Source organism: Pygocentrus nattereri, chromosome 5 (assembly GCF_015220715.1).
Source record: "Pygocentrus nattereri isolate fPygNat1 chromosome 5, fPygNat1.pri, whole genome shotgun sequence".
NCBI lineage: Eukaryota > Metazoa > Chordata > Actinopteri > Characiformes > Serrasalmidae > Pygocentrus > Pygocentrus nattereri.
Genome location: NC_051215.1, coordinates 13,969,067 through 14,113,245, shown reverse-complemented (window position 1 = coordinate 14,113,245; position 144,179 = coordinate 13,969,067). Strand labels below are relative to the sequence as shown.

At 40.0% G+C, this 144,179-nt stretch overlaps 3 protein-coding genes and 1 long non-coding RNA gene across 5 annotated transcripts; 1 reads left to right on the top strand and 3 right to left on the bottom strand.

Moving 5' to 3' along the window:
• Positions 1–1,218: 1,218 nt before the first annotated feature.
• On the bottom strand, positions 1,219–26,935 carry smad1 (SMAD family member 1). 2 transcript variants are annotated; one of them, XM_017701432.2, is made up of 7 exons: positions 26,861–26,935; positions 10,886–11,476; positions 7,318–7,596; positions 6,183–6,299; positions 3,968–4,189; positions 3,064–3,320; positions 1,219–1,673 (listed from the first exon to the last, which is right to left on the bottom strand). In XM_017701432.2, exons 2-7 carry the CDS (start codon positions 11,283–11,285, stop codon positions 1,530–1,532), a joined length of 1,419 nt encoding a protein of 472 aa, XP_017556921.1. In that variant the 5' UTR covers positions 11,286–11,476; positions 26,861–26,935; the 3' UTR covers positions 1,219–1,529. The 2 variants fall into 2 exon arrangements, with proteins under 2 accessions (XP_017556921.1, XP_017556922.1); XM_017701433.2 differs by lacking the exon at positions 26,861–26,935 and adding an exon at positions 16,041–16,103.
• Positions 26,936–47,584: 20,649 nt separating this feature from the next.
• On the bottom strand, positions 47,585–64,002 carry LOC108429583 (ATP-binding cassette sub-family E member 1). The gene is made up of 18 exons (XM_017701431.2): positions 63,844–64,002; positions 61,672–61,828; positions 61,305–61,390; positions 61,017–61,114; positions 60,818–60,935; positions 60,149–60,286; positions 59,978–60,047; positions 58,422–58,518; positions 55,683–55,772; positions 53,746–53,867; positions 53,188–53,409; positions 51,774–51,833; positions 51,630–51,688; positions 51,416–51,526; positions 50,982–51,124; positions 48,886–49,008; positions 48,607–48,718; positions 47,585–48,026 (listed from the first exon to the last, which is right to left on the bottom strand). Exons 2-18 carry the CDS (start codon positions 61,772–61,774, stop codon positions 47,979–47,981), a joined length of 1,800 nt encoding a protein of 599 aa, XP_017556920.1. The 5' UTR covers positions 61,775–61,828; positions 63,844–64,002; the 3' UTR covers positions 47,585–47,978.
• Positions 64,003–75,716: 11,714 nt separating this feature from the next.
• LOC108429571 lies at positions 75,717–89,708 on the top strand. Its single transcript, XR_001858019.2, has 3 exons — positions 75,717–75,851; positions 77,074–77,212; positions 89,525–89,708. It is a non-coding gene; the product is annotated as an uncharacterized LOC108429571 (long non-coding RNA).
• A 10,709-nt stretch (positions 89,709–100,417) lies between these two features.
• LOC108429582 (hedgehog interacting protein) lies at positions 100,418–142,716 on the bottom strand. Its single transcript, XM_017701430.2, has 13 exons — positions 141,851–142,716; positions 136,498–136,690; positions 127,195–127,339; positions 124,415–124,616; positions 117,681–117,832; positions 116,708–116,881; positions 115,532–115,675; positions 115,227–115,348; positions 113,807–113,930; positions 113,124–113,254; positions 111,769–111,853; positions 103,950–104,098; positions 100,418–103,626 (listed from the first exon to the last, which is right to left on the bottom strand). Exons 1-13 carry the CDS (start codon positions 142,109–142,111, stop codon positions 103,430–103,432), a joined length of 2,079 nt encoding a protein of 692 aa, XP_017556919.1. The 5' UTR covers positions 142,112–142,716; the 3' UTR covers positions 100,418–103,429.
• Between the last annotated feature and the right edge of the window lie 1,463 nt (positions 142,717–144,179).

Genomic DNA, 144,179 nt, shown 5'->3' with positions numbered 1-144,179 from the left:
ACAAAGTCATTCAGGGTGTTCTGAGAAACTTACCGACAAATTTTCTTTACAATGACGGGAACCATGGGTCTCAACATCCAAAAAACAGTGAACCTACACTCTTAAAAAAGACGGCTCTGCAAGGGTTCTAGTAAAGGGAATGATTCTATTTAGAACTATATTTCATGCTTAAAAATAGTTGAGAACTCAATGTTTTAAAATAGAAACACTGCCTTTACTAAATAGCCCTTAAAGAATCATCCTTTTTTTTTTTAAAGAGTGTACATGTCTTCTGAGTTTTTGTATGTAATGCTGGTAATGGTAAATTAGTGCTAAATCTGGAAAAATATGGTTTTTGGTACTAATTTCCTTTACAAATGCCATGCATGGATTCTCAAAACAATGTTTCAAGCATCAGGCAGCTTATTTGTAACCATGTTGTGCAATAGTTTTCAGTGAGATAGCTTTTTTTTAACAGCAAACGTCTGGTTCCTACCACTAGTACTCTGAACAGTTCTGTTAAGTTTCCCTACACAGGCGCATTTTAAATCAGTCCACTCTGAATGTCTTTCTTTACATCTCAACAATTTATTTATGTAGACATTATAAAGCAAATGGAATTTCATATTAAATCATCATGAAAATTTCCACCTGGAGCTCCACTTAACATGGATAAGGTAAACAATGCTTGCCTCTTCTCCCGTACATATGATCAGTTAAAAACCTGGGACGTTACAAACTACACTGGCAAAAAACAGACTGCACAGCACTTCCTCTAATAATGAGTATATCTACACACTACCTTTTAAATCAGTTGAACTCAGTTGAATGCAATAAAAGTAGAGCAACATATGCACAAGTCTGCCTATGTACTCCTACTCACTAACGTCATGCCTTTACTCACCATATTTATTTCCCATTACAAGGTTTTTGATTATTCACTTACTTTTGTCTCCTTTTTCCACTGTATCTTTTTTTCTTCCACCTTTGCTACATTTTCTTTAAAAAAAAAAGAGCATAAAATCGTATCTGCGAGACTCTGACCTCATTACCTCTACGCAGACACTTTCTAGTAAGTTTATCCGAGGCGCAATATTTCTAGTTAGCTAATCAATTCTTCGTTAAAGCAGGTCGGTCAGCTAGCCTCAGTCCCGACTACGCAGTACATTTACAATATAATCATTGTACCAGTCCCCCAGTTATGCTGTGGGTAACCCCCACCCTCCCACCCACCCCCAATGGAATACTGCGATGTGTTCTGGAAAAGGAGAAGAATTGAAAAAAGAAACCACTTGCTATTACAAGACCAGAGGAGGATACTTGCCACAAGTATGATGGCCTCATTAATTAATATGCTTGGTCACACAAAATTATCAAGTATCTTCCAGATGTTTGCTGACTGAGGACTTGCCCTCAGCCAGTCAAATCGTATGCCCCCGTTCAAACTGCCTTCAAGTAGCGTACAAACCCCGCCCTCCCCTCCCCAACTAGCCAATCGCCCACTCGTCTGCATGGGAACCTAAAAGAAGAGGGTCCCATGAGCTGAAGGTCTACGACACTGAGGAGATGGGGTTGTGAGGAGAGCCCATCTGCGTCAGAACCTTGTCCAGCCATTGCAGCGGCCCATGGAGATGAATCTCGATCCAGCAGGGGGTGCTGGTCACGTCTTGCCGATGGTACTCCGCACCCCAGCCCTGGAATACATCACAACTGATTAACACCAGTTAACTACTTGAGTGAAAGCATGACAGAGTGTCAGTTTTAATGATTATCTGTAAACAGTAGTGCTGATAAAGTTGTAAAGGAATACAAGAAGCTATTTTTTGTTGAAAAGGTCTTTCAATATAATGCCTGTAGTAGAATGACTTCATTGTGTATTAGTGCTATAAACATTTTGAAGGGTCCATATGTAAACACAGGTCACGTTTCAAAACATAGTCCATAGGGCCCTTATATAAAAAAATATACCTTGTTTTAAATTCACTTGTTTCTGTGACACCACACGAATAAACTCATTTACGTATATCCACCTATTGAGTATTCATTCATGCTACAATTATAAGGAGTGTTTCAGCTCTGCTTTCTATATTAGGCACAATACAAGGCAGCTGAACAGAACAGAGGCCTTTTACATATATCAATCTTAAAGACAGAGTAACATGATGTAAAAAATTCCTTGTCCCTTTCTTTGTACATAAAACCAAAAATGTTATAAATGGACCTCAAGGGAAAAAACAAAATGTAAGAAATGTGGGATATGAGTTGTATAAGCATATTTTTATCATATATCCAAAAATATACACGGTCAAGATTATTATCATAGCAAAGAACAACAGACTACAATAGGATCCCTTTTATATCAAAACCTTAAAAAGCTAGTAAATGCCAAGGTTTTTGAGTAATTTAATGCTAATGTTACTGTACTGTATTGGCGATGTATTGCTTATGTCTTCAAGTAATGTATTCTTTGAGCACTGTATTAGTGATGTCTTGAGTAGTGTAATGGTATCATCTATGAGTAATGTAATAGCAATGTCTTTGAGCAACCTAGTTGAGCAAAATCTACTGTTGTGCTAATATTTGCACTGTAAAACTCATCAGTCCATTTTGGTCCAGTTTCTAACATGTTTCACCATAATACTAAAAATAAAATCTAAAAGATTAAAACTATGAATGCACTCTTAAATCTAATACACTAAAATAAAACATAATAACCCTGGTTACAATCATTTTAATCAATCAAGCATATTTGTCAAATGAGTGACAAACAAATGCCACCTTTGTACAACTTCTCTGACAGAGTCAGGGTGAATTCCATCAATTCCAGGTCAATTCAGTTCACTTATTTATCTGGATTCAAATAATTGTTCTGAAAATGAATGGCCAAATTAGTCAATTTTTTTGCTAAAAGGAATGGGGTGAACTGAAAGTTAGTTAAGTTAGGCACACTAATATTAACAATACTCCATCAGCAGATAACTGTAATCAGGTGACCTTTCACTGCCTTAAGAGTTTTCTTTTTCGTGTTTCCTTTAACTGTATGAACCGAAAGCAAGTGAGCACTAACTGCAGCAGACACACTACCTTCACAAAGCTCATGCGGATGGTGCACATCTTGGTCAGCTCGTAGACGGCCTCAAAGCCGTGGTTGACTGACTGGGCCAGCAGCTCGGCAAACTCCTGGTTGTTGAAGATTTTGAGGCTGCAACCGCTGGGGATTTTGCAGACGGTGGTGGGGTGGAAGCCATGGTGGTAGTTGCAGTTGCGGCTCTGGACAAAGATGCTGCTGTCGCTGAGGCACTCAGCATACACCTCACCCCCGACGTAGTACAAGTGAACACCTGCCAGACAAAGGCACAATGCAATGAAATAAACCCCAGTATTACCATATCAGAGAAGTCTGAACTCACTTCATATGACCACTATTGCTATTTCTTATAACAACGCACACAACACTAGTACTACAAACTAGACACCAAAAGCACTGGTAATGCCTCAAAATGTTCAATCAATTACAAAATCAATTTACTTCAACTATTTCAAGTACTTTAGGAAATACAAGAAGTAGTTAAATGACAAACTTCAATTATCTTTCTAATCTAATTTGTCACATTAACTTCCTTAAAATTTGATCCGCATTTGAGGCATTCTGGGGCTCAAATATATTAGAAAATTATATATCATAAGTCAAATATTAGACATTCATTCTTGATGTTATAGAGCTTTTTCAGTCATTTCAAATATACAGCACTGTTTATCATTCTGGACATATCTAAAGCAAACAGCAGCCTGAGTTCAATCAAATATATTAATCAGAGAAACACTTTATCAACAAGTTATCACATTAACTCACGTATCAATAATTTTTGTTGTTATTAATAACAATCTGTGTCGCAAACACTGCTACCAAGTAATACTGTGAGGTTAGTGAATATGAACTGCAGGATTAAAGTGGGGAAACCGGAACCAGATAGTGATGCATTCAAACCTTTGCCGATGTGGCGGCGGGTGTTCTCGATAGTGGAGTTGCGGTTCACATTGGACAGCAGGCCCAAGCAGAAGCGGTTGCGGTTGTTGGAAGGGTCAGTGAAGCCGTCCACCAGCACGCTGGTCGAAGAGGCCTGGAAAGCCTCTCCCACACGGTTATTCAGCTCATAGTACACAATGGAGCACCAATGCTTAGGTTCCTGATAAGCCACCGACTGCACATCTGCAGAGGAAGTTTACGCACACACACACAGAGAGAATTATTTATTTTTGTTACTATACAGTAATGTCCTTTAATCAATTTCCAGTCAAAATGGCCATTACGCCATTCATTTTTCAGGAGATTTCCCTGAGAAGATTAAATATAATATGTTAATCACTCAAGAGGCTGTTACTGAGGAAAGGAAACAGACAAAAAGAAGTACGTTCAAAAATCAGACCAAGAAGCTGCTGGTGTTCTCAGAGCAATACACTGTCCACCCCAGAGTCCAGATCTCTCCATTTAATGAATGTGTTTGGGATTACTCGGAATCAAATCTAAAACCAAACTGGCTACAGACAAACATTTGAAACAATTCTAATTTGCATGTCCTGTGCAACTTCACAGGTTTCAAATAATCAGTAATAAGGAGGGGGGGGGGGGGAACTAGCAATTATGATCAACAGAAAAACTAAGCTAGCTCAAATACCCTCCCTGATGCCATGGTTTGTTCAGAAATGCATCACAGTATATGCCAGTACCTACCACCACCCAACCCAAGGGAGCCCAGAGGCTGTTTATCCAGCACATACCTCTCACTGCTTCCTGCGCTGTGTGCCACTGGGCTGCAGGTGTGTTTTGTCTACCCCTTTCCCATCAGCTCGCTCACAATGGAGCAGCACCCAGCACTGCTACACAGGATGCAGCTTGAGCTCAACTCTAAAAGTCCCACTCTACTGCCACTTCCACAAACATTTCAACAACTCTCTGTCTCTCTGTCCCCCTGCACACCTCCCTAACGACTGTACAGCCTATTGTCCTCTATTGTTATACAGCGTATTGAGTTTTTGGCCACAAATCAGTCAGCAAAGTGTTGTCAATGTCTAAATAACACACTGCAGCTCCACTATATATGCTATACAGGTCTGATCCAAATAGACACCATAAAAACTGTGGGAACTGACAAAAAAATGGCAAAAACAGGGAAAGATTTTTCATTTTTATTTATTATTTTATTTATTGTTCAGTTAACTTTCTTCTAGGGACATTAGACTAATGGTTTGTATTCACTGTTCATGGGAAATATCAAGAAGGAGCAATTGCTCAGAAGGTGCAATGCTCAGAAACATCTCCACTAGAGGTCTGAGAGCACTATAAAACAGTTCAATATTCAGAATACAGTAACAGAAGCAGAAAGCATCACAATGCCATATATAACTAAAAAAATAATATAATTAATTGCTCTGATGACCAACAGTTCTCTGTTGCTGAGAATGCCAGAATGCTGGTACTGTAGACTACACAGTGTAATAATTTTAGTTTATTTTATGTAAACTGCATTTTTTTCTGCCAGCTTTTTTTTCTGTTTTTTCTTGTAGCTGTAGGTTTTTATTAGTAGTAGTATTTTTACATGTAGCACTACAGGGTCTTATTTGTCTGTTCCAGTCAAATCTTAGAAAAATTAAATATTGTGATGCATATGTCTTGAAGTATCATGTAATATTTTTGCCATATCGCTCAACCCTTGTTCTAAAGTTAAACAAATTCTGCAGTGAAGCTGTAGGTCATTAACGAGATCATTTCTTGTATTCTTTGGTAACTCACACCAAGTGACCTGATTCTGAACTAAGATTTGGAGAAGCTGAACCAGTTTGTACAGGACTCCATTCTCAGCCAAACAGATCTAACGCAGGAACACCATCACTGAAAATATAATTACTTGCTAATTTAAACCATGAGTCACTTAATTTATTCAATATAAGGTATAGCAGCATGACATACTGTGTACTGCACAACTGAACACAACTGAAAAACGAGATACACTGAAAAACAGCTTCTGTATGTGTGTGTGTGTGTGTGTGTGTGTGTGTGTGTGTGTATCAGGACTTCCTGCACCTGTATCGCAGGCCAACAGCTGCTGACAGTTATAAGTGGCTGATGTCAAGCAGTATGTATGTCAGTGTAGGTGATGAATGGTAAGGGCCATGTGCATACGATCGTGTGCGTGTGTGTCTACCTGGCCGGTTGTTGAGGTCAAGAGGCATGTTGGGGCCCAGCAAGTTGGTGTCCATTGGCTGAGGACAGTCCTGTGTCATCGGCTCCTCAGGAGGCATATATGCAGGTGGGGGAGTTTCTACAAGGCCGACACGCACATGTTTAAAGTGAGGCTCATAAGACAATCTCAAAGAACATACATTTAGGTACTATCCACACATATATATTTTTAAAATGTTTTTGTCCTCCCTGTCCACATGAAAACAAGGTTTTCAATCATTAAAAACTGAGGTTTTTGAAAACTCCTTCACATGTATACATTCAACACACAGCTTTTGAAAATGAAGAGTTTTACTCAAAAATGATCAATAATAATTTCTAGTAATTTTGGATATAATGGGTTTTTGAAAACACATTCAATTCTCTAACAAAAGTTGGTATTTTTCATAATATACCATTAACATTTCATAATATACTATTAACATTTCCCACTTCCAACAACATAAGAAAGAACGAAAATTCCTCAAATAGTCTGTAACGTGTTTAGGAATGAAACCCCTCCAATGCTGCCAGAAATCAGACTTTAAGTGCAAAGTATCGAATTACTGAGGTCTGGTGGCCTGCAAGTCAAAGCCTACAGTATTTGTCACTGTGTTTGTACAGTCACTTTGTTAGAAACTCTCTGCTTCTGTCTCGTGGTGCGCTTTATTTCGCACACTACGCATGATCATAATGTTCTTCTTGTTACCACAAGAGCATAACATTAAATTTTCTGATGTATTATCATCCTCTATTGGGCTGTCACGCTCATGTGAGCCTTCTGGGTTTTGTGCTCTTATGTGAATGGAGGGATTTTCTAAATTACTGCTATTGCAGATGAAGATTTTTTTTTAAAGCAGGGAAAAGAAGGTATGATACCTGACATGTTGAAGAAACCATAGTAGTTTGCTTTCCTTTTCTTTTACTTACTCGTAAGTCTGTTACAAGTAACTGGTAAGAAGTTCCAAAAAGATAATGCTGAAACATTTACAGTAATGACTAGACATGTAAATCTCCAACCTCACAACTATCTTGATTTCAAATCTTTAGGAATCAAATCTCAAATTTCATGCTTCTAACACAAACAGCAATGCAAAGGGACTCCCACTACAACCCACCTGGCATCTGGAAAGGGCTGCCAGGGTCCGAGCTGGATGGAGAGTGGGGAAATGGGGCAGAGCTTCCTGTACCGCTGTTGGGGGAACCCGGATAGCTGTTGGTGGGTGAGCTGGGGGTGAACGGCAGGCTGCCGGCTGGCTGCTGGGGGAAGGAGTCTGGGAACGTGGCATTCTGGGGCATATGCGGCTCCGTCTGATGCAACGGGTTACGGAAGCGTGGCAGCATGGACAGCTTGGCATTAAATTCACTGTTCCGAGGCACCAGAACTGGTGGCAGAACTGTGGGAAATACAAGAGACGTGTCAATCATTTTAAAATTATTAGCTGAGCACAGTAATTATGACAGATACAGTTCGAAACCACACAAAAACTATAGTCAACAATGAGTAATATCCATCCAAGATGATCTTTAGAAGTTAATATTGATTTGAATTCTTAACTTTTTATAAACACAAACTATCTAAATTGGAAAGGGTGTCACTGTCTGATGTGTATACTCGTACCTACATTCATTTCATTTAGTCATTTTTTCAGAAACATCTACTATATACAGTATTGTGCTGTTAGATACCTCCTTTCATTTATTTAATATCCAGTCAAAACTACTATGAAGTACAAGTTATACATTTATAAAGAGATATTTTTTAGGAAATGATTCATAATAAACTTGCATGTGGAATGCATATGAATGGGAAAATCAAAGAAAAAATATATGAAAAAAACAGGTGTTTCCTGAATGAATCTGAAAGGATGTGTAGCCATCAGGAAGCCATTACTAACTAATAGACACTGACAAAAACAAAGAAAATGTGCAAAACAAAGAAGCTGCTAGTGTTTTCAGAATCCAGTCAACACAACAACATTACTGTTTGTATGTATTTGGGATTACTTGATCTGTTACAGAAGTAGAAAATGTGACCAAAGACTTTGCAGGTGTGCAAAAATATCCCTGCAGGTTTCTTTGAGAAATTGTAAGAAAGTCTCCCAAAAGTATGGAAGCTCTATTAAAGGCAAAGGATGGACACAATGCTAAAAATTTCAGTATTACATTTAATTATTGCAGCTTCTATATAATCTTCTGTTAAAATGAAAAATGAACAATGGTCATTTTGACTAAAAATTTAAAAAGGGTGGTCTCTGACTTTTTTTTTTTACCACAATATTGCAGCCACTTCTCACCCCTCCCCTGCCTGTCAATGGAAAGGGAACACTGCTGAAGAGATATTATTTGGGTGGCAGACCATTCTCAGCACTGCTGCCATACAGTTTGAGAGATTCAGACATTTGAAAGTTAACTGAAAGACAAACGTATTTGTGCAGAATTCATATTGGTGAGGAAGATGGAAAGAGCAGCACAGGTGCTGCAGGCTCTTATCAGGCCTGCGCTGAAGGAGTGTGAGTTAGAGTGTATTTGAGTGAGGGAGAGTGTGTTAGGCAGGCCACCACTCCTTCCTGTGATTGTGTTTGAGAGGGTGACGGGACTTCCTGCTGCACTCTTCCTCTGAACGGCCACATGTTCGCCTGCTGCAGCCAATGGACGCAGCGCACACGCACACACTCAACACGCGCAGAACAAAGCCCTCATTCTCCCCCCAGCTGGAATTTCCTGCTCCTGCTCACTCTCAGTGCGCGTACATACACACACACACACAGTGGACAGCTGTTTCTATCTTGTCAGCTGACCCTCATCTTCTGCTTAGCCAACAAAAAGGGGGCTGCGCGTTTGAAGTCACTTCTTTTCCCCTAAGCTTGTATAAGGAACAGGTTTTTGTTTGTCAGAAACCCACAAACACACACCAACACTCCTGACTTATACAGCAGAGAAACAGTCCAGGATGATCACTGCAACCAAGTGTTCCCTGCTGCAGTTTCAAGAATAAAAGTTAAGGATAAGCACTCGGACTATGTTGCACAAGGTTTTCGTAACTCTCTCAACATTTCTCTTTTTTTTTGTTTGTGTACCAAAAACAGTCATACTTCACGTTTACATGACCATTTCCAACCTGTCTTTATCCTTTAAATTTAAACATGCAGTTTCTGTTACAGTGTCTTTAAAACTGATATATATGTAAACAAGCTCTGCCCTGGATTGTGCCTTAGACAAAAAGCAGTTCTGGCTAAAACACACCTTATAACATCAGTATGAATGGGCAGGGCTAAACGGCTATAGATTGAACAGGTACCTATTTGTAAGTCTTTTGATTTTTGTGACATCACAAAAACACTGATTTCAAAATGTGCTGCTTAATGCTGCTATCGCAGCTTAATCTCCATATATGGACTACACTGAATGGGAAACGAATTGTACATTCTGAAACTTAACCAACTCAATTAAATTCCTTTATTTAAAAAAAAAACTTGTGAGAAAAAGCACAGCCCATTACACACTTAGTTTTTTTTAGTTATCTTAACCATAAAAAGGCAGGTCAAGTTTAAGATCTTATTTATGTGGTTTCTGTTTCACTAACGTGTACCTGCTTAGGAGAGAGTAAAAATATTAACTGGACACTAAGCTCAATGTAAAACTAGTTTGTGTGGTGTAACCTGTTTTGATTTAGTAATGCAGAAACATACTTGCATTCTAACTAGCCTACATTTGTACATGCATACAGCTGGTGCAACCAGCCCCTGGCGCAGATGTGTGGGTGAGAGAGAAAGGACAGCTGTTGAAGTTGGTGGAATCAGTGATACACTCTTAGTTAGGGCAACACATGGACTAAATCTTCCACAAAAGCTTAGTGAGGAGCTACTACTAGAAAGTACTTTTTGCGTTCTATAATGAACAATGGGTCTATTTGATTACAGCCAAGAAATATCCTTAACCAGAACATGTCAATGCATGGCATGAAAGATGAGTCATTTCATATTAGCCATATTCAACATAATAAATCATTAACTACACAACTACAGGGGTTGCCATTGCTAGTGCTGGGGTCCCACTGTTTAGATCACTTCTCGCATGTTCTTTCCTCTACCACACCTGGTAGAACTGATACCTACCTGATATTTAACTAGAAAGTTGAGTTAAATCAGTGGGTTAAGGTTACTGGTTTCAGTGCTGAAGCACACCTATTAAGTGTGCTAGAGAAGAGAAAATACAAAAATATGCCATATAGAAGCAGGAAAGTTTCACATACTGGAAGAAAAATAAAACATAAAATATAAAATGTGCCATTACCTTTGCACAGGCCACAATTTGTGCTTCATTTTTGTCCCCAATATGTCAGCAAATAAACTGAAATTGTTCATTAAAAAAGAGGGGTGCCCAAACATTTGCACACAGCTTTAACTATTTTTAACTTTAACATTTTTTTAATTGTTAATGACTAATCAAACCAATATGCCTCTTGCTATACCTCCACCTACACTTCCTTTAGTGCATTGCAATCTGTTGGAATAGCTCCATATATAATATGACCTTTATACAGGATGACAGACTGCTTTTGAATACGTATCAACTTGATGCATCAACTTTTTTCCATAATCAACATCTGTCTTGACTAATCACTGCTATGTTCTTCAACATGAATGTTCTCCAGCACTGTTGGAACTCATCATAGCTGCTCACCTGGACTGTCCACTCTCTTGTAGTGGTAGGGGTTGATGCACACGTCCTTTTGCTTGGATCCAAAGGGGAACTCGCAGCACTCGAGGGCTTTGAGCTCGTGGTGCGACTGCAGGTCTGGCCAGCGCCACACGCGGCAGTAAATAACGTGCGGAAGGCCCTTGCGGTGGGACACTTGCAGCCTGCCGTCCAGCGAACGTGGGATGGTCACACAGCTGCTGGGCTGCCCGGGGCAACTCAGCGCCCGCTCAAGCTCCTCCATCGCCCCTTTCTTCTTCTTCAGCTTCTTGACCAGCGCATCGACAGCCTTCTCGGCCCATTTCTCCTCCTCATCGCCCTGCTTCCAGCCCAGCAGGCGCTTCACTGCAGGGCTGGTGAATGAGAACAGCGAGGTAACATTCATTCCGGGGGCCAGAGACCACCGCAGCTAAACACACACCGTCCCGGGCCCAAAGAGGAGTTGGACACACACAAACAACCAAGACGAATCTCAATCAGTCTCGCTCGGTCTCTCTCGCTCAGTGTCTCTCAGTCTCTACTGCTCAGTCTCAGCCAGCTCAGGGGTGCAGAGACAGAGCCGGATGTCTAGCCGACCTGCAGAGAGAAAGAGATAGAAAACTCGTTAGAACACTCCTGCGCAAGGCTCTCCCATGAGAGATGCGCAACACAATGCCACACTAACAACAACCGGAAGAGTGGCTGGCAGCACATCCTTGACCTCGCAAGCCCATGGAGTGACATCACTGCCCTCACAGCTTCTGGGAATCACGGTCATCACAGTAACAATAACAGGGCTTTCCATTTCATCCACTGAACACCGAGTTCTCAAAATGGCTTCCGGTTAGTGTAAGCATTCAATTGGCAATCTCAGATATCACTGGTGGGATTATGCCCAGTGAGTAATGCTGAACAGCTCTGAATAACCACTTGAGTCACTACCAGCTATATGTGAAAGTTACAGGAACTTAGGCTGCATACTATGGATAAAATACTAGAATTTGCTAGTAAATAATATTAATGTGTATTAAGGGCCTACATATGATATTGCTTTGAAATAAGAGTTTGGTGTAGTAGGTAAATACTAAGGGTGGGAATCCTATGGCACCTCACGATTCGATTACGATTCAGAGGCCTGTGATGCGATTATAAAACAACTACTGATGCATGTTTTTTTCTATACAGGATTTCTTTTCTCTCACTGTGTGACAACGTGGTACTTTCAAAGCAAAGTATATATAATAGTCCACATTGAGTTTACTTCCAATATCTTTTATTAATAAACCAAATGGAAGTGATGTGGTGTGATGTGATGTAAACTGGAAGAGTCTCATTCTCTGAGCATGTTTGGAGCACATGAGACGCTGCTGCCACTCATCTGCGATAAAATGCGCAGTTACCGTGAAGTAAGATCCAGTGGCGGTGGATGTCCACACAGCACGTTACAGCTGCCCTTCCCGTTTTCTTTAGTGATTTTATAACCAGATTTGGTCTCGCTGTAGAAAGTAGGTCACTATGTCAGTAAAATGTCTTTGAGATGGGACGTGCGAACACTTGAAGATGAACGGACTTATTTGCAGCGCAGTTGGTTTCTTGGTACATTAAATCTGCAACAAGAGACAGTCAAACACCACAGTTGTGAAGATGAAGTCGCTTCTCTATTGAATTTTCCTGTTCCACCTTAAATGGTGCCGCATTTACATTTGGCATCTCAGTCAGAAATTAAGGTGGAACGGAAACATTCGAACAAGAAGCTGGAGAATGCGAAGCAACTTCAGCCTTGTAAAACGGTCGAACGTTGAGAGACATTTTACAATAAGCTACTTCTGAGGAAAAGTCTCCCAATGGAAAGGGGAGGAAAGTGGCTATAGCTGAGCTAAAGCTTAAAGCAGAGCAAAGTGAGTCTGCGTTTTCGTTCACATTTTTAGCCTATACTAGGACATCCTCACATATTCTGGGCATTAATGTTGTGGCTCCCAAGGTGGTTTGACTTTTTTGAAAGGACAAAATGGTTCTTCTAAACATTAGTGTTGTGACTCCTGATCTAACCTGGCTTTAATGGCAGAGGGAGCTGGTCAGATTTTTCACTCATCCACTTTTGTTTTTGTTATGTGCCGCCAGAGACTGTCCGAGCGCTGCACTTACACACTTCCAAGTTCCGCCCTTTGTGTTCCGTCAACATTAAAATTTAGAAAATCGATTTTTGACATTCTTGAATCATCAGAATGTAGAAAATTTGTCAGAATCGTTCACATCCGCATCACGATGCATCCAAGAATTGTTTTTTTTTCCAGCCAACCTTGTAAATACTGTTTCAAGAGATACCTTTCACTCCCCAGTCCGCATCCCAGTCCGCATATGTAAACTACACTGCAAAAACAGCCTGTTGTGTACTCACTGTTTTTGTGCCTCTTTAGCTTTAGCTCTTTACCCACCCATTCAAGTTAATAAGGAGTATTTCAAAGTAGGGCATGTAGGATATGCACATCGTAATACTACAATGGTTGTGATATACATAGGTGCATAAAAGCTACGGTACTGAAACTGTAGCATTGGTAATGAAATTGCATAAAACAGTTTGAAAGCAGCTGCCACAGCGAAGATACATTTAACGGTAGGGATTTTAAGCTGCAGTCCGCTGTGCTGTTTTCTGCACAGATGACACATCATATATAAATCAGAGATTTCACACAAACAACACACGCAGAGCGGCAAAGCATCCCAAAAACACCGGTAAATAAATAATATGACAATAATATGACATTAAGTTAAAGGCTGGCCTGCATTATTTTTACCACAATCATTTTCATTTTTTAAACTTATTTTAATTTTTCAACAATAACAACTTTTGCCTAATTACATATACACCAATCAGACACTCACAGAAATGCTTCTATGGAGCAAGGATTGCTCAAGACGCTCACAACAAACAGCAAAAAAACTGTGACTGCTTAGTGAGCTTATTTGCATACTGTAATAATGATGAACAAACTGTAAACTCTGCACACTGGAACTGGAACATGCATGGTGCAATGGAATATAGCTTGGGTAGTACAGACTGCAGCAGAGCCTGCTGACAGAGCATAGAAGGCCTGTTTGATCAAACAAGAGGGGGGAAAAAAAGGAAAGCGTCTAACACATTTAAGAGCATCTGCCCTCCGACATCCTCGACAATCTGAGAGGAAATGCAGGTTGGATGAGGATGAAAGTGGCCATTCAGAGAGATCCCAAGACAGTCATTCAGCACCGGGCATCAGGAGAACATACTGTTCAGGGACGGCAGGATAGATAGATAGATAGAGAGAGAGAGAGAGAGAGAGAGAGAGAGAGAGAGAGAGAGAGAGAGAGAGAGAGAGAGAGAGAAGAAAAAGGAGGGGGGGGGATGGTCAGTGCACATTGTGGAATATAAGCTTCTTCTGAAGTTACTGAAAGCCCAAAAGAAGCCAAGAGGCAAGAAGTACAAAATTTAGCTATTTATTATAAAGAGCACAGGAGAATAAAAAGTACTGGTAAACTGGTTATACAAGTGTGTATAAAGTCAAATTACATGAACACAAAATGTCAAATTACATGTACACAATGTGTGTGTGTATATATACACAAACACACACACACACACACACACACACACACACACACACCCATACAGTTTTACTTTCAGTTTGCCATTATGCCACCTTTCTGGCACAGCTTTAAAACTGAAAACAGCAAAATAAATAGCAGAATTGGAATAAATGTTCACAGATTTAGGGGAACTCCAGCTCCTGGTTGCCTCAGAAAACCCAGACTCAGAATGACAACGCAGCCTTTTAACTTTTAACTTTTTATCAGGAACCAACTGAAAAACTATTCTTTCCAGAGTCAAAAAGTTCTGCTTAAAACAGGTAAGCAAACATATCGCACAGACTATGTACTGTGAAGATCTATCAGCGTTGCGTAAGTCAAGCTACATCAGGGATCAGTTATTTCCACTATTCAAAGGGCTAAGAATAACATTGTGCTCAGGGTGTGTGTGTGTGTGTGTGTGTGTGTGTGTGTGTGTGTGTGTGTGTGTGTGTCTCACTGTCCTTGGCTATTACTAAGGGAATAGTTTGTGAGATATAGGCTATGGCCTGCTGAGCACTACAGCATTAAAACATGGGCGAGAAGGCTCAAAAACAAGGCCTTGCTTTCATGAATTCTTTTTTCCTCTATTAAAAAAATACTTTAATATAAGCCTTAATTTGGTGTTACAGCAAAAATGTAACGCAGGCCTTGACAATTAGTGGTGAACAATATTGTGATAAATGTCAATGTGCTTTTATGATATCATGAATATTGCCAGTGCTTTCCACCGATTTTTCAGAAGTTCTACATAAATAAACATTTAATATTTTAACAAAGGCATTCAGAGCGGTTTGATGTGATATGCTCTGAAATGCTCTGCTCCAGAGAAACTTGCTTGATCAGAATTATTCAAAGCGGTGGTGATCAGGCACCTGAAGACTTAAAATGCCTCTAAAAGCTACAGTACCTCACAGAAGCTTATTACATTGAATGTCTATGAATATGCTGCTTAATGCCTGACACCTTTGGCCGATAGCTTGAGAAGGTTTTGGACTACAATATGCTTTTTAATGGTGGAGAGGTACATACAAGGCATTATAAGGCAAAAAAAGTCCAGAAAGAAAACTTGTTTGTATATATATATATATATATATATATATATATATATATATATATATATATATATATATATATATATATATATAAACTGTAGTTTCGCCTCACTGGATAATAAAATGCCTATATTTGTGTTGTAGACATCACAACCCCTCACCAAATCTGAGTTGGCAATTATCTCAACAATGAACCATTTCACATCAAACCACTCTGAATGTCTTTGTTTACAGCACAACCACTGAATTATGCAAAATAAAAAATAATAATAAAAATCAGTGGAATTCCCCTGTAACACTGTATCATTAAAAAGACCATAATTAGTCCTGTTTAAATGTGATATAGCACAATGCATTATGTGAAAGCTTAAATTAAATCATATACATTTTGACAGGCACTACTGCTGCTTTGTCTGTTTTAACTTCAAAAACTAAACAATTTCATATGCATCAAGAAAATGTCTTCAAGTACCATGATATTATATTTTTGCCATATTTCCTACCCCTAAAGATACTGTCCTTCCAAGGCGTTAGCAGAACACATCAGCCGTTTTCCTCTGGCAGGCCATGGATGCATGACTGTGAGCCCTTCAATGAAAACAGGTGCTGTTTACACCCACTGCTGTCGTGAAGCACCGCGACAGGAAAGCTAAAAAGTTTCTCCTATATTTAGAGACGCAGCTCTGCCAACTGCTAATTTAAAAGCCCGGGAACTTGTGCTGTTGTCAGGGAGGAGGGAAGCACATCCCTCACTGACAGCAACAAAGGGAATGGTTCACCTCATGCGGGTAACAGAGAAGCGCTCATGCAACTATGACGTTCAGTGTAATCAGACTGAGGGATCAGACAACCTGCATTCACTTCACTGTACAGCACTCAGAACAGGGACTTTCTATTTCTTTCCTACCCTCAGTGCATTATGGTAGAGAGTCTGCTTGAAGTTTGTACTCCAGGTTGGAAGAAACTCTGACTTTCCTGTTACATCAAACATTTCAGCACATGGTGATTCTACCAAATCGAGAAACAGATGAGGAAAAAGCAGAGAAAAACCCAGACTTTGTTTTGAGCACAGATGGCATACTAAGTGGTCCAGTGTTCCTCTTGCTGACTGATAATTATAAATGATCAAATGAATTTACATTCATTTAATTATGAGATCCATGACGTGCCGTTTAGAATAATACTCCATTTCAAGTATGGCTCCACATAGTACTGTTCAATATCCTTTCTACAGTAAGCTATGTGCATCTTTCCTCTTGACTGAAACAGGTTCCTCCTACAGCGTCTAAAAAAGCTTCCCGGTTTACTAAGCCTGGCAATGCCTGAAAGGTGAAAAGACGTTCTGCAGCATACCAAGTGTTAACAAATGTTAAATGATGTCACACAGGATAACGAGAAGGCGTTAAATTTTAGCTTAGATAACAAGAGTCTCAAAACAATCTCCAAGTACGATCTGAAGTGGAGCTGATGGTAAGAATGTGGGTGAATGCAGCTGGTTTTTCCTTTTCTTCTGAATCAGATCTGTGGGTTGCACTACAACACAAACCTCATATGCTAAGAACTGTGATGTGGTTCAAATTGGAGTGGAAAAAACAGGTGAAATATGACAATTTCAGGGCTAGACTTTAAGAGAAATGTCAAGGTCATATACAGAAAGAAGGGCTGGTTGTTGCCACCTGTGATATATTTATATTAAACTGTTCAGTCAGATTTGGATGAGATTGGAATCGTTAATGTTTTGTGCCAAACACAGAAGCACCAATAAGCCAATTTATTATTTTCATTTTGGACGGTTTCTGTTGTAATTTTATTTAATGTTTATAATTTTAAGTGAGGTAAGTGCAATCATGCTGTATTTCAATACCGCTAAACAAAATTAACAAGTTATCTATTACTTTCAGTGTAGCACTTTATTTAATTCATGTAATTTAAACAAGCAAATCATTTTTCATTCACAATTTCAAAATAATGTTTATTTTACATCCATGGCTAACAGAAAGTACTAGAAATATGCTAGTGTAGTGTGAGCTATGGGTTTATTTATAAAAAGCCCCAAAAATTGGTCCCAAATATAGCATCACTCACTTTGGCTGTAAAAGTAATCTAAAAATAAAATCAGCCATAAAGATCATAATCTGTGCATCCCTAATACTGAATATTCACTAACAATCATTGGTACTGCCACACAACTGAAGAGCAGAATTTACTCACACTGGCACTGATATATGGAGAAAAATTATATATATATATATATATATATATATATATATATATATATATATATATACACACACACACACACACACACACACACACGCACACACGCACGCACACACGGTATAAACAGTATTTTTCATTCTCAAAGTTAGTTTAATGTTTCAGTCAATTTTATTCTAGCCAGTGCAATTCTCCTGAAAAAAAAAGTTTGAACTCATCAACTCACAGCTGAAATTCTACAAAGCAGGTGCTGGGCAACACAAGTTTGCTTCAGCTTGGAGCGCTAAGCATTAAAATGAGAGAATAAACCTTGAGCAACAGTGATCGCTGAAGTGAAAACTTTAATGTGCACATTTTTTAAACTTGCTTTTTGTTTTGACATGCTTTTATGGTTGTAAAACTTGTGTAAGACTTGGTGCATGAAACATGTGAGCTATGTTTTATGTATGTAAATGGAAACTGTCCCTGATATACTGAATGTTACTGTAAAATACTCAAGGTTTTAAAAAATGAAAATATGAATATTTATCAATAGATGTGCTTATCGTCCCAGGCCGCAAAACATTCAGTATATCCAGGCCTGTTTCCATTTGCAACAGAGGCGTGACAAAGACCTCTTCACACCTATTCTACGTTTTACACACAGCAAAAAAGAGAATGAAGAAGATGTTACTGTAAAATATCTCTGGTTTGAAATAACAAAACTATCAACAGCTGAAGATAAATGTCCTTATTCTGTACATCATAATGCACTAGAATATCACAAATTGATCAAGCTCACAATTCTGAAAAAAGGCAGGTATTAAACTCTGTTTTCTTAATTAAGTATAGCCACACATTTAACTCTAATTCTGAAAGAGCTGGTCATACATCCGAATCTATCAATGCAAGGGTCTAAAATATCTATGCAACACAATCATGAAATTTTATCTGACGATTAGGTGTTATATAAATTATTGCTGTTTTATTCATTTTAGGCAACTAATAATACAGAAGTCGAAATTTTGGCTTATAAACTTATTAGCTATCTTGCTAAGCTAGCACTTTTACTTTGCAGCTAAGAAAGAGAGGATAAACATATCTTATAAGCATAACTTATACTAGCTATTAAATTAACAAACAAAAGCATTGCCTAAATGTGTTACAGCACAGTCAAAAGTTCTATTTCTAAGAAAGAAAGTGATTTTCCTGAATTTATTTTATCTTTATTATGACTAATCCCACAGCCATAACCAGCTATGAGGATAGCGAAGTCCAGACCTCGGCAGATTCAGAGCTTTTTTTTTTTTTTTTTTTTTACACTTTTCTCCATTCATGAAATTAAATGTAAAAACAGCGCCATTATGATCATACAGTCCACTCAGGGGCACAGCCACAGTATCACTGTTTTACCCAATCCAAATTATGCTCCATTTCTGGGATAATGAAATTCCATTTGTTTTCTGTGAGCGCTGTCAATGTGTTATGGTCAATCAAAATCTGCCAAGCTCCCTCCGCCTTATTTTCTCAACCATCCAATTACCGCTTAGCAACCGCTCACTGCATACTGATAGTACAGTCTCATGCAGCTAACATTATTAAGAAATCAACAGGTACATTAGGTTGTATTAACTGCATGAGCAGCTACCTTTCCTGTTAGCTGGGGTTTGATACAAACAACCTCTTATAGCATATACTATAAAACCTATCCTTAAAAATGGAGTCCAACCCAAAAAAAAAGTCCAACCAGTTTATGGAACGGTAATAGCAGTTTACGGTAGCATGGAGGGATGAGCAGGGAAGAAAGGAAAGGGAAGTTATAGATAGATTCAAAAAATAGTACCAATGTTTTTTTACAAAAAACTACAGGAGACACTTACAGTCGGTGTAACACTCATCTTCCGCACTTATTTTATTCACTAGGAGATGTAGGTCACACTTCTACAAAACAGACTGAAATTTTGCTCCAAGTTACAGCCCTGCCTAAGCCAACTACAGAAAAACGCATCTGGCCTACGCTAACTGGAAAATAATTGCAGCTAGATTAAATTATTGTGATTCTCTCACATAATTGTGATCAGGTGATTATGTAATAATCGGTATACCTCCACCATGCAGCAGCCAAACACCTGAAGCAGGAGTCATTTCATTAAATAAAAGACCAATAAAAGGCAACTTGCAAATAATATTTCTCTAGTACCTGTGCTGCCAGCATTACCTTGCCGAGTCAAACAGTCTCGCCTGTCTAGTCAGGGAGACAAATATAACTGAGTAGTGGCAAATGCGAAGCAGGATTTTAGCACCGTCAATCACGTTTTGCAACAGCACTTCACAACAGTGGTGCTTGGAAGATTCCACATTCCACAGCGAAACGGCATCAGATCCATGTCTGCAAACAGCCCAAATAAAGAGCAACGGCAAGTTAATAAGTTGCATCGTCAGCAAAGTTCTGTTTGCAAAGTTATTATTGCAATGTTACACAGTTCCTGATATCAAGGCAGTGACTCAGACTTGCCTGAGCGGAAAAATTCTCTAACACCTGTGTCTACTGGACGGCTGTAGCGCTGCCTGACACTCATTTATCTAGAAGAAGCAGTCTGCGCTTTCACCGTCAAGGACCAAGAACCACTTCAAACCCAGACAAACAGTCATCCAGCTGTTCTCCTGGGGGAAAAAAAACATTGCACATGCTGAAAACACCCAAGCCTAGCCCAAACACAGCTTCGAGCTGGTACTCCCACAGCAGGTGGGCAGAGGGAGGTATGTGGACCCTTTGCGGACACCGGGCATTGTCTTTCAGAACGGCATAGCTTTGACAGGCCTAAATATCCAGCACCAGCTGCCTCTTTCAATCCAACTCCATGTCACATTTCAGTGGAAGAACACAAACATCTGGGCTGGACAATCGACAAGGACAAAGCGCGGCAGCATAATGACAAACGTTTAGTCCAGGCGCAACCTCCTTTCCACTCCAAACCTGAGGATCCATAATATCTGACTGCTGGCGCAACCACATGCTTACACAAGAGGTCAATACACCACTGTATTGACACGACAGACAATGCCAGTTTGGGCTGTCCGGGATCAAGTCAAAATATACAGCGTCTTCTATACAGCTCATAACACAGGGAAGCCCACAGAGATGGACAAGTTGATTCAGGGAAGGCCTATGGAGACTGACCTGAGCAGCCTGACAACAACCTGGGAACTATTGTTTAGACATAATCAGTGGTTGAATCAAAAGGTAAAGAAAACTTTCAAGGTAGATTGTGGATGCTGGCAAAAAATATCCTTTCTGTAATCTATCTGTTATCTTATACTCCGATTAAAATGAGGGCTCGTCAACCTTTTTCACCAACACCAATTTTAAGGGTTGCAAAACAATGTTAACTGCTAAAATCAGTAGATCTATTTTATGGTTTAATGTCTATATTTTCATTCTTAATTTTATACTTCAAGAGTTTTACTTAAGTTGTGCTTCACTGACAGATATGATTATCAGTCATCAACTGTGAATTGTGAAATAAGAGTGTCTCTTATTAATGGTCATGTTTCTCAGGCTCAAACAAATAACAGAAGCTCACAGTCATACAGTGCATCCTGGTTCTCGTCAGAAGGCTACATGGTTACCTTGTAAATATGACTCCATTTAGGATTGCTGAAAGATACTCCTACCATAAAAAAAGCAAGAAGATCTGGAGAATATGTAGCCTGCTTCTTCATTACCTTAATTAAAATATACAGACACATACCAGATATATACTGTACCACTTTTCACGGCAGCAAAGGTCAAGTTATACGTCACATCTGGTAAACCCATGTATTATCTGATGTTTTCCATTTGTCAATACCACTCCAGCAACAATTTGAGTGTAACTGACAAGTGAGAACATTCATATTTTGCACTCAAAAGCAGCTTTAAGAAATATTTTTTCATTACATATGATTTGCTAGCATGTTAGTCTCATGCTGGGATACATCTGATACATTTTTTGTTATTTAAAGATTTATCAGTTCATTATTCATCACATTATTCGTTGCAATGTTGTTCATTGGTGGCATCTCATAGATTCACAAACATGTCAATAATTATCAGCACAGTATGGAAAATATTCCTGCCAATATTTATTTTATTCAAAAAGACCAAATTATCAGCCAACTGATACATCAGTCAGACTCCTGTTAGAATCCCCTTTCATTAATTCAAAAGTTTTATAAGCTTCTTCGAATTCTACCGACATTAGACGTTTGACATTTATAAGAGTTCACAGAATGACATTAAAAGCACAGACAGAAAGCAGGGGAGTGGCATTTTTCCAATGGGGTGATTTTTGTTATGTTTTTTTCCAAGGGGTTGGCATCCCTTGCTATCTCCCCTCAAATCAAGCCACGGATATAATTAAAAGAAGAAATGATGCATCAGAAAGAGAATATATTATATATTATAAGTACATTTAATTTTAAGTATCACAAGACTAGCTACTGACCACATGGGTGGCCACGCAGGACTAGGGAGTATCCTACATAGCTGGCACAGCATTTCCCAAATGTTCAGACCACACTGAGCCCTCACGTCTCCTCAAGGTCACATTCCAGGTCTATTCTTAGCCTACTACCTTTAGGTAAAAGTCTTTTTTCCAGATTTTCATGCTTTACTTCTGCTCCCAATGAACAGATAATTTTGCCTGTGGTTAACCACCAGGATATGCATCTGCTCTCTATGAGTGAATTCTCACTGACTTTCACGAAATACTTTAGTTCATTACATTCAGAATAAAGAACCAAAGCATAAACGGCTTGGGTAACTACCAGCAAAAAAATTTTTTTCACTTGGCAATAATGTGAACAACATGGCCTCCTTCAGAGCCATCAATCATTTAAACAGCGGTGAGGTGGAGTTACAAAAGAAGACACATAAAAATGAAACTCCTGGCTAGACGAAAATGATGCAGAATGATACATCAACCACAGAGCGCTGAATACAAACACTCACTTGAAGAACTGCACAAATCAGCTGAAATGGCAGTCGTGGATGCTCCATCTCTAGTGCAGGGATCCCATAAAAGCCCAATAATCTCCTTGATCGGTCTCGGCTCTCTAGGCCTGAGTGGATGTAAATATCTGCAGCGGCTTGTGTGTTGCACGGAAGCCTGGGCTAATGTGGCACCCATCACACGCTTCTGACAAGCCTGACCCCCCGCATCATCTCCATGTATCATTTTGCGCTGCTTCAGTGCCGTTAATCAATTTAGGAGGCAGTAATGATGCTCTCTAGGCCATCCCGAGGGACTCCGCATTATAAAGAACGTACATTATTTATCAAAGGCTGGAACTAGGGGCCTCCATTAGGCCTCATCTGAACTGAGATGTTCACTAAAAAAAAAAAAGGGTGAAGGGAAGGAGAATGGGAAGAGAGAGAGAGAAAGCAAGAGAGAAAGCAAGAGAGAGAGAGAGAGAAAGAGAGAGAGAGAGAGAGAGTCTGAGAAGATAAAGGCACAAACCCAGGCCTACACAGCACTGGCTTACACCAAGTTCTCTGTATACTGATGGCGGATTTTCTTTTCAGCGTGTTGGAAATGTGTGTGCAGTATTTGAGGAGCTTTGCAGATAGCAGCACTCTGAGCCAAGATGGGACAGACACACCAGATGATCCAAATATGCTTATGCCTCTGCACAGATGGAAAGCAAATGTTTGGAATGGCAAATTAACATACATCACCTGTGGTATGCAGTCTGCTAGAAAGGGGGAGAGAGAGAGAGCGAGAGAGAGACGGAGAGAGAGTGTGTGTTGGAGGACCTAACACAACAAGAGATGGTTGCAATCTCATATCAGGTATTGGTATTTGGCCAATACCTTCAGGAAAAGCTAAATCGGATACCAGAGGGCAAGAAGAACGAATCTAATCCAATCCTACGACGAACAAACCTGTCACAACCATGAAGTAGTAGCTGGAGATCACCTGACATACATAATTCCAATTAACAATTTAATTGTCTTTTTTAACCAAACTGGCTGATGAGCCATCTTGCTTCCTAGCTGTCATACTTAGCAGCTCAAGTGCAAGTAAACAAACATTACTCCCTGCTGCCCTCTAAAGGTCACAAGGCCCCAAACCTCACCTTACAACTTTTGTTGCTTTGACGTGTCTCAATGAGTGTGTATACAAGCACTTAGTATTCTGACCGGGCTCCTGAGTGACGCAACTGTCTACGCATTGGTCCCTTCATCAGGATGGTCCTCCTACCACCCCTGCACCCTGACTAAATTAAGGAGAAAATTATAATAATTTAATAAATAATAATATTATCCTATTGAAAATAGAAATTGAAAGAAATCAGAGTAAGGATATACATGCAATGAAAACCCAATTACTGAGCTACAATTCAGCTCTCCTTATCAGATTTCTAGGCCTTGATCCAATCTAACAAATTGCATTATGTTGTATACATGACCAATTGAATAATCAGATGACTGCAGAAATCAGATTGATCGGATTATTAAGTGCATGTAAACATGCTCAAAGTGTGTTTCTTGCTTTGTTTTTAATTTACATGTATTTGCTTCAGCCCAACTGATAACTACACACCGAGTGGACATTCTGTTTGCTGCGATGTAAACGTTTGTGAAAGTTAACTTTGAAAAACTATTTCAGTCACCTCAAATCACTGCAATCAGGCGATTATGTAATAATCATGACAGTCCTAGTAAAATATTAACACATCTAGCCTGGAATACTTCACACTCACATTGCGTGAAGTGATGTAAGCAGAGTATTTCTTCCAGTCAGGCAGTAGAGTGATTGAGTAGCTTGAACACAATGGCAGACTTTCAGATGCTCATCTTAAGTGCAGTGCTTCAATTAAAATTTGAAATGGTCTTTTGAAATCTGGATGGTTTTTAAATAAAAAAACATCGGCCCATACTCAAGTTTTAAATACTGCTGCCGTTACCTGCATCGGAAAAGAAAAAGTGGTATTTTGACATCTCTAAGCACAGTAGATTCAACTCAAAGCTGGAAAATTTAAGTGCATTGTGGATTGAGACTTGGCAAGACAAAGTGCTGTCGGTGTAGTTATACACTTCCATATACTGTGACTTCAGAGGATGTGATCGTTGGAAAGCCACTCAAACCTTCACGGATTAAATAAAGGGACACCACTGCGACTGGGCCATGAACGTTGAGGCACAAAACCAAACCTGTTTTCATTTATTTATATGCCGCATAGGTTTTCAAAGGAAGAGCTTTAAGCGTACTATGCACACTTGATAACAGAGGATAAGAGCAGGACTGCCTTCGAATGAACACTAGCAACTTTTCGGTGTTTGCTGCTGAAGTGTTTGCTGTTGTGAACACACCTCAGTTTTCAATCGCTTGGAAGCAGCTTTATGACCCTATCCCTATACACTACAAACACTGAAGTTCCCATTATCTAACACTTAGAACGCACCACAAGTCCTTCCAACTGATGCTGTACATCCGACTGCATCATTTTTTGATAGAAAAGAGGTCCCCTAAAAGAATAACAGCTGACATGCAATGCATTTTGTCCAAAACAAAAACAAAAAAAAAACACATTCTTATTCTACTGACAACATCAATATTATACGTCTTATATCCTTGTATGTGCACATCTCACTCTCAATAATGACCAGAGGTGGACAATACAGCAAAGTGTGATATCACAATACTCTAATCATTTTTTTCTGATACTCAGCACGTCACAATAATTCTTTTATCTGACATATAATAAGTTAGAACAGACAAAGTAGTGCCACTTTTTGAAAAATACTATAAACAACTATGAATCCTATTATTTGTATTCACCATTTCACACACTATGCTGCACTAAATGCAATTCAACAGGTTAAAATGATCTGATTCTAATGCCAAACATGCAGTTTGGAAGTATTTTTAAGCACATGATATCCAAGGTATAGAAAATCTTATAGTGACACATCTTGATGTTACTGATCATGATAACGATATATACAGTCATACAGCCCAGCTCTAATCTTGACAACAAAAAAATGAAAGAAAGTGTCATTCTGGAATTAAACCCTTATTTTGTAAAAGTGAAAAGGATGCTGCAAGGCCCAGTTATAGATACACACATTTTTAGGCCAGACTATGGGCAAGCAGCACAGCAGGCGAGATCTGTTTTTGTTCAGGCCAACCTGCACCTCCTTCAACGCAGCATGTTCTACCCGGATACAATCCCACAGAGAAACTGGAATGCTTTAGAACCGAACAACCCAACCAAATCGTGGACAAGGACGAATTCTTGTCCTTTGAGTAATCTGATATGTCATCTTCAATGATGTCAGGAATACTGGCTCTGGTCTATCAGCTCCTGCATGCACAGTGCACTGATGCACAATGACTGGCCTAATGAGTGACATGTATATGGCACAATCAGCATTTTTAAAAACTCCATTCAAAACACTTTTCTCTCATAAATCAGTGATGGGCAGAGAAGCTAGAACAACACTGAAGTCCTCAAAGGACCACATGGACTGGCCGTTTCTCAGCCATGAGGACATTCATTTAGGCATCAAGTACGGCCATGGCCACAAATCAGTGTAAAAATCTTAAGAGGATGGACAAATGGGAAGTATCCAACTGTCATTTGTCACACTGATATCATGCAGCGGCTTAGCCACCAAAAACAGCTTAACACAAAACGAGGCCAGTCTAAGGATCTCATAACAACACTGAGCCCGTGTCATTCAAAAAGAAGAGTGGAAATGGGTTTGTACCGTTAAGCCCACCCTCTCGTTTCATTTCGAAACGCAGTCCAGAGAGATTAAAAACTTAAGACTAAATACGTAAGTGACACAGCCTTCACCTCACACTGCTAACATGAGCTTGAACTACGCAAAGAAGCTGATGTGAGAGCTCCCATTTGAATGCATATCACACAGCAGCCAAAGCAGTGACCTCGCCACTCCACAGCTCCCAGCGTGAACTTCTGAAAGCTAAGAGAAGTTTACCAAGCAGGACACCTACGCTGGAAAAGAGAAGTTAGGCAGAGAGTTCTGCTCTCGTTACCTCACGAAAAGGGAGTAAAGGGAGAAAACTCGCTCGTGTTTACGGGTTCGAGCAGAAAAAGTGAAGTTTTGCCGTACCTTGTGCTCCTCCTCCGCAGCTCCGCTCCTCTCAGCCCGAGCCGATCCGCTTTCGCCTGGAGACAGAGCGGCGCCGGCCGCCTCACCCTCCGCACAGAACTCCGATCACTCCGCGGGAGAAAGCTAGGCCCGGTCCGTGGAGCAAACCCTACTTTTTTCTCGTTTCTCATGTTCATCGTTTTCAAACAAACGAATTATGTAACGTTATGCTAATGAAGCTTTTCCTAACTCAGGATTTGAGAAGAGTTTTCTGTGTTTTTTCCACATATAGTGCTGCTGATGGGGATTTACAGTTAAAAGCTAAATCGTTTAACTTTAGGTGGGTTTTATCAACTTTTGGAGTTTGTGATGTTTTATGCTTTATGAGAAAATCAGTCGTTTTTTAAGGGTTGCTAGAATTTACATTTATTCATTGTTTAGCAGACTTATTGTTTAGCTCTTATCTTAGAGAAATGGCTAAAAGAAATTGAACGCTACTGAGTGAAAACAGGCAGTTGAAGATCAGCTTTCAGTTGCATTATTTTGACCATGACATACTCAAACAGAGTGATAAATTGCTGTCAATTATTATTATTATTATTAATATTATTATTATTATTTGATAAATATTGGTGGTGGTGGTGTTGCTGTGTGCATTGTATACTATATATATATATATATATATATATATATATATATATATATATATATATATATATATATATATAATATATATATACACTAAAATATGACATGACCGTGAGTAAGTGGAATACATTCTTATCAAAGGAATAACTGTTACGCATTATAAAATGAAATCATAAAACCATAAAACTAATTAACAGCGCAGTAGTTGCTACACTTTCATTTAAAGTGAAAGTTGTGGCCTAGTTGTAATATACAAAAAGCCTGCCTAGTTTAGACCTTCACAGATGAACAAAATGCGTGGCTTTATAGAAATAAAAACGCACAACTCTCATTTAAAAATATTATTTGACTGTTATTTCAGGCACTTGTGTTGCACGGGTCAGCAGTCTGCATGGGACTATTTAACTGTGCAGCTCCAGCGGCGGAGGGAGACACCCGAGAGTGGGAGCTGCTGCTTGCGCGAGTGACGTCACGCGGTTGGCGACAGAATGTCTGAGTGAGGCGCGAGTAAGCTGCACGTGAATGTGAAATCTGGGAAAACACTGCGAGTGTGTGTGTGAGTGTGTGTGCGCGCGCGCGTGTGGTGTGTGTGTGTGTGTGTGTGTGTGTGTGTGTGTGTGTGAGAGAGAGAGAGAGAGAGAGAGACAGAGAGAGAGAGAGAGAGAGAGAGAGAGAGAGACAGTCACTATCAACTCTAATTAGACCCATATCAGGATATGCATGCCATTAGCATTGCTTTCTTTGCAGTGTTCATTTTTATATTTGCAGATCTTCTTTTGCAGCTTTTGACTGCTGCAGGGATGTAACTTCTTCACACATAGTTACAAACTACTTTCAAGTTCAAATTCAAGTCCTTTATTGTCTAGTACCATGAAATTCTTACTTTGCAGTACCTTCAGCACCACCAACAAAGAAGAAGTAAAAGAAACAGATGCCTTTCGTACAGGACTGGGTTTCCCAAAAGCATCACAGCACAAAGATGATTCTTAAATGCTAGAGCGAGTATCACACTAGACACTCTCTCTAGCAATTAAGAGCTTGGCACTCAGATGCTTTTGGAAAACTGGGCCTATAGTACAGTCCACAGAAACATAAAATACAGGACGTGCAACAAACACAGAGCACAAAATTCTGCAATATATTGTAGCTGATGGAAAAAAAAAAACAAACTTGTATCTGAAAATGTCAGCTGTCTTTTACAATGTGTTAATGGAAATGTTCCAAAAATATCTTATTCTATCAAAGAGGAATTTTCATAGATTTTTCTAAATTTATGTATAATAAATGGCTCAGATGTAAAAATGTATATAAGAATCAGAGTTCTTCACAGTGGTGGTGAATGGAACCAGAACCAGGTGACAGAGTCTGGAGACACCGTGGAGAGCGATCTGCTGCCTGCAACATCCTTCAGCATGACCGGTTTGGCAGTGGGTCAGTAATGGTGTGGGGTGGCATTTCTTTGGAGGGCCGCACAGCCCTCCATGTGCTCGCCAGAGGTAGCCTGACTGCCATTAGGTACCGAGATGAGATCCTCAGACCCCTTGTGAGACCATATGCTGGTGCGGTTGGCCCTGGGTTCCTCCTAATGCAGGACAATGCTAGACCTCATGTGGCTGGAGTGTGTCAGCAGTTCCTGCAAGATGAAGGCATTGAAGCTATGGACTGGCCCGCCCGTTCCCCAGACCTGAATCCGATTGAGCACATCTGGGACATCATGTCTCGCTCCATCCACCAACGCCACGTTGCACCACAGACTGTCCAGGAGTTGGCGAATGCTTTAGTCCAGGTCTGGGAGGAGATCCCTCAGGAGACCATCCGCCACCTCATCAGGAGCATGCCCAGGCATTGTAGGGATGTCATACAGGCACGTGGAGGCCACACACAATACTGAGCCTCATTTTGACTTGCTTTAAGGACATTACATCAAAGTTGGATCAGCCTGTAGTGTGTTTTTCCACTTTCTTTTTGTGTGTGACTCCAAATCCAGGCCTCCATTGGTTAATAAATTTGATTTCCATTGATGATATTTTGTTGTCAGCACATTCAACTTTGTACAGAACAAAGTATTCAATGAGAATATTTCATTCATTCAGATCTAAGATGTGTTATTTGAGTGTTCCCTTTATTTTTTTCAGCAGTGTATATATGTGTATATATATATATATATATATATATATATATATATATATATATATATATATATATATACACTGCCTATATACATATAAACTGAAAAAACCTACTTTACTTTTAATGTAAGTCAATAGAACCAGACTTTGTGTCAATTATGTCAAAAACTAAAAAAAAAAAATTTAATGTAGATACAAGGTTTTCTGACCAAAAAAAAAAAAAAAAAAAAAAAAAAAAAAAAAATATATATATATATATATATATATATATATATATATATATATATGGAGTCACCTCAGAGAAACCTATTTTTATATATTGTACTCTATTATACCATAATCACCATCACATATTGAAACTCACATGTAGGTTCACTGGTTGTTTTTGATAGTGACTTAACAGGCTTTATTTGCTGCGTAGACATTGTGACCCCTGGTTCCAATCACCACCACTGTAAAGAAATCTGAGGCGGAAAGTTCCTCTACAATGCATCATTTCACATCAAACACATCTGAATGACTTGGCTCACATCTCAGCCACTGAATAATGCAGATTAAAAGTCTGGCGGAATTCCCCTTTAACTACAGTTATAAGTCATGCGTTTTTTTTTTCCTGTGAAGATAACATTTTGGAGATATGAGGTTTTGTCATGACATGATAATATTCAACATAAGTAGCAACAGCTCTAGTAAGACTGGCAAAAGATTAATAAGCTGATAACAGAGGTGGAATAATACCATTTTTAAATCTGACGTCCTAGGCGTAAAAAAAGCTAACATCCTTGATCTCACACTCTGACACCTTTAACAATTCGGTGTAAACAATATGCTTTAATTAGCGTCTTTCGTGTCTCACCACTGCATGCAACTTTAACTTTAACACATTCTGCAAGTGCAAATGTGCTTAGATGCCAAAGTGCAGTGCTATTTGTGCAGTAATGTCTCCATTATGGTGGCGTCCCATTGCCAAGGGCTTAGGCCTAGTTCAGACTTCCACAAATAGGGTTCAAGCACAGTCACAGTTCAAGTATCAAAACAGCAACTCTACACAATTGAGCGCTATAATTGCACACAGTTGGCTGAAACCTTCACAAAAGGCTTTGGGAATGTAGGTAGCCAACAGCTGCTGGCTGACTCACTTTTAGGGCCAGCCTAGGCCTGGACTACACAGCATTTTGAATGGAGATTCTCCATTGAAAAGAACATATAGTCCAAGTCTAGGCTAAATCCCAACCTTTAGTCCCGACAGTTAATCAAATGGCTGGTTTGCCAGACCCAGATTAAGCCAAAGTGTAGAACATCACTGATATAGCGAAGACCTACAATGTTTCTGTAATTTATGCAAACTGAAATGAGGACGTGTGTAATCTGATAACACATTATTTAAGGACAGCAGATCACACAGTGAGGCTCCCTGACACTGATGTGGGCCTAAATACAGACATGTCTACTCTTATTATTGAGACACTGTCATACATACAAACAAAGTGGCTCGCTCACCATTTTTATTCACAAATTGTGTTGTATTCGCAATTTTCTCTGAGGTTTAGACAAAGTTCTAAATGATCTAGACCTGTACATGTCAGTTTGCCCTTCTTTAAAGGATCAGGGACTGGATCTGTTTTAATTGAAGACATTTTAGGTTCAAATTAACATTCATGATCTTGAGAGTCTGTTGTCTGACGGTCTTGTGCTTCAAATGATTGTAGTTCAAAATGTATTAAAGTAATACTAATAAAATAAGCTGATTGGCTAATGAGGCTGCTTTATAACACTATAGCCTTTTCTCTGCGACCTATTTTTCTTCTTTTTATTTCCCACTGGCACTGTTTACAGATGACGCTTCTTGTCTAAACAGTACTGTGCTCTTGTAGCACTAGCATTTGGGAGCAATAAGTATGCAAACTAACAGTTTGATTCATTATGCAAACTGATCTGAACCTCATTCAACAGCATATATCTTTAATCCAGCTGCCTATAAGATATTTTAGGGGATACATGTCTATTTACAAGATAATTATACAACAAGATGTTTCATTTCTAGATTAAAACTCACAGCATCTTTAAAGTAAGGAAACAGATCCAGACTCTGGATTAGTTTAGACAAAAAGCCGGCTGATTTTCGACTCAAACAGCAGGTCTAGAAACTCCCAGATTTTCTGAGAAACAAAAAGAAATGTAATAAATACGGCAAATATTGCAAGCCTACAAACAATTCTTGTATGAGGCCCAGTGTTAGTTATGTAATGTTATGTAATAACTTATATGAATAACTGCTACACCCATTTCCAAAAGTGTGAAAGTATCTGTCTCAACAGCAGCATAACCCTTCTGACCCTTCTCATTCACAATACTCACTCTTATTGTCTAATGCATATGTGTCAACCTCCAGTCCTAACAGGCCAAGACTTTTGCACGCTGTCTCATTAGACACACCTGATTCAGCTCAACGGCTTCATGAGCTGAATTCAGAGCGTTAGTTGAGGGTAAACACTACTCTCCACAGTACTTTGGCCTGGAAGGTCCCAAGTTTGACATCCCTGGTCTAACACAACTGCGGGAGCTGCTCTTGGTGTAAAGAGACCAAGTTGCTTCACAGGATCACCTTTACCAGAGTAAAACTGTCAGTGTTGAAAGCTGAAGCTGGACACAGTGGGTTGTTTGTTGCTGTAGTTCCCGTGTTTAGCACAGTAACAGTGTTTGGGCTGTATAGCTACACATTAATACAAAACATCCAAAAAAAAAAGACTAGCTAAACATGTGAACTAAAAGGCTACGAAACTCATTAACCTTCATATTACACAGACATACACACATACTGGGTTACAGATTATCTCCAGTATTCAAATTAGTACAGTAGAACAGAACGTATGACACCTAGAAACAAGTTCTTTTTCTTTGTTACATTTCAGTTCTTGGACTATTTTTTGGGTATATTATATCATAGAAATTACAAATGGGTGTTTTTCATACTTTTTCATTTTTTCTTGCTGTGGAAACTTGCCAAAGTAACGCATTCAGTGATCATTATTAAGATATTATATGATCAGACAGTTTCTATGTCAGCTAAAATTACGTCAAAGTTGGTGCTTCTTCGCTTAGCTAGAGTTTAGTTAGGTTGTTTAGGATGCTGCATTTTAGATTTTGTTTTGTTAAATCATTTAACAGTACAAACAATGGTGTAATCAAGAAAAAACATAGTGGCATTTCAAAAAGCAAGATTTCTCAGTTCACCAGAGAACTGCCCAGTAGGAGGAGAGCTAAGAAGCATTCCTGTTCCTAGTTATATAATATTTAATACCCTAATTTGGCATGCCATCAAATCTTTTATTGAAAATAGCCAAGCACTACTTATGCATTTAAAAGATCTAATATAACAATATATCCAGTATGCAAATATTTGAAGACCTCTATCAAATGACACTGATTTTCTATGTGAAATTAAATGAAAACCTCCTCTACAGGGATGATACTTAAATATGGCATTTTTCTGCAAATTTTTCCAGATGTTTTTTTTTTCTAAAGAGCATATGTTAACTCATTTTCACTTAGAAAATCAATAAAGCAAGTTATTTGATTTGAATTTTGCATAGGACTATAAGAATGGGTTTTTGTCTAAACTATAAAAAGTCTTCTTGTTCTCATCAAACCAGGTTACAGGCTCCTCAGTGACTTTGGAGATGTAAGTGTCCAACAGTTGATTCAGTTTCTCTTAATCCTGACAGTTGAACTGTAAGGTCTAACATCCCAGATCCAGACTAAACAGGATTTTTTTAATGGTGAAACACAATTGCCATTTGCAGTTTAGGCCAAGTACTAAACTTTCTTTAAGATGCAAATTGGAATAGGGATGGGTGCACTGATTTGATTATACATAATACAGTGCAGCATGTGAATTCTAGCAGGTCGGGTCCAATTGCCCTCACACGTCATGCATTCAAGATCATTTACACTAATGTAGACCTACATAACAACATAATATACTCTTAGTACTGAGACTTTGGGCTCTGGGAAATCAAACTGAGGGTTTAGGTTCTTGGGTGTAGATTTTTGTTGTGTATTGTGTTTTGTCGCACATCAAAATTTGACACCTGCACCAAGAGGAATCCCTCGTACATCGTATACTTGGCAAATCAAAAAGATTCTCATGAAGAACCAGTGGTATAAACAGATTCATTCTTACACAGTCCAGGCCAGCTCGCATTACAAACAGGCGCTTGTGTTGACACGGCGCTTTGCCAAGGACTTCTAGAAATAAGGGCTCCACTAGTGATATTTAAATGCTGCTTGTCTCCAAGGCCTTTTGGTTCTAGCCCAGTGCTTCAGCCTGTTGCTTTCAGCACTTTCCAGCACTCTAGAGGACAGTTCAGATTTATTAGGATTCCTGAATGGATAATGTTGAATTGATCTCAGTGTTTAAATACTAAAATGACTATTTCTTGAATTTTATACATGTAATGTCAGCTGTCTCACAGAAATATAAGATCATCAATCTATCTTAAATAACATCTGTTGGTATGTCCTTTCTATCTCCTTCAGTAGAAGATTGAGTCTTCTTCCTCATGCAGTAGTTTCTTGGTTCCTGTTAGAGGTTCTTCTTAATGCTCTTAGAGTGTTTCTCTTTTTGAGTCCTGGTTCATCTCAGTGGTTCTTCTTCATGCTCTTAGAGAGTTTATACTTTCAAGTCTTAGTTCCTTTCAGTGGTTCTTATTCTTAGCAATTGTTCATTTTATTGAGTCTTAGTTCTTGGGACAGTGTAGTGGTTAACACCTCTGCTTTCTACACTGTGGACTGGGGTTCAATCCCCACCTGGGCAAAACCCTACACTATACCAGTAAGAGTCCTTGGGCAAGACTCCTAACACCACCTTGGCCTACCTATGTAAAAATGATCTAATTGTAAGTCGCTCTGGATAAGAGCGTCTGGTAAATGTAGTTCTTCTTATTGTTTATTCCTCCTGTTCTTGGGCAGTTTTTCTGTTGTGTCTTGGTTCCTCCAAGTGTTTTTCCACATGCTCTTGTAGTGTTTATCCTTTTGAGTCTTCAAATTGTTTCTTTGTCATGTGTATAGAGAGTTTCTCCCTCGCTGATGCTCATTAGGGGTCTAGACCCACCTGGATAAGGTGCATTAAGACAAAGTCTGTTGCCAAAATGCTATACTAATCACACTGAATTGAACTGAATCACTAGTTTTGCAAACTTAAAGGAGAAAAAGGTACAAACATGTTTTTACAAGCATGCTATTAATGGAATGACTCAAATACAGCATCTCTCAGTCTGGTTGTTTTGAAGAGGGTTTTGAGGAGTTCCAGATGATCACCAGTGAATATGCATATGCAATGACCGGCCACTTCATTAAGTATTCCTCCTTTGTACCTACAGTCTTTGTTCATTTGATCAGCTCCACTTACCATATAGATACACTTTGTAGTTCTACAAGTACAGACTGTAGTCCATCTGTTTCTCTGTACATGTGGTTAGCCCCTTTTTACTTTGTTTTTCAATAGTCAGTCACCCCCACAGGACCATCATGGAAAGCTATTATTTGGGTGGTGGATCACTTTCAACACTGCAGTGACACTGACGTGGTGGTGGTGTGTTAGTCTGAGTTACACTAGTACAAGCAGACCAGACACATCAGACGAGAGCACAAAGCTGATCTCAGATTAGCATCAAGGCATTTTGTCACAAGGCCCTTAAAATGAGAGTGCCCTTAAATGTTAGGCCTTTAAAGCAACAGTTTAATTTGAAAAATCAAATGTTTTTCACTAACTAACTAACAGCCAAGACATGTTTGGCATCTCAAGTTTCCTTCTTGGAAACCTGGCTAATGTTGTCAACAAGTAATAGATTTTCGTTTGTCTTATGACATACTGTTATCTGTAAAATTAACAAAAGCACTCTGCATAGCTAAGAAACTGTAGGAATTATTAATTTTATCCACACTTGTGGTATACAGTACAGAACAGCTTGTTATGTAGTGTCAGAAAACACATAAGCAAACCTAATAAACAACTTGACATCATTTGAGACAAGTATGTGATAACCTAAGCATGCAGTTTGCAATTAGTGGAATGTGAACTTGGATTATTTGGTAGCTCCACAAGCCTCAAAGCTTTAGTGTAAACTAAATAAATGTCAGACACCAAAAATATGAAGGTTGATTTACTACATTTAGGGGAAACCAACATGTGTCTTAATAGACTTGTATTAATGCGACTGAGAAGAACCAGTCTATGGACTGACATCCATAGAGGGCATGAACTATGGGTGTCAATCAAGCATTGATGACTCTGCAGCACACACATCTTCCATGCCAACCCGTGCCTGATAACTCCACTCCTTGATTGGATAGCAGTTTGGATGATTGGCATTTGTTTAAATGGACAATGTGCTATTTGTACACAGGCTGTGTGTAAGATGAGCCTCCCTTTGCAACTCAACAGCCGCCTCTAAAGACGCAGTTGGCCTGAACACCCACCCCCCAAAACTGCGAGGAGGGTGGTCTGCCATACTGTGTTCCCAGGGTGGAGGAGAGGTATGATGGGACAATTGTGGGGCTTTATACAGGCTGGAACTGACTGGAACAGGTGCCCCCTGGCCCCAATGCTAAAGAGCCCATGCCTAGCGTAAATCTAAGACAATGGTATCTGTGATTCATCTTGGTGGTTAAAGTGAAAAAAGCAGCCCTCAGTTTAGAAATAGGGCGGCGAACAATGGTCACTGAGTCACAGTGGTTTATGTGACAGCTCAGAAAAAAATCCAATAAATGAAGTGAAATTTGATATTTGACAAAGTACAGTATTAAAAAGATGGTGCTTCAAAAGTTATTTAGTAAAGAAAATGGTTCTGTATAGAACCAAAAACACTGGTAGAATGCTTTGCATGATTAAAGGGTTCCTTGTATAATGAAATTGTTCTTCAGATTTATGAAAAATATGCATGAATGTAGATAATTCTATATACAATCTATTTGCAAAAGGGTTCTGTATAGCACCCAAAAGGGTTCTTCTATTGTTACAAGCTTGATGCCATAACAGTAGAAGAATACTTTTTTTGGTGTTATATAGATTCTATATAAAACCATCTACAACACATGCTCCATCAATCTGAACAACCCTTTCATGATGCAAACCCTTTAATCATGCAAAGGTTGTTTGTGTTGTTGGTTCAATGCAGAACCATTTTCTTTACTAAAGTACCCTTGAAACCACCTTTTGAAGAGTGTAGGCTACAGTGCAAAAGTCAGCAATCACCCTTCATTCATTCAATTTCCAGTCAAAACAGCCATTCATTACAAGATACATTTCTGAGCGATTATAAGATAATCTGCTATGATAAAAGGGAAAAAGAAGCAGGAAAAAGAAGTGAAAGTGAGCAAAATTTCCAAAAGGTTTCAAAAACAACCATGCATGACCTGAGACCATCAGAGAAACGGCACTGAAAGCTTCGACAGAGGAGAAAATCAAGCTTCACTTTGATTCAGATCTGAAAAAATCCACCATTTCTGTCCATTCTTCCACTGTGAGAAAACAAATCAATGCTACGTGTCTGAAAGGACATGTAGCTGTCAAGAAGCCATTAGAAAAGGAAGAACAAAAAAAGAACATTTTTAAATTTAACAAAGAAGCTGCTGGTGTTTTCAGAACAATGGACTGACCACCCCATAGTCTATAGTCCCTGTGTCACCAGAAAAGAATGGAAGTCCTAATAAAAGCATACACACTGAATACTGGAAAAAATCTTTAAGTATTTGTATTATTTTCTAAGAAATCTATGTTTTGTTTCCTAAATAACTTGCACTTAATAGCCATTTTGACTAGAAATAAAATAAACAAAGGGTGGTCCCTGACCTTTACACACTATTGTACAAGCAGGCTTCTTTTTTATGACATCAGATTTCTTAAATCTGAATAGAAGCTGCAATAAAGGTAGAAGATGAACACACTAGTGAAATAAAATATCTAGTTTTTGAGTTTGTGTTCTTTTGTGTTATATATATATATATATATATATATATATACACACTGCATTTTTCCCTTGATGCTGAAAATGTAATAACTTGTGCCTCATATCTTTAGATTACATATTGATGGGTGGTCTCTAATTTTTGCACAGTAGTGTATCTGTACAAGCAAAATGTAGAACCTTCTTTAAATTCCATTAAACTCCTTTAATTTTCTGATGTGTAGATATAAAGCGACTGGTATTAGGCCAATAAAAAAAGAATACATCCTGATTCAATTTTGCAAGGAATCTCTTCTGATGTAGGACTCATTCTCATTTTTTTATGTTTAATGTGTAAATTGTATTTATTGCATGACAGAATTATATAGTGCATAAGTCTAGAAGAACTCACTCCTTCCTGCTTTTTGACATTTATTATCCTGGTTTTAACACTAGTGAGATGATGTCAGGTAGTCGAAGGCTAGAGTTGCTTAAGGTCATTGGCTGAAGCTGTTAATGGATTATTAATAGACTAAGAGGCCTGAAAGACAAATGAGCAAAGAGAAAATCTCAAAATGACCCCAAATGTTACACATCAATACAGAAGTAAAACCATACTGTAATACACTGGCAATCAAAAGTATAAAACGTCACATTTGTTAGTGCTAGAATAAGAGATAAGATGCAATATGCAAAATAAATGCACTGCCTTTGTCGACAGAGGTTTGTTTAGCTTTTAGTGAGAAAGAGATGACATTGGTTCTATATTTGCTAAATCATTACACTATAGTGGCTTGACTGAAGCTATGATAATGTACTACGCATTTCACAGATGTTCCTCTAACACAACACAGTGAGGTCATTTCTCACGAGATGAGCGAGAGAGTGTGTGTGTGTGTGTGGATGGGTGGGTGTGTGGGTGGGTGGGTGTGTATGAGTGAGAGAGAAAGAGTGGGGGCGGCATCCATCTGGAGATATTGTAAGCAATAGGACACTGACATCACCCTTTTCCTGTAGAGTATTGGAAACAGAGTTTGGTGTGGTGAAAAAATAGCAAGCTTCCCAGGTCTGACTTTATTTGTGTAAGAATGAAATAATAGCAGTTAGATCACCACTATATATACATAAACTATCCATTATTACAGAAGTAAACACAACATGCCTGTAGTTAAGACCTGAAGAAACAAAGGCTTTTGGAAGAAAAGTTAGAAGATAGCACTGATATAACTGATAAGAACTGGGAGATAATAATCTATACAAAACTATAGTCTTTCATCTAGAAAGAGGAGATTATTAAGCCCTATTTTTGCTTCAGACCTGAAAGGATATACAGGTGTTTCTGTCCTTCCTTCCACTGTGAGAAGACAACTTAACACTATGGGTCTGAAAGGATGTATAGATGTTAAGACGCTGTTATTGAGAAAAGAATACAGACAAGAAGAAAATGTCCAACTCAAACAAAGAAGCTGCTGGTGTAACTTTGGACGTTACAAACATAAGAACAGCTCCAACATGTGTCTGAGTTGCTTATTGTGTTTCCTTTTGTTGTACACTCACCAGCCACTTTATTAGGTACACCTTGCTAGTAAAAGGTCGGACCTCCTTTTGCCTTCAGAACGGCCTTAATTCTTCGTGGCGCACTTTCAACAAGGTGTTGGAAACATTCCTCAGAGATTTTGGTGGTTATTTGCGTTCCTGTTGCCTTTCTATCATCTAGAAGCAGTCTGCCCATTCTCCTCTGACCTCTCACATCAACAAGGCATTTTCTTCCACACAACTGACTGCTCACTGGATATTTTCTCTTTTTCAGGCCATTCTCTGTAAATCCTGGAGATGGTTCTGTGTGAAAATCCCAGTAGATCAGCAGTTTCTGAAATACTCAGACCAGCCCGTCTGGCACCAACAACCACATTCAAAGTCACTTAAATCCCCTTTCTTCCCCATTCTGATGCTCGGTCTGCACTTCAGCAAGTTGTCTTGACCACGTCTACATGACTAAAGGCATTGAGTTGCAGCCGTGTGATTGGCTGATTAGCTATTTGTGTTAACAAGCAGTTGAACATTTGTACCTAATAAAGTGGCAGGTGAGTGTAGCTGCAGGTGGTTGTTAAGGGGAAGAGCGCCAGGCCTGTTCACATTTTTAAAAAGCACATTGTTGGCACAGCGGCTTGCAAGTTTTAGTCCACAATTTCTATTCATTTGCTGAACTTAACATAATGTAAAGAAAAAATGTGCCATAACTTTTGTTAGCAGCTAATGAACGTTAGCAGCTAATGAACAGGAATCGTGCATTGAAACGTGTGCTCTCTGTAGACGATGTGGGAATGCAGCCTAACTAAGAAAAGCAACTAAACATGTCATTTGACCAGGGAAGCCCAACGTTTCCATACCACTGCGTCTCTGGCTGCGGTCTCCGAATAAAAAGAAGCGCTTACTGTCTCTATTGCGGCCACAGAGGCTATGACGTCACCGCCATCACTCCATTGATCCTGCCTGCGCCATCACGGCCAACACAGCGCTGTAACTATAGCAGCGGAGGTCGAAGGTCACACAGATAGGCCAGTAAACTGCTTTAATCGAAGCGCTTCGTTTCTGAGAGGGCTCGCGGGTATCGGGTTTACCCATAACTCCCCTCCCTCTCTCCTCCGCTTCAGCGGCCTCTTTGCGGTCCTCCTCCCCCTGTTCTCTCTGTCTCTAGCAGAGGAGAGCCATCGATCAGCGCCAATTAACCACGGCTCTCTGAGGACACCGAGACAGGCCCCTCGCGCACACACACACACAGCCACTGACCAGATACTGGCCTCTGATAACCTCTCCCTATTACGGATGTCACTTTGCAGCCGTCTGGTGGTGATCGGTTATGTGCCCTGCATGCTAACAGCTCACTGCTTTAGCTTTCTTGGGTCTCCATTCAGACACTATGCACTATATTCAATACAGCACAGTGACAGGATGTGGGTGGGCTGGGTGGGCTGCAGCATTCCCAGATTTCAAGACTGTTGCAACTATTATTGCTAAAAAAGTAAAATAATATAACTCAAAAAATGTGAGCACAGTAAAGACCTGTTTGCGCTTATTTTTTGGGTGATGTTTGTGTTTTTATTTCATGTTTTACAAACATAAATATAGCCTCATTACGGAGCGCTGAATAGATGCAGCCTTTGGAAAAATGTAAAATGGATATTTTATTTTATATAGTCCAACAGGTGGGTAGCGCTGTCGCCTCACAGCAAGGAGGGCCTGGGTTCGATTCCCCGGCCGGGTGACCGGGGTCCTCTCTGTGTGGAGTTTGCATGTTCTCCCTGTGACTGCGTGGGTTTCCTCCGGGTTCTCCGGTTTCATCCCACAGTCCAAAGACATGCAGTCAGGCCAACTGGACATGCTACATTGCCCCTAGGTGTGAGTGTGTGAGTGACTGTGTCTGTCTGTCTGTCTGTCTGCCCTGCGATGGACTGGTGACCTGTCCAGGGTGTATCCTGCCTTCCGCCCAATGACTGCTGGGATAGGCTCCAGCACCCCCCTGCGACCCTGAGGGAGAAGCAGCTTGGATAATGAATGAATGTAGTCAGACAGGTGCAGGTACAACATGTTTTTAGTCACATCCGCATATTCTCAGCACCAGTCAATTCTGTTGCCAATTGCGCAGTTATTTCTCAAGATTAAACCTATTTTTGTACCATAACAGTAACTTGATCAGCAAGTTGTGTGTGTAAGTCACAGAATTCACACCCGTCTTATTTTAATCACCCTCTTGGTGGCTGTGGCGTATGCATGTAAATAGCTCACAGTGAAAGCGAAGCTAGCTAAAGTGTACAGCTAAAGTCTAGCCCCTTTTTCGGGTTACTCATTGGGCGCTCAGCAAAAAAAGGGAACTGGCCCTGTGACTGGAAGGTTGCCGGTTCGATCCACAGTGCCAACAAACATGACTGAGGTGTCCTTGAGCAAGACACCTAACCCCCAACTGCTCCCCGGGCGCTGTGGATAGGGCTGCCCACCGCACTGGGCAAGTGTGCTCACTGCCCCCTAGTGTGTGTTTACTCAGTAGTGTGTATGTCAGGTTTCACTTCACAGATGGGTTAAATGCGGAGGTGAAATTTCCCCATTGTGGGACTAATAAGAATCACTTAAACTTAAAGCTCTGATCCTAGAATTGCCCCTGGTTTGAATGCAGATGAACATATTCTCCCACATCTGGAGGTTTGTATGGACTGATTCATCAAATACATTTTATGGATGTCATGTAAAAAAATCTATTTAACTTTTGTCTAAATTTGTCAAAAATAAGTTTGCTACATTTCACACAGGCTCTTTTTGTATTTATTTTGATGCATATATTTTTATGCATTTATATTGGAAAGCTCATCATTTTACTAACCCTTCTATACTTCATTAAGTACAGCTCCTTGTTCCTACATTCATTGTCCATTTTATCAGCTCATCATTTATCAGCTCATCATTTTCAGATCATTTACCATATAGGTTCACTTTGTAGTTCTACAATTACAGACTGTAGTTCATCTGCTTCTCTGCTTAATTTATTAGCCCCCTTTTTACCTTGTTCTTCGATGGTCAGAACCCCCACAGGACCACCACAGAGCAGGTACTATTTGGGTGGTGGATTGTTGCCAGCACTGCAGTAACACTGACGTGATGATGACGAGTTATTGTGTGTTGTGCTGGTATAAGCAGATCAGACACAGCAGTGCCACTGGGGTTTTTACACACTGTGTCCGCTCACTGTCCACTCCATTAGAAAGGCAGAGAGAGTAACTCCTCTGTTGCTACACAGTTTGTCATCCTCTAGTCCCATCAGCGATCACAAGAAGCTGTTGGCTGCATATGTTTGGTTAGTGGACGATTCTCAGTCCAGCAGCTACACTGTGGTCTTTAAAAACTACTGCAGCACTGCTGTGCCTGATCCACTCATACCAGCACAACACACACTAACATACCACCATCCTCTCAGCGTCACTACAGTGTTGAGAATGATCCACCACCAAATAGTACCTGCTCTGTGGTGGTCCTGTGGGGGTCATAACCATTGAAGAACAGGGTAAAAGGGGGCTAACAAAGTATGAAAAACAGATGGACTAAAGTCTGTAATAGTAGAACTACAAAGTGAACATGTTCACTATATTGCCAAAAGTATTCACTCACCCATCCAAATAATTGAATTTAGGTGTTCCAATCACTTCCATGGCCACAGGTGTATAAAACGAAACATCTAGGCCTGCGACTGCTTCTACAAACATTAGTGAAAGAATAGGCCGCTCCCAGGACCTCAGTGAATTCCAGCATGGTACTGTGATAGGATGCCACCTGTGCAACAAGTCCAGTCATGAAATTTCCTCACTACTAAATATTCCACAGTCAACTGTCAGTGGTATTATAACAAAGTGGAAGCGATTGGGAATGACAGCAACTCAGACATGAACTGGTAGGCCACGTAAAAGGACAGAGCGCAGTTAGCAGATGCTGAGATGCTGAGATGCTGAGATGCTGAGTACGCAGAGGTTGGAAATTTTCTGCACAGTCAATCACTACAGACCTCTAAATTTCATGTGGTTCAAGAACAGTGTAGAGAGCTTCATTGAATGGGTTTCCATGGCCGAGCAGCTGCATCCAAGCCTTACATCACCAAGTGCAATGCAAAGCGAGGAATACAGTGGTGTAAAGTGCCATCACTGGACTCTAGAGCAGTGGAGATGCATTCTCTGGAATGAGGAATCATGCTTCTCCGTCTGGCAATCCCATGGATGAGTCTGGGTTTGGCAGTTGCCAGGAGAACGGTACTTGTTTGGCTGCATTGTGCCAAGTGTAAAGTTTGGTGGAGGGGATTATGGTGTGGGGTTGTTTTTCAGGAGTTGGGCCCCTTAGTTCCAGTGAAAGGAACTCTTAATGTTTCAGCAGACCAAGAGATTTTGGACAATTTCATGCTCCCAACTTTGCAGGAACAGTTTGAGGATGGTCCTTTCCTGTTCCAACATGACTGCTGACCAGTGCACAAAGCAAGGTCCATAAAGACATGGATGAGCGAGTTTGGTGTGGAAGAACTTGACTGGCCTGCACAGAGTCCTGACCTCAACCCGGAAGAACACCTTTGGGATGAATTAGAGCGGAGACTGTGAGCCAGGCCTTCTCGTCCAACATCAGTGTCTGACCTCACAAATGCGCTTCTGGAAGAATAGTCAAAAATTTCCATGAACACACTCCTAAAACTTGGAGAAAGACTTTCCAGAAGAATTGAAGCTGTTATAGCTGCAAAGGGTGGGCCGACATCATATTAAAGTCAAGTTCATACTAACGTGTTGTTTTATGTATATATTTTAAGTATACTAAACGCTTAAAATCATTAACTAAACATTAAGGTAAGGTTTATGTATCAGAAGAGTAAATCAATATTTAATAATTTAACATGACATATGCAACTAAGTAAATGTTCAGTATTTCAGGTTATATATGAGTTCTAAATAATAACTAATTTTTGTTAAGTCACCAAGTAAATGGTCAATAATTCAAATGACACCATTTATTAATGCGTACGTAACTAGTACATAAATATGAAAGTCATAAATCCATTTTTAGATGATGATTAAGTTGCTGTTTATTAAGACGTTATTCTAAAATGTTCCCAAATGAAACACTGAAAACTGTGAATATAAAACAAACGACACATTGTCTCATATAAATAAATACGCAATGAATAGACAATAGTATACAGCAAGAGTGAGCAGTAGGTTTGAAGCTGTAGGTCAACTGCTAATTTAGAACAGTCATTTGTGTTGCATCTAGACTTGGCATCAGCATAATGTAATATCCAGTTGAAAACAGACTGATGTCTTAAATAGATTGGACACAGAAGCCCATCCAGCCAGTAAACATGAATGGTTGAACGTAGCTAATAAATGATCATCTTTAAAACCAAGCAGATGAGTGGGCTTCACAAACATTGCAATATAAGAGACTTTGTGCACTGTGCAAGTAGAAGCGCTTGACGGTAGGCTGGAATACCTGAAGCAGCTTTGTCGTCCTTCTAAATCAACAGAAACCTCTTTTCATTAATCCACTGGTCCCCACTTTCTCTCACCCACCATTATGCTCTCAGCATTAGACACAACGCTGGCTGTTAGTGTTACTGTTGGAGGAACAGTTCAGAGAAAAATCATATTTCCACCACAAATACAGCCAATCACCCAAGCCGTGTTTGAAATTGAAGTTTACCTCTTTAGTTTTGCACTGGAATGCTGAAGCTAATGCAGCTAACAAGAAATGAAATTCTTATACCTCAATTAGCAATGTGCAAACTACCTAAGTGATTATATACTTATCCCAAAACATGTCAAGTACTTTTGAATAGACTATAATAAATAATGGGCAGAGGCAGAGACAAAAATCAGGCTCAAATATGGCTGCACACATTGAATAATACTGAATGCCATGAAGGAGTGAACCTGGCCTGCAGTGTTGTTTGGATAGGTGGCACATGTCAAATTGACATATCTATGTATGCCTGGAACCAGGGTTTCCCAGCTGAATGTCACAGCGAGCAACACATTCCCTCAGAGGCTTGTATTCTTCCCACAGTGCATCCTGGTGCCATCACTTCTCCAGGTAAACAGTGCCCACCAGTGGTGGACAGTAACTAAGTAAATGTAATTTGCTACTGCACTTAAGTAGTTTTCATGTAGCTGTACTTTACTGAATATTTCTATTTTAGGCGACTTTTTACTTTCACTCCACTACATTATGCAAAGTCTTTCATTCCTTTTGGCTTATGTGTGTATAAAAACGTAACATGTCAAAACGAAAGAAACACAAAGCAAGCACACCATTCAGGTCACAGTGCGCACTTGTTTTGAGCTTGTTTTGACCTGTTGGACATACCGACCCAATGCAAGCATATGGTTCAACATAAGTGCAGCAGCATAAAATTTTGGGAGTGTCTATTCCAACATAAATGATGGAAGAAACTCCTGACTCTAACCTAACTTTGTGTAAATAGACCACAATATACTGTAGAAATATGTACACATGTGCAGTTGTGACTGACATCTCTCTTTTTTCAGAATTTTTCTGAAAAGGGCCTGGGTTCAATTCTGTGGCTGGGCAACCAGGGCCCTTTCTGCATGGAGTTCTCCCTGTATCTGCATGAGTTTCCTCCAGGTTCTCCGGTTTCCTCCCACAGTCCAAAGACAAGCAGTTAGGCCAACTGGACATGGTAAATTGCCCCTAGGTGTGAGTGTGAGTGAAAGTGAATGTCTGTCTGCTGTGTGATGGGCTTGTGACCTGATCAGGGTGTATCCTGCTTTCTGCCTGATGGGATAGGCTCCTGCGACCCTGAGGGAGAAGCAGCTTAGAAAGTGTGTGTGTGTGTGTGTGTGTGTATATATATATAAACACTTTAATTTTATAGTAAATTGGTTCGACTAGTTTATGTTTATGAACAGAGACCTATAGATGCAATATAGTAAAGGAAAAACTCATTTGTGACCCTGAATTTAAAGCAAGTTTTACATTTTTTAAAATTAAGTTTTATTTTTATGTAAACTAGGTTGCAAATAAATCTTAAACTGAAACTTTGCTTGCTTGCCAAAAGTGATTTCAGAGCCACTCAGTTCTACCTAATGGAAACTGTTTGCCTTCAGTGTTTTGTGCTGATGACCATTTTAATAGACATCGGCATCAAACTAATTAATGACATTCCATTAAAAGATTGGTGTTATAAGGACACTAGAATATTCTCACCTAAAATGAGTTAATGAAACAAGAGTCTTGTTACAAAAATGGTAAAAGGACATTAGAGCCATAATTAATCTTTTAGTACTTTAGTACTTTTGATACTTAAGTACATTGCAAGGCAAATACTTTTGTACTTTTACTCAAGTGGAGGTCTAAAGGGAGTAATATTTTACCTTGGGTATCTACTTTAACTCAAGTACATGATTTTTTTGTACTTCGTCCACCACTGGTGTACACCAGCTGTCTGCATGATGTAAGAAATCCCTTGCTGGTTTATGGTTTGCCTCTCCTCAGACAAACTGTAGGTACTCGCCACTACTGAGCCAACAAGTTGGAGATGCTTTGACCCAGTCGTCTGGTCATATTTGGCCCTTGTCAAAGTTGTTCTGGCGTTCACACCTGCCCATTTCTCCCGCATTCAACATGCCAACTACAAGAACTTACTCACCATTATCACTATTAATATATCACAGACCTTGACATTCACAGTTGTTTCCAGATAATCATTAGTTTTTTCTGTAAACGGTCCACTTTATTCAAGTGCAAATTGGAAAATGCTGACTAAATGATGTATAAAAATGTGCATTGTTAGAAACGTAATTCAAATTCATACACAAAATTAATATTTGCAGCATTTGGCTGATGCTCTTATCCAGAGCGACTTACAATTTGATCATTTTACAGAGGTAGGCGAAGGTGGTGTTAGGAGTCTTGCCCAAGGACTCTTATCGGTGTAGTGTAGGCAGAGGTGTTACCCACTACACTATCCCAACCCCTATTTACATTTGCACTTCTGTGTATATGGGCTAGAAAAACTTAATAGGGAAAAGCAAAGTGCTTTTGCTTGTACATACACACACATACCCAAGGGTGTAGTTACCTTTTTCCCATATAAGGAAATTGCATGTGTTTATTTCAACTACAGAAAGGATGATTATTAGTTAAATTATATTACCATTATCTGTCAACATTGCTTAAATGAAGACCAGATATCTGTATGTCCAAACATGTTTGAAAAGGTCTAAACCTTTTATAGGGTGTACTTACTTCTTCACATGACTGTATATATATGTGCATATTTTTTCTATGAACCATAGCATGGTCTTGTACTAGGAACAACATTGGAATATGATCGTGTTTTAGCATTCATCTGTAGTCAGCCCTCTAGTCACGTCATTTTTCATATTCAAGTGTTTCTTCACTTGTTCTGCTGGAAAATACTTTTGATGATTAATGTGTATCCTAGAGGAAAAGAGTTGAAATTCATACACCGAAAACAAGAGTAGGCGTTCTCATCCATATAACTTTTAATTAACACCTTAAAAGACATGGGAGTTTAGAGCCATATTTATGCATGTGTAATGCCAGTACATGTAGTCAGTTGCCCTCTGGTGGTCAAACACTGAAAATACATTAAGAACAACCATGCAGAGGAGATGAGTACATTTATTGAGTGTTTCCATTAAAATATGATATAGATTGAGATAGATTATGACTCCATGGACGTTGGTAGTAGGCCAAGCCCAGGTAACAACAGAGGCAGAAGCTAGCTTAAAGCAGCAGGTCCACAGTCCATATGAAGGACCTCAAAAGCAGCAAACTCATTTCTCCTTTTTCTTACTCTCACTGAACTAAATAACTTTGGGGGGTGGACGGATTGCATTGTGAAATGTGAAGCTAGTCGTCGAGGAAGAAGTAGTTGCCACCTTTCTTCTGCTCCACGTCCTGTAAAATAAATAAATAAATAAAAAAGCAGACTTGAGTGCAGTGAAAACACAAATACAAGCTTTAAAATGTACAAGCTGAAATCTAAAAATCCGTTTCGATTTGGCTCACACTCATATGCTGGCTTATGATCTATTCCTCACAGAAAGGGCAAATATAGAAGACACAAATACAATCAAGCTAAAGAAAAGTCCACATTATTATTACATATCCCAGTGCATGAACTGAAAAGGATAAGGAATCAAATAATAACTTTATACTACAGCTTTTATCACCTAACACTTAATCTAAAATGATGTAAATCAAATAAAATGTCACATCCTTTTTGGACTAATCTGGACAGCTGCAGTCTAAATGAGATTGTATTGTTCCAGTAGAAAGGATGCTGTACAAGTTCAATAGTTGACTACAAATGCTTCACCTGCTTCAACACAGCACCTTAGCTTTGTTAAGTGGTTTTTAATGAGCTGATTAGACGGTGTGTTGGAGAAGGGAAACCCTAAAATGTGCATATATTGGAACTACCAGGTTCAGGGGTGGGAAAAACTGGACTAGACAGTTGAAAAGTAGCACTGTGCACCTTAATGGAATTGAGCTTGTTGATTCGTGGTCTGAAGTTGTTGGGGTCTCTCCTGAATGTAATCTCCAGGAGTGAAAGGAACTTGTTCATACCGGCAAGCAGCGTCTGTGGCCTAAGAGACAGATTAAGAAATATTCATGAGCATAAAAACACTCACTGAGGGTTATTCTAAGTGAAAGGAACATTCCCACAGAAGTTACTTTGCGTAAAACAATTGGCTCAAAAATTATTTTGGTTAATAATAATTTTTTCTTCAAATATCATCTCATGCATACTTACGTGTTGGCAGTTGTCTTTCTCGATGGAATACCATCAAACACAATAACACGGTCAGCCAAGTATGTGGCCATGATGAAGTCGTGCTCAACCACAAAGGCAGTTTTCTTCGCATGGAGGATGAATCTGGGGAAATATGGCAACCACACATTTCACTAGACAAAACTAGACATTTATTACTATTCAATATACAGTGCTGATCAAAAGTCTTGAGCAGCCATGAAAATTGTTTGTAATTATCTTGGAAGCATAAAGTAATAGCATTAGAATAAATACAAATAAACAAACAAGGTACAACGTAACAAGATTTTTTTTTTTCTTGTTGCGCTCCAGACATTGCATGGTTTTGTTAAATTCCATCAGGAGTACAAATGATTTAATTTCATTAAGAATTAGATAAACTAGAGGCTCTTGAAGGAGAGGTTTGAAAATGGTTAAGCTTACACAATAACAATGTAATATTTGATTTATTCTAACACTGATTTTTATTTTTTTTTTTTACAGACCATCAAATGGTTACGGCCCAGATTAACAGCCTTACATACAGTACTGTGCGAAAGTTCTAGGCATCTAATATTCTATACATTGTTTATTCAAATATTAACACTTTTCTCAGCAAATAAACACATACTACACAAATAAATAGATTTTGAAAATGTGTCTTGGGTGCCTAGGACTTTCGCACAGTACTGTACATTTTTTCTGAAAAATTGACCGGTCAAATGGCATGTTTGTACAGGTCTTTGAAAATAATTTACCACACCTTGGCATATTTTAATGTTTTTTTTATTGGTTGACTAACATATTGAAGAAAAAATACAACAAAAAGCGACCTGTGCAATAGTTAAAGCACATTTCATGCTGTATGTCTTATTTTTTCCTTAATATGTTAATGTGTCCTGATCACTGAAGAACAGGGTAAAAGGGAGCTAAGAAAGTATGCAGAGAAACAGGTGGACTACAGTCTGTAATTGTAGAACTACAAAGTTGATTCTCACAGTGGACAGTTTGGATGCAGGAGAAATGGGCATGTGTGAAGAACTGAGCAACTTGGGTAAGGGCCTCATCATTATGGTCTGAAAGCTGGGTCACAGCATCTCAGAACCGGCCATTCTTATGGGGTGTTCCCGGTCAGCAGCGGAGAGTACTCATCAACACTGGTCTGAGGAGGGACAAACTACAACCTATGACAGGGCACTGGGTGTGCAAGATGTATAGATGCAACAAAGGGCGACAAAGCATATCAAGTCTGCTCCAAAATGACAAAAGGGCTACTGTGGCATAATTTTTAATGGTGGTTACAGGAAGAATGTGTCAACACAGACCATCGCACCCTGTTGTGTACAGGGCTGCGCAGCCACAGACTGATCAAAATGCCTAAGCTAAGCCCTTTTCATTGTCGAAAGCGCCAATAAAAGGCATGTGAGGGCTGACTTTGGAGTCTCGTTTTGGCTTATATCATATGGACATCAAGGTACACGTGCAGTGTTTACCAGGGGAACTCATGGCACCAGGGCAAACTGTGGGAACAATAGAAACTGGTGGAGGGAGTCGCTTTGGGCAATGTTATATGGGGAAACCCTGGGCCTGGGATGTGGATGTCATTTTGAAACATGCCATCTACCTAAACAACATTGCAGACCACGTTCACCCTTAAATGCAAAGTTATTCTCTAATTTAAGTGGCCTTTTTCAGCTGGATAACGTGCCCTTCCACGCTGCACATGTTGCTCAAGAATGGCTTTAGGGGCATGATTAAGAGTGCAAGGTGTTGCCCTGTCCCCAAGTGTCAAACTGAGTGAGCATCGTAGAGAAGCAGAACTTCAATCCGCAATGGCTACACAACCCAAGTTATAGAACTTCAAAGATCTGCTACTAATGTTTTGATGCCAAATACCACAGTGTACCTCCAGAGTCCACGCCTCGGCAGGTCAAAGCTGTTTGAGTGACGTGGAGAGGACCAAAAGAATATTAGGCACATTTGGTTAATCAGTTCATATATTTTTACTTTTTAATGTTGACTGCTGGAACAGAGATCAGGGGGAGCATTTACTATATTCTGTTGGACTACACTGTCAAACCTGTAATTACAGAAGTTACCGTTTGATAACTCTGGCAGCCATCAGACGCTGCTCTGAGTCCAGGTAAGCTGAGGGCTCATCTATCAGGTAGACGTCCGCTGGTTTACCCAAACACAGGGCCAGCGCCACTCTCTGAAGCTCTCCGCCTGACAAGTTCTGAACCTGTGAACCAGCACACAAAACAGGCTTAAAACAGAGCAAGGGTCTTCCCCTTTTTAATGCTGCTAAACCTTAATAATTATTGAGAGTTCAGGGAGAATTTCACAAAGAAAACAAAGCCTTAAACTAGGACCAGACACCTGGATTTCTCTCTGTTTCAGGTGATTATGGTCATATAAGCCATAGACCAAAACTATAAAATTCTACATGCAACGCTCCTCTTTGGAAAGGTTCATCAGTGTCTTTTGTACTTATTGCTAACAAAGGACAGAATACAAAATGGCAAACACTCACATCCTGATCTATGATGCTATCAATCTGCATTGGCTTCATGACGTCTGTGACAAACTGTGGGTGTGTGTACGCATCTCTGATCTTCTCGTGGAGCAGGGCACGCACACTACCCTGCAGGGAAACACAAAGACCACACATAGCAAGCATTAGGGGTGAGTAGGGGTGTTGCTCATTACCCATAATACACAAATTGTAGGACCGCATAGCATCATACTTTGAATTTGGGGCTGATCTTTTGAGGTTTGTAGCTGACGTTGAGAATCGGAACCTCTCCTAGAACAGAAGAGGTAGAATTTAGACTGTTACCTATACTGGTGGCAGCCAAAAACACTAATACTCACAGAATAAAGTCACCCACCCCCATCATCTGGTTTTAGTCGACCAGCAAGCATCCTGATAAATGTGGTTTTGCCCGTGCCTGAAAGAATGGATTTGATATTAATACTATTTCACATGGAGAAACAGAAAACAATGAGGGTTCTTAGACTCTTCAAAACCACATGTTTTGCTGTGAATGCTAAGCATCCTACTTTTGTGTCTTATTAGTTTCTGGCAATTTTGTTTTTTCATCCTTCAGCCATTCTCTCCCATCTACACCCATAAGCAGTAAGATTATTATTAATAATATTATTATTAAACTGGAGCTGCTGATCACTAGTGAATTGAATCGAGTACAGGAGGCAGAACACTAAAATGTAAATGTGTTTATGATTTAGATCAGAGTTGCGCACATTTTGAACCAATTTTCCAGAGCAGAATTAAGCCTAGACCTGCAGGGTATTTCACAAAACAGGAGTTCTAAGTTTAGGCAAATCACTTAAGCTCAAAGTCAAGCCTCTCCAATAGAAAAAAGCTGACGGCGTTCATATTGGACAATCCTCAGCTTTGGGCTCAAGTTATCTGGTTAACTGAGAAATCCTATTTTGTAAAATACTATGACGAAGCAGGATTTCTTGCTTAGCCAACTAACTTTAAGCTCAGTTCGATCAAACCATGAATATTCCTCATCATGATGATGGATGGATTTTAACAGAGTACATCTTCCTGGCAACTTATTCTGCATACCTATCCTGCACAGTCAGGAACTGACAGAGGTGGACCCCTCTGGTCATTTTTTTTTGGTTTGTGGCATCCATTATGCAAAGAACACTGATTTTCATACTATTATATGTAAAGAATATAAAGCAATTATTACTCCAATAAGCAATAAAATAGTGAAAGCATTTTTTAGTTATTAAAGATCTACTTATTATATATTTACACTGAAAAAAGAAACAAAAAACAAAAACTAGGACTCCACCTTGTGTCACATGACTGGCTGATTGTCATAGGTGTCACACTTGTGCATACACGCAAGGACTAATTATAGCTTGAATATCGAAACCTGGCTTAACAGACAAAGCTGGAAATCATCTTTGTGAAACAAGATAAGCGCTGTTCTATTTGTTAGGTTGTGTGAAGCTGAAACTTAGAAATTTAGTCTGTACTAATTCTTTTTTTGTGACTTTTCCTGGACTACACAGCATTTTCAATGGGGATTATTCATTGAAAAAAAAGGGCTAGGTTTAATCCCTCGCTGGAAATTGACTATTATTATTTATTGCATGCACACTGATAAACCTAAAAGTACAAGTGTTCTCCAACTAGCTCATTTTCAACTCTAGTACCTGAAGCCTAATGTTATAAATTAGAAACAATTAAAATAAACAAAAGATAAAATGACAAAATAACAAAAACGTCATATAATTTCTTAACTCGCAGCTGCACCTCACCATTCTCTCCAAGCATGACCATGATCTCAGAGTCCGTGAACTCGCCCTCCACAATCTGCAGCTCAAAATCCCCCATGACCTTCTTCATGTTGGGGTACTGGTAACGGCACATCTTCTTCACCTCCTCCTCGGTGGCTGTTTCAGCTACCTTAAACACCAGGGAGGCCTCTCGGAACCGAAGGTTCTCCGTTGGCACATATCCATCCAGGAAGATGTTGATGCCTAAGATCAACATTCAGGGTTAGAGCTGTCCCTAGAGCTGTCTCTATACCCAGTCTTCTCAATTCTGGGGGCATCAAATGAGAAACTGTTATTCTGTATGTGCAGCAACTGAAGAGTACCAAGACCAGCTACTTAAAGGAATAGGTCAAACATCATTTCTAATATGGTTAACAAATAATAATAGTTAGCATAAGCAGTGGCAAAGCATTTTACCTTTAGACTTCACAATATTTAGCACTCACTGCTTCCTTGTTATGGTTCACTGCTGCTACTGTGTTTCAGTAAACAATTCAGAAATGCACAGATTTCTTTTCAGCAAGTTGGAGAGTTCAGTACCTTCTCGGACGCTGAAAGGCATAGTAACAACGCCGTATGCACTGGGTACTCCATACAGACAGCAGATGAAGTCAGACAGGTAGTCCAGAACACTAAGGTCATGCTCCACAACAATAATGTACCTAAAGGAATTCAGAGAAAAAGAGCAGAAGCCAGGGTTAATGTTATGCAGAGTATTAATAACAGCACAACATTAACAACAGTGATATGCAACATGGTGACAGAAGGAGGAGAGAGTGATTTGCACTTTGAGCAATCTAAAAAGCTGTGTTTGGAAATACTTTGGAGCAGAACTTAAAGCTCTGTAGATGGCAAAATTGTGGAGCTTCAAGATAAAGGTGTATGCAAGCCATGTAAGCTGTACTTAGCCTACCATTCCAGCCTGAGGGCACATCTCAAAAATGCATCCAACTCAGTTCCTCCAAAAAATTCACCTTCCCCCAGATAAAAGATGGTCACAGGCATGTGCAAACACAGCACTCAACCAATGGAAAACAAAATGGGTGCATGTCTCAATTTAATAATCCAGTTGACCGCAAAGTGAAGATTTACACCTTTCTTAAACCTTTTTAGGAGTTGCAGTGCTATTAACTGAGAAGAAATCAGCAAGAAATAGGTGCACACCCAATGTGACTCATAAAGGGAAATGTGATTTTGAGGGACAACTGTATCTGATGCTTTTATTGTACCGGTTTGCCCTCTTGTGGATATAAAGCACGCAAACATATTTGAACAGTTCGAAGCCGTGTATTCATAATTTTTGGGCAGTTCTGATAGCCCTAGTCACATGACAGAAGAGCAGCATGTGTCATGTGAACAGTAGCTCAAATGTGAGTAAGACCTGTCAGCAGCGTGGTCATCGTGTCAGCTGTGTGGAACTTGTAATGTAGCTAACTTGATACCAGGCATAGTAGCCTCGCGTTCCTTAAGATGTCATGTCTGCTGTACTGTTTTCCACTGTACATTTTATACTATGCTAGTGTTTTTATGTTAAGTTATAAATTATGGGTTACACTGCAACTTGTTATTACTGTATATTGAGTGTTAAAACTTGTTGCACTTAAAATTTCACTTAAAATGTTTGAAAGGTGCTGACCAATCCAAAATGCTGTGAAATTGTGTGTGAAAACAGTTTAAATAAAAAGAAACAGCAATATTGTATAATTGAGTCATGCTGTGGTCTATGTATTTCTTCCTTTAGGGGAGTAGAATATTTGTTTCACAGTCTGGTTATGAGGTTATTTAGATGGCTAGGTTAAGGAAAGCTCATCCAGACACATGTACTATTAACAGCATAGATTTTCAAGAGAGTATTTAATAAAATAAACCAAAAAAAAAAACAAACACTATAGGATTTGTATCCATGTCGGCAGATACTCAGACATAGTGTTATTGAGGCATGCTGAGATTTAGTCCTGTTCAATTGGATTTAGTGCAGTACAGTACGTGAAATCTTGCATATAAATCACAGAGTTTTGATAGGTTTTTAAATTAAGGCACTACAGTATTGTGCCTGTGTGTTAAAATGTTGTGACATGAATCATGTATAGTGAAAATATCTAAGTATCTTGATATGATATTTTTGTCACATTGCCCACTCCTAAATAACAGCAAATACAACAGATACACTTGTGGTCTCAGGCGAAAAGCCTTGTGCAAAAAAAAGAAAAAAAAAAAAAAAAAAAAAAAAAAAAAAAAAAAAAAAAAAGAAAATTTCATTTAAAATGTTTGAATGGTGCTGACCAATCCAAAATGCTGTGAAAACAGAAAAAAAAATAAATCATGGAATGTCTACTGCTTTGGCATAATTAATCCAAAATGTTAAGCCATTTGGTGATGTCTTGGTTCCTGTTTCAGCTGTAAAGCACTTGAAAGACACAAGAGAACAGCCATATTTGGAACAGCAGCGGCATGTAGCTCTACTGGGAACTGCTCACCTGTCTGGTGTGATAAGGGAGCGCACAGTGATGGCAGCTTTTAACCTTTGCTTCACATCCAGGTAACTGGAGGGCTCGTCAAACATGAAACTGACACACAAAGAACAAAGAATAGCAGCACGAGGACAAGTTCATTCATGAGCATGACAAAAGGTGGCGTGTTATGACGTAGTGGACAATTCAGGTTTGTTAACTGCAAATCAAGTTTAAACATTGTTTTGAATATTGAATGTTTTAATCCATCATAAAATGACATGGTAGGTCTGTTTTACATACACTGTGGGCACAATTGCTTGGCAAGTCTTATTTTTGAGGATTATTTTTTATTAATGACCAACTACAGTGCTCTCGGTTAATCCAAAATGTTAATAAAGCTCAAACATGAATGTTTAAGAAAAATAAAGTGAAGTTTTGGCTTTCTTAGGAGAATATATATGTGCACATTTATTGGGCAACTATAATGGTGCAGAATTATTATGCAGCTAAATGAAAAACCCACATTTTCCCCATCGCACTTTATTTTCATCTGTTCAAGTGAGAATTATAAACAAAACTCAAAGCTTTCCAATGAACATTTCTGAGAAATAATAAAAAAAAAAAAATTAGTGACCAATATAGCCATCCTTCTTTCCAATAACAGCGATAAGCCTTCTATTCATGGAGTCTGTCAGTTTCTTGATCTGTTGACGATCAACTTTTTGTGCAGCAGCAACCACAGCCTCCCAGACACTGTTCAGAGAGGTGTACTGTTTTCCTTCACTGTAAATCTCCCGTTTAAGAATTGCCCACAAGTTCTCAATTGGGTTCAGGTAGGGTGAGGAAGGGGGCCACGTCATAGCTTTTTCATCTTTAATGCCTTTACTGGCGAGCCATGCAGAGGAGTACTTGGATGCATGTGAGGGAGCATTGTCCTGCATAAAAATCATTGTCTTTTTGAAAGATGCAGATTCTTCCTGTACCACTGCTTAAAGAAAGTGTCTTCTAAAAACTGGCAGTAGGCTTGGGAGTTGATTTTGAGCCCATCTTCAACCCGAAAAGGTCCAACCAGCTCATCTTTAATAATACCAGCCCATACCAGTACCCACCTCCACCTTGCTGGCGTCTGACTCGAAGTGGAGCTCTGTCCCGTTACTGATCCAGCCACGGGCCCATCCATCTGGTCCGTCAAGAGTCACTCTCATTTAATCAGTCCATAAAACCTTTGAAAATTCTGTCTTCAGATTCTTCTTGGACCAGTCCAGACACTTCAGCTTATGTGTCTTGTTCAGTGGTGGTCAGGTTTCAGCCTTCCTTACCTTGGCCATGTCTCTGAGCGCTGAAAATCTTGTACTTCTTGATACTCCAGCTAGGTTGCAGTTCCGGAATATGACAGAACTGGAAGATAATGGGTTCCTGGTCGCTTCACACTTGATTCTTCTCAAATCCTTGGCAGTTAATTTGCGTCTTTTTTTCTCAGCACGTTTCTTGCGACCCTGTTGACTATTTGCAACAAAACGTTTGATGGTTCTGTGATCACGCCCCAATATCTTAGCAATTTCAAGAGTTCTGCATCCCTCTGAGAGACTTTTGGTAATTTTTAACTTTTCAGAGTCAGTTCAATCTCTTTTTTGGCCCATTTTGCATAAAGAAAAAAGCTGCCTAATAATTATGTACACCTTGATATAGGGTGTTGACCTCCTTAGGCCACACCCTCCCTCATTACACAGATACACATCACCTGCTATGGTTAAATCCATTAAGCATTTCAGGTTTATCCAGCTTGGAGTTAGAAAATATGCCTAAAATGATAATATGGTCAAAATACTCACTTGCCTAATAATTGTGCACACAGTGTAGAGATTTATACTAGTTAGGGCTGCAACCATCATCCTTTCATTTTCAAACATTCTGTTAATAAATCTGTTCTCATATTTTCTATAAAAATAAGTGATACTTTTTTTTTTGTTGATCCCACAACCAGGGAAATTCCACCTCCGCATTTAACCCATCCGTGAAGTGAAACACCACATACACACTAGTGAACACACACACACACTAGGGGGCAGTGAGCACACTTGCCCAGAGCAGTGGGCAGCCCTATCCACAGCGCCCGGGGAGCAGTTGGGGGTTAGGTGTCTTGCTCAAGGACACCTCAGTCATGGACTGTCGGCCTGGGGATCGAACCGGCAACCTTCCGGTCACAGGGCCAGCTCCCTAACCTCCAGCCCACGACTGCCCCAAGAATAAGAGAAGCTCAAGACATTAACTGCTGAATAGGAAAAACTTACCAATATTTATTACTATTAACTATTATTATACATCCTAAGCACTTTTTACTACTAATCATTGTTATTATTATAACAAATAATTATTGCATACATTATTATTGTATTTTTAATTTTTTTTTTTTTTTTTTTTTAAACTTAATTGGAACCTTAGTTTGTGGGGTGGAGTAGAAAAGGAAGTATTTGGAAAAATCTTGTAAGTGAATGTATTGTTTATTCAAATTGCTTTACCATTATCACAAGATTAAATGAATATGATCAAATCTCAAAGCTTTAATCCTAGATATAGTCTTGAATGATAATTTAGGAAGAAAATCCATGTTGACAGTCAACAGGCTGAATCTGTTCACAAAAACCATGTGGAGAACCCAAATTGCTCCTTCAAAGGCCACAATATCTGCACACAGTACTAACAGTGTACAGGGTACTGTAAAGTACCCTAATGAAGTATAAAAATAGTATTTTAGGACCTTACATGTCAGCCCTCTGGATGCACACCACAGCGCAGGCAAATCGCTGCAACTCTCCTCCTGACAGATCCTCAACATTCCTGTCCCTGAGATGAGTCAGATCTGTGTCAACACAAAGATCAACAATGCAAAAAACTTGCTCTTTTCATTGAGATTGAAAGATCTGAGACTACAGTTAACACCATCACAATATATTCACCTACACTGGACCTACAGGTCATCCAAACCATAAAGGGTACATTTATACTTGTAATTCAGTTTCCTTGGTGTGAAACACAGTAGAAAAAAAAAAGACACGTTGCATTTTAGTTCTGGTTGGTTTAGCGTTCACAATAACCTATTTAACATCGAACCAAAAGATATAAGCCAAAGTCACAAGAATAAAAGTGATCTGGCAGGTTTTATGATGTACAATCACTGTGACCATGTCCACTTAACTTTCTGAGTCATGTAATTCTCTGTTCCATGTCAGCTTGGCTTTATTTATGTTTGATCTGTCTGGTGACTTTAGACCAATAAACCACGATAAGCCTCCGCATTACTGTTTTTGCATGACGTGAAACAGAGGGAAGTCCCTGTTACATCCTGAAGTGGCTTACTGCTTTTACAAAACGGAGAAACCTTGTCACCTAATACAAGCTATAATTTATGTGTGCGGTCAAATGTGCACATTCATGATTCTATCATTTCAAACATGCCTCAGACTCATTTCAAAACCAAAACTATCCATTCTATTATAATCAAAGCTTTATGAAGAGATGATAAAACACAAACGCGTCAAAACAGCATGGGAAACGTTCTTTTTCATTTTCCAAAAATTAATGCAAGCAAGGAGACAATGGTTTATTCTGTCATTAGTCTGTTTAGATGTATTTGCTCTCTATTGCATTCACACTTCAAACAAACCGTGCCAGAAATCATTTCGAAGCAAACCAAGGCTGACCACGTGGCTTATTCAGTGCAAACCAGAGTTGGGATGGCAGTATTTTCACTTGCTCTAATGAACTACACTAACAGAGCAATTGCAACAGGGTTCGTTTCATTGGAAGCAAATCTGCCAATTCTGAAGGCAGCCTAAAGAAATAAATGACACAATTTCCACCCTCCCTTATCCCAAATGTAGTGGGCATCTGAAGTTTGAAGCTTTAGTTTTACACATTTGAAGGCTAATGCAGCTAAAACATAACAGAAGCTTAACCCCCACTAACTACACTTGGCATGTAGTTCAAATCACACACTAGTCACAAACAGAAAACAACTTACTTATGTGGTTTGTGACACTGTAAAGTGCAAAATTGCCCATAAGTACGTAGCACAGAAAAAAGAAAATAGTAGTAGTTATTATAAAGCCTAAACTTTGTCTGAATTTTTATGTACCAAATATTCCCTGGCTGACTGACTGCATTTGTGGTAATGAAAATTTTCACTGTTTATTTCTTTGCAGAACTCCAGAACTCTTTATATTATGAAAATCTACAGCATTTATACCTACACATACTGTACCTAATCTAGTCATGCCAACTCGCTTTACAGTGCATGATCTTTTCTCTTGTGAGCATACCAAGCTGGTCGCAGACAACTGCTTCGGTCTTAGTGTCATCCTTCCTGCTCAGAATAGAGCCCACACTGCCCTACGAAACAAAGTCACAGACTTATAATCAACTTTTAGAACTAATCAATACTACAAACGAGCAAAAGCTGATCAGAGATCATCTGCACTTGGGCTACTGACCTTGACAGTCTTGGGGATCTGGTCAACATACTGAGGCTTCACAATGGCCTTCAGATCATCCTCCAGGATTTTGGTGAAGTAGTTCTGCAGCTCAGAACCTCGGAAGTAGGCCAGGATCTCTTGCCAGTCAGGGGGGGCCTGTCAACAAGAAAGAGACGTTGCCGATAACATCTTAACCAGAAATGCCTGAATTAAACTACACTGTGTTGAATAGTTTTCTTAAAAAAATACAAGTAATCACAGAAAGTCCTGTACTTTAAGTATTAAAGTCCATGCTTTGATGCATCAGTCCATGCAACCTAGAAGATGATCACTGAGGCAGTGGGCTAACAGCATTTTTAATACTGAAACATATTTTTCACTATACCTAATTTGCAATATGCAATCATTCATGCACACAATTATTTTGATCTATTCAGTGAAAGGATTGCTTCTTCCTGTGTTTCTGATAACTGCTGTACCATCTACTTTCTGTAATGAGAAGAAAATGATTTTGTAAAATTGTTTACTATTAATTTATTCATTCATTCACTGTGAACTGCATTCTGCATGAATTCAGTGCAAGTACTGCAAGTATGAATGAGCCTATAAACAATGCCTATGAGATAAACTCAAAACAAAGGTCAAATGGGATTCTTCCTCATACATACATTCCTCTCCCTGACTCACGTCATATTTCCCTAGGTTTGGCTTCTGTTTGCCTGCAAGGATCTTAAGCGCGGTAGACTTTCCAATACCGTTTGTGCCAACCAGTCCTAAAACCTCTCCTGGTCTGGGAATAGGTAACCTGTATAGATTAAAACAAGACAGTTTTAGCTTATGCATTTTCCTCAGACATTATCCAAGCGGATCAATCTGATCCTCTTACCTGTGCAATTTGAAAGAGTTGGCGCAGTATCTGTGAGTAGTCTCTTTCTCCAGGTTGCTTGGCAGATTGACAATGGCCAAGGCCCCAAATGGACATTTCTACAAAAACAATTGAAATAAAATAAAACCCATATAAAAGCCTGACTTTTCTGTGTTTACTTGCTTCTGGGCAATGGCCTTGCAGCCAAAATATAAAAGCCGATAAAAATTGACGGCACAGAGTGATTCTTGTTACTTGTATTAAATGGTCGCAAATGTTTCCAAAAGTCTGAAAAAATGCTTCACATACCTTAATGCAGATACCACATCCTATACAGAGTGATTCAGATATCCAAACAATTTTGTTCTGTGGAGTGACCTCTATACACAATTTGCCTGCAAGCATAATTTACAATTAGACAAAGTGTCTGAAACACAAAAAGCCATATAACTTTGTTTTATTTTAGAATTAATAAATAGTGTAAAAAAAGAAAAAGATTATTACTCCTGGAACACAACAGCTACCTCTTTTATAATTACTGTTTTGCTAACCACTATTTTGTTCCACTAAATATATGATTCAGATGAGAATAGATTTGAATATACGGACAGTTAACAACAGTCTGTGTGTGAATAAATGATATGTTAACAGAAGTAGAAGCCTCCACTGCTCTTACCCATTCGAACCACTGGGCAGCTCTTCTTGCATTCTTGCCGGCATTTCTTTGGCTTGCACTTGTCATGGTTGACTATGGCAATTCGGGTTGGTTTCTCAGACATCCTGCCTGACTCATCAGAATGGGCTGAGTAGAGCCCCTTTCTGGACTTTAAACACTGCAGAAACAGGGTTAGAACATTTCACGACCTGGTCACATGACAACAGCAGCCCCTTTAAACTGTCCAGACGTATATCCATGAACCGTCAGAGCAGAGCAGCAGCAATTTACATTCAGACACATACAATATGATTGTTGGGTACAGCAGCTTAATGTTTTCTGTAAATAATGCTATACAAGACTTCTCCATTTTCTGTGTGGCTCTTTCCCTGAAGAATATATCTAGAAATATAGAATATATCTATATTTCTAGACTTCCTATCTTAAGTTTTTTCTTTCTGTGTGTCATTTAATAGTAAAGAATCACATTAACTGGCCCTGTGACCGGAAGGTTGCTGGCTCGATCCCCAGTGCCAACAGTCCATGACTGAGGTGTCCTTGAGCAAGACACCTAACCCCCAACTGCTCCCCGGGTGCCGTGGATAGGGCTGCCCACAAATCCGGGCAAGTGTGCTCACTGCCCTCTAGTGTGTGTATGTGGTGTTTCACTTCACGGATGGGTTAAATGTGGAGGTGCAATTTCCCCGTTTGTGGGATTAACAAAAGTATCACTTAACTTAACTTATAGTAGTTATAAGAGAGAATTAGTAAAGAATCCTATTTATAAATTGTTTTTTTTTTCTGTGGAAAAAACTGCCTTCTTCACTCTATAGTACTTTGATATACATTTTCCAAAACATGTACTGAATGTCCTTGCTTTTCCAGGTCCAGAAACACAATTTTCTCCATTGAAGACCTGCTCAAGACCCTGTTATAGCCATGGGTGGATTACTTAAGGCTACAAAAACAATGATCATTTATTTAGCTTTGCTGGTTTGGAGAGGTCAGTCCTTTTCCCCAGCTTCAAGCTGTCAAATCGACATCCCTAATCCTTCAGACGTGAAAGAAGATTAGGTAATCATAACAAGTGACCACATTAGGCCAGTCCCAGTTTTTTAGCATTGTCCTGCATCTGACTTAACTCATCAGCTCATTTCTGAATCTTTCATAAAGTTAACATGTTAGGATAGATAAAACAGGTATGCACTTAAAAAATGCTTCTTCAAGGGTTCTTTAGTAAAGATAAAGAGTCTATGCCTTTAGTGGATGGAGCCATACAGTATACTGTATGGACTCCATATATACATGTACTGCATCAACCTGGAGAACCATTTAAGCATGCAAATAGTTCTTTGAGTTCATGGCTCCACATATAATCTTTGTTTTTATATATATATATATATATATATATATATATATATATATATATATATATATATATATACACACATACATACATATACATACATATACATACATACATATATATATATATATATATACATACATACATACATACATACATACACACACACACACACACACACACACACACACACACACTTCTGTTCATCTGTACCAATAGCAAAACCTTTTTTATAGAACCATCTTCAAAAAGGACCACATACAGTACATACTCCATTCATCTGAAAGATCCTTTAAGCATGCAAACGGTTGTTGGGTGTTCATGGTTGTATATACAACCACTGTCAATACTAGTGAACCCTTGAAGAACCGTCGTTTTTTTTAGAGTGTATGGATAAAAGAACGAAATTTGCAGTCCAGAGCTGCTGCTGCTGCTATTCCAGGGCCAAAACTGGAAGCACTGCCCTGAGTGTGCTCTCATCAGCAGTTTGGAGGCTCCTCACTGGAGCGGTCACCAAGCAGAGCAACTAACCTAACTCACAGGCCAGAGCCTCTCTGAACGGCCCAAAACACAGGCAGCGAGCGAGGACCGATTTAACTCCCACCACGCCCGCTGTAAAGTAATGCAGCCTGGCGTCCTGCAATCAGATGAGCTCATAACTTGCCACTACAGCCTCTAACAGCTGGGACTCGGACGCTAAGCTAAGCTAACTACTAGCCACACGTCATTCCAGCCAACCGGCGAGGCTGAACACACCACTGTAAAAAGCTACACAGTGGCAACACAACAAACACAGCAAACTTTTTCCACAACTTGTTTGAACTCACCTCGAAATACTCTGACCTGCTCGGTGGGGTTTTTATGTGTTTAACACGTACCGCACCGTTTTCCTCCCTGCAACGTGGATCGGTTCAGAGGGATGGGAATATGGCGGTATGGAAAGCTTTGAGGACCAAAACTGGTCGAAACAACTTCGCGATCTTGGTTTTTGGGGGGGGGCCTCCCTCCCGTTCATCACGAAGGCCTGAACGGGAATGGGAATGGCGTCATACGTGTCCCTGAGACCTAATTACAACTTCTCTGGTGATCAAGAAAGTGCTCGCGAATTAATATATTGAGGCCACAATTTACTATATTGAGTACACAATTTATTATATATAGGCCACAAATTAATATATGGAAGTCATAAATCAATATATTGAGGCAGGCAGTTAACTTTACGTGTGACGTCAATGTTTTAATTTGTGGCCAAAACACAGCGCTTTGTGACCTTAATATATCAACAGGAGGCCACGTCTTATTAAAAAATAATCACCACGTCACCTTTGGGTCTCTACATCAGTAAATGGTACAGCTGAAAATGTGTTAAAGGTTGTATTTGGCCAATTTGGTCTTTTTGAATCCAACATACACAATGTTCTGTCCCGTTATCCAATCAGAATGAGGTACAGTCTCAGCCTCAGATGCTCTGTCCATAATAATAAACTTCAAAAGAAACAGGTGAGACCAATCACAGAGAAATCCAAGTGCTGTAACTAACAATAACAATAATAATAATAACAATAATAATAATAATATGAAAAAAAAGTTTAATGATTAAAGTGTAACCAAGTAAAAAGTAGATGACTCACAAGAGCAGTAGGGATGAGGAAATGCCGCTAAACTCTCAGAAAGCTGTTACGTGAAATGGTTATAAATCCTAAAATATATATTTTAAAACACATAGTAAAGAGGTAAAATATATACAATATATTCTCTATATATAATATATATAGAGAATAATATATACTATATATATTTGCAAATTTTTTTTAATAAAGATTTTTTTAAATGAGGAGCGGATAATAATATATATCCATCCATTTTCCAAGCTGCTTCTCCGTCAGGGTCATGGGGGGGTGCTGGAGCCTATCCCAGCAGTCATTGGGTGGAAGGCAGGATACACCCTGGACAGGTTGCCAGTCCATCGCAGGGCAGACAGACAGTCACTCACACCCAGGGGCAATTTAGCATGTCCAATTGACCTGACTTTTGTCTTTGGACTGTGGAAGGAAACCGGAGAACCTGGAGGAGACCCACGCAGACATGGGGAGAACATGCAAACTCCACACAGAGAGGACCCTGGTCACCCAGCCGGGGAATTGAACCCAGGCCCTTCTCGCTGTGAGGCGACAGCGCTACCCACCGCGCCACCGTGCCGCCCCAGAATAATATATGTGCACTGCATTTTTGTGATTTTGTTTACCTGAAGTTGCTTGAAAAGCTGACCATCTTGATTCTACATTACTGCAGAAGGGGTAGGAAATAGGTAATTATGAAGTTTTACTTCTGAGAAAAAACAAGCATATGCATATCATATTAGACAGTGTAAGAACATCAAGACACAAAAGGTAGCTGCAGAGTTAAAAGCGTATACTCCACTCATTAGCATCATACAACCTGCATGCATTATACATCACACACTGGCCTTGAACTAGGCCGAGTTATTTATGCAATCTCAACTAGCTTATGTGGCTTCTGACACTGTATGATACACAGTTATCTATGAAAATAGACAAACAATAGACACTGTTATATCCTGAACCTGGGTGACATCCTACATCCCTACAAGTGTTAATGCATAATTACTTTATATCTGATTAGCATCTCTGCCACTTTTAAACCACCACTGTCAGAACACAGTACTCAGCCACTAGTTTAACCACTAGATTTAGTTAAAAGTTACAGTTAGTATGTCTGGCCCTGTCCTGGTCCTCCATTAATTCCTTGTGATACGTGGGCCACAAGTAAATGTTGAAGGATTGGGCCCTATCAGTGTTGAATTCAACATAACTGCTACTGCTGTTTTAGCTACAGTGTACTTTGTCCATTTATAGTCCATGATAATAAATAGTGGGGTAAATGAATACAGCAGCCTCATGGAGACTTGCAAGAATCTTCATTTAATCTGTCTTTATTACAAATTAACTTAGATTAATTGGGATATTTATGGACATCTGTTGTTACAGACATCTGGTATATCGCAACCTCATGTCATCATTTTGTAGTCAGCACCATGTTGTTATGCCCATATTAGGAACTCCGGGTCTAAGCTTCATTTCTCTATGGGCAGAATGAATATGCTTTTTGAAAAATCGTCTCTATCGCACCCTGTATTAAATAAAAATGTTCAGAACCCTTTGCCTTTTGTCCTGAGTACGTTTTCTCCCGAATACTACTGGATCCTCTGAATTATGAGGTCGTAAAAAGAGCTATAACACTCATATTGTTAAATGCAACCTAAAGCTACTGCGCATCAATTTGATTAAGATACACGAAACTAAGGCGGGCTGTAGTGGTGCTTTGACGAGCTGTGCTAACTTATTGAAATGTTCTAACTTCCTGTATTGCATATTTTGTCCTATGAACATTCTTCTCTCAAATAGCACTGGATCCTCTGAATTACGAGGTTGTTAAAGAGTTGAAATATGAATATTGCTACATGGGAGCTAAATCTACTGCGGACAGAATTTATGGCGTTTGACTGGCAGCCTTAAGCGGGTTACAGTGGCATTGTACATTTCCATGTTCAGACTGAAAAGAAGTCAGAAGTCAGCAGGTTTCCCTCCAGTTCTCAGTTTTTCATCCGATGCTCACTGAAACAGGATAGATCTCTCCTTTTAGCTTGATTTGAAAAGATCCACAAACGTACCTGCACTTGGGCTAACACAGTACAGACTCAGCTTAATAATCACTGCTCACTGCTGACAAACTGATTTAGGCTCTCAGGATAGCCTTATTATTATTTTAATGCTAGTAACAATTTTCTGAGGACATTTTCTCAGGACATTCGCCAGCTTTTTGTTCAAACAAGCAGCCGGCGAAAAAGAGGGTTGAAAAGCATAGGAGGAAATTTCACTATTAACACTTAACAGCGGAGTCACATTAACTTATTTTTGCTGTTTTACCGAACTAACAGGTCAGTATTTTGTCTTGTTTGCTAATGGTTGTGATAGCTACTCACAGCCGCTAAGGTGGAACAGGAATATTCAAACAAGAAGCTGCGAAAAAAGAAGCTAAATTCAGCCTCGTAGTTTTAACACAGGTAGTATTATTTTTGATAAGGAGTTTTAGCATATCAAAATATCCCACCCAGAGGATTTATTTTACGGGTATACCTGTAAATATGCGATACAGTAAGTCAGAACATGTTTGTTCCTTACTAAGCCCATAAATTTACAGCTTTATCCAAACCAGTGTTAAACTGGCTGGTAGCTTAACGACACAGCAACAGCACATCTGGTTCTAGTTCGTTTCCCACCTGCTAAAGAGAAAGCTGTAACCGTTTATAATAACCACGATTGACGGCTAGTCTTTTTCGGCATTTATGTCACTCTAAAGCCTATAGCTTGGCTATAGTTGTTCTACAAGTACCAGTTAGTTTACCTTATTGGATAATTAAGCGATACACTGCATTGTTCTTTGCTCTCACACAAATTTATGTATCCACAAAAGCTTTAACTTTTCTCCTAAGTGTGAAAATAAGGGCAAAAACAATAGTCAACTCACCAATGTACCCCTTTACATTCTGTCGCTCTTTATTGTAAAAGTGCTGAGTAACTTTTTCTGTTAGAGTAGAGAATTTGATCAATTGTCTTTGGATTCAGCTGGAAGTGTTAGCAAACATACAGAACATAAATTCAGAACATTACAGGACCCCTCACTGCTAAAAGGAACTCTAGCAGAGCTGATTAATCAGTTCTCTCTACAAGTTCTCTGGCTCTACCTTCCTTGGAAAGCAAGAAAACAGGAAAAACCTAAATCCAATCAATCTCGTACTTGGGTACATTTGATATTACACTCTCAAACACGCGATTGTACCGTTATTGCCAATGCTTTGTTATGTTTAAATCTATGGTAAACTGTTCCGCGTGACCAGGGTCCTCTCTGTGTTCTTCCTGTGTCTGTGTGAGTTTCCTCTGGGTTCTCTGGTCTCCCCCCACAGTCCAAAGACATGCAGTCAGACTAATTGGACAAGCTAAATTGCCCATAGGCGTCAGTGTGGGTGTGAATGTGCATGTCTGTCTGTCTGCCCTGCGGTGGACTGGTGACCTGTCCAGGGTGTATCCTGCCTTCCACCCAGTGACTGCTGGCATAGGCTCTAGCTCCCTCTGCGACCCAGAAGGATAAGCGGTTTAGAAGATGTGTGTGTGTGTGTGTGTGTTTGAGACCATTTGTTGCTGATTTGGTCTATAAAATTGTGAATTCTGTCAAAGTGATGAGGCTGAGGGACGTGATGCACTACAATGCCAGACTTCCTTCGGTTCTAGATTAGGGGTTAATCTAGCTTTTAGCGTGTGCAGTTGTACCTTCAAATTCAAAATGTAACAGAAAGCTGAAGGAGGAGCCAACGGTCATTAAAGTTCAAAACTTAATGGAAAACAGTGGATCATTCTGCCCAAAAGTCATTTCAACAGCTACAGGTCAGAAAATATTAGCTATTTTTCTAAGATTTACCTCGACACATATTAACTGATATACGACGACGTTTTCTAGTTAAGTGAGTTAGATAATAAACCCCAGCTGCAGTAATGCTGGAACTAGCTAGTACGGTTCCTTGTCAGTTTAGCCAGTCTGGCCAATTTAGCTAATGCTAGCCAGCTGTTCCAGCATAAGTCTATAATGAAGTACAACCACATTTCCAAAAAAGTTGGGACGCTACGCAAAATGTAAACACAAACAGAATGCAATGTGCAAATAATTTATGCCTATATTTAATCAAAGATAATATATTGAATGTTGAAACTGAGAAATATATTTTTTTGAGAAATATATGCCCATTTTGAATTTAATTTTACCAAGATGTTTAAAAAAAAACACGAACACAAACACCTGGTGGAACACCCCACAACTAATTAGGTTAACTGGCAAGAGGTCAGTAACATGATTGAGTCTTTCAGAAGTGAAGATAGGCGTTCACCACCCTGTGGAGGACTGTGCAAAATAGTTTAACAATAATATTTCTCAATGTAAAATAGATAAGAACTTGGGGATTTTGTCACCTACAGTACATAATATAATTAAAAGCTTCAGAGAGTCTGGAGAAATCTCTGCATGCAAGGGACAAGGCTGAAAACCTGTACTGTCTGGCTGTGCTCTTGATGAACTGTGCTCTGCATTAAAAACAGACACGATTCTGATACAAACAAACACAAACACTTTTGAAAAACAACTATCTGTAAACAGTTTGTCACTGCATCCACAGATGCAAGTTAAAACTCTACTATCCAAAGAAGAAACCATAAATAAACAGCATCCAGAAACTCCACTGCCTTCTCACGCCCCGAGGTCATTTAAGATGGACTGAGGCAAAGTGAAAAAAGTGTCCTGCGGTCTGATGAATCAAAATTGAAAATACATTTTGGACGCCTTGTCCTCTGAGCTAAAGAGAGCTTGTTTTCACCACACAGTTCACAGTGAAGGCGCCATTATCGCTGAATGGCATATACACGGTCTTCAAAAAAATGAATCTGATCTGAAAGCACCGTATTTTTACACCGCTTAGGTGTTAGGTGTTTTACAGACGCTTAGGAACCAATCACGTACCAATTGAAGAAGGGGGCTCATAGAGTTTCTGACTGTCACCAGAAGGTGGCTCCCTTCAGTCTGCGAGGAGATGTGACCCCTGAGCAAAAAGTGTTTTGTGTTCTCCACTTCAATAAGAGTGAATCTGTCATCACTAGGCAATGTGATTTTTGCTGGCAGTGAACCTCAAACAACTCAGAGTGTGTGGTGTGAATTTGACTATAGTGTTGATGTTGTCCGTACAGCTGGAGGAGGTTCATACTGAGCACTTGTAAAATTGCATAATAAGTTTGTTAAACCATTTACAACTTACTGTATTGTTCTATAATGATCTACAAGTGAAAGAAACCAGTGAGGAGGGCCTGGGTTCGATTCCCCGGCCGGGTGACCGGGGTCCTCTCTGTGTGGAGTTTGCATGCTCTCCCTGTGTCTGCGTGGGTTTCCTCCGGGTTCTCTGGTTTCCTCCCACAGTCCAAAGACATGCAGTCATTGGACATGCTAAATTGCCCCTGGGTGTGAGTGTGTGAGTGACTGTCTGTGTCTGTCTGTCTGCCCTGCGATGAACTGGCGACCTGTGCAGGGTGTATCCTGCCTTCCGCCCAATGACTGCTGGGATAGGCTCCAGCACCCTCCACGACCCTGACGGAGAAGCGGCTCAGAAAATGGATGGATGGATGGATGGATGGATGGAAAATGTCTCAGTTTTAACATTTAATATGTTGTATTCATGCTGTTTTCAATTAAACGTAGGGTTTAAATGATTTGCACATTATTGCATTTTATTTTTACTTCCACTTTATACTGTGTTCCAACTTTTCTGGAAGCAGGGTTGTAGATTATTATTTGAAGACCTTCCATCTTCACTCAGTAGCAGTCTAGCTGTCTTGGCTGACTAACACTGAGTGTGCACTTTAACATTTTTTCTTTTAATGCTAACATTAACTATTTAGGCAAATCCTGTTCCCAGATCAGTGCTTACTGCTGTTTTGTATCTTTAAATGCTTTGCTGTGTGGTTTTTGTAGTTGACAGACTTCTGAGCTGTGTTTCTAATTGTGAACAATGCAGAGCCCCTGATGTGACATAGTGATGATTTTAAAATTAGTAGTACTAAGTAGCTTAGCTCTTAATCTATCACATAAGAGCATGAAAATACAATAATCAAATCAAATCTTCTAAGCATTAGTGTGGATCACTGACCTAAGGAGGAATTTTTGTGTATGTCATTTTCACTATTCAAAACCAATAGTAAATATGTACAGAGATATATGTATATGTTACTGCCATTTACATCCTCTAGGGAAAGTATAAGAATAACAAACCTTTGTGAATATGACCCAGAAGCTATAGGGCTAATTAGGTAACTATTAGTATCAGTTAATAAGTTTAGAGGCAAATGAATAGTCCCCGAGAAGAACAGACGTCTCCCTGAGGGAGAAGTGGTTCAGAAACTATATGGTACATAGAACCTGACAAAAATACAAAATGTGTCATTGAGGTACAAATGAACAGCCACAGACATGATGAGTTCCATATCTATTAGTAGCACAGTAAGACGACAGTTATTAAACAAATCCTGTGCTTTGCTAAAACCTAACCATAATATAAAAGGATATGTGAAAGGATGAGCTAAGAACCTGGTCGGTAGTTGACTAGGACAGTTTGTTAGGACCCTTGTGCCATGGGTGTCATTTGGTTCACTGGCCACTAGAGGCCACCATTTCCCAACCGTTATTTGTAGCCTCTCTTGTGGTCAGCTTGAATTTGCTGGAACTATCTCGCTCCTTAGATAGTTTGCTGTTACATTTACTGTGGAAACTTGGGTTTCAGATTAAGCCTAAACACATTCCTCATTCACAACAATTTACATAGTTGCCCACTAAAACGTCGGCTTGTGTTGAGGTAGAAAACACTTGTGAACCTCAGTAATTTCCATTTTACTCATACAGGCAGTTAGGGCATAGTAAACAGATATGTAAACCGAGTTACATTATATTGTTACTGGTGTGGGCTGAGAAAGGCTTGTGGTCAGATTGTTGTTGGTCTTGTGGGTTATCCTTCACCTGCAAGCTCGAATTGTAACTTTATAATCTTTGTCCTGCGAGCTTTGTTCTAGCTTTTGAAATTTTGGCCAAATTTCACAGCCCTGGAGGACATTCTTTCACCTTATGTCATCCATTCTCATGGAATCTTTATAATTATGGAGGACGTAGGGTTGTGAACCAGACTGCTAGTTCAGTTTCTTATACTTGTGAAGAGTGCTTTGATCCCGGTCCCTATGAGAGTGTGAGCACATTTGTCTCTCTGTGGGGAAAGTGACAGCCTCAGTAGGTGATGTCAGTGAGTGGAGAGTGATATCCCAGGAAACACTGGAAGTGGCCAGTGGTCTGTTGCTATCTACTGATGCATTTCCTTTTTGTACACATAGCTGTGTATAAGTATACTGTAATTGCACTATAATGAGGCACTAAAGTGTACAATAAATAACTGCTAGTATGCTTCCCAGGTCTGCAAGCCCATACACACCTGAGCTTTTGCATGGAGTCAGAGGGTTTTAGGGCAAAAGAGGCTTAGATCTCTAACAGTGAGAGGGGGATTGAGTAGCGTAGCCAGCCAGCCGGCCAGCCAGCCAACCATCCAGACTTACGTTGCAGCTGTTCTGTCTTGCACCACAACGCTTCCACTGTTCCACTTCCAATACAGCACTAATTAAAGCTGCGCCTATCGCAGCTACTGCCAGAAACCCCCCACCACCACCCGCTCTGAGATCCCCCCCAACCTCCCCAACAACAGCTGCCCAAGATCGCACATTTCAATTGAGTTATTGACCGGCTCTTTTCTAAACTAAATTTACTGCTTTCACTCTTTTCCCTCCCCTGCCTTTTGATTTAATCTGGGCGTAATTGATCTCTTCACTAAGGTTTTTTTTTTCTTTTTTGTCTTCTACTACCACCCCCCTCTCCCATTTTGCCACAGAGGGCACCATTTGAAACAGGACGTGTGCAAGGCAGCAGCAACACGGGGAGGGTGCAGGCCAGAAAGAGGGATCCCACTCCACTGAGGCATCTTCTCTATGGATGGCCATTGAAACACAGATGGGCCACCAACATGGATGTTTCAAATACTCTGAATTGTGATTCAAATTCCTCCACTCTACTAGGTCTTTTTTAATGCTGTCTGTTATTGACTGCCCGTTACATTAGTGCATGTCTCCATAGGTGATCCGAGCAGAAATGGCAGTATCAAAAGCAGAAATCATCTGGTCCAATCTGGACTAATCACTGCACAAAAGAAAACGGTTCCAACTGCGGCTCCTCTCCTGGCCACTTCCTTTCCCTTCCACTTAAAAGTGAATTCCTGTCCAAGAAGCATACCGTTGTAGATTAGGTTGAAAATCTTTCCTGTTCTGGCAGGATAATCCCCAGGGCACGAATGCTCTGGGCACGTCGTTTTGGTTTCCGGTCAGCACGGCCACCCCTCTTGCCAGGATTTTGGGTGTTCCACTCACTCCTTGCTTTGTGGGACCAAGTCAGCTTTTGTGGTAGGAAATTTGGGGTTGTTCGTACTTGCCCACAAGAAGATCAAAATTATGGCTTTGATGTGAATGATTCATGCAGAGGTTTCTGTTAAAAAACAATGCAAAGGCCTATTTTGGGTTCGTGGATTGAGAGGTGGGATCCCCCATGGACCCTTGCATATCCGAATGTGGTACTGTGAGTGGGAGAGCCTTAGATATACATTTAAACAGCTTTTCAGTGAGCTGGTGTGGCCTTCTTCCCATGCCACCCACAGCCACAACTATACCTAACTATACCTTACCAACTGTACTTTAGAGTACTGAAAAAATGTGAATGAACATTTGATCCTTCCTGAAAGGCCTTAGTGGTAGTCCAAATGGCTGGTGCTGTACCTAAAAACATTTGGGAACTGTTTGCACTACAGTAAACCATTTGCAATACAGGCAAGTTTGCAGTAATGTACCCACATCTTATGGGAAAAAGCTTTCACACTTTTTATTGATAGCAGTCCCTTACATAGACCCACACACATCATTTGCTTAATGAAGCCTTGATGACAACATATTAACATCTAATTTAACTCACCTGATTCAGTTAATAAAGCCTTCAGCCTGACCTGAATATAAAAATCAGGTGGCTATGATTTCAGCTACAATGTAACTGTAAGAGAATCAGTAGGAACTGCAGACATTTAGACAGAGGTGCTATCAGGTTACTTACAAAACATTAAGAGATGTTTTTATGATACACAATGCATATTGTGATATTCTGGCACACAGACATGGTGCACTAGTAGTGCCACACTTAAAAAAAAGATTTTTATTCAACATTTCGCACACTGTACCGCACTAATCCAATTAAACAAGACTATTTATGCTCCTAACTTATATTCATGAAACATGCAGTTGGTCAGTGTTCTTTAACACCTTAAAAGGCTAGTTTTACTGTACACGTGTACACTTCAAGTGTATAAGAATAGCTCAACTAGTTTGCATTGAAGTCCCTGTAGTTACTGAACTATAAGCCTTAGTATGCAATAATCCTGGAGTTCTAAGAGGTTAAGTACTGACGACATCAATGATATGCCCACAAAAGCATACTGCTTATCACAATAACAAAATGTGTTCGATGTGTTGGATAGTTTTGTTATATTGCCCAGCTCGACACTCCTCTTCTTCTTCTTTCGGCTGCTCCCTTTAGGGGTCGCCACAGTGGATCGTCTGCCTCCATCTTGCCCTATCCATTGCCTCCTCTACTTTCACACCAAACAATTTCCATCGGCACCTTGCTGGTCAACAGCACCGGAGGCGGTTAACCCGGGCCTCGACCGATCCGGTATGGCAATCATATTTGTGATCCGCATGATAGTTTTGGCACAGGTTTTACGCCGGATGCCCTTCCTGACGCAACCCTCACCATTTATCCGGGCTTGGGACCGGCACCAGAAGTACACAAAGTACACCCCTAATGGCTGGTTTATTGCCCAGCTCTACACTCAGTGAGACCATTTTGCTATATGTCGCTAAACATATTACTTGTACTTAAAAAAAAAGTGTTGTATCTTTATAAAAGTGTATATGTTTATTTTTGCAAAGTTACTGTTACTTCCACACTTTTGGCCTGTAGATGCATTCTGAATTGATCACAAAGAGAACGGAGCCTAATGATGTATGTAACGAAGAAGGTGCTCTGTCTTCAGCTATTAGTTTCGCCGATAGGACCAGTGAACCTGCCAACCGATGGTGTTTGTTTAAGATGACAAACTTGCTGTGAAGTGTCTGCTCTCCAGGAGGGTGTTAAAATCAGAAGCAAATCCATCTCAGACTACGATCGTGAGTCATCATGATGTAAACTCCACAGTTCAGTGTAAGCTTGTCATCATGTCTCCACCCCCCTCCCCCACCCTCTTGGCCTCTGCTGTCGGAAACAGTGCATTGCGTCTTGCGGAATGGATGCTGAAGGGCCTGCTTTACATCCCTTTTAGAGAAAGGGGCAGTCCGGGTAATGCTGGAGGTTTCTGTGGTTTTACACTTCACTACCTGTGTTTTCAGCACACTCTCTTTGCAGCAACGTGGGTGGCAGGTTATACTACCATGACACACACTCCCTCCTCTGTGTGTATGTGCGCGCACGCACGGTTCCGTATTGTGCTTGGCTCTCCGCAGCCCTCCAAGTCATCGCTCAGCTCTTTGCCTGGAAAACGGTCAGATTGTTTCATAATGAAAGCCCAATTCCTAAAGAGGCAGTCTAACTGCAGAGGTCTAAATTAGATTTACATATTTATTGTTTTCCCTCTTGAGCGGGGCGGCATTGGGGCAGTGATGCTGCTCTGGCGGTCCATCCCGGAGCCCTTGGCCCATTTGCCATAAAGACACAGAGAAAACAACAGAGAGGGAGAAAGTAACAAGCAGGGACATTGGACAAACTTTCCACTGCTGACTGAGTTTCCTTTCTCACTCTCCACTCTCCACGTTCACTCACACTCCTCCTCTCCCCTTCCTACCCTCCCTCGTTCCCTCCCTCCCCTCTTGTTCCCTTTATTTGTAGTGCAGTCAGTGCTTGGCATTAAATCTTATTATTTTTCAGTAAATAAACCGGTTTCTGGTAGGAATTACACCCAGCTTAGTGTGAGGTCCGTTTCATAAAAGGGCCTGGAAGCTTTTATGCGTGATGTTTTCTGTGCTTTCTGTTTGTGCTTTAACAGAGAGACATTTTCTGACAGCTTAGAAAAGAAAGAGTCCAGGTTTTTCTTGCGGTAAGTTTTTTTTTTTTTTCTTCTCTTTTCCCTTCCACTCCAGGCATTGTGGTGAGGGTTATTCGAAGGGGCTGCATTTTTCCTTGATTTCACTCTTTTGTTCTTGGCTGTTTCGTAAGTAGTTCCAGGGTTGCAGAGCTGTGTGTGTGTGAGTGAGTGTGAGGGACCGGTGTGACACCTGCTGTGGTGAGAATGAATGGGGGGTCAGGGACGGGCTCTAGCTGCAGCTGCTCCTTCCCACTGCTGTCTCTGGAGGAGCATACACACACACACACACGCACACACACACACACACACACAGAGGCACGCATGCAGACACTCACAAAACATGCAAATGCCACATGCACAATCAAACTCAATCCAACCGGACGTTTATTGTTATTTCTGCCTTTTATCTACTTATACATCCATATCCATATACTGTGCTCAGAACCTTACAGCATTTATGTTTTTTTCACTCTCCCAATGAGTCCATGTTGGTAGGTGATTGTAGATCAAATTTAAAACCAAAATGCTATGCACAGCTATTTGATAAAACCAATAAAACATACAACATATGAGTAAATACCAAGATGTACATAACATATCGCTGTTGTCGTAAGAAAACCTCGCATCTCCAAAATGGTCACTTGACAGGAGAAGAAAAAAACCTAGTTTACTTTTAATGTAAGTTAATAGAACCAGGCTTCTTTCCAAGTCATTTTGGGCTGTTTCTTTTGGTCCATCCGTTGTGAAATTTGCACACAATGTAAAAGGCAACAGGCACTTTCAAAACAGAGATCAGCAATATACACCAACACACAATAATCACAGGCATCCATATAGTTCAAAAAGCTTAGCATTGAATCATTAAACTGTGATAAGGGATGCTTCAGGAGCATTATTTGGGTGTTATTACACTGCATTTCAACTCAGCTACAATTATTCCCACAGGGCTATTTTGAGCTTTGAGAGCATAAACACACAGAAGACATCAAAGATGAAAAATATCCAGAATATATCCACATACAATAGCTACACCAGTCATAAAGTAAAAAAGGCTATAAAATAGGCCCATATACATAAACATACATAAACGTAGTTAAAAAATTGAGATGTATATAGCTGAAAACTATGCTTTGTTCATGGGCATGTCTCTCTCAGCCTGCTCTGTTTGGAGAGTTTGTACTGGAAGTATGTGCTGACCTGTGATCTTTCCTTCTTCTTCTTCTTCTTCTTCCAGCAATTAAGGCCATTGCCAACATAGTCACCCTCACAGTGGCAGATGTATGAGCCAATCGTGTTCACGCATTGTGCATGGCGGCTGCAGTGGTGGTGGCCGGTTGCACACTCATCTTCGTCTGAGGAGAGGACAGCACCAGGTGAGAATAAGAGATGCTGCAGGTGACTTTAGGTGCGTGTGTGGTCTGCTTTTCCTTGCAAGATTGTGTAGCAGGTCAGGCTTTTTTAATAAAGCCATGGCAGCAGAGGTGCTCATGCTGCCTGAATAAAAAGGCCTAAAACTGCCTGCATTATGCAAAGTTAAACTGCACTGTATATCAAAAATACCTTTTCATAAAGTAGAGTAGAAAACCTCTGCTGTCTTGCCCTACTTAACATGAAATGTGAGCATTTAGAGAGGAATTATAAGCTCTTATTTCCATAAAAAGCGTAGAGGGCATACAAATTTTAATTTTAAATTGTGATGAAAAACTATTGTATTGTATTGAATTACGAGAAATAATTATTCGACAAATGCAGCTGGTTCCAAAAAAAAATTTAATTAATTTGAAAGTTAATTTAACTTAATTCCATTTCCAATAAACTACACATTCTATGTAAATAGGCACATTTATCATTCCAATTGAGGAATGTTTTTCACCTGTATGCATGCAGTAGGCAATTTGTTCTGGGAGATAGACCTACAAAATTATGAAGCACGCAGCTGCTAATTGTGAAAGAACTGTTTCGTCCACATTGTCAGAGCGAAAGTGTGATGTACAGAGGTTTGAAGAAGTCAAACATGGGTGTGCAAAATTATAGAGATGGACGTGGTGGACCACAACAGCTTTCAAGAGCTACTGAGGTAGACTGAGCCAAAGCTATCCCTGCTCATGCCATTTATATTACATTTTTTATTCTGGCCAGTAAAAAAATGATATTATAAAACAGATATTAATACCTGCCATATCTAACTTTACGTGTGCTGTTGTGTGAGTGTGAATGGTGTTATGTTTGTTGAGGTATTACAGTTTTGGGTTCGATTTTAAAGTTCTAAGGTTATCAGTTGTGCTAGAACCCTATAATAGTTGTCTGCCCCTATGTTTAAAATAATGCTAAAACATGAATTTCAGCTGTCGCATAGAGCAAACAGTGGACAGGACTGTGAGTATACACCTATTTAAATGAGGTTGTCCAGAGGGGTGTTTACATTAACAAAGATATCAGTCACTTTTCAAACATGGATGTGAACAGTCAAGGCTTCTGAGCAAAAAATTGGAATTAAGCATTAAGAGTTCTAAAGTGAACGTAACTTAAAACAACATCTCTGACTTTGGCCTGTCTGAGTAAAACATACACAGTGCTGAAAAACCGAACAGATGTCCAGCTCTTCCTTTAAAGCAATTGTCAGCAATCTTTTCCGCAAAGGACCAGTGTTCAAAACCTGAGACCTACTGATTAAACAACTGCAATAAAGTGTGCTTCTGCTTGACTGACATGAAAACTTGATTAATTTGCAGCCCTTTGTGGATGAGATTTGTGATTGCCAAAGACATGTTTTTAAACACTGCCTGTACTCAGTGATTAGTGCTTTTAATTAAGGTGTATTGTACACTAGCAGAACACATTATGATTCCTAAACAGAATAGTATTTCAGCCAAAAATGCAGCTTCTAGTAATGAACAATGTTTGGTTGGGCCTAACTGTTGTTCAGAATTCAGAAAACTGGGTACAGTGTTAACATTATGTAAATAAGATGATGCCAGCTGGCCCCACTGGGTCAATCATAGCTTATTTTTTGGATGAAATATTCTAAGTATCAAGCATTTTCATACTTGGATGTAATTCATCTTTTATTTTGAGCTCAAAGAGAATGAGAGTACCTCGGCATGTGATGGAGTTCCCAAACGTTCCTAGGATGTAACCTGGCCTGCACACACACACATAGCTCCCAAAGGTGTTCCTGCAAGCGTGGCGCTCAGAGCAGATAGGGAAGGGACCCTTGCATTCATCTATGTCTACAAAATGACACATTAACAGAAAAAGTGTGCATTTATTTAACCCCCATTGTAGAACAGCTTTTTATAGGAAAACTGCTTTAAGACAAAGTATGTTACTGTAAAGTAAATGAGAGATTATAAAATAATTCTATTGCTCTCTTATGTATTCAGCTGTAATATATATACAAGTTGTCTGAACATGTTGTTTGTTTTTGGTTGTTTTTAGGGCTGTTTTTGCATTTTCATGTCTTGCTGGAGTGTCTATCCTGTCTGTGTGCCCATGTTGTAAGCTAAGTGAATCAGTTTCTGCCTAACTCTAAAATAAATTTTATACGTGTATATACATCGCTGTGTAATGAGAACGCTGTGTAAACAGAAAAGGGTGTAATGCCACTGATTTCTGCAACCTCTAAGCAAGTCACTGCCATTGGTATGTTATTTTTTTTGTAGAAAATACCATTATTTCCAGCAGGTAAAATGGATGGATCTGGTTATTTTAAAGAGAATTCGATAAAGTGGATTAGGTTTAATCACAATAAAAAGGAACGAGGCTTTTTGTGGTCAGCCACAATGCTCAGACTGATCTATATTTATAATATATATATATATATATATATATAAAATAACATACCAATGGCAGTGACTTGCTTAGAAGTTGCAGAAATCAGTGGCATTACACCCTGTTCTGACACTGCGTTCTCATTACACAGTGATGTATATACACGTATAAAATTTATTTTAGAGTTAGGCAGAAACTGATTCACTTAGAAAGCTTACAACATGGGCACAGACTCAGTGCACCTGGATAGACACTCCAGCAAGACATGAAAATGCAAAACCAGCCCTAAAAACAACCAAAAACAAACTTGTTCAGAACAGCCACTCTGTAGTGATCAAACGCACACAGAATGGGAGTTAATGACCACTTTGATGCTCCTTTGAAATGTACACCGTTGTTAAGAGCAAGAAAATCTCTCTCTCTTTCTTCTCTCTCTACTTCTTGCCTCACCTTCACACAAATAGATTACAGACTCACAGCAACATGAATTGCCTCACTCTAAAGCTTGTCTCTTTCCATTCTAATTTGTGACTTTTTACGCTAAAGTGCCAAGTCATCTATGGATGTTGAATGTGGAAGCCACTCATTTAACTGGTGAGTGGATGGGAATGCACATGTTTGGAGCATCATGACAAAAATAGCTTCTCACATCAGCAAATAGCTCTGAGAATACTCAGCATGTTAGATGAAATAACGTTATAGCCATGGCCCCAAATGCTGGCAGTGTTACACTACTGTATTTTTCAAGACATGTTTGGTGTCTAAACATCGTTGTGTTTGTTTTGCACTGATGCTATGTGTAGTAGAAACAAATACGTCACCAATTAATCAATTAATACCTCAAACCATGAAGTGTTACTAAGTAATCTTAAAGAGACTTGTTTGGGTGGTCTTTGACAGTGTATGGCCTACTATTAATTATAAGAACAAGCACAATTAAGGCTTAAATATGTCTGCTATTACTGCGTCCAGCTATGTAGTGTACACTTGTCCATTTTTATAGGTAACAGTATCTGTAACCATGACTCATTTTACTTTCCCTTCCTTCCTTTTGAGTTAGCAAACTCAACCAGGCCTGAAGTGGCCATGGGAAATGTGCTGGGAAATCCTACGAAGAGCGCTAACCGAGTCAAGCTAGGTAATGAGTAAAAAGTTAAACTAATTACTAAGAGGAGCATGACACTCTTTAGTTTGCCTAGTGGGGGTTGTTGAATACATTCTCCATTGCTGCATGGAAGCCCCTCACCTGTACATACTATAGATCATTTTTGGCAGATCCTGCTGTGGCTAAAGCTAATTTCTGAAAAAAAAAACAGCCAGAAATTTCTGTAAATTTAGGTAGAATCACCACAGTGTGTTGGCTTTGCTAAATCATTGCCTGTTAACTATGCAGGCTTCTACTCTAATTGCTGTTCTAATTAAAAACAATTAGGTAGTGTCTGTGGAGGCCATGGCTGAAGTCTGTGTTATCACCTTTACATGTTCTGTTATCTGGTGCCAGCTGGAGCCCAGGGGGGCACAGACAGCTCAGTGCTCCATTCCTCTCGATCTGGCAACCAAGCTGGCAACGGAGGCCACTGCAGTCAGGCTTCTCTGGACAACAAAAGAAAACTCATGTTCACATGTATATAAGATACTACTGTATGTGAAGTGGTGATACAGAGAGGCACTTGATGTAATATGGGGCAGTCAGTAGTGACAGGCATTCTTAAATTGTTGAGTACTAAAATAAAAACACAAGAAATCAAATGTGCAAAATTAAAAAGGAACAGTTTGGCATGTGTGGGATGTTTGGTTTATTTACAGCACTAGTAACTTTAGTAACAAAAACAGAGCTGGGCTCCCTTTTTTGTTATATGGCACATTAAGTGGCTGCATAAAGCCTCATTAAAAAATCTTAACTTTTGATTGTCAAGGTGAATGTTTGTCAGGAGATCATGGCATCCCAGCTTCATGTTTTGCATTGAACAGTTTGCAAGTACATAAAATGTGCTTTCTGACGGGCATAACACTTTCACATCACGTCATGCAAACATAATAGTTTAAAGTAGCTTTCTTGGCCACATTAATTGATGAAACCCATCAGACTCGCTGCCAATGGGAAATTCAAACTAGCAACACTTCCATACTATTTGACGGTAACTCTGTTTGTTAGTATTTGACTGTTAAGTTTATGCGAGGTGATTTTTTTTTGTTTGCAGTCAACACAAAATCAGTTCTGTTTTACTATTTAAGTAGGTGGACTGTAACAGTTACTTGGTTAATGAATTACTAATGTCCATCCTGAGAAACCAAGTGCTTCAGATCCAGAGAAACTATTGAAACAATAAGAACACAAAGTGCACATTACGCCTATTGGTCCCTCTGTTTTAGGAATGTGAATCTTTACTGCCTGTGGGCATAATTTTGCGTTGTTTACAAGATCAACATTTGCGCTGTATTTAAACCCTGCTGCTGCAGCTATTGCAACATTTTGTACTGTAATTATGCATGACGCATTGTGCTAAATAGCCAGTTGCCTCTTACTTTTGATGTAGCACTTTATTTAAATAATGTTATTTAAATAGGCATTGTCCATGGTTTCCAAAAATACATTTTGAATCATTGGGCCACAGAACACTTTTCCACTTTGCCTCAGTCCACCTTAAATGTGCTTGGGCCCAAAGAAGACAGTGGAGTTTCTGGATCCAGTTTGTTTATGTTTCTTCTTTGTGTTTTAGAGCTTGTAGAACTTGCGTTTGTGGATGCAGCGATGAACTGTGTTCACAGTTAGTGGTTTTTGGAAATGTTCCTGAACCCATCCTGTGATTTCAGTGACAGAATCATGTCTGGGTTTAATGCAGTCAGGGCTCCAAAGGGCCCCGAAGATCACAGCCAGCCAATATTGTTGAGATTTCTCTGGATTCTCTGAATCTTATAATTATATTTTGTACCATAAATGATGAAATCCCCAAGTTCATAGCTATTTTACATTAAGAAACAATTTTTGCACTATGCGCAGTCTTTCATAGATTGATGAACCCCTCCCCATGTTTACATCTGAAAGACTCAGCCTCTTTGGGATGCTCTTTTTTATACCGGGTCATGTAACTGATCCGTTGTCAATTAACATTGTGAGCTGTTCCACCAGGTGTTTTTTTTTAGAATTACACAATTTAACCAGACTGTTATTGCTCCTGTCCCAACTTTTTTGAAACATGTTGCTGGCATCAAATTCAAAACGGGCATATGTTTTTCAAAAACAATCAAATTTCTCAATTTCAGCATGTTGTCTTTCTACTGTTATCAATTAAACTTAGGGTTTAAATGATTTGCACATCATTGAATTCTGTTTTTATTCACATTTTGCACAGTGTCTTAACTTTTTTGAAAATGGGATTGTACATAGACTCACTGATGCAGGACTTGCTGTCAGTATCCAGTGTGTAGCCAGGGTTGCAGAAACAGCGGAAACTCCCCGGAGTGTTCATACAGCTGTGGGAGCAGGGCCTGTGGTGTAGCCCACACTCATTTATATCTGTCGTTAAAAACAGAGACATACTCAGTACGTCTAGTGGCATAATTATGGTCCTTTTACAACTGTCACAACTTTTAATTTTAAGTTATTACGTGATCTCAAAATTATTATTAAAGGCTGCTTTATGAGTGTTGGGGTGGTTCTGGATTGAAACATTTGACTCTTTTTGGCTTCGTCAACAAGGATTATTTGTGGCAGTATGGCATGCAGTTTAGGTTTTTGGACTAAGAAGCCCATGGTACAGTCTCTAGTCCTCATGAGGTAACAGTTAATATTAAGCCAATAACTGTAGGTCATGCTTACTGCCTACATTAATGTTCATCAGTGTTCTGGCTGAAATGTTTCTTTAAGAAGGTATGGCTACCTTACCATCATTGCACTGTTTGCCCTTGTAGCCTGGGTGGCAGGAGCACCTGTCTGGACCAACGCAGATACCATTTGTACATGGCTTTTTGCATACAGCTGTAAAATACCAGAAAGACCAAATTGGGATTTTAATTAGGCTGCTAAAAATGAGGCCAATTTATATTCCTGATTTTTGTTCAGAATCTTTTTTATGCAAGTTAATCAGTTCATTTGTTTCCATCTGACCTTTGTCTTACAAACTTGAAATAAGTGAATCTCTATTCAAACTGACTTTATTCAGTTGGGCTATATTTTGGCAGTATATTCTGTATAGTGTAATGGGCCAACTTTAGGATAACAGTACCTTTTATTGTAATTCATGGGATAGTGTACAGTATATAATCTGTCATATTAGTGTGCCTCATCACTCACGTTTGCAATCCCCATTATCTTTCCTCCAGCCATAACAACAGGACTGAAGCAAGCCAAAGGTGCAGAAGCCCAGCCTCCCATGCTGCACAAACACATCCTTCTCATTTCTAGGGGATTAGAAGTCATTCACAATGAGTGCTAATCAATCTGGTGGTAGTTGGTTGGTTAGTGTAGTGGTTGGTAGTGTGCGGTTGGTTAGTGTAGTGGTTAACACCTCTGCCTTCTACACTGTAGACTGGGGTTCAATCCCCACCAGGGCAAACACCCTACACTATACCAATAAGAGTCCTTGGGCAAGACTCCTAACACTGCCTTGGCCTGCCTGTGTAAAATGATCAAATTGTAAGTCGCTCTGGATAAGAGCGTCAGCCAAATGCCATAAATGTAATGACAATTCTTTATATGGCTATACTTCAGTATATTACAACAATAATAACATACTTATGTTCACTTAAAAAGAGAGAGACAAAAAGCAAGCAAAAGGGTATGGCAACTTTGAAATGCTGCTTAAACATAGCACATTACATAATATAGGCTATAGTCCTTTTTTGCAGTGGAAGTCATCATAGTAGGGAAACATTACAGTAGCAGCAGTGTTTACGAATGAGATTGAAGAGGACTTGTACATTTTTATATCTCTATTAAGGAATTTATCTAGATGCTGTTTGTATGGCTGGAGCAGTTTTTATTTTTTCAGAAGTGAGCAAGCTTCACAAGGTCTACATTAAAAGTAGACACTGGCACTGAAAAAATTGTTACCAATGTTACAAAACTAATATTAGCTTCTTGTTTGAATTTTACATTATATATTAAAACATGCAGAGGTTTCTAATGTGCCTAATGTGCCAGAATTTAACTGTTGCACCATATAAGATGGGTCAGAAAATTCATATAAGAAGCTAAGTCTAGTGACAATATTCCTGTTAAAACAAGCGATTGAACATTGTAAAGAGGGTTAGCTTATATAGGAACAGTGGCCTAGTCATTTACAACAATTGACACTGTACAAAAGAACATTAACATTGAACAGGGGAAAATGTGACAGTGTAAAGATACATCAGATAATACAACCAACAGACTTTGAGGTATAACTGACTCTTAACTTTACTCCCAACCTGCACAGCATTGACTGTTTTGGTAAACATGGGACACTGACCTTGTTGGGTAATTTCTCATGAGATTCTTAACTTACCTGCATGGTCAAGCGGGTAATTCTGAAAGAAAGGGTTCTTGCCCTGGCCAAGCTTGATTATCTCTGAAAATGAGAACTACACTCTTAAAAAAGATGGTTCTTTAGTAAGGACAATGGTTTTATATAGAACCATGGACACTCAAAGAAGACTATGCTTAAAAGGTTCTTTGCATGGTGAAATGGTCCTTCAGGTTGGTGGACAATGTGTTGTATATAGATCTATATAGAAGCTTTTTGAAAGTAGTTCTATGCACCGGCAAAAAGCATTTTGCTATTGTTATGATGTCAAGCTTCTGACCTTTCTGGTGCAATATAGAACCCTTTTCAGAACAGTTCTATATAGAACCGCATACAACACATTCTACATCAATCTGAAGAACGCTTTCATAATGCAAAGAACCCTTTGATAATGCAAAGGGTTCTTTAATGGTTCATGATTGTGTAAACCATTTTGTCTGATTGTATATAGAACCAGAGTATAGTCCACCAAACAAACGCTATCTTTCATGGAAAAAACGATAAATTCCTTAATAAGGATGTCAAAACAACCAAGTCCACTACATCAGTGGAGCACTTCTCCAACAATCTTATTCATAAACGCTGCCACTGCTTTAATGTTTTCTCTACTATGTTGACTTCCCCTTCTGGTTGTCTGTGAAAGAGAGGTGAGATAGCAGTTTGAAAGACTCTAATGTGCTGTTTAGATGAATTTTGCAGATGTTTTCAAAGTCTCTGGTTTGATGAGTATGAGAGAAGTGAAACGGCAGTTTAAAAAAGTGTGACTTAAAATGACAATAAAATGAGACAATTCATTTCGTACAGTTCCAGTCAGGAATAGCTAAAACAGTGTGACAGTCACCGCTAGTCTTATTAGTAAACTAGTTCACAGTTTACTAATGAGAGCATGGTATGCGCTTACAAGTTGTAGTCACTTGACATTAGGACTTTAAAGAGTAAGGTGTGTTAGGCAATATGTCTGTGTTGAGTTATGATCACTGCAGCGCTGAAGCCAATTATCTCAGACCATTTATAAACATTATTAAATGACGACTTAAACATTGTTAAAATTATAAGATCACACTTTGTTTCACCATAAATGTCATAAAATATGGAAAAGTCACAAAAAAGGTGAGATAACTTGCACTTACCTTTTGGGAGGAGAGGCCATGCAGAATACATGCAAGAAAAATGCACTCATCAAGAGCTGCTGCGTCTTTTTATTGCCTACACACGGCACCATGTTGCTTTGTCAGTTTTCCATAAAACCAACTTATCTGGAATATTGTAAAAGTAAATAGGTTTGTTTTCCAGGCTCCATGTCCATTCAGTGATTCTCTACAGTTTGAAAGGACTCCTGGTCAGGGGTGATGGGTTTTTGGTAACATAGGTGGATGGAAAGCCAAGCTGTTAGTATTTCCTATGTCTGTGGCATGTCACCTGTGTGTAGGTGTCTGTGTGTGTGTGTGAGAAAGAGAGGAAGGGGTGGAGAGAGAGGGATGGGAGGGCAAGAGAGCGAAGGAGTCAGCCTTGTGATTATAGCCATCAACTGCAACTGCAAATACTGTGAACATACACATTCCCATATTCCAGGGGTTATCAACCCAAATGTTAAGAAGAGCCATTGGGAGCCACAACATTTTATGTCCATTCATTTAAGTATCGTTTTACCATCTTGGCTGTAAACATGTCCCAGTATGTGATAATGTCCTAGCACGGACTAAAAAATATAAATGAAATCGCTGACTCACTTTGCTCTGCTTTAAACTTTAGCTCAGCTATAACTGCTTTTCTCACATCTCTGACAGGAAACTTTTCCAAAAAAGTGGAATATTTGTATAATGTCTCAACTTTCAACTTTTTGCAAGGCTGAAGTCTCACCAACTTAAATGGTGTCTGAGGTGCCAGAATGTTTCTTTTGAATAAAATTCAAAAGAGAAACACTTCAGCTTCATGACTTTTTAGCATTTGACAGTTACTCATTGCAGCTTCAACATAGCAGACAACCAACTGGAGTGCTAACAAATGCAAATAGGTCCATTTGTCTCCAAATTATGAATGTTCGTCTTAAATCTTTCTCTTTGCCTTTTTGTTAGCTACTAGCTAAGTGAGATTGTTATATGCAGTCTTCTGAGTTAAAGGGTGAATTAGCAGTTATACATTAAATCCAGTGATTTTAGACTTTTTATTGTTAAAATTATGTTAGAACAATCAGCAGACCCTTTATTTTACTACTAACGAGGATTATTTTATTTTGACCTAAAAATCTAATTCTCCCTATTCATTGGAAGCACATACCTTTTACTTCCCCTGACTGACTACTTTATGAAGCCCACAGTATGCATGCAGTACAATTGCCAGTCTTTTGTTATATTAATAACAATCAATAACAATTTAAATCAAGTAGTAGCATTTAACATTTATTAGCAATTGCACGTGCTAATAAACACAATTACTTACTTACAAATTGATCCAGCAAGGTGGCTTAAAATGTTGCCTAATTCTAAGTAATGATTGCTATAATTAGCATGTAATGCTAGTGCTAACTAGCCAGTAAAACTCCAGTAAACAGCTTTGTGCCGTTATGACTTTATGATATCACTAAATAATATTCCTGGGGCAGTATGGTTAAAAGGGGTGGGGTAGGGGGTGTTCAGAGTCATCTAGGTGAAATTTCAGAAAGAATTAGACCAGCCAGTAAGTACTGTTATACTCATCAACCCATTCAGTGACATTGTCAAGACAGCATTCCAAGCAGGATAAAAAGGTTTCATCATAGAATAAATGTGATCAGTCTCAGTAACTTTCTATTGATTTCCAGTGAGCCTACCTCTTAGTGTATACCACATTATGACTTTGCCTTGGCGTATATCATATATTACATATCTGACTATATGACCTTTTTCCCCACAACTGTCAAAAAGTGCCTTTGATTTTTACGTCGCTAATCTCCCAAAAATGCTTTTGCCTTTGTAATGAGCACACTGCTGTTGTCACTGACTGCTCTTGTTAAAACAATCTGATCACAGTATGCTCTGATGAATATATAGCACAGAAATATATAATTCCTGTGCTACATCTTGCTGGAGCTCTTTAAAGTTTGCCCTAGTGTAACTTTCTTGTACTGCTCTTATTTGGAAAATGTGAGACAGCAGTCGGCAGTCCCCTGTGAGATAATGCACTGTTACAGTCACACAGGAATTCACTGCTCCTGACATCCATGCATTGCAAGATAATGCAGTCCTTTCTGCTGTATTCACAGATTCTTCAACTTTAATCTTTTCTTCTCTGTAGAGCTTGGGTGCAGCTGCGTCAGTGAAGTTACATACCTGCATCCAGTGCATGTAACAAAAAACATAAGTTTCCACAACTTTGTATAGATGCAGTTCTTTTCACATCAGACAGGCGATAGATTGTGCTATTTTCTGAGCTTGCTCAGAACTGGAAGGTTGCTTTGCCAAGCAAAATGTGTTGTTTGGTTTTTTGATGCAGCAGTTATTTTCTGCGCCATCTAAGGTAGTGTAGGAAAACTTGAACAAGAAGTTGGTGAATAAAAAGCTGAAAATTCAAACAAGAAGCTCCCTATTACCTCAGTGAAACAAAAGTGGGTGGCCACTAAAGATTTGTAAAACTATTATTTAAAAAAAATAAAAGACCTAAAAGGCTGTGTGCCAGTAATTTAAAACAAATAATAGCAATACATCTGTTCTTGAACAAGAACACTTCAGTAATGCTAGTTGACAACTGTCTCACTGAAGTGTGTTTGAGCTCTTTCGATTGCTAAATTTGACGAACTACCTGTTCATGTTCTGTGTTGTTAATAGTTAGTTGTTTGTTTAATTTTGATATAATATATATAAATATAATAAATATATTATATAGAATATATAAATATAGAAAGACAAAATCTTGTGGTCACAAATCGTCAGATGATGGACTTTGTGATGATAACTGAGACAAGCTTATATTGTGGGAACACTCACCCCTGAACACGACACCTGTCCAAGTATAGCTTAGGTCACAGATTACTCTGGATTCTAATAATTCATACCTGCAGGTTTGAATGTATATTCAGTTCATTTCAGTTTCGTTTGGGAGTCCTGAAACACAACACATGCACTTCGATGTTGAACGTTTTGCACGTGACCATATGGTGCATATCAGCGATTAAGCATTCCTTGTCTCCAAATCTGGGTACGTCAATGCTCAAAGGGAAAATATTGTGTAGGACATGAATGACTCACAGACTAATCCCTGACACATTCTGAATCACTGTGATCAAAATGTTGTACAGGAACCAAGTCACTGGCAGTTCAAGTCTTAATTTATGTAATCCTGTGATGTCAAGGAAAGAAATTGTTCTTGACGGTTCAGATGCTTTCAAATGACTTTGAACTTTGAAGCCATGCGTGTTTTTTTTTTTTTTTTAAGGAAAGATCACTGAGCAAATCAGTTTGTGTGAGCCTCAAGACCCGAGGGCGTGCCTCATCGCTGTGCAGTTCATCCAGCATCCAGAGGTCGGCTAAAGGAAGCGTGGTTCATATATATGCCGTTCGCGCACATTATGATTGTGCTCATTCAAATCCCATTTGATATAGCTGGTCTGCATCTCTTTCATGTTGAACGCAGGTGCTTGAGTGAATCTTAAAAGTTTTTTTATGTTTAGTTATGTAACCCGGTGTTGCTTTAGTCTAAAAAAAGACTAACGTGCCACCCTATACGCTTAAAAAAGAAGGTTCCTAAAGGGTCCTTTAGTAAAGACAGTGATTCTATATAGAACCTTGAACATTCAAAGAACCTTTTACGTGCTTAAAAGTTTCTTTGCATGGTGAAATGATTCTTTCATCACTTAAAGGTTAAATTAAACGGTTTAAGCATGCTGTATATACAGAACCACTGTCTTTGCTAACAAACCCTTGAAGAACCAAGTGTATGTCTGTAGCCCTTTAAGTTGTTTTATGCCATCTGTCAACAAATGTTACAGTGCGAGAGCTCTGTGCACTGCCACTGAGATTCTTGCTGTAAAGGCGCATCATTTATACGAAATATTAGGATAAACATTTTTCATTTTTAATTTATCAGAAAATCTACTTTGCAAACTTAGATTATAAATTGTGGGTAGGAAGAGATCATAAGAACATGCAGATGCATGAAGCAGATTTTCTAACTAGACCTGTTGGGTCTATGGGTTTTTATATGTCCAAAGAAATAAAAAAAAAAGAGCTTCCACTGTGTTTCAGGAATCCTAGAGTGAAATTGGGAAACAAGATCCTTTTGTGTAGATGCTAAACACATCTGAATGGGAGTAAAATGACTGTAAATTTTGATTTAATTAAATTAAAACTTGGAGCTTAATTTGGGACAGTGTGTTGTATTCTTTCTTTGTGTCTGTAGTTTCCCACTGCTATATTTAACAGCCAGTGGTGGACAGTAACTAAGTAAATGTAATTCATTACTGTACTTAAGTAGTTTTTTCATGTATCTGTACTTTATTTAAGTATTTCCATTTTGGGTGACTTTTTACTTTCACTCCACTACATTTCAAACTCAAATATCTGACTTTTTACTCAACTACATTGTGAGAAATCTCTCGTTCCTTTTGGTTTTTGTGTGTATAAAAACATAACATGTCAAAACAAAAGAAGTGCAAAGCAAGAACACCAATCAGGGCACAGCGGTCACTTGGTTCTGAGCTTGTTTTGATCTGTTGGTCATACCAACCCAGTGCAGCACACGGTTCAATGTCAGTGCAGCAGCAAAAAAATTTGTTGACAGCTGAACTGCTTTTTTTGAGCCCTATTTTATAGCTTTTGTTGTTGTTTTTTGTACTATGCTAGTATAGTTTTATAATATACTATATACTATAATGTACTGCTTTTATCCACTGTTCTACTGCCTTAAAAAGAGCTTTCTGCTACATCCCTTAAGGAATATCATCAGGGAAAAAATTACAGCAACTGGTGATGTCTGTGGGTTTCAGAGTCCAGGCAGGCATTGACTGCAAAACACTTTCAACCAAGAATTAAAAATGGCAGTTTAAGATTGTTAGTTTAGCCGATTACAATTGAGCCCCCCAGAATGGGGGTTGTATATAAAAATGTGTATAATTCCTACACTATGCACCTGATAATATTCATTATTTAATTTTATGAACAATGTTTTTGTTGATGTCCAAATAATTATGGACCTGACTTTAAAAGGCCTGACGTGTACTTTTCCCATTTTATTGAGCTGCAGTATGAAACAACCATTTACTATGAAAAACGATCATTCAGTCAGAGGAATGATACTTCAGATGAAGAATGACAAACTAACAAAACTACACCAGTGGTGTTTTGCATGCTCTTGTTTTAATATTGCTGGTTAATTCCCATAGTCAGCTTGCTAACCCTCTTGCCTTTATTGATTTGCTGGGGCTGGACGCCATACACCGTACTAAAAGAACTAATGTGAACATATTACTGGAAAAAAGGGTGATGACGGTGTAATGACCTTCCCCAAATCTCCAAATTTCATGCACTTTTGTGTTTAAATCCAAAATTTCTTTTTTCATGTCTGAGTTTTAGATTTCTGTCCAAGTTCTCCAAATTATGGAGATCATAGGGTCATACAAATTCACACTCCTCAGTCACTCCAGCTTAACATCAGCCTCCATCACACCTCTAGCAACCACCCCCCTCCCCCACTCAGGCTGCACTTACGATTTGTGTACATTATCTTCCCAAAAATCCGCTCCTCCAAACTCTCCCAGCTCACCATGTCCCCAGCCATCTGTCAGTGGATCACCAGCTTCTTGACAGACAGTAAACAGCAGGTGCAGCTGGGGGAAGTCACTTCTAGTGTACGGACAGTGAGCACTGGTGCTCCTCTCTCTCTACATCAACGACTGCACCTCTAAGGACCCATCTGTTAAACTCCTCAAGTTTGCAGACCACACTACGGTCATCAGACTCATCCAGGATAGCAACGAGTCTAAATATTGGCGAGAGGTTGAACAGCTGGTGTTTTGGTGCAGAACATCTTGGAGACTGCGGAGATGACTGTGGACTTTAGGAGACACCTCTCAGCACTGCTCCCTTTCACAATATCCAACAACCCTGTGTCAACCGTGGAGACATTCAGGTTTCTGGGAACAACCATTTTCCAAGCCCAGAAGTGGTAGACCAACATCAACTCTATCCTCAAAAAGGCCCAGCAGTGAATGTACTTTCTGTGGCAGATGAGGAAGTTGGGTCTGCCACAGGAAAGGATAAGCCTGTTCTACACCACAGTCATTGAATCTGTTCTGTGCACATCCATAATGGTCTGGTTCTGAGTAGCTATAAAACAGTACAGGAACAGACTGCGTTGAACAGTAAAGTCAGCTGAAAAAAATCATTGGTGCCCCCCTGCCCACCATTCAGGACTTCTATGCTTCAAGGTCCAGGAAACAGGCAGGGGAAATCATTACAGATTCCTTGCACCCTGGACACAACCTTTTTCACTTCGCTACAGAACCCTATATACTAACACGGCCAGACACAGGAGCAGTTTCTTTCTTAATGCCATCACCCTCGTAAACAGCTGACTAGTGATATCATCTGCTGGGTCATAGCTACTCTTGTTTTTTTCTTCAGAAATTTATCACACCCTGCTGCATACCAATGTCCACCACAGTTTCATTTCAGATGTAGATTACTGTTGTTTGCACTGCTACACACACATGTTTATTGCTTGTATACTGCATTTAATACTAGAGAGACACCAGTGGCAGAAATCAAATTACTTGCATGTGACCCATAAATCTGATTTTGGCTCTGAAATTAAATATGGTGTATTACACTAGATGGGCTAGAGTTTTGTAGGCATGCAAAGTGCATCTATACACTTGGTGTACCTGTTAAAATGGTCAGTGAATTTGGATAAAAAATGTGCTTCTTGATACATTTCTCTATTCACCTGAATAATTAAGACCAAAATCCCAGTCGGAACAATTCCAATCCCAACACCAACAAGAGATGCGACATTTCCACTGGACTTTAGCCTGAAATGATTCACCTAATTGAGAAGCCCTTTGCTTTTTCAGCTTTAAATAGAAAGGAAAGCAACATGACTTGGTCATGTCTGAACCTGTGCTAAATCAGATGTAAAAATTAAAATGTCACTGGAGACTTCAGCTGTAGAGGATGTCTGCTTGCTCATGTGTGCAAATCAGCACAGTGTAGTCAATTCAGCAGCACATCAACACTGTAATTTGTCAGATGCCAAATTGGGTAAAAGCCTTCAGTGAATTGTATAATTTTGGCAATGTAGGATAAAGTTATCCACATGCTAATTACCAGATTAGTGCAGCAGATAGCGAGGTGACAGTCAAATCGGAATTCTCCGGCAAAGAATAACAGAACATGATTTATTTCAGGCCCAGAAACCGCAGCACCTAAACCACGGCTGAATCAGTTGAGAAGAGTTTTGGGACCGATTTCTCTGGGCGAGGCCAGTGTGGTTTTGTCAAGTGTACTGCTGCACATCAACAAGCGGGCAGAAACCAGAGAAAGAGTTGTGCATGATCTACCTTTGACTCTTTGCCAAGCCTCAGACCTTGTTCATCATGATAATACAATTAAACATAATCCTGGCTGCCAGGAGAGAGAGGGAGAGAAAGAGAGAGATCATGTAGAAGACAACTGAGGCTAAGCTCCCTTGTTGTCTCAGTGTGTGGCATTAAGACTGATGGGCTTCTTGAGTGGGTTTCCGTGTCATGGTGAATCGGATGGTTAAACTCTTCAGCCCCCCCATGAGCCACTTCATCTGTAAGCCGAGAGCCTCTGAAGTTCATTCATCTCGTCAGATGACACTACTGTTCCGCTTAGATGAATGTGCGGTTGAAACGGTTCATTTTGAGGTTTTGGGGCGGGGGGACGGGGTTGAGGGGAGGTCACTGCGGTTCAGTTGATTTTATTTTTTCTTTTCATTGATTTTTTGGGGCTTTAGAACCAGGACAATACACAATTCCTGAAAGTCTTTTGATTTGGAATTGGATACATGGGATTGTTACATGCTGAAAGCAGTGTTGGAGCACAGCACTCATCTGGCCTGGGAGTGTGGACGGACTGCCACCTTCTGTCTGCCTTGAGAGGACTGTGGCTTGAAAACCACAGAGTATCTCCTTCACAGCATTTATCATTTTGGACAAAGGAATTTTGGAATTTGGCAGTATGTACTAGTATCCTATTCTTTCCACAGTTGATTTTGCAGAAATCCTGATGGATTTTATGTTTGTGCTACAGGAAAAATAAGTTAACAGAGCTTTGACCAGAGTCTCAACTAATCACTGCATTTTTGGAGTGGTGCTTTTACTTCTGCTGTCCTTTGAGCTCATGCTGGAGGTGAACATCCTGCCAGTGTGATATGTTTAACAGGTGCCTGGGAGTGACGGACAGTCTGTGGTCAGAGGTTGTGGAGCAGCGGGCTAACTCCCAGGTGCTGGAGGTCAGAGGCTGGGTCACAGTGGGGTGTGACATGACACCTGCATAGACACTGATAGATGCATCAGGAATTAATATTTCAAGGACATGGTTGTACGTACTGGGGCTGTGCTAGTGTGCAGTATATACTTCATAAAAAATGTCAACATATGAATACTTAACATGTGAGTTTAAAATGCTGGTATGGGTTCTTTATTTTCAATGTGTGTAATGCATAGTGTGCTAATTTAGATTTTCCACCAGTGTTGTTATTATGTTGACCGTTCTTGTTGGTCATTTAAAGGAACCTGATAAGCAAAAAAGACATTTCTAGAAGGCTTGGAAGTACTGTGGTTTTAAAATCTGTCACAAAACTGTAGGTATATCTGCGGCAGTAAGAAGTCAGAAACTGTACTGATAAAATCAGCAGAGTTGCCACTTTTGAGTTCAGCAGTGGCCGACTTTATCCTCTGTGTCACAGTGCTGACCTCCAAACTGACTCCTTTAAAAACAAGCACTTCACTGCAGAGGCATCATTTGGCCTAGATTAAAGCTCTGAGGGGGTTGAGGATGATTTTGGAAAACGGATATTATGCACAGCCTTGCGTGGGGGATCACTGCACAGTGCATGTGTGTGAAAACCGGAGCGCCAGCCTTTTTAAAGAAATGTGCTGGGGGAAAAAATATGCATCTTATGCCAAATAAGCACAAATTATGTGAAACCAGAGAGAAGAATTATATCAAAGCCTGTACCAAGCATTCATCAGCAATGCAAGAAAAATATGATACTCTTAGATGTTCATTATTGTTGGGATGATTAATTGATTTGGAACATGTAGCAACACCAGATTGGGTTGGAGCAAGTCTCATGACAGTACTGTGGTCAGATCAGGATGTTTTCCATTAAGTGAGTGTGTGTGCACGCAGGCCTGTGTGTGGCCTGCCATGAGTAGACGCTCACCGTTCTGATTCACTGTGAATGCAGTTTGTAAACAGCGCATTCTTTTCTCACGCCTCGAGCTCGGCGAAATGACAGACAGGCAGGCCACGGTGACGGCCAACACAAGCACAGGCCCTCAGCACACACATCAGGGCACCAGCCTTGCGGACCAGCGAACCTACTGAAGACCGACAGAAACTAGTTGAATGATCATGGGTTCATATCAAAGTCTGCTAAAATTATGCTCACTATAACACCCTTCTGATCTCCAGAGACTTAAGGATCATTATAGGATCATCCAGAGTTTATATAAGACCCAGTTTTTTCTACTTACTTTTACTAAAGGCCCTTTGAAGGCAATAAAGAGATGAAAAGGAGGAGAGAGAGGTGATATTACAGAGATGATCGTTTCAGCAGCATTTGGGAATATGAGTGATCATTGTTTTTTATTCATCAGGACATTCAAGTTAAAATCTCTCAAACTGCAAGGGCTCATGTGAGTCTTCAGTTCTTCACTCTTGTGGCTGCACAACAATTACTTCCAGGTTAGTTTCCTAGTAATGACCAAATAATTTATATTAGTTACTGAATAATAAGTCTTCAGGTCAATATTTGGAAAATGAAAGAATTCTGTTGAATTTTTTGCATTTTACTTGTCTGTGGGCTGTGGCTTTACACCAGGAAATTAATTTTATGCTCATTCTAATGCACCTGATTTAAGTCACGAAGAGCTTGGTGATTAGCTATGCTCTTGGAGTTGAGGTGGCATGGTGAATTCGCTCATCCACTTTTACAGGTCATCTCGCAAGGTCTTTGGTGTGCCTCCTGAAGTGTAAACCCATCTTCTTTGATCAAGCTGCAGATGTTTCATGCTGTGCCCTTTGATGTCGCCACATTGACTTCTTGAGTGAAGCAGTGCGCAAAGAGGAAAGGGCATTACAGCTTTGAAAAACAGAAATGGCACAAGTGGCCAAGATAAATGACCATGTGTACAGGTTAATACAACACTGCCCTACACAAGTACCATCATAAAACATTTGCATAGCTTGTTTTAATGTGTTTGGGAAAATATGTGGCCTGCGGTTTGCAAAGATACCTCAACATGGAAACTTTTACCTAGGTGGTCCCTTTCCACCGATACCAATTGTTTACCAGGCCCTTCTAGGGATCACAGCTGAGACAAACAGACAAAAAAAGACAAGTGTCTTGTTTCACAACCCCACACAGTGATCTAGATGTAGCCACTCGCTTATCCAAATGCGTGTTTGCATATAGCCATACATACCTGCCATTGTAAATGGATGCATTTAATATCAATCGTAATTAACAACAGGGCACCAAGGAACTGTGGACCATGATCTCATTCCTCCACGCCCATCCCCCTGTCCTCTTTCCCTGACATCTACCTGTCTTCCCCTGCCAATCTCCTGCTCTGGCCATTGGATTGGGCTTGGTGTGTGTTTACATGACAGATTGGGCCCCAGTGGGAACCTTAATTGCATCATTTCATGGATGCGAGTCAGCGTACTGGCTTACAGGCAGTAAACAGGAGTGAAGGACCAAGGCTTTGGACACAGATCCTCTTTTAGCAAACATATAAAAAACATGCAATGAGCTAGCATGGGTTGGGTGATCTTTTGGCCGTTCAGGGGCCTTGATAAGGTGTGAGTGTTACAGTGTGATGGATGCAAAGTGGAAAGAGATCATGAAGCAGATGAAATGAGAAAGATAGAAATTGTTTCAAGCAAGGATGGTAGTTAGTAAATAAGGAGTACTTGAAGGGAATACAGTTGGTGAGGGGAATAAAAGCAGGGTTACAAATACCAAGAGTCAGCCCAAGGAAAACAAAATTACATCATGGGATTAAAAAAGATAACTCTAGTTGGCTTTACTTTTACAGTTTTGAAGAAACTCACTTTTATCCATTTTTAAGTTAAGGCTAAAGGTCAGTGTTAGAAGATTGCTAGAGTCTACGGCTTCATCAGTGAGTGTGTACTAGAACTTTGGAATATTAGAATTCCTCATCCACGGCCACACACACACTGCAGCAGTAGTCCTCAATGACTCAGTCATGTAAACACATGAGGTAACAGAATACGCTGCACAGTCCAGGGCGTGACAAGACTAGATATAAAACCAAGGGACTGTCATCGATGCAAGCTCCATCAGCCGTTTACAAAAATCAGACCATTCGACGACATAAATTGGTGAGTTAGATATACCGTAGTGTTTCAAAATGATTACATCTGCTATATCCAGAAAGAAAGATAACGTGACGTCTTTATGTGAGGAGAATAAGCATGTGTGGAGGACATTTTTTTTCTTTTCTTTTTTCTTCCATGTCATTCTCTCCTATCTACGTCCATTATCTGTAAGAATAACTCTTCGGCTCAAGTACACAATATTATAACATACTTCTCCAACCATCTGAGTCGCGGAAATATTTAGTATACAGGCTCGTCATGTTTACTCAGTACAGGGTTACACTGTTTATGAAAGATAGCCAGGCAAAGGCCCTTTGGGGGAGAAAAAGAAAACCATTCCAGACGAAAAAAGAAATGATTCATGCCACAGATAGCATATTAACTAAAATATACCCTATCACCCCCACTCTGCCTTAATGCCATTTTGATTGGCTCCAAAACGTGAAGAGACAATCTAACACTGCCATTCTCTGAATACACGGTGGTGATTCGGGTGTTGTGGGTGGTCTTCATTCGTTATTATAACGAGCAAACAATCTGATTGGTATTTGGAGACAGAATTTAATTATACACTGTTAATTTGCACAGAAAAATTAGTTTTCATTTGAGTCAGTGTAACTCTGCATAGTGTAAATCAAACTGTGGCGTCTAAACCTTGTCTAAACCTGCTTCTTATGGAACTGTGAAAATAGCAAGTTTATCATATTACACTTGCCCTTTTCAAACATCCATCCATCTGCTCAGGCACTTTAACCCTCTACTTCACAAATTATGAGGGCAATTTAAAACCTACACTTTCTTTTATAAAATGGCCTTTCATTTTTAAATTATATAGTTATAAAATAATATATTATGATTATTAACACTCTGTCCTGATTATTACATTCAAAACATTTTTAACATATAATAATGTTCATTGGGGGCTTTGAGTTCTCTGAAGTGGTGAGACCCGGCTTGTGACTGGCTAAATCCATTCCATTGTCACACGTTGCTTCTAGGTAACAAACCTATTTCTGCAAATTACTCATCAAGTGATACTGAATGTTAAAAAAGGTTTTAAAAGTGCCCAATAACAGATAATATGACCAAATACATGCTTTTTATTGCCTCTTCCCTTTACTGTCAACCCCATTATTGTCTTAAAATATGTATAATGTTATTGTAAAGCGAGGAAAATGAGTTTGTTGCCCTGAGGCAACATCGTCTAATAGAGGGTTAAGTTACAAAGAAAGAAAGGACTGCAACTTGTGCATATTTTGCTTAACAGTCACAGTCAAAAGAAAGATATGGGTTAAACAGCAGTCAGGATATTGTCCAAATATGGAAACTAAGCAGCAAAATCAGCCAACTCTGGATCTTTGTGATGTCACAAAAACCCAGTGTTTCCATAAATCTGCCAATTCAGCCTGAAGGAGTTTATCCGTGCTCATTAACGTTGACGACATAAGTGTATGAGTGTTGCAGCATGGACTGCCTGTTTAATTCCAAGGCATAATAGCACATCTGTTGCCGATTCCCCTCCACGCCAACAGAGGTCTCACTCACAAGAATACTAAATCATGCTGACACCTGTTTCTAATCACAAGCCATTTAGTAGACTATTTAAGTTGCACTCTGACCTAAGTTCAGTGCGAAGTCTTGTTTGGTCTATCCTTGCCATTCCGAACCGTGTATTTCTTGTATCTCCTCTCCGGTTATGACCCCTTGCTTAAGTATTACGTTGTTGATCTCTGGATCTTGTTTTAAGATTGTTGGCCCTGTTCTGCGTGAGGTTCTGACAGCTTTGACCCTGTCTGTCTCTGTTCATGATTCCCAAATTGCCCAAAAAACCTGCACTTGATTTCAACTACTCTCTTGGAAGCTCATTGTTACACATAAAGAGATCAGTCAGTGAACGATATTTAAAGTTGTGGGTGGAGCACACATGATTTTATACCACAGACGTAGCCAAGCTGTTCACATTGCATTTACACACAGATCCTATCACAACATAGATCCGAACACATTCCAATTACAAATGCAGTTACACTTGTCTTTTAAAAGCATATATGGACAACATCCAGATATGGGATACACTTTAATGCCAAGTGTATAATCAGGGCTGTTGAGGTCATTGAGACTTCTTGCCTGTGCATTGTAATGCCAGTATATAGGGCACCTTTATTAGTAGTCAACGTTCAGAGTTTAGGGTTTTGGCTCTGAATTATCATTTGGGAAATGTTGGGCCAGCAGCCACACTGGCCTGCTTGGCATCTTCTCAACGTCCCTCTGTTTACTGTACCTTGCTGGGGGGGGGTGGGGTGGGGATGGGACACTTCTCTGGAAATTTGGCCGTTGACGTACAAGAAATGAGACTTTTCCCAGCATTGAGCCACAACAGAAACTGGGGGCACCTATGTAGAGCAAAAATTTGTTTGTACTGGTCATTTTTTTTCTTTGCGGTGCAATGCTCAAACATTTCTAATCGCTGGACAGCGTGGACACCCCGTCACCTCTCAGTAGGCTATTATAATTGCTATGGACAGTTCTGTCTAATCATTGCTCAACCCTGAGCAGCCAAGGCATCGAATGTGCTTTTGTCAAACAAATGCACCGTTATGTTTAACCGCAAAGATCCATAACTGTTATGCCATTCCTTTTGGGTACACGAAGTACAGGGAAATTAATTCGTGGAGTGTTCTGCACCTTTGGGTAAATAACAGTGAAACTGGTCTTGGAAAGAAATCCCTGCACCAAGTTTTCAAACATGCTATACACTTTAATAAACATAGTGATATTTCTGGGAGGAAACTGAGATAGCCCTAGCTTTATTTACAATACATGATCAAATTCTTCACATGAAACAGTACAAACATTGTAGACAACTTAAATAACTTTATGGTGTAACTACTTAAATAATGAAATAAAACAAAACAAAAACAAAAAAAAGGGTTACTCTATTCACACAAACACCTTCCCAGCAGCTCCGATGCAAGTTTCACATTAAGTGCTAATATTACAGAATAGACTTACAGCATAGATTCTTTACACTTACTGAAACCAAGACGGTTTCAAATCGAAGACAAGATCGTCGTTAGCGTAATTTCTCAAGAGAATGTAACCCCCCTGTAATGCTGAAAGAGAATGAAAACGTGTGTCTAATGATGCAGTATACCCGAATACTCTACTATATAATAATGTATGACCCTATTTATGCAAACAAATGATCAACCATGAAAAAGAAGCAAACGTTACAGATAGATGTAAATGTACTTTTGGAAGAAATGGATAGTTTTCACATCTCTGGACGCTGGCGAAATGATTCAATCCAACCAACCAGTAAGGCCACTCTCTGCTAAATGTGATGGAAGATGGGGTCGACCAAAAAATAAGTTCAAGTGCAACAATGATGAAACAGCACAATGAACCACAGTCGAGAAGTACATTCAGCAGGTATTTTGTAGTGTCCAGAAGTTTTTTCTGCATGGCACAAAATGTTTTATTTGGTCAGTTTACTATGGGGATGAACTAGCATTGCGATTCTCACAATAATCGGTTAACCAATATGATTACACATAATTTCACGTCTGTAGGCCTCTCTCAAAAATATTATACCCCTCCCCACTGGACCATATCAAAAGTAAAACACTGGCATCATTTACTAACTTGGAGTTAACAGACAGATATAGCAAATTAAATGAGCAAACTGCCTCTGCGTCTCCGAACCTTCTAATTATTGAACCTCGAAAGTCATAATGGCAGATTTTTATGCACAGTGGGTCAAACTTTCTAACAGGTGACGAGATGCTTACAATAGCTTAATCATTTATCATTTGGGAACTGTGTAAGTGTATGCATAAAAGACAATATACAATATGAATTAATTCATAGGCTTAATGTAGAACTGCTTTCTATTAACACTCGCCTCTGCCATATATTATTACACTTAAAAAAATAGACCCTCCTCTATCAAAACAATAGTAATACTATATTATTTTGAAAGCTAAGTAGTACTTATCGTAGTACAGTACTATGAGAAATGTACAACACTATGCTTGTTCCCTTTCAAAAATGTGACTGAATACCATTCAGTGATTAGAAAAAGATGAGGACTTTTGATTATGGAAAGGACTGAGTGACTGACAGTGACCTATTTCCATTATTATTTTTAATAATAATTATAATAATAATAGTAATCCTTTGTACTTGTGGCAGTGTTACTAGCTCAGAACATCTGTGAAATGGTCTTACATGCTTTACGAACAACATTTATAAGAAACTAGCTTGTTTCTGTGCTGAATTTTAAACAGGAACAAAAAGATACATAAGCATAATGAAATGTACTATAATACATTATTTGTACTGAAAGCAGCGTGCATGGTCATGAAGAATATTGGAAAATAGCATGGTTGATGCCCCGATGCTAAACCAAAGTAAATACAGCTCGAGGGCATTTTCTCAGCGTACCATCTCCAAAGTAACAGTGTAAGAAATGGAATAAAAGTGACTGTCAAAACATTCTTGATTTGCGACTCAACATATTGTCTTTATATAAAATACACACTGAATACAAGCAATCTTCAGGCTTGACTTTTTAGGATTCCCCCAGCAGTGACTTGTTAACTCCCTAGATCATTTCACAAACTGCAAGCAGACTGGCATTAAGTCCCATCTGAGTGACTCTATCGCACAGGTTTAGGTGAATATGAATATATATTCAGGTGGAACAATGCTATGGCACTGTGTGCTGTCAGCATCTTTCTTCAGTTCTTCTGACTAACCCTTCATTTTTTTTGCTCTTGGTGTTCACATCTCAATGGTGTATGATGCGAGACTGACCAAAAGAGTGAATACAGTGAAGTTCGTTATATTTATTGCCATTATGGTTATAAGGCTAACCCTTTGGTCAGGGGTAGCGGATCCAGGGCAGTCATAGCTTCCCATGGTACGTTTCAGCCATGTAGACTGTCCATTTGGTTTCCTGAAGTGAGCCTTATTACTTGTTGCAAGTCTTGTGTTTTCTTTGCTTTCTATGATTTGTCTTCCATTTTGTGCACCTCTGTTGTACATTGGGTGTCCCAATCAGTGTCTGATCATCTGTCCAGGGGTAGAACATCCAAACTGAGCTCAAATGATGAGTCCAATTGTTGGAGACATCTGAAAGGTCCTTTTCACTGGGAAACTTCACTTGGACCTTACTACAGTGGAAGCAGGAAATAGGGCGATAAGCTTTAAGACTTAAGCTATAAGCTTTAAACGTTGTGGCATAACAAGCTTGCAGTGTACACAGGGAAACATGGTCACTCCATTTAGTGTAATCCCTATAGCTGTGAGAGAGGTTCTTTAGGACGCCCAGCTGTGTCACTGTCTATGCATGGCTGTGTATGAGGTGTATGAAATAGTGCTTGGAGATCCAAAGCATGTAGCTTATGAAAGACTCTCCTGGGCAACATCTGGGCTTAATCTAACTCTACAAACAAATCTATAAACCAATGTTACTTATGAATTTGAATTTTAGCTTAGAAGTATTGTTTAAAATTAAGTGAAAATTAAAAAAGGTCAAACTAGGTAATATGAGGATGATTTCAAGTGAATTGGTTGATATTTGCCTGAATAACCAGTTTTTAATGCATCAGCCAAATCTGTTTGTCAGGTGATTCAGACACTGGGATGCTGTTGGATGTTGGGGGTGTTCTGAAGGCAAACCCTTGAATGCGTCCTTAAAATTCAGTCCTGGGGCTGGAGTGAATAGCTTCTTCTCCCTGCCCTTTTATACGATGTAACTGGTGAGGTCCAGCAGATAAGACGTCATGTCAATGATGTGATCCAAGATGCCATCTTTGTCTTGGTCCTCTTGTACACCACGCTCTCCCTTCTCACACTGGGCTCCATTGAAGCCTTCCTTACAGAAGCACTTATTGGGTTCGATGCAGACCCCACCGTTGCGACAAGCAGGTTCACACTTGGCTGTGAAAATAAGCAAAACAATGGCATAAAACACATTTCATCGCTTTGGATGGGGATCAGTGTCGGGCTAAAAAGAAAAGTGGTTTATGGAGTCATGCAACTGATCCACAGCTTGGATGGAATTCTTGTGTGTGAAAGCAAATCAGCGATCATGAGCCCCTCCCCCAACTGATTTTAAATCGGTCCGGTCCTGTGAACTTAAGTATTTGGGACAAGTGTGAAAAACGCATCTAATTTAACACACAGTTACAATTAATTATACAGTGTGTTTTGTTTTTGTTGGTGTATGAGCTTATATGCATATATGTATGTATTATTCCTACCTCGTATGCAGAAGGGACCCTCCCAGCCATTGTTGCAGCAACACTTGCCGGTTGGTGTGCAGTGGCCGTTCTTGCACTCCCGTGAACAGGAGCTGCTTAGCATTTCAGGAGCCTCCACCGGCCGCCGGCATTCCTTAGGGACCTGGGGCCTGCGAGCACAACAAATCCCTTGCTCACTTGTTTGGTAGAACATCCAAACTATTGCTATACTGGTTACAAAGCTAACCCTTTGGTCTGAGGTAGTGGAACCAGGACACTCGTGGAACTTGCGCATTTCAGTCATGTACACTCTACATGCGCTGATGTGACCCTTTTCATACTTACTGCAAATCTTAGATTTGTCTTCCATTTTTTCACACCTGAATGTCCCATTATATTGAGCTCACATATTGAGTTCAGATTTGAGTCATCTGGAGGATTTTTTCACTGGGAAACTTTACTTTTGGACCCATAGTGGAAGTGTGGTACTTGATGTAACAGTGGTACCTGCAGTGTAGAGAAAACATGGTCACTAGCCCCTAACGCTGGGTGATTTGTACTTTTGGACACTCAGCTATATCACTATGTATGTATGTGTGTTTAATTCTCCATCTCACTCCATCTCTTTCTCTCTTGCATTTTCGGCATGATGAAAGTACACTTCATGTACCCAAACAATGGCACATGTTCTTGATCTGCATCTCCTCAGGGTGCAGTCAAGTAACTGTATTGGGACGTACAACTTTTAAGAGGATGAATACTCTACCTCTTTCTCTACTTCTCTTTCCCTCAAAAGAAATGAAAACACACATGGACATAGAAAGCAAATTATTATTAGTAGCAAATGAGCCTTCATATGATGGATGACGCCACTTTTTTTTTTGGCACAGCAACATCTGGAAGCAGACACAATAGCGTTTTGTGTGTAATGGGGCTCGAATGTGAAAGTTCGCCATCTTACTGAGTGGCTGCTGATGAAACTGTGAGAGCTTCGGCTCTTCAAACATCCTAATACCTCACTCCGCTAAGCACACTGGCTAATGAGCCAGGCAAATCTCTTCAAGGCTGTCTATTACTGAGCAGCAAGGCTGTTGACATACCCAACAGGCGCACACTGTAATTGGACTCCGCTGAAGTAGTAACTGTATGGGGAACAGGCTGGAGAGCACTTGGTTAGTTCACATCCTGTGTCTCACTGGGAGTGGTGCATGGGAAAGCGAGCGGGTGTGTGCTAAGAACACCCGGGAGAGGAGTGGAAAACTGCATTACAAGCCACTATTAAGGCCTTTCCTCATAATATAATGCTCCATTGAGTTCTTATGGGACAAAATGTTGGACAAACATAAGCACATACCCCCACGTATTTTATCCCATTGTTCTGATGTCAGCACTCATCAACACTTAAAACCTTTCAGGTGTTTAATCCATCTTTGGGCCAAAAGTGTTTCAGTGTGTGCTTTTATCAATAGTATCAATAGGAATTGTTTTCTCGTATCAAGGAAGACATGTTGATGAACATGAAGCAGCGTGCTAAAATATACCTATAATATTAGGAAATAGAAGTTAAATGTTAACAAAAACTTTGCCGATTTTTTTTATATTTAACTGAACAGTGAAAATATTGTGTCCAAATGTTTGACATTGTGTAACAAGTTTTGATTTGTCTTGCCTATCATGATGGGCTGTGGCCTAACGCCTTTAGTTTTGTACATGCATATGTTGAGGGTGTCAAGATTTTTATACATATAAAAAACTAATTTGAAACACTGAAAAAAAAATGCATTACCAATATGGCCCTTGGTCTCTTCTGAGGATCTCTCATTTACCAGATTTTGTGGAATACACAGTGAATGCTCAAAACTAGACATCTAGTTGCATCTCATCAGAGTAAAGTGGACACGAGTAGTGAGGTTTATGCTATGGACATACCCCCACTCAAATGATCCACCCACTCATGCTTTCTTCTGAAGTCACTTAAATTCCAGTGATTGAGATTTTTGAGGCTTATTTTGTTAGAGGGCAGCACTGCTTTTACAAAATTCTGTTAGAGGACTTTTATTTATCTGTGTAATATATAATTAGAGCTCTGTATAATCACAGAGAGAAAGGCAGATAAAGAGAGAGAGTGAGATGATGGAGTTCTGTGCTGCCCTGACAAGCTCAGTGACTGATGGTAGGAGTAGGGTTGTAACAAGAGGGTTCTGGCAGGCTATACTGGGGTGACGGGGTTGGGGGGTCTGTGGTGGTGGTGGTGGTGGTGGGGGGGGGGGGGGTAGTTCCCATGCTTCCCATTGCTGCTTTCACCACCCGCATCAACTCTCCCCTTTCTCTTATCCACACTCGGGCTCTTTTTTGTGCTGTTGTGACAGGCTGTATGTTGTTAAAACAAAAAAGAGAGGAAGAGAAAGAAACAGAGATGGAGGGTGGAAGAAAGAGAGGGAGAGAGAGAGTGAAAGAGAGAGTGAGAGACAGAGTGAGAGAGAGAGAGTGAGAGAGAGAGGGAGAGAGAGAGAGAGAAGGAGGGAGGCACTCCCCGGAGGATTGGGCTAACACTGTTAATGATGCGGGGGTCAGTGCAGCTACTAAACAGTTTGCATTACTGGCAGGGTGGCCGTGAAAACAACACCTGCTGCTACGGCCCTTGACAAAGGCAGCTGGGTCAACAGGCACTGTGGGAATGTATCAACTCCGGGAGGCCACTTGCATAAAACACAGACTGATAAATTAAAGGAGGGCCCAGGCTTATTAGTTTAAGACTGTCCCCAAGCCTGCCGTTTCTGCTGATTGAATGGGAGGCTGAATGCCTCAGTTGCCTGTACACTCTTTGTTCCACTAGGGTGTGTTTTGACCTGGTACGCCATCCTGATCTTAGATCCTCCTATGTAGCTAACTAACACCTAAATCATCACCTCAAACCACTTAGTAATCTCAAATTTATTTGTTTACGTGGTATCTGACTGGGCATGTGCCGATATTAAAGATTTGCATCTTGATGATTACCTACACTTTTTATTGTGGTTTACAATATTATTTTATTTAAAAACATTATGTTTAAAGTTACAGACACTATGTTCTTTTAATAGCGGTGTTGTGCAGGTGTTCATACATATACAATATGTGCAATAACATAACCAATAAAAATAAAGAACAATCTACATCTTAATCTCACTGTGTGTACAATTATTATGTAAGCCATAAAGCACTGCAGCCCTTTCTGTGGGGTGTGAAAAATTATACAGCATAAAATAAAGTATAGCATATACCAGTCATTTATTAAATGTTTCCGTTTTGAAATATATAATCATGATTTAATTATGTTTAATGTGGAATCCTGTCTTGCATAAATAGTGCAGTTTATCCACCAATACAGTATTGTTACTTTCGGCAAGTGTTTCAGTGGTTTTTCCTATATTATGTTAAACGGGGTTTAATACCTCACAGCTCCAGCCTCTACATAGATCTAACAGAGTCTTTTTTACTACAAATATTACAGTTTTAAAGTGAATGCAGTAAACATTTCAGCTTAAAGCCCAACTCTGTATAGTGCAGCATTAGCCTGTTAATAAACTGAGCTGGTTGTTAAACAAAGCTAAGTTGTTTAACTAACTTTACACTGTATATCTATGTTCTGTGTGACCATGGATCATTTTACCAGTGCAGTGGAAAACGGTGACGCACCAACTTTGAAACAATGAAGATGAGCTCGAGATAAGTATAATCTGTGGATGATGTCTGTGTATTCTTTGTTCTATCCATAAAACAAAACTTTGATAATTCTTCTTTTTGAATTTTTCATTTTTTTTATGTTGTGCATGAAAACAGCATGTCACAACTGGTACAATGACCCATCTGTTTTTGTGAGGTCCCATGTTGTTTGCCCTTCAAGTGTAGTGGGGTGTGCATTTTCATCTTTTTAATGAAAGAAAAAGTTCTAGGGCCTCCTTCTTTCATGCTGTGAAATGGTAACTTGTTTGAAATGCGGCGCCAGTATTTTAAAACATTCACAACAATGCTATTGTGTTCAATACTGAGGTTTACTGAATTAACAATTACTAGCACATCGCTGCTGTTGGAACAAAACCTTGTATGTCCGAAATAATAACTTTACAGGAGAAGGAAAAAACCTTCTTTACTTTTAATGCAAGTCAAGGAAGCCAGACTTTTCTCTGTCATTTTTGGCCGTTTATTTTGGTCCATTCATCATGAAACTTGCCCACAATGTAAAAGGCAACAGACACTTGCAAATTATGTCAAAAACTGAAAAACGACAAAAATGGAGATACAAGGTTTTGTCCCGACAGCACCGACATGTCTATTTCTGACTCTGTATTCCATAATTTATAAAATGGACAAAAATACATTGCATAGCTAAATATATTTTAAAACCTGAATTTTACTTGTACAATTGCAAATTGTGAAAAATAAGATTTTTGCAGTTAAAAGTCTATTTCAACCCACGCTCTGCTGGGCTATAAAGAATGACATGCATGTGCAGTAACTTAAGGGTCCAATATGTCTCAGCCTTTTTCCTGAGAGACACTTTTATTTCCCCAGGCTTAACTTGTTAGATTTGATGATAAAACATTTGAGTTAGCCATTCAGTGTGGTGGGCTGCAAGAACTTATACATCAACAATGTGTCATGCAGCTCACCACGACTTCTCAGTCGTTTTTGTCATCCCTCTCCATTGTCAGGCGCTCTTTGTGGTTATATTGTGTCAGAAAAATTTACTGTGTATTGTAGCTGTCGGCTATTCAGTGATGCTGCGAAGGGCCTTTGTCAAAGGGAGGAACGTGGTTGAGAGCTATTGAGATTTAGGGGAGAAAGTCAAATAAAAGGGTCTATGGCTGAACGCTGGGACTATAAAATGTGAACACTTCTTGGAGGCATTCGTTGCCTCCACCTTAATTCACACATACACACTCACTCTTCCTTGCTCGCTCATGTGCGCGCACAGCCGCAAACACAAGCACACTCTCACACTCACTCCTTCACTGAATCACACACGTGCAAACCTCCAAGCTTGAAGAGAAAAGCCTAGAGTGATTTGTGGCTTCCATAACTAAAACACTTCATTAAAAGCCTTCAAAGAACCCATTCAGAAAGCAATAGTTTAGGTGCTGAAATTTAAATAAACTGAAAGGACAAAATTATCTTGATGAGTAAACTTTTTATACCATACCATTACTATCTTTTCTTACCTAGAATGAAAAGGAGAGGCAGCTTTCGATGAAGTTAAAACGACCACTGTCACCACTGTCAGTCCCTTCAGCACTAAGAACGATAAAACTGGCTAAAACCGTACGGTTCTAATGTGGCACCCTGCCTGTGTTTCTATACTGAGTTGAGAAAAGCAACATTTTGATGCTTAAGTGTCACATTGCATGGCCTTGTAATCACTGAGCAAATTACAGAAAAGCAGCAAAAACATTTCCTTAAGCCAAAGAACTGATGTGTTCATGTGGACAACAGTGAGTACGGACTGTCTGACACAGTGTAATTGTAATACTGGTATGTAACCCCTACTACCTTGTATTAGTTATTAGCGAGCTTTGGGAGTTTCATAGACCTTCAACATGACACTAGCTTAACTGAACCCAATCTGTGTGAGACCATAAATATTTTTCGACAGTTCCGTCTTCTCCATCATTGACACTGGCCAATAAACAATCCCACAATCCTCCACTGTCCACATGGGACATGCATATGTATACGTTTCAGTGTGCTGTGGCCTATTTATTATTCAACGTAAGCGCACTGACAAACAGACGCAAATGTGTGCAGTCACCCTGGCGCGACATGTTTATCGAAACATCTTAGACATTTGACTTGATGTGATACATTTCCCCCTCTTCAGGGCCTGAAGCCGTTTTACTCAGTAAAGCAACATGGTGGATCAAAATCAAAACATGATGTGGGAGTTTTGAAGGCCTCAAATTCTGCCAACACGCAAGATTAAAACACACAACCACACTAGTGCCATAAGACCCAGAGGGTCTCAGGTACCTCACTGCAAGACCACCCCTCATGATAGTGCAAGTGAGGTCAGGGGTGTTATCCCCATCTCCTCCGTTTGGTAATGAGATCCCACAAACTGACAGGGTGTGTAAAACAGCACACCCAACACCGCAGGTCCTACAGACTAAACAACCCCAATCGATGGTGGAAAGAATTGTTCCTCGGAAAAATGCAGCAATGCCAGAAAACATAAATAAAAAGTGAGTCCGAGGGGCCTGGGCAGGGAGGCCCGTGGAAACATCTGTTGCATAATTAATTGAGTTAGTCTTGGGTGGCACTGTCATCACCTAGGAATAATTAGAAAGGCATCGATTCTGATTGTATTTCCCTCTAAAAAAGGAAAACAGAGTGGTCCAATACTTCATATGAGGTTGGTTTTTAGGGTAAAGTTAAATTGAGACTTGACCGGACTTATTTCCACCATTGTAGTGGTTGGAGCAAGTTCACCTGCTAAGTACAAGCCAAAACTTTCAAGTCCCCACAGGAAAGAAAGAGAGAAAGAGGAACAAAGTTGCCGAAGGAAGAAAGAAGAGAAAAAACTTTACGTGCGATTGGTTTGAATTAGAGAGTTCACTGATCTGGCTGCGCCTGCTGTGATGTCTTTTTGCTAAAACGATACATCAGCTGTGTTACAACTGCATACATCTCACACTTTGGCAATGGTTTTGTGGGAATTTGTACAGTTGGTGTGTTCCCGATACACAAAACGTCTTTCATATGCACTTGGCTTGACTTGAACAACGTATTTTAAAATTCTGTCATTATCAAAAAAGGTTTTTAATGGCGCAAAACACATGGGACAAATTACGCTATACAGCTGAAGGCAAAGGCATACATGCAAAAAAGAATGAGCGCTGTAGTAGGGAATCCATTCACATCTGTATTTGTCACCATGAACTCTGAACACGTCAACCTGAGAGGAGCAAGGCCTGGGACTGTGAGTGAGGCTGAGTTTTTGGTGGATTCAGCACAGAACACGCACGAACATATGAACGTACTGTGCTGCCTTAAGGAAAACATTTGTGCTGTTGACGACAGGTGTGCAAGTCTCGTCAAAGCTCGGAAAATATCCCAGCGGACCACACATGCATCCCAGTTAACTGGTGACGCCTGAACTGCCCTGACAGTGTTGGTGTTAGAAACACGTTACACTAACATTTGGAAATGGTATGCTTACTCTCCAATTATGGCTGAGGTTTGTGTTGGCTAAGGCCGGCAGTTGTGTGATGATTTGTTTAAAGGGGTACGGTCCCTGTGTGTGTGCGTGCATGAGCGAGAGGGAGAAAGAGTAATGTATTTAGAAAGAAGGAATTTAGAAAGTCCACACTAATTCCAAACTCTCATTCTCAGCAAATCCACTCGTAAGAGTCGTAAGCTCACCACCCAAATGATTAGGCTGCAGCAAACCAGCAGAAGCAAGAAACGCAAGGTTTGTTTCACAGTGTAGATTGTACCGATACTATTTACACTCCTTCCAGCACTGTTGTTGGTTATTGTGGTGGTAAAATGCTGGCTGTTGTCATATCCGAGGAGTTGTGACAGTGGAATTAATGTTGAAGACCACCACATGATTAAAAACATATTTAGTTATGTAATGACATTCTGGAAAACAATTATGGAATTATATTTACATTCAACTGGCTTGTTTCACTGAGCTACACTTGCTTGCTTCGTTAAGCTACAAATGACAAATATCAAATTGCACCTTGCGTATTTTGTCTCTGTCAATAACTGCGATTTCTATGGGTTAATATGATGGTCGGAAAATGGTCTAGTAGAAAAAGAGGGAAGGGCAACACAATACAATATAAACTGAAATTACCTTTTAGGGTCCACCAGTTTGTAGAGTCTACCACTGTGTGACTGCATGGCCAAGCTTTTGGTGGATGCCAAGATATAGACCTCACCTGGTGAAAAGAAAGATTGAGAAGAATGTGAGAATGTTTGTCAGTGTAATGTTTGTTAGAGTGTGTTATTATCCAAATTCTGTGTTGCTGCGTAAAATGCGCTCCTGCCAGCAACCTTCCTATGGCATTGCACTTGATACCATGACGTGTGGATGTTTTGAAAGGGGGAGTAGGGGGAGTGAGTGGATCCTCATGACTGGGACTATGTGAGTAATCTAATGAGCAGCAAGCCTGCAGCACAGCATCTTGCGAGTAAAGATTGTAAACATGTGTCAAAAGGACTGCCATTTGGGCCTGCAGCCCAGCCCTCAAATGAATCCTTCTCACAAATCAGCACCAAATGCTATCTCACCCTCGCAGAGCCCCCATGGTTGGCAGGCGAAAGGATAGAGCCCTGCTATGCTTGTTCTGGGTGTTTGGAACGAGGAGTTCATGTTCCCCATGATATTAGGCAGAGGGATGGTACAGTATGACGGAACACGAGCATGCTGTGAATCACAGAAAATCAAGAGTAACTCGAAGGTCTGATTTCCAGCAAGCTCTGCAAACTGACCCCATGGTTCTGATAAAGAGCAACTTCATCACCGAACTTGGCGCACATTCTAGATAAATGACCGTTTTTGAGAGCAGGGGAGAGGCCGTTACCAATGACGGCAATGTTAAATGTGTGGCTTATTTGAAGGAAGTGACTGCAAATGGAAACCGTACACACTGACAAATCATTCTGACCTTTGAATCCTGGTCATATCATCTGTCAGCAGCAAGAGAGAGAGGAAGTAATCTGTCAGGAAGCGAAAGAACTTTTGTGTCATAGTGGAATGTGCCATGGAGGAAAGGTATTTTGTAGTGGGAGTTGGAGGAGGGATTGGTTTTCCATGGTGACCCCCGCTTTGGCAGTCTCTGTTCTGTATCATTCGGATGTCTTCTTGAATTTGACTCTTTTCCTGGAAGTCATCTTCTGTATCCTCTTGTGAAGTGATAACTCTTTCAACAGCAAGGCAAAAAAGCACCCTGACGCTGCACCCCTTTTCTCACCCTTAAGGTTTTCCTTCTTAGTAGCAGGTTTTAAAAGCCTATTCTGTGAGTTCTGCAATAGAATTTTAGACCATGAAGTTTTTTCCTTTGAATAAAATTAATATTTTGATATTAATAAACTAAGTCATTAAGTTACAACAACAACAAATAACTAATTATTGCTTTGTCACTCAGTCTTATATGTACAAAGTAAAGAGTGACATTTTAAGAGAGGGTGATTGGAGGACCCACTGACCTAGTTCATCTTCGCCAAACCCCAGGATGTGGCCTACCAATGAGGAACCGCATGAACTGCTACTTCCAAGACAGAGTGGCTTCTCTTGCCATGGCCGGTCATCAGTAGGCCTCTGAAGGATCCTGAGGTTCCTGAAACACCAACATGGCAGTGGTTTCACACTTGGATCATTGATAACCTACCTGTCCTTTGTTTTTTAGAAGGATGTGGATATATTCAACAATTCTACAACTTGGTGTCTACAAACACCTTTACTTTTACATAAGGCAAAAACAGAAAGACACCGATGCTGGAGGCAGATAAATTACAAACCAGCTTGAAGTGTGAACAACATAAGGTCATGGGCAAATGACATGGCAGGAAACTTAATCTCAATTTTCACTGCAAAGAAATCCCTTTTCCTCAGTAGGGCGGGTGAACATGTGTATATTGGCACAGACAAAACCACCGGAAAGATGTCATTTGGCATTTGTAATCTTAAAGATTAGCACTAACTCCATAAAGCTGGGTTACAAGCACATCAGACCAAAAGGATAAGGAAGATCTGTAAGGACTTATTCTGTTTGTTTGAAAGTTAAAATGATTTCAGACTTCACTGTGTTGACATGCAACTGAGAGGGTTTGCTGTAAAACTGAACGGAACACATTCAAGGATAGCATTGTACTTAATGTAATAAACATACCCATTTTTGTCACCAAATACGTAACTTCCATAAAGCCTTCTTGATTGACAGCCCCTGTAGATGAATCCTCCTACTGGGACTGCACCACCAGTAGACCCCAAGTCGAAGACTGATGGTTCATTTTCTATTAAAACAACCATGCAAAAAAACCACATATAAATTCTAAAGCAGAAAAGAAATGGCATAGCAAGTCCATAAACCACTGTACAATTCTGATACAAAACACAAGTACCTCTGCCTACAGTTTGTATAGAGAAGTCTTAGTCACTCTAAGCAAACTTTTCAAGACAGTCAAGGACCATCATTCCGTTTTTCCAAGTAGTAGTAGGAATATTGACTTTGAAATACCAACCAATTAAAACATTTGCAGTACGTTTTAAAATGTGCCATAAAAATGACTTCAGTTGTTATGCTGAATAGCAGAGAGACCATTTTCTGGTTTATCATGGTAGTAAACATGAGATTTTGTGTATAGCAACAAAGGTTATGTCAGCTTTGGGAATGGCGAATATTAAAACGTTAGTCATTGCACTACACAGTGCAATTTAATAACATAAATCAGTCAACATGGTGATGCTCTAATAGTGTAAATGGGCCCACTCTGTAGGCTTTCTTTCTTGGACATGTATAAATGTGTTGGTGGAGTGTATGATAGGGTGGGGCAACACTTGTGGGGTGCCTAGTGGGGTGGGAATAGTACAACATTGCAATCCAAATAATTCCCTGTTTGAAAGGAAACTGCATTTTTGAGAACTTCTGGTATTGATTAGACTCTAAGTATTGAGAGATCAACTAATGTATTGGTTTATGTTCTTGAACTGCACTAAAGCACAGTCTACATGCACATTGTATCTGACGGCGATAAATCTTGTTCCTGGACACAAGCTTGTATTCCCCTAGCAATATTGTGCAAGCTGAAATCCTTTTGAATCATAGCAACTATTTATATAAAGACTTTCTCCTGCTTTGCTATGTTCTGCAGACACAGTTGGAGATGTCCCAAAGAACATGTTTCTCACATTCTCAAAGAATTCAGTTATATCCCTGAACACTGCAGCGTTTGGTTTTCAGGGAAAGCAAACAACACATTCAGGGAATGCACTTTCATTACATTAGAGACGCTGTGTGTTCACATCATAAACATGTTTTCTTCATCACATGAGAACCAAAGCTGAAACTAATCTAGATGATAGTAAAATTAGCAGGAGTGAATGAAGTTTTTATAATTTTTGCATTTCAACACCATATTGTGTAAATGTTTGCGAGTAAATGAAGAATCTTAGAACAAGCCGTTATTGTGAACTTTGATCTGGGACCTCACAGGCTGTCTACAATCTCTCAAGGCTAATAGTGCTAACTTGGCTAATGCTAATTGAAAGCTAATGCACAGTTAACATCCTATCAAACTGTACAGACATACCGTAGTCTTTCCCTTTACTGATCTGCAGGATCCTCCCTGCTGTTGTGTTTCTTCCAGTGGAGTCAGTGCACAAGATCAGGAGGCTCCCATTGGTGTCCATGCGAAGCTTATCGACTGCACACCTAGGACAGGACATTGATCTTATTGGTCATTTTCCTACCTTGTGTACACCTGATATAAACCAGCAGCTAATTATAAAGACATCAATGAGTCGATTCGTGTGTTCAGCATGGAACGTAATAAACTACAGTGGCTGCCCAAGCTGCCCAGTTCACCTGCTCTGCTGATAATTTAATATCACTCACCTGCCTGGATCATGCAGCCCATGGGCGAAAATTTCAGGTGGCTGATTGGTGCTGTTGAAGTATGGATTATTCCTGGGTATGACATATGGAGTGGAGCAGCATTCTGTGTCCACGTCCACCCTCAGTACAGATCCCGTGAAGTCACTGCAGCAGCAAATATCTCTCTTAGCAGGTTGGCAGAATCAGAGAAACTAGCAAAAGCAAGGTGTCCTACAGAAATGGATTGGTACCTAGATTGCATCCCAATTAAGCCTAGAATGTTCACCGGTATAAGCTGCAGTTTTTTTTGTTTTGCAATACTATTCAAATGAAATTAGGTAATTCATATATAATTTTGAGTTATGCAAGCAACTGTCCAACCCATGCTCACTGTTCTTTCATAATTACTGTTGCTAGCTTGGACAAGCTTTACAGAGAGTTGACAAAAATTCCATGTTCTCAGTGTATCCTCCCAGTGTGACTTTCACATATTTCCTAAGAAAATTCACACTTTAAACAGAAAAATCATTTCGAAATCCATTAAACACTGTAAATGTGAGTATTTTGGCTACAATGCTGTACGTTACAATTTCTCATTGTGTTGAATTAGACCTTTGATATTAGATACAACATCCTGTAAAGCTTGACCAACTTGGCAAGAACTGCTTCAAAAGAATGTCGAGCATGGATAGGTCACTCACATTTACATTCGATTTACATTTTGTAGTTGTTTTTTCCCAATTTTCATTTCAATGTCAAGAAATGACATGGCAAAAATGGTCAAGAATGTTTTTCTTTGTGCAAAACAAAACAAAAAAATACTTTTCATCCAATTCAAATCACAATAAAATATTTCACTGTAGAACACATGCAGCACTGAGTTAAAGTGAAAAGAATTTATTATTACTGTTGATCTGTTATTATTATTTAATATTGCTGGTGCAACGTCTAAAGGTTAAGCAGAATAACACTAAACTACACAACAGGAACAACTGTACAACGGGGGATGTCAGAATTTTAAGACATTTAGAGCTTCCATTCTGCTGAGTTTAGTGTTCATGATACAGAATATCTGAAGGGCTTGCTAGTTAGCTTGAGGTAAAGTAAATGCATTAAATCGAGAAAAACACTACTGAAGTTACTGCCCTCCATTACTGAAGTTGGATACCCCTGTATTACAGTGTTCAGAAGAATCACCTCAGACCATCCATCTCCTCCATATCATCCAGCGTGATCATGCCATCGCCCAAGAAGATGTGTAGTAGGCCATCGGGCCCGAAAAGCAGCTGCCCTCCTAGATGCTTCCTATGGAGCTCTGCCACTTCCATTAAGACCCGGGTGGTCCTCGTGTCCACCTGATTGGGGTTTTTCCTTGAGAGAAACATACGATGTAATATTAGACACAAGTATGAATACAATAAAATTACATATCTATGCCAAGTGATCTGAATTGTTCATGATAGTTGAACAAAAAACTATGTCACAAAAAATCTGGAAGAAAAATGTTAGTGGGCTACATATGTTTTTTTAGGGATTCTCTTGCACGCATTTGTTTTCACTGCAGTATCAGTGTTAGTGGCTTAAGGTGCATGAATTGAATTAACTAATCCTGCCAATGTCTGGAGGAAATTTCTATTTTCTTAAAGACAAAAATAACAGTTGAAATACATCACTCTAAATGGTTCTTACAGCTCCAGCTAACTTTTCAGTTGGGAATTACTCGCAGGTTAAAAATACTATGCCACAGTATCCCACCTACATAAAACTGCCAGGTTTTGAATTGCCATTTGAAAAATGAAGTCTTTAAACTGAACGCACAACTATGATTATCATCATAAAACGTAATAATTAACCTAGCTTAAAGTGAGTTTACTGAGTGTTTTGTAATGTGGCAGAGAATGCAAGCGCATCAGAATCAGAGCAGCAACTGAGCCTACATGATTAATTTGCAGGCTAGCATCTTAAGGAGCATTAGTGAAATTGTTAAAGCTCAAACTGTTGAAACTTATATTCTGTAAATAAATATTTTAACATAAATATGTTACAATAACCTGTTACATTCATCTTCTGGAAAACTGAATAAAACATTCCAACTGTATTCTCTCCATCTCCTTTCAGCCACTTTTAGTCAGTCTAAGATGTCAGAGGCCTGTGAGTGGTCCCTTGTTACCTGGACACTGTGTACTCGACCACACGGAGAATGTGGTCGTGAGGTCCGATGGCCCAGCGCTCCTGGTTAGTCGTATAGGAGACGTAGAGCTTTCCGTTTTTCTTGTAATTGGGATGGAATGCCAGGCTTAGCAAGCCCCTTTCATCTCCTCCCTGCAAGTCAGATGGGGAGCACAAAGAATCCAGAAGTTAATTATGTCCCTTTTTTTAAACCAGCGTAGGGCCAGGCCTAAAGCCAGGCCCCCTGTGTCCCTTTCTGTCCCTTCCTTTCTTATTCTCTCCTTTTCTATCTTGCGCTCTCCATATGGGAGCCAGTTACCCCCATGCCCTCTTGCTTTTTTTCTCCCCCCCCCTTCCTGCCTCTCCTTGACTACTGCATTATAAACGATTATAAAACATTTGACTTCCAGCAACCCCCCCCCCACGTTTTTTTTCAGCCACCCCCTGTCCTGGTTATGTGCGGCCCGTCTTTTGGGCCCCTCCCTGCAGCCTCCACTGCACAAGTGATTTGTGGGTGTAATCTTTGGGGGATATCCGTGAACGCAACGCCGAGCGGCTGAAAGAATTTATTAGCTCGCTGGCAGTTCATAGAGAGCACAAAAGTCCAGGAGTCAATCAACCCCAAGCCATCAGACTCCACCTCCCTCCCTCTCTCCCAAACCCACCCCCACCCAACCTCCCTCCCTCTCTCTTTCTCTGTTTTTTAATCCGTGCAAAATCTACGAGAGGAAGGGGGAAAAAGGAATAGAAACAGGAGGAAAAAAAAAAAAAAAAACTAAACAAAAAGCGAACTGCCAACTCCCACTGTCTTGGCAACATGTTTAGAAAACACTGAAATTGCTTGTGTAATAGGTAAACCTTTGTCTCACCCCGGAGGCAGCTACATCACTTGTCACAACTCTGGTGGTCCACTCATCATAGTCAGCTGTAATAAGCGGCTGTATCATTTCAGTCCCTGGGCAAAGCAATCAGGTTGGGCTTTCCTCTTTTCTTGTGCACTCCCTCCCTTTTCTTTGTAACAAAAATAAAAGGAACGAACAGAATGCCAGGCTTATGTGTTAAGAATGAGTGAATGAAGGTGTTTCAAGAGAAACCCCTGGCCTGTTCATGAATAAGGACTGCCGTAATTCGGCGCTCTGGGATGGGGATAGAAGACGGGTGGAGTGTTTTTGCACCACAATGAGCCGAGTGCTGGTCGTCCAGTAAACAAATACGGCATGCGTGGAATTAGGCCGTTTATGTCAGTCCTGCAGCATTCCTTCCCGATATCTCACAGGAATTAAGTAAAGAGAGGTCTTCTGTTGACTGCTTGATTTAACTGTGTGGTTCAGCACCCATAGCGAGCCAAAACACACAGATCATAAACTGGTCAGAGAGGCTCTGTTAGGCCGAGTCGAACTAATCCAAGTTGGACGAGCCAGTGGCACAAATGTGATCGTAAGGTCCGTGCCATCTCTGGAATGCTCTGGAGGAGAGTGTAAAAGATCTTTAGAGATTTGAATAATCACACTCGGGAGCCCTTTCAATCCAACCACAAAAGCAGGAGAGAGTTGTGAAAGTTGACGGATAAATAATGACTTATGGGCTCAATGCGCTTGAGCAGACTTTTCCTTTGACTTTTTTTTAATAAATGCCTGTTTCAAGTGCAAGTTAGCAAGTGCATATAGAATGCATATAGAAGAATGGCTTTGATTGCTAGAACTGCCTTGAAACACTTGACCCATATGTTGAACTTCTGATGCACTGACCTGGATCCCAAAATAAACAGCAGGGAGGTCAGGACAGGAATTCCACAGAGTTGTATGATCTCCAGCCATGGGCCACTGAGAAATGGCAATAAATTAATTGAAATATTAGCCTTCACTTGTGATTCTGTCAGCAAGTTGGTACACTCCAGTAATGACAGTGGGCCATAAGAAACAAACACTAGTTTCAGGTCTGTTTCCCTGCATCAACACTAACGGCCAAAGCCCTGCACAGTCTTTATGCCATTCATCATTAGTGTAACACTGAAATATCAGCAGAGGTGGGTTGCTGGCAGCCTTATGTCCAGAGAGCAGGTCTGCTTAATTGAAACGCTGGCACAAGTTGGTGCCATCATCTAAAGCCAAGGTGGTTTAACCACATATTTGCAGCCCCCTTGGGGATTTATAGGTTGGCAATCCTGTGAGACTTCTTTATGACCATAACGGGGGGACTTGGCAGGAAAGAGACAGGGTAAGATAAATATCTGCCTATTCATTTTAGCTCAGATTGGATTTAAACAAACACTGTAAGAATGAATGAAGTTCTGGTGAATTTGCAGTGCACTACGCCAAACCACATTCTCTTCACTACTGAAAAGCTATTGCCATTACTGTGGTAATGCAAACTGGTCCATTTGTTCTTAAAAAAAACCCCAAAACATGCTGTGTGTGTCTCTTTTACAATATCCGCAGAAGCAAGGGCAAGCAAGATGAGGCTGTAACCATCTCTCTCGCTCAGGATGTTAGCAAAATACCAACTAGAGCCAGCAACCGAGAACAAAATGTGCTACTACAAAATCTTAAAACATTCAAATTAGCTTCTTCACCTCCCCTGAATCCCCCATACACTTACTTATGTGACAAGGTTGCAAAGGTGGCAGAAAAATGCTCTTTCAAATGGAGAAAAATGGATCATATCTCAGATAATAACCACTACTTAGAGTGCATGCTGACTGGAGTACACCACGAATCTTCCTAATGACTTTGGCCGCACATACTTTGTTGTTTCTCAGGTCAGTCCTCAGACCATCTAAACCTTCCTCTGGAGCTTGATACAATGCGGGAGAAGTGTAGTGAGATGACAGTAAAGGCAGTGGTTGTTTCCTGAAGTGATCTGTTAAAAAAGGGGGGGGCTGAGGGGTGGAAGGAGGCCATTTGTCAAAGCCGGGGTACTTATCTGAGACAGGGCTGAGAGCCCTCCTGCACATCTGACTGAAAGCGCTCAACAGCTGTGTGTGTAGTGTGACAGAGAGCATGACATGCCGTGAACTATTTGTTTCAGCAAGACGTACTTTATTGCAGCTGGCTGCCCTTGCGCTGGCTAATATACTACAATAGAGCTGCACTCACATTGCCTACAGATGTCTTCATTGCCTAGCACGTCTAGCAGACACAACAGCACAGCAGTTCTGCGCTTTTGTTGCTAACAGTTCAACGTGCAACGAATCACGGCTAATCACCATCTCCCTTGCGCAAATCTTTTAAAAGATCAACACATGCTTTGAGTTTTTCCATGTTACTGGGAGGACTGGAGTTCATTTCAGCATCTGGAAGAGGCTGACTTGACGCGAGCCCAAAATGAGTTAATTGGCAAAGCCCTGGCAGTTAACAGCGCTCATGCTCTGCTCAATCCAGAGCCTGTTAGTAGCTGGGAAACCTGGTAAACACCCCACGCAGCTGTAACAGCGTGCATCCTTAAAGCAAGGAAGATCATTATCCTGCTGTCCCACTCATAACCCTGCCACAGTGGTGAGCATAATGCACATGAAGATGCACAAGCTTTCCTCAAACAGTGCAAACAATTCTCACAAGCTGATAGCTGATTGAGGTAAATTAAACGGATTAAATGTATGACTGACTGTGAGATGATACTCTTTAACTGTCTCATTTGAGTAGGATGGTTATGGTAAATAGACAAAGGAAAATATCATTATAAAGAGAGACAGGATGATTTATTGATTGTGAGGAGAGAGAAATGAACAAGGCAGAGAAAAACACGATCAATGGAGGACAAGAGGAAATTAGAGACAAGGTCAGTGGTTTCTAATCCTGGTGCTGGAGTAACCCTGCTTTGCATATTTCAGTATTTTCTCTGCTCTGACACCTCCCCACTTCAACTCCAGAAGGGATTGTTAATTAGCCAATTATCTGGATCAGGTGTGTTACATCCAGGAAAGCACCAAAACAGTTGTGAGTTTGGGAACCACTAGACTATGTGAACTATGCCAGCAATCTGAAAAACATAACACACAGCCGGGGAGATGATGACAGGGGGAAATGTGCGTGTGTGAGGAGAGACAGGAGATAGGGTTTCATCAGAGAACACCCACGGCGCTCAGGGAACCTCCCTCCAGCAGACGGCGCATTGTTTCCGAGCAGGTTGGCTTAATTGGCAGTAGGGGAATTGAGGGTCTGAGGAGATATAGAACATTAGAATCAAAGTCGTGATAAAACACTATCGTCCTCCGAGTGGCCAAACAAGGCTCCCAGAGGGCCTGGGGCCCGACTGCGGACACAAAGGGAGTAATGTCCTGTTGATGCTTTGCGTAAACAGGCAAGCTCGGTGCAGCTCCCTCTGATAACGGCCAAAACTTCACAGAATAGGGCTCCTGGGATTGAGACTCTCTTAATTGTCATAATGATTGTTTTATCCGCAGCCAATTATGTTTCATTACGATAAGGTGCAGGAGGCCTTCCCAACTGAGCTTTTGCATGTCCAATTCAAGGAATTTCATAATCGTTCTTTCTCCCTTGGAAAATAGGAATAAAAAAAACAGAAGAAGGATGCAAAGTACGTAAACTTCCTGTCAAAATGCTGGCTGTTTCCTCCATCTCCAGACACTTTCTCAAATAAACTCTTTCAAATGCACAAATGCTGCATTTGCTGTGGGGATGGATAAACATCCGCAATGGCACACGCCATAGCTGAGGCTGACAGACGCGTACAGGCTAATTCGACAGCTGGACATGTACGGGAGGGTATCCCATAATCATGTACCTAAACTTCAGACTTATGCTTCTATCCTTTGCAAACAAGGATATAAAGTTGCCTGTACTGGCACTGCACATGACAGCATGAAACCTCAAGTCATGGATTGAGAGTGCAACTGTGCATTGTTGCATCCAAGCTGTGATATCTTCCTCAATTCATGTTTCGCCCCAGGGCAGCAGGAACAGGGGTGAAAGCAGTGGATTCGTGGAAGTGCAAGCAGTGATTGTGTTTCTTTAAGGTTCATTTTTGTGGGAGAGCTTCAGTGCTCTCTCCACAGTTCTCGTCTGTGAAGGTGCCAAAGCAAACTGAAAGAGCGTATCTTTCAGGGCGAGCGGTAGCCTCTTGTTTTCTGGAAGTCAGACTTCCTTGATGGTGGGAGGCCAGGCTGGATGGATGTCAGATAGGTGCTAATTCCCCCTCAGAAGTACAGACATGTCCACAGCTTCCTGTCTGGAGCAAAACGGCAAAGCAGTGTGGTGTGTGCGAGCGTGTGCATGTGTGTCCCAGAGGGAGAGCTCCTCTCCGCTCTCTTCAACCCCTTCATTACAACCATGCCTGACACTGAATACATACACGTTTAGTCCTACCATACAAGCCCTACTGGCAACACAAGCCAACATTTAGAAACATGTCCTCACACACTCACACTGACCTGCACTACTGTAGGTGCTCTTTATATAGTGATATTACAGTCAACAGTATTGATATTAAGGTAATACTTTTCTGGCTTAATTTTCATTGCTGTAGGTCTCTCTCCTCACATTAGCCTAATTCTGATGCATTCATTGCCCGTTGCTATATCTTTTCAAACTCAGGGCAGCAAAGCAGCATTTTTAAAAAGCCAGAAGTGCTTGTCGTAGAGCATAACTGTTGAGTTATATTGAGTGAACTATATGTGCTACTATGAAGAGAAAAATATATCAGGATGGCCTCAATTTGCAAAATGATGCAACCAATTGGAAAGGGAGGTCACAGTTAGCTAAAAGTACATCACAAACCTGCAGAGTTCAAAGTTCTGTGGACTAGTGGTCAGTGACGGGCAAAATGCAGTAAAACACAATGCCTAGACTTTCACAATACAGAACATGCATCACGATATTTTGATGGACATAAGGCACTAGGAGTGTCACATTTAAGAACTGCCTTTAAAGACAGCAGATACAATGATTATTACCAGTGTTTCATATATTGCAGTATGCTTAAACAAGAGTGACTTTTACGAAAGCTTTATAATGAAACATGCAGTTGGGTTAAGTATTGACAACATTCATGATATACTTAGAAATGCAAAGTGTTTATCAAAATAACAAAATGTATCACAAAAAAAAAACAAAACACTGTCATAGTGCCCCTGTACTACGCACTTGAGACAATGATTGGCCTGTACCAGAGTGATGGAATGAGAAATGTAGGGAGAAAAGCAAACTGTCTCAACCGTGCAGCATGGCCGTTTATGGCTACTGCTGGAAATGGCTCACTTGCCTTTGTTTTGTCTTCACTGATGCGATTGCTGATGGCAGCAGCAGAATGAAGTCCAAAAAACACCTCAAAAGTGTAACAGGACGATGATTAGAAAGCATTTTTCCAAGTCCAAAAACTGGACCCAGCCTAAACTCGGCTGGGCATTACTTTCACTGTAGACAACTGCGAAGGCAAAAGGTCCTGAAACAAGCAGGAACTGCAACTGCATTAGAGGCGCAGCATGACATTAGCCAGACTCTGTGATATCTGTGGGCCACAGCCTTCAGGCATTAACTGAACTGCAAAAAATTGCAGAGGAGTCACTGATTGCAGAAGCTCAGTCTGCACTTTAACCTCACAGTCACTGTTTTATTTCAAATCCAGTGTGCTTGCGTACAGAGTCGCAACAAGTCAAAACTGTCTAAGCGTCCAATTGCTTCCTGACTTAACTGCAGTTATTGTTAATCAGATTGCCCAAATATGAATATGTTGTAAATAAGACAATCACCCAAAATGAACTTTGTATGGAAGTTTTACCTTGATCCCTGTCTGCACCAGTTTATGGATGTCCAAGAAGGGCTCTTTGAGTAGCTCCATGTCATGGGTGAGGACGCGGACGAAGCCCTCCTTTTCCAGGATGAAGAGGCGTTGAGACCCATCCCCACAGTGCACCACAGCCACAGGCTGTCGAAGCCCACTAAGGATCTCCTGGGCACAGTAGCAGTTGTGCTTGTGCTTCCTGATGAGGAGAGTGGTCAGATTAGCTAGGCATCAGCTAATTAGTATTATTTCAGTCACTAAATCAGGGACAATGCAAATACGTAATCCATTAAAAAAAGTTTTTTTCCCCAAATCAAATATCTAAATAACACACAGAAATCACTGTTTAAAAAGATTAACTGCTGTATAACACTGATAAATGTACTGTATTTATGTATGTATTCGATTCGAGCATGACTGGATTAGGGAGAGCACTGATTGACTGATCGCTGTCAAAGTTTGTTTAAGGAAGACATGGGGGGAAGCTGTGAAACAAGGCCACACTGGACGTTGGGAAAAGGCCAACCACAAATATATGTAAATTCTCAATTCTCAAGGACTCAAATGCACAATTAGGGGACCAATTAGGCCTGTTATGGTGAGGAATTTTGAATTGTCAGACAAATAACGGTGAATAATTGTTAATTGTATCTTTTTACGGCACTACAATTTTACAGTCATAAAGCATCTAAAATGGCTTTTTAGCTATCTTGATTAGTTCTTGGCTCAACTTATTGGCTAACGTATATAATTAGCACTGTTCTGCACATACTAATGTGAACCAAAGCTTACTTTTTTCTCACACATTAGCAAATCCCTTACAAAAGGATACTCTACATACGGCAACTGACACCTGAACATACCATTCTGCTAATGTCATTCTGCTTGGTGACTTTATCCTCACCTTTAGGAGTAAAGAGTCGTCCATGGGTTTAAGCTGCAAGTGTTACCAAACACTGAGGAGAATTTTGAACTGCTGACAGAAACAGCTCAAACTTATATATATATATATATATATGATATATTTAGCACTGTCTTCTAAATTTATTATTAAACCTGTTCTTTTGTTGGTTTCCTAAGTCCCTTAATATGCCTGATAGTGTTTTCTGTTTTTTTATTATTTAAATGTTTTTAACTCAATGGATAAAAAAAACTTAATTAAAGTTCCCTGTGTTGCAACATGAACATATGATTGTGAAATATAACTGCAAAATAACCACAGTAAAAAATAAATAAAATAAACCTGAAATTTTCATATCAGGTGTTTTGTCCCACATCACTTTGAATATCATTGAATATGACTTTCATGTGTTTTTTCCATGATATATACTGTTAAGAGTGAGTAACTGTAGTGAGTTTAGCAAAATAGAACAGTGGGTGTTCATCTGAAAAGTCAACAGTTCTTAATATTATTTTTTTATACTATGTAAATGTAATTCATTAAACATTCTATTTGCAGTCTGAATAAACAGGTACAAGTATGTATGCAGACATCCTTCACAAGAAATGACAAAAGTATGGCAAAAACATAAAGTATGTCTTTCCTTTCTATAAAATGCGACTCTACGCAATAATATCTTTTAACGAAAATCAAATCATTTCAAAATATCTCTTCTTCCACTTACAAACATATAATGTAAATATGCATATGGTACCAACTGAAAGTTTGAAATCCACACTTTCAACAGAATTTCTTGGTTTGGACCACAGAGTTATGAATGAGAAATAATTAATAAAAATGACCTTTTTTTATTGTCAGTGATAAATGCAACTTGTGAAGCTTTATGTCTTCACATTGCAATTATACATCAAACTGATCCTAATATGTTTTAACCAGTTATGTAATCAAATTTATATTACTGTAGATACCCAGAGTGCTTGTTCAACATACTTTTTGATGCCCAAACTACACAAAGAAGAATAATGCACTACTTCTGGCGAAGAGCAAATGAAACGAACTGGTGGGCTCCAGCTCAGTGCACAGACATCCAAAATGAATGAGCAAATTAACTGTGAGGTCTTTAGACTCTGGTTTAAAGCCTTGTTCTAAAGACAAACACTGTCCGTGGTGCTACTCTGGTTTTATGAGCTGAGGTAGCGGCTTTTAAAGACCCTCTCTGATCATGTCTTTTCACAAAAGCTTAAAGTCTGCTGGCCTAGATCAGAGCGGCAGCAGTATAAGCACTTTCTTTGTGCCCTTAAACCTGGCTGAACCGACACTGGACAAACACTCGGAGCTCAGCCATGGGAAGGGGGCAGTGGGCCAGGCCACAAGCACATGCAGGAATATTTTGACGCATAAGGTCATTCATGCATGTCGTGTCTCTAGTGACCTCTGCTTTCGTCCAGAAGCAGCAATCGATGGCTTGCTCGAAGGGACACAGTTAAAACATTGAATTAACTGCCACGTAGAAGGCATAAGTGTTTAATAATCACCAGTAAATGAAGGCGGTCATAGTTAATTCAGCACTTGTGTTTTGCTCGTTATGGAACACTGTTTATCAGATGAATATCCAGCAATTTGCTCTAGGTATTATGAACCTACTAAGTATTCAGGGGTGTTTGAGCAGGGTAAAAGCCAAAGTGTGCTGGACTAAGGCCCTACAGGACTCATGATGGACACCACTGAGTTATGGGTTTTACCAAAAGGCAAATAAATGTTGCAGAGATGTACTGCTTAGTATTTAAAATGTTTTCCTTTTTAATTAATAGTAAATGATTTTACTTATCAAAAAAAGAAACCCACATATCAAAGGAATGCAGTTGCAAGCACATACCTGTTGATTGCATCTATTTTCTCATCTCCTAAATAGTTGGAGTCTTGGCCCCGTGGGAGCTTTTGGTGGAAATCAGGAAAGCACAGGCCTCCGTCTCTCCTCCCGTAGTACTGGCAGAACTCGTCCACGTCAGCTTGGAACAGCTCTACCAAACACAGACAGACAACTGCGCTCAGCCTGACAAACACACCACACAGTCTTTAGGGGATGATGTAATCACCTCCAAACCCGGCCGAATCCCCCGTAGGTAAAGCTGTTCCCCAGGCAAGCTCGCGCAACTCCAGACACTTCACCACAGGCTCAAGCTAAAGCCCATCTGTGGCTATGGTGCAGCAGTGGGACACTATGAAATGTCAGCTTCAGCAGTTAATGTTATTGTTGCTCACTTCACAAATGTGAACCAAACCGCTCTTCAGCCTGAACCGACGACCTCTGACCTGGAGGTTACATACAGCAGAAAACTTAACTGCGCTCAGTAATTTATGCTGCTCTCTAAATCTGTGATATCAGCACAGCGAGATACAAAAAAAAAAAAAAAAAAAACACTTTCAGTCATATGTGGCCTGCATGTGGAAGTGTTAGACTTTCTGTTGTGGTGCAGATCATGAAATGTGAGCATGCATACCAAACACTTGCTCTCCAGCACATTTTTTAGCTGGAACATGTAGGTCAAGTCCAAATAAATGATGAACACACACCCAGGTTTGATTGATTATACTTTGCAGATTAGATGTGCTTTTAGGGAAAACACCCTTACTTATTTCTCTATTAACAGCCAGCATAAATCTCTCAACACTCTAAAAGGTCCAAAATGTTGGCCAATAAGAAGATGTGAATAGTGAAAACTTAGTCTGGTGTTTGGTTAAACAAACAGTTCCCTGGATGCTCCCTGTAATATGAAAAACTGGTATCAACCATTAAGGCAACTTTTTACAGATCAGTATCAGCTATATTGAACATAATCAAATTCAACATGACCAAATTCAGATGCTTTACTAAGATTATTAAGGCTATTTTACCTCTTTTATATTACTGCTATCTGCTGCTCTGTATGTGCTATTTATGTCACAGACGTAACATAAATGAATATTATCCTCAACTTGTATCAGGGAAGCATGTTTTAAGTTAACAAATTCTTTAAATTTCTGCAATAAAACATAAATAAAAACAGAATACGATGATTTGCAAATCCTTTTCAACCTATATTCAATTGAATACACTACAAAAACAAGATATTTAATGTTCAAAGGGATAAACTTTATTGTTTTTTGCAAATATTCACTCATTTTGAATTTGATGCCTGCAACATGTTCCAAAGAAGTTGGGACAGGGGCATGTTTACCACTGTGTTACATCACCTTTCCTTTTAACAACACTCAATAAGCCTTTGGGAACTGAGGACACTAATTGTTGAAGCTTTGTAGGTGGAATTCTTTCCCATTCTTGCTTGATGTACAACTTCAGTTGCTCAACAGTCCGGGGTCTCCGTTGTCGTATTTTGTGCTTCATAATGGGCCACACATTTTCAATGGGAGACAGGTCTGGACTGCAGGCAGGCCAGTCTAGTACCTGCACTCTTTTACTACAAAGCCACGCTGTTGTAACACGTGCAGAATGTGGCTTGGCACTGTCTTGCTGAAATAAGCAGGGACTTCCCTGAAAAAGACGTTGCTTGGATGGCAGCATATGTTGCTCCAAACCTGTATGTTCCTTTCAGCATTAATGGTGCCTTCACAGATGTGATATATGGCTTTCACTTTGCATGGCAGAGTTTTAACTTGCACTTTTAGATGGAGCCACAAACTGGGTTCACTGACAATGGTTTTCTGAAGTGTTCCTGAGCCCATGTGATAATATCCGTTACAGAATGATGTCGGATTTTAATGCATTGCCACCTCAGGGATCGAAGGTCACGGGCATTCAATGTTGGTTTTCTGCCTTGCCGCTTACTTGCAGAGATTTCTCCAGAGAATCTTTTGATGATATTATGGACTGTAGATGATGAAATCCCTAAATTCCTTGCAATTGCACCTTGAGAAACGTTGTTCTTAAACTGGACTATTTGCTCACGCAGTTGTTCACAAAGTGTTGAACCTCGCCCCATCCTAGCTTGTGAACGACTGAGCCTTTCAGGGATGCTCACTTTATACCCAATCATGACACTCAACTGCTTCCAATTAACCTGTTCACCTGTGGAATGTTCCAAACAGGTGTTTTTTTGAGCATTCCTCAACTTTCCCAGTCTTTTGTTGCCCCTGTCCCAACTTCTTTGGAACGTGTTGCAGGCATCAAATTCAAAATGAGTGAATATTGGCAAAAAAAAATAAAGTTTATCCGTCTGAACATTAAACATCTTGTCTTTGTAGTGTATTCAATTGAATATAGGTTGAAAAGGATTTGCAAATCATTGTATTCTGCTTTTATTTATGTTTTACAAAACGTCCCAACTTCACTGGAATTGGGGTTGTATGTGTAAAATTTGAATGATATTTTACGCTGTTACACACTTAATAGTAACAGGGCATTCAAGGCAAGGAGAAGCCTACTTTGCGCATGTTAGAGCAAAATGAGATATGACTACATGAAATGTTCATTTCAATAAGGCAGTCAAAACAATGCATGTGTTCAGATTGCAACACTATGTACTTTGATTGATTTTCCTCCTTTAATGTGCATGAAATGTGGATGCACATGACGGTTTATATACTAAATTATTAGAAACACAGAGCCCATTGTATTAAGCTTTTGGCAGTTTCAGGTGCAAATCAGACACATTCATCCCACACAACATCCAAAAACCTTGCAGGCTGTATGCATCATATACAATATGCATGGAAAGCATAGGAGAATGGTGCAGAAAAATAGGAGTAGATATTGGAAGTGTGGCAGATTACATAGACCACAGGTTTTTTTTTTTAAGTTTAGGCACCAATTTGATGAGAATTTTTTATCTGCCTTTTAAAAGCAGGTATAAATGTACCATAATGTCTCAATATCAAATTGTTGGTAAACTCCTCTAAAATATAACAATATTTTAACTCTCAAAATCAAACTGTGTGTATGAAGAGACACAGCATAAAACGTGCCTTGGTGTGGCTGCAGTAAGTCCTCGCAGTTGGCGTTTCTTAAATTCTGTTTTCTTTTTAGCTAGACTGATTTCTTAACACTCTTATCTCTGAACTTTCATCATCTCTAGTGTCTCAGACCTGCTGACTGTTGAGTTATTTCACTGTGGCTTTTAAACCCTGTGTGCAGTTAGTCGGCCACCCCATGTGTTTCAATTTCATACACAATGTGAGCTCATACTGAAGTCGCGTCAAGACACATTTTGTGCTGCATATGCACAAATGTACTACTGGTGCTCATTAAATTGGGATCAGGGCAAAAGGATATTATATTATATAATATATATTGCATGTTTGTTATAAAACCTAATAGGCAAACCATTTCTTTCTCTTTCTTTCTCTTTCACTGCATTTGCGACAAAAATCTCAAAGTAAGTAAAGTGGTCACTCAATATTTGAGTTATATTTGAGAGTTATTTACTTCAACTGGATGTCTGCATTAGCTCTCGCTTTACCTTGGTACAGCATAGCTAAACACTATAGTTTATAATTCTGGTATACACTAAATTTTAAGCTATAACTGTTTTTTTTTTTATTTTTATCCCTAATGTACTACACAATATCATTAAAACATGCAACAATTATATACAGTTTAGCTATAGATCTACAGTTAGAAATAGAAATAGATGCATCCTATGCAGGTGATTGTCATAGAATCTAATAAATCGACTTGGTGTATAAAAAAAAAACCAAAAACGCTCCCAACATTCACCCTGTTTGTAAAGGACACATCACTTATTCCAACTAACAGCATTGCTGAGGCATTCCCAGCAATGTCCTTCCATCTGTGGGCCTGAAAGGCAGCACCTGGACCTGGGGGAGAAAATCGGGCTGCCTGAGTATCGTTAGCAGCCCCACAGTGGCCTAAAAACAACCAGGCTGATACAGTTTCCTCTAAGCTAAACCCTCATGGGGGGAGACAGCAAACACACCAGGGATAGAAACACAAACATACTCCTCTCCTTGCTTTCATCTTCGCCAAGCTCCTCCACACCGCCTGACAAGTGTGTGTTTGTGTGTGGTGGTGGTGGTGGCGGTGGGGGTGACCACACCAACAACAGAGGTGATAGGATATCCCCAAACATCTAAACACAACACAGAGATCAAACACACACCCCTACACAGCCATGCCACCCACGCACAAGCCATAGTGGTTATCTTAGGCCTGCTGGAGTGTGAGTGCTGAGATAGGTCAAAAAAAATACTGTGCGTCATATTGGTATGGGGGAGTGAAGCAATAAATGCCTTTCCACTGCCCATCAAAAGTTTTTCAAGATATTTTTCATAAAACATTGCACCAAGTATGAAATGTGTTATAAGCTTTATGATAAGAGAAACATTATAGGCATTTTCTTAACTGAAGAGCAAAAAGGTCACATTTCAAAGGAATTAGAGGTTTCCCCAAACTTTTGGCAAGCTATGTTCACGCATATAAGATATATCAGATATATTTGCCTTTGTCGCTGTTGATAAAGGACAGTATTCAGTAAACTGTCACTGTCTGAACAAAACCTAATATCTCAAGATGATAACAAGAAAAGGAAAAAATATTCTTAACTTGTAATGGAAGTTAATGTAACAAGACTTTTATCGAAATCATTCTGGACTGTTTTTCTTAGTTCATTAATTGTGAAATTTTAACATAAGGTAACTAGAGTTTTAACATTAAACAAACAAAAAAAAAAAGACAAACATGTAGATATAAGGTTTTTGTGCAACACTGCTTAAATTCTGCTCCTTCGATTGAAACAAATCAATCTGTTGGCATTGCACAATGCTGCCCTTATTGTTGGATGATTTGCAATACAATAAACAAGCATACTTGTACAAGCATATTTAAAACTGAATTCACCTCAGTAAGAGCTGTTTACTGATTGGTTTAATCTTAATAAATGGTAACTGAAGTGTAAATGGTATTCCATTTTATTCATGTGTTTTCTTGTTCAAAAAGGTGATCTGTGACATGAAAAAAGTTTCGTTTTCTGAGATCACTATCTTTCACGTTCTTTCAAATAAATACAAAGACCGCTCTGAGATATCTCATTAAACTGCACAAATGCAGCATTTTTGCACTGATCTTAAACGGTTAATGTGTTTCCATAGTGTGTCTGTAAGCAAGGCGGCTTGTCTGATTCACCACCATTCATTTTAAGCCCACTGATCAACAGTGACTAAAAAACTTTCATCAAGAGCAAAGATTAAGTCAGGCATGTCGTGCAAAAAGGATATTATGCTATTTGAAAGTAAATTTGGCTCGTTTCAAAATTGTAGTCTTTATCAGGCTGATCACATTTAATGAGGCAATGAAGCAATAAACTGTAATAGTCTAACGTTGTGGTAGCCATGCTGCTCTAAGACTGTAGGATACAGGCCTGACTTTTGTTTTTGCTTCAATCTTGCACAAGAAACTGTTGAAAATGTTTTTTGTGGGTTAAAAAATAGGACTGTAACCTTAGAAACATTCAAATGAAGAAAACTTTTCTGTACATGAAAAATGGTCCAATTTGGGAAATTTATTAGGAACAACATAACTAAACATATGACAAAATTACTGTGTGGCCACACACTGTCTCTGCCTCTCTACAATACGTCACGGTTGTATTGTACTGCCCTGAGAGTGAGAGAGAGGGAGGGAGAGAGACAGGGAGAGAGAGAGAGGCTGTGTCCACATCCCCAGCACTATGGTTATACTTCCATCTGGTTATCTTCCAAAGCAACCTGGGTGGCCACCCAAAGTACTTGACATCTTGATGCACTTCAGCAGTTTTACATATACACAACCTTTGTAGAAAAATAAATGTGTCATTCGTCACCACATATGCTGATTTTGGAGGGGGAAGTGGAGGGGGGGGGCTGAGTCTTTAGTCTTTTTGGCCTGGACTCCTGTTCTCTTGCCTTTACTGCTTTCAGACATGCCTCCCTCTCTTTCTCATTCTCTCTCTCTGTATCTCTGTACAATTCTGTACAAGGCTTCTGAATAGACAGAACTGATTGTTTTTGAGCAGCAATCAGTTTTAAATGGACACTCAAATGTAGTGTAGATTTTATGTTTGGTGGGGGGGCGGCGGCGTTGATTTACTTGTGCGTGTGTGGCCTGTGTTCTGGAGACTGTTGCCTGTTTGCATATCTTCCCCATCTAATCTGTTATGCCTACACAGATAGGAAGAGGTTTTGGCCCGGCAGCCAACTTGTGCATACCATTCCATCTGATGGAATGCACCAAACAGTGACAGTTGCAGCCCTGTGCACTGACCCACCCAGGCAAACAGAGGAAGTTTGTTTCTGATGTCATTCATGCTATGGCGAAAACATAAACCCTGATATAGCCTCGCTCCTTACCGACTTTTTTCCATTTCTGCCCAGCGGCAAGCCGGTGTTGTTTGTGTTTTTTTGAATGTACCACCAAGAAAAACAAACTGATGATGAGAGCGGCCTTAAACAGCTGGTATTTTCCGCTGCATCATGCACAGTGAGCGTGTGTGCGTGTGTTTGTGTGTGCATGGGTTTGTGTGTGTGTGTTCTCCTGGTGGGGCAAGGTGTCAGAGTCAGTCATGTCTAGACCATAGTTGTGCACACACACACACACACACACACACACACACCGAACACATCATAGTAAGCTCCAGTGACGTAAACCCAGACACTTGCCAAAGAATCATGGGGAAGAAACTGGTCATAAAACCATTCATTCACAGCTCCAGATTGTGGGACTTTGTTTGGGGTGTGTCCACTCATGGGTGTTGAGGTGTGTGTCTGACAGCTGGGACATGAGAGTGTGTGCGAGAGCACCACTTGGTTCAGGGCTGCTTAGAGCGGGGAGATACAAATGCACGACAATGGTAAATGTTCGCTGCTCTATTATATTATATTTGGGATCACTAAATGGTACATTCCCCGCGACCCTGACGGAGAAGTGGCTTAGAAAATGGATGGATGGATGGATAAATGGTACATTTGAATTTCTGTGTTGGCGATTTTTTTTAATTATGCATGGCCAAATAACCATTTTTCACCACAAACTCATGCATGTTCACCAAAGTATCTGGCAAAAACTAATAATAAACATTGTATTTTACTCAGTGTTTAGCTAACTCAATAAGCCACAGAACTGTAACAAAACCCCATGATAAAGTCCTACTTCTAGCGGCTTATTGCTTTTATAAAATGGCAACAAAATAAAATATGATAAAATACAAACGCTGAGTATGTCAGTTCATTTCTAAATAATAATAAACGCATAAAACAATTCATTTGCCATGAAATGTAGTCTGTTTAGTGTAGACAATCTAAGCAAATGTAGAGCGCTGAATGAGGACAAGAACTTTCACTCACCCATCAGTGTATAATTCAGACTTTTCATGAACTTTTAAAATGTTATATTAGAATATGTCAGTGTTTAACACTGAAACATTTGCCTTGTAAGTTTTTATCAATTTACCACAATACTAGTTTTATAACAATAATATTAATTTCCACTACTGCCTCTATGTGATTTCAGTTTATTGCTGATCTGTGCAATACTAGAAGATTTGAGGCTTGTAATACATTAATGCAAATATTTTTTACTTTGTATGCTGCGGTTTTACAGTGTTTCAAAGTAAATATTTCAGTTTTAATCCTAACTCTAACTCTGAATATAAATGGAGGGACCTGTCAGCTGTTTGTCGAGTTGATCAGCCTGTTTATAGTTGTTAAGAAAATAAGTACACGATCCCTGTTTCTTAAAAAGGGTATGTTATGTACCTTTCCAGGCCATTACTTCATGTGTGAAGGCCTGAGTTTATATTTTGTATCTTTAGTATGACATATATTGGCTTTACAGTAACAAGTATACAGTAACAAACTATAGCCATGTTAAGTCATTACCAAGGTTAGCTACCTTGTTTGTTAATTCTCTTATGTTACTTCTTTTGCTGAGTGCCTTGCTATTCATCTGCTGCTGTAACACTGTGAATTTCCCCATTGTGGGACTAATAACGGATTACCTTATCTTACATGCATGCCGATGCCTGGTCCCATCAATCAGAATTGAGGTGGTCATATATACGCACATATATAACCATCCGTTTTATAAATCTGAATCCCAGAAAAAAAGTGTTGTTTCAGCCAACAAATCACAGGATTTGCATTTCTGACCATAAACTCATGCATATTCAACAAATTTATCTGGTCAAATCCAAGCACTGGTTAAGCGGCTTTTACCACATTTTAAATTGCACCAAAAGCCAGAAATATTTAGAAATTCACATAATCCTTCCAGTGGAGGGACTGAAATGCAGTGTGCCTGGTGCTGAAGGAGCTTAGAGAATTTCCAAAGCATTGTGTGGGATGGCATTGTGGGGAAAAAAAGACAAGCAGTAGGCCCTGAACGCCAGAGCTTAACTGTTGACTAATTAATCACTCAGCTTTGTTAGGGTTTGCCAGAAGCCTCCAGCACCATATTTGTGTGTGTGTGTGTGTGTGTGTGTGTGTGTGTAATGTGATTCATGACCCATAAACAGCAGTGGCCAGTACAGCGGGATAAGGCAATACCATGGCACAGTGTCTTTGCGTAGAATCTCTGGAATGGTAATCCTTGTATTCTAACCTTTACTACGGTTTTCGTCAAACATTTGGAAAGGGTTTGGATCTGACGTCTTTTTCTGCAGGCTTTGGACTAAGTAAGCATGCTATAAATGTACATGTACTCACGGAACAGAAAAAGTGGGGAGCTCTAGTGCACAGCAGTACAGTTGTTCATAGCGCTCTTAACTGTTCATCATGCAAGGATAAAGGTGGAATTTGCTGAGATGCTGTCTTTTTAAAAAACGTACAGCTTTTTTCTATGCAAGCATTTAGGTTCAACTTAGGGTTTTGTAACCAAACATAAACGCTTCTACACTACCTGTGAAAGGTTTGGGGATAACTAGCTCCATAAACTTACCGAATCAGCATGTTTGCTTTGTCAGGTGGTAATAACTTGCTCATGAAGGAAGGATACCAATATCACACATCTAAATAATTGTGAGAGTATTTGTGACAGTGCTACCTTGTGAATGACGCCAAAGGTCAGACACTTTATCCCCTTGTGATGTCAAGGCAATTTGTACCAAATCTTTTGACAGACTGGGTAAATAATCTTTAAAAAAAAAACATCAAATATGATCTTCTTTTAATATGTTTTGTGTTTGTGTGTTACCTGGTACATGTCCCCTGCAGGTGTAGTAGAACTCTCGACAGTACTCGGGGCAGAGGCGGGGCAGGTCAGGCTCGCGGTACCGTGAGGACTCTTCCTCAGGTGAGTGGAATAGCATCTGGGCATGAGGAGAGCAGCGGGCACACTTTATCTCCTGCAGCAGTCTGGAACATTCCGTATTATTGGTGGAATAGATCTGAGGAGATCAGGCAAGGAAAGGTTAAAATCATCACAATGATGCTGCCAAAGAAATGTTACAGTTTATTTAAGTCTGAGTTTAGTCTTCATGCCTTGGTTTGGCTATGTGGAAACAGTATTCCTCTACACTGGATCAAAACAGTGCAAAGGTTTAATCTGCCATTTCAGTCTTAATTCCAGCCTATGAATTCCATGATTCACTGTAAAACTGAATGAAGGAAGGCATTTGACTGGTCATAAAAGTGCCATAAAAGTTCAAAAACTGAACAATGAATCTTAATTTATGAGCAATGTAGCTTCTCTCTAATGTTATACGTTCTCATGTTTAAGAACCATGAGACATCTGATCTCTGTACTCCACCAGAGGGCACTGAAGACCCTCCGTCTTATGCTTTAAAGAAGGAAGCATAGAAAGACTACTGCAGTCGCCTAAAGGCTGCTGTACAATGAATGATCACTTGACGCGACCAGCAGTGAGTATAGTAGTGAGTAGCCTTAAGAGTCCTTGGTGTAACTTTACTCACTTACTTGTTTATCTGTTTGTTTGTTTGTGGTGGTGGTGAGGGTGGGTGGGGTTATTCCAAATATTTGAATATTTTTCAAATATCTTACAAATACCAATATCAATAATATTTGACTGAAAACCCCATCCCTAGTAAATTCATCCCCATCATTTTAGCTATCATCCCCATCATTTTAGCTATCATCCCCATCATTTTAGCTATCATCCCCATCATTTTAGCCCATTTATTTTAGACAAAATATGGTAGATACTTGATCTGCTCAAATATGACTTATACTGATTGCAGTTTGGGAGCGCTAATCTCACAAACTGCACAGCATATTTTTTCATGCTTAAATTAACTCAGGGGCCATAGAGCATTTCAACGTCTCTTGCATCAATTAAGCTGAGTTAGTACAGGCTTAAAAACAATTAATCTGCTGCTACATCTCACATGCTGACATCATTCCGTGCCAAAAAATTAATGAAGCAGAGTGAAACGGAGCACAGCGAGCGTAATCGAAACGTTACCAAACAAATGTAAGCAAATAGGTCTGGGTTGAGAAAATTAGCAGGCTTATTTACGTAACAAATTAGCTGTAATAAAACAACGGTGTAATGGGCCTCCCCTCAGCAGGCGTGTGCCTGTGCCCCAGCAGCAGCCGCCTGGTACACACTCGCAAGCTCTGTGTGAGGTCCGTGTGTAAACACCAATTTAGAGATAGACAGGCACATCGTTCCACCGCTGGTATCAACAAATTAGCGGTCTGTCCAAGTCAATTAGAGCTGCAGAGTCTACATACCCCGTGGACTACCTCAATAGGAACCTATATCCTAAAGAATGTTCAAGTTTTCACATAATAAAAATATACACTGGATGTAAAAACAGTAGCAGCAGCCTCGAAGCCTCAATTTTCGGTGTACTTTTGTCCATTTTTACAAGTAGTAGTATCTCGTATAGCATCAGAAGCCACATAAATAAGTCTTTTTGAGATTATTTACACTGATTTGGCTAGACGCAAGTGTGTGATCATTCAGAACTGCCCAGTGCTAACTGGCGGAGCATAATCTCCCATTACATGTTAGCTACATTAGATTTAGCTCCAGTCCAAAACTAAATAAGCAAAATTCAGACACCAAACATGACTTGGCTGATCAACATCTGGGGTAAGGGGAAAACTGCAAATTTGGACGTTGTTGCCAACATATCACCGTAATCCATTAAATGGTCTCGACTTGCCAACTTTTGTCACATACTTCTATAACTTAAGAATAACTCCAGTTTGCATTGTAGTCTATGTATTTACTGAGTAATGGGCCATATCATGTAACCAGCCTGAAGTTTAAGGGGTTAATTTACTACTTCCAATCCGAATAGACAGGTAAGAAAGGAGGGATGGGCTAAAGAACTGCTCCCATGACCACACACATGATAAGAAAGATAAAACTATGGTTATTCTTTAAGACATACTGCATGTGACAAGCCTTTGCAGATCCAGGCTGTTACAGAGAAGCATCTCTTCCCTTCTCGGTCTAGTGCTCTTGGTTGGTTCCCCAGCTTTTCTAAGTGCCTACTCCCCTGCTCTAAATCGCCCATTGATTTAGTGAGCCATGGACTGGCACATGGTCCATGGAGAGGAGCATTTGTGTGCTCTCAACCATGCCCTGTGCCCATATGCTGCTGGGATGGGCTCCAGTGATGCCATCACCCACATCACAAACAAGAGGACTTTTGTTTGTTGCGTTAGGGGAAAATAACACTCAGAAGTATATATGTGCTCTAAAAATTTCAGCGGTTCCTAGAAAAAGTGGTGAAAACCATCAGTACACGTAATGCAGAGCATTCTGAAGTCATATGTAACTCTTGACAAATTGCTCCAAAAGTAGGCGTTGCATATATGTACTAACTCCATTACTCAACAGAGAGAGATTAAGGCCAGTTCATACACCTGGGTCTACATTAATGCCAGTGCTGTAAATGGTTGATTATACAAGGAGATGCATTAAAGGTTGAGAATAATCCATTCTAGTTCTTTTATTAAGCCGACTTTATTTGTCAGTGACATAAATGTCTACACTATAAGCCATTTTCAACACATGGTGTACATTCTATGGCCTGATTGTGAAGACAGCTAATGTTGCATGCCTGTTTATTATTTCTGTCCTTGAGATTTTTTTTTTTTTTAAATCAAGAATCACCATGACCGATCAGTGGGATGTGTGTTAGCAGCTGGTAGGGTTACTTATTAAGACTTGCACAATTCCTTTTGTCAGTGAAATTGCCAGAACAAACATATAAACGAACAAAGACACACTTGAAAACAATTGCTTGTCATTCACCCTCAGACAATGGAGACCGCCAAAGCCTCACAAGGTCACGCCATAAGAGGCAACCAGGAGGGTGGGAGTCACATTGCGTCATGCCATGCATGGATAAGCAGGAGTGTGTGTATATGTGTGTGCAACTGGAGATTCATGACAACAGCATTAGTAAGATATGCAGTCACAGATCAGAGTCTTTTGGTGGAATCCCAAATTAACCTAGAACCCCCCCCTCCCCAAAGAAGCCAACACAACTCAGGCGAGTGTTTAACAGCTTAAGCAAAACACTCTTGGCCCTCTGGGAATAGGTGTAAGTTTTGCGAGGGGGTGGGGGAGCAGGACAAACACTCTCTCCACGGCATTAACACTTGGACAGAGCCGAGGACTTGGGAGAGTGATGTTCTCCAGCTTCACCCATTAGTGAAACTAACAAACACAATGGTGTTGTTGTTATTCTTTTGCCATAAGCTAAAAAGACTCCGTGTGTGGGCAGTGTAGCGGGGAGGAGGAGATGTCGACTCCTTTTTGTTCCATTCAGCCACACTCCCATTTGCATGACTTGAGCAAATTAAATGATGCAATATGGCTTTTTGTCACAAACCAAAGTGCAATGCCACCCAGCCACATATGTTGATTTGCTGAGGCAGTTTACATGAGAAAAGAGGCACCTCTGCATTCACTAGAGAAGCTGTTTTTATTTGCTGGATGGTTGAATTTTCACTTGCAGAAGCCCGTGGAACCAAAGTCGCACAGAATACACCTCAGTCATCACCTAAATCTGCATGCGCATAAAATAAAACAGCATGCTTTAGATGTTTTCTGCATGATTTGCTCAGATAATAACGCATGAACACAGTGACAGCTTTTCTATGAACTTATCTGCTAAGTTACATCATGTCTACACATTTTAATGTCCATATACGAGCTTGCTCAAATGCTTGACCGCCCAGGCAGCCTGTATCAAATGTGATAAACACCTCACAACTTGTGGAAGCATTTCATTCACAGGAGCTGTGCACTTTAAAGAGGAACTCCACCGATTTTTCAGAATGGTGTGAAATGCTTCGTTCTAGGGAAACTTACCAAGTCAGAACTGTTCACAGTGGTGGTGATAGGAACCAAACATACACCTCTAAAAGCTCCTCTAAATGAAATGGTCATGAATGTCCTGATGATGTCTCAGACGTTTTTTATGGTAGTTCTGTGACCCAGTGGTCTAAAATGTATTCTAATCAATATATTTCAATCTATTTATGGACATGTAGGTTTTGGATAGTAAATAAAATGGCTATATTTACACTGTAGACACTGGGACCTTTGGCTCCTGTCACCACGACTGTAAAGAAAACCTGGGTTGGCAAGTTTCTCTACAAATGAAATCACATCAGATCAATCTGAACGACTTTGTATATAATTTAGCCACTGGTTTATGGAGAAAGTTGGAAAAATAGACTGAACTCCCTTCAAATTCGTGCATTTTAGCCCAATCTAACAGTGAACTCTCCTCGTCTTATGCAATGCTGCCCATGTGCTGTTTCTGATTGAAGCGTCTCACCGCCGTGCACGAGCACGTTGCTATGAGAGCTCAACGAACAGCAGCAGTAGTGCAACAGAAGGTAAACACATCAAAACACAGCCCATGCGTGTGCGCAGAGTTCGATACAGGCCGTGAAAGTGAGACGAGGCTGAAGTTAGCTTCTAATTCGAATTTTCCGTTCCGCCTTAAATTGTGCGGCCGTTGCATTCTGGCACATGTACGCCGAAGCAACTCTATTGGGCACTGCTGCGGCATTTAAGGTGGAACGTAAATTTCGTATACAAAGCTGGCGAACAAGAAACCAACTTCAGCCTGGTGAACGTGAGCACCGAGCACTCCGGGGACAGTCCTGGCCACCATGCACACTTGTTTACCTCCATGCATGTGAGCAAACTTCAGTGTAGCTCCTGCCTCTCACCAGGAGGGCTGCACACCACGCTGACTCGTTTACCACCGTGCATTTGAACATTTGCTGAGGCTTTGCTCGTCATGCAGGCTGCTAAAGTACATGCGAACAAACTACAGTAGAGCACAGTCAGCGTGCATGTGGACAAACTTCGGGACAGCCCATGCAACTCAGCGAACTACACGAGCTCTAACTGGAGGCTTGGCCACCACGCCGATCTGTTTACATCCATGCACACGAGCAAACCTCAGTACAGTCCAAAAGTACAGTACTCCGAACCAACACTGGCTACAGTACTGGGCTACTTGTGCGTTGATATATGTGAGCAAAAGCGGAGCCCTGGCTGTTTCCCCTCAGCCCCGTCCCTTTCCACACAACCTGCTTGACCTACCGTGGTGTCTCTTCGGTGGAGGCTCTGGTAGGGCGCTCTGCGGACGGTGCAGCAGGACACTCGCGGGTAAAGCCTGGAGCACACGGCCCCGTCCTCCACGGCCACTTTGCGCTCCTTCTTCTTCAGGCGCCTGGGCAGACTGCCGTCGTAGCATCTCCTCCTCCTCGGGCTGAGCTCGCCCTTCTCTCCCAGCCTGGCCTCGCCGCACTCCCACAGGTTGGCGGCCACGGCCAGCACCAGGACAAACTTCAGATGCCTCATGGTGGAAAAGACCCTCAGTTAAAAAAGAGAACTGCCGCTGCTGCTGAGCAGTCAAAAACGCAGTTAATAAAGTTTATTTGAATACTTTTTTTTTATTCCAGTTCAGCCAAACATAAAAAATACGTGAACGTAAAGTATGTGGGCTTCAGTATTAGTCACGTGAAAGGGAACAAGTGCTGGTTAGGATGGCACGACACAGGCAAAAACGTGTTCTTGCATAATGGTATGCAAAACCCAAGAAAAGAAAGAGAGAAAGAAAGCAAAAAAAAAAAGTCGATCAAAAAGGAGTCTGAGCAGGTTCCCTCGCGCAGACAAAATAAATCCCCCGTTTAGTGCTCTCAGTGGTGGGTGCAGAAGCAGCAGCAGCACCGTGTTGCCTCCTGCAGCGCCTTCAGTGCGCTCACATGGTGCTCGGACTTTTCCACCTTCTTTTTAACCAGCGCGCGAGAAGCGAGAGGGATGACGTGCGCAGGCGTGAGAGCGCGAGAGAGGGGGAGAGAGAGAGAGAGAGAGAGGCTACCTGTTGGGGCAGGACGATGATCCGGGGTAGCCTAGGGCTTCCCAATCCTGATCCCGGAGTAGCCCTGCCCCGCACAGTGTGCTGTTTTCCCTGCGCTAACACACCCAGCTTAAGCTCGGGAATGAGCTGATGAGTTGAGTCAGGTGTGATTGGAGCAATGTGCAGTGGTAGAGAAGCATTGGGAAACCCATTCGCCCTAACTGGGTATGGTAATGATCTGCTGGCCCTGGTCTTCCAATAAATCACTCCAAAAAGCCTGCACAGCTTTAACTCTACTGCTGTCTTCAGATTTAATCTTTGGGGTCAGCAATTTCAACTTCTGAGAAATATTACAGTTCTGGTGGGAATGTTTTCCCTCCTCCACATGGTGTGGACTATCAGTGTTTCTCAGGCTTCTACTGGTATGGTTATGTTAGGTTAAGGCCTTAAAGCAGAGGGAATTTTATGTAATTTTATGAAGATTATAAAATTACATGTTATAGTGACCTCAATGTGATCCAAAACAACTAAGACACACGTGTGTAAAATGTTGGTATTTCTTATGTTAACAGAGAGCTAAAACAGTGTGGGGGGTCTAACTGACCCCAAAGAACACTCTTGCAATATGTGCATATAGTACACTGAAAATATATCATCATGTTATTTTTTTGGTGACCCAGTTGTGCCCACTGAAGTGAAAAAAAGTCATTAAATATGAAGCAAAAGATCTTGCCAGTCATTTATTTGGAGATGTTGAACACTTATTGGAGTCAAATTGTCCCCAAATATAACAGGAGGGTTAATGGTTTTGATTACGTGATAACACATTTTTGAGCATTTCATTTACCTAAAATCCGTTCACACCCCCACTAGTCTACATATAACCCAGTTTTAAATTAAAAAAAAATATCAACATTATTATTTGGCAGACCAATGCATCTGTGGTGTTCCCATCTTATTCCATGTGCATTGTGACATTAAAGATCATTGTCAAATGAACTGATGGCCTCTTATTAACATACCTGGTAGGCTTTGATGAGGTGCCTTCTGAGGAGCTAATGTTAGTACGGTTGAGATATCTTGTGAAGAATGACTGGTACAAGTCAGTTAAGCGGTGACAAGGTGAATCAGTAAATAAGTCACATGTATAAGTGAGACACTGTAATCTTTGTCGAGTGCATTGGGACAGTGCACCATAACTCTAATGTCCAGGAGCTTTAAAAGATCTTAATCTGACCCTGGGCACGGTGAGATAGAGTATGCGGCTGCTCCCTTAATCCATAACTGTGAACATCTGACTGGACATGTGGTCAGACCCATTTCGCCTTGCCATGGTGTGACAGGGTGTGTACACTCTATTTAGAACCATGAGTTCTATATAGAACCATTTAATGCTTAAATGGTTCTTCAGATTGATGGAGAATGTCTTGTATATGGTTCTATACGGAACCTTTTTGAAAAGAGTCCTATATAGCACCGAAAGGGTTCTTCTGTTGTTACAAGCTTGACATTGTAACTATAGCAGAACCTTTTTTGCTGACATGTAGAACCAATTAAAGAGAAGTAATC

Excerpts from the sequence above, each read along its gene's own strand:
- smad1 (XM_017701432.2), bottom strand. The coding sequence starts at position 11,285 with ATGAATGTTACCTCGCTGTTCTCATTCACCAGCCCTGCAGTGAAGCGC. Across the intron at positions 4,190-6,182 it reads TGACCTCAACAACCGGCCAG|ATGTGCAGTCGGTGGCTTAT; the intron begins GTAGACACACAC and ends CTTCCTCTGCAG. Across the intron at positions 3,321-3,967 it reads CCGCCGCCACATCGGCAAAG|GTGTTCACTTGTACTACGTC; the intron begins GTTTGAATGCAT and ends TTTGTCTGGCAG.
- LOC108429583 (XM_017701431.2), bottom strand. The coding sequence starts at position 61,774 with ATGTCTGAGAAACCAACCCGAATTGCCATAGTCAACCATGACAAGTGC. Across the intron at positions 48,719-48,885 it reads AGAAAGACAACTGCCAACAC|GCCACAGACGCTGCTTGCCG; the intron begins GTAAGTATGCAT and ends TCTGTCTCTTAG. Across the intron at positions 48,027-48,606 it reads ACAAGCTCAATTCCATTAAG|GACGTGGAGCAGAAGAAAGG; the intron begins GTGCACAGTGCT and ends TTTATTTTACAG.
- LOC108429582 (XM_017701430.2), bottom strand. The coding sequence starts at position 142,111 with ATGAGGCATCTGAAGTTTGTCCTGGTGCTGGCCGTGGCCGCCAACCTG. Across the intron at positions 127,340-136,497 it reads CTGCAGGGGACATGTACCAG|AGCTGTTCCAAGCTGACGTG; the intron begins GTAACACACAAA and ends TGTGTTTGGTAG. Across the intron at positions 113,255-113,806 it reads GTATTTGGTGACAAAAATGG|GAACCTCAGGATCCTTCAGA; the intron begins GTATGTTTATTA and ends TTGGTGTTTCAG.